This window comes from Chlorocebus sabaeus, chromosome 7 (genome assembly GCF_047675955.1).
Source record: "Chlorocebus sabaeus isolate Y175 chromosome 7, mChlSab1.0.hap1, whole genome shotgun sequence".
In the NCBI taxonomy this organism is placed as follows: domain Eukaryota; kingdom Metazoa; phylum Chordata; class Mammalia; order Primates; family Cercopithecidae; genus Chlorocebus; species Chlorocebus sabaeus.
The window spans coordinates 89,894,441-90,038,619 of record NC_132910.1 but is presented as its reverse complement, the minus strand read 5'-3'; the positions used below and the strand labels follow the sequence as shown (position 1 = coordinate 90,038,619).

The following is a 144,179-nucleotide window of genomic DNA, read 5'->3' as shown; positions in this document are numbered from 1 at the left end:
GACTGGCTTTCACTGGCTTTCTTGGCCCTCCAGCTTGTAGACTGTAGATCACGGGACTTTTCAGCCTCCATAATCATGTAAGCTTATCCCTCATAATAAATCTCTTTCTATATATCTGTGTGCAGTTGATCTTTGAACAACACAGGTTTGAACTGATGGATCCACTTATAAGTGGATTTTCTTCTGCCTCTGCACCCCTCAAACACCAAGACCAATTCCTCTCCTTCCTCCTCAGCCTACTCAACATGAAGAAGATGAGGATGAAGACCTTTCTTTTTCTTTTCTTTTTTTCTTTTTTTTTGAGACAGAGTCTCACTCTGTTACCCAGGCTGGAGTACAGTGGCACGATCTCGGCTCACTGCAACCTCCACCTCACCGGTTCAAGCAATTCTCCTGCCTCAGCCTCCCGAGTAGCTGGGATTACAGGCACCCACCACCACGCATGACTAATTTTTTGTATTTTTAGTAGAGACAGGCTTTCACCATCTTGGGCAGGCTGGTCTTGAACTCCTGATCTTGTGATCCACCTGCCTTGGCCTCCCAAAGTGCTAGGATTACAGGCTGAGCCACCGCACCTGGCCGAGGATGAAGACCTTTATGGTGATCCAGTTCCGCTTAATGAATAGTAAATATATTTTATCTTCCTCATGATTTTTAAAATAACATTTTCTTTTCTTTAGCTATCTTTATTGTAATAATTCAGTAAATAATATATGTAACATACAAAATAAGTGTTAACTGATGGTTTATATTATCAGTAAGGCTTCTGGTCAACAGTAGACTATTCATAGTTAAATTTTTGGAGAGTCAAAAGTTTTATGTGGATTTTTGACTGTGGAGGTCGGTAACTCTAGCCCCTGCATTTTTCAAGGGTCAACTGTATATCCTATTGGTCTGTTTCTTTGGAGAAGCCTGACTAATATACTTCCTTTCTCTCTTTTTAATATTTTTGGTCTTGGGCTCCTTGAAGAAAAAAAGGCAGGGAAATTAAAGTGATGCAACTGAGATCCACATGTGCAAGGTCAGAAGTCAGTCTCACAGTGTACTTGCATTTCCTTGGATTTCTATTACCCTTAGGTGCATTGTAATAACCTCAGCCAGTCTGGAGATAGCCAGCCGGGAGGTAAAGGAAAGAAACTGGGACAAGGTATTGGGAAAGCACCTGGTTAAAGGAAGAGCCCAGTGGGGGTGTCCAGATGATCAAAGATTCAGAATGAGGAGGGACAGTGGAGCTGGCACATTGCAACAGAAGACCAAGAAAACTGATATCTGGCAACAGAGGAGTTGCAGAGCTATGATCCTAAGTGGTCCAGACAGCTTTGATAACAGCCTCACTGAAAAGCTAACAGTTTAGGGGTGCCGTGGAGGAAGGGCCATCTGATGTTGGCAGATATCAAAACCTCAACTGAACAGATCTGGTTTTAGGACAGAATAATGAGAGTCTCTATGGGGAAATGGAGGAAGGGCCTCATCTCCATGCCTCCACCTTCTAGGCAGAGTAGGCACCAGGGGAAACTGAAACAGATGCATGGATGTCCAGAACTTTTATTGAGCACACCAGAACGGGGCAGCAAAAATTAATTCCTACCCACCAGCTGTAATCTGAGTTTATCCATGTGTAGACTGCTTTGGACAAGACTGGTAAAGCTTACTCTTGCGAGGGACTGGGGTCATAGTTGAGAAAGGTTGGGAGGGGCATACCTGTTGTCTGGGGTCTTCTCCAAAGCAGAGACAAGCATATTTTGTTGCCAGACGTCCCACGCCTATGTCCATTCCCCAGAAAGATTCTTTTCTGAGAACATTTAAAAATAGCCATGTTGAATGATTTTTCCAGAAGATGTGTTGGTTCATCAGCATGAAAGAGTTCAGAAACAAGAGGAGGAGGGGAACTGCCTCTTCTGATTGAACAGAATACTTTCTAGTTTATACCATACTTTGTACCATAAGAGTTAAATCCTTACTTTCTTAAGGCACTGCTTCTAACGTCAAGTTACTTGTTACCTCTTATGTTTCTTTGTAGGTTACAAGTTCCCAATAACAGAGAGACAGGCCATCATCTTGTGTTCCTCAGAATGTTTTGTTCTATAAAACTGGAACATTAATCTCTTTCCTAACTCAAGCTTTATAACACATCTCTCTCAGTATGTCTGTTTCCCTGGCACCCTATTTCCCATACATATAGGATTCTGGGAGTAAGGTTATTACTCTTAGCAGAATCCATTTATAATCACACAGCGCTGGCAGGGATGTTGAAATATTGTTAGAACAATATTGAGGTATAAATCTCACTCCCTCCATTGTCAAGTCTTCAGAACAGGTCAATCATTTGCTATTGCTTAACTACCCATTGATGACGTTCGGTATTGATCACAGGTCAGTTAGTTGGTTTGGGCTAACTCAGCATTTTCAGTACTGTACGTGACTTTGGTTGCCATCACATTGGCTCCTAGGGGAGGAGACGTTCTGGAATCTGAAGATACAAGATGTGTATTTATAACTGTCTCTTACCTTTGCTTTGGCTGTATTTAAAGACACTTGTTTGTTTTGTTTCACATGACATCACCTTAACCTAGGGCTTGCAAAATGTTGCTTTTTTTCTTTCCTTCTGGTTGTCATTTATTCTGGATAAAACCCTCAGCAACAATAACAACAAACCCTCTTGATAGTTCTAATTTTACACACATTTACAAAGCATTGAGCTTCAGCCTTTGGTCTGACAGTTACTGGTTTTGAGATCCTGGGATTCCTCCTTAAGGAATCCTTGTCTCAATCAACAGGGAAAAAGAGTTCTAGCAGAAGATCCTTGATTGGGCAAAATTTTTCTGCTTCCATATAGGATGCTTCTGATTTACCCAGTTTTTTTTTTTTTTTGAGACAGAGTCTTGCTCTGTCACCCAGACTGGAGTTCAGTGGCATGGTCATGGCTCATTGCAGCCTCAGCCTCCCAGGTTCAAGCGATTCTCCCACCTCAGCCCCTCAGAGTAGTTAAGAATAGAGGTGTATGCCACCACACCCAGCTAATTTTTTAAATTTTTTGTAGAGATGGGTTCTAGCTATGTTGCCCAGGCTAGTCTTAAACTCCTGGCCTCAAGTGATCCCCCTATTTTGGCCTCCCAAAGTGCTGGGGTTATAGGTGTGAGCCACCGTGCCTGGCCCAATTTACCCAGACTTAAAAGAGAGAGACACGTTTGGTTTTCTTTACCATGAAAGTGTAGGAGGCATGGGGCAGCCTGAATGTGGGCTGAGTTGACTTGCTCCATGGCCAAATCTGCTTTCTTGAGAAGAGCAGATGGCTGTGGCACACACCTACTTCCTTTTCAGCTTTGAAAATCACAAGAAAGGCTGAGTTAAGTTAGGGTGAAGGCTGCACTGGCTGAATGAAATTCAGAGTTACACTAGGTGAGAAATAAGCCAGTTTCAAAAAGAAATGAACAAATAAACAGTAAGATTCATCAAAGAGCCTGCAGAAGAATAGGTCAGAAACAGAAACATTCAGATTAACTGAATCTAGTTAACATACATCTTGTAACTCCACTCCTCGCTATTTTCATTTCCATGAGAAATGAAAACCTACATCCACACAAAACTATGGATGCCTATAGCAGCATTATTCATAATAGCTCAAAAGTGGAAATAGCTAGAATGACTAATGAATGGATAAGTGAAATGTGGTATGTCCATACATTGGAATATTATTATTCAGCCATGAAAGGAACGAAGTACTGATATATAACACGGACAAACCTTGAAAACCTCGTGCTAAGTGGAAGAAGCCAGGCACAAAAGACTGCATACTGCATGATTCCATTGATATAAAATGCCCAGAACAGGCCACAGAAACAGAAAATAGATTAGTGGCTGCTTAGGACTGGAGGGTTAGGGGAGAATGAGGGAAGACTGCTAATGGGTATGAGGTTTCTTTTATGAAAATGTTCTAAAATTAAATTATGGTGACATTTGTACAACCACATGAATACACTAAAAAGCTATGAATTCTATACTCTAAATGTGTAATTGTATGGCATGGGAATTACATCTCAATACATTTGTTTTTATTTTTAAAGAAAGAAAAAGCACATTTGAAAGGGACCGGTGAAGACACAGCATTGGCGACAGACATTTAGCTCTCCCCGCTCTCTTCCTGGTGTGGCAATGAGGAAGCCGCACCTCCAACCCCATTTCCTTTCTGGCAATGTTTCCTGCCCACCACCCTCAAACTGATCTTCCTAAAGTCCTATGTGTCTTGCATCAGAACTGTTATTCACAGCTATTGATTCCCACTTCCTGAAGGATTCTTGGTTTCAAACCCACCTTTCCAGCCTATTTTCCTCCCTGAATCCTCTGTTCCAAGTGGCCTGTCCCCTTACCTTCTGCCAAGCACTCCATGCATTCCTGTTTGCTCACACCATTCATCCAGCTCGGAATATCGCCCTCATATCCTTCACTTTTTCTGTCCTTCAAAAGTAAACTAGTACAAAGCCCACCCTTTTCCACTTTTCTCTCTCTCTCTCTCTCTATATATATATACACACACACATATGTATGTATATACACACATGTATGTATATATATATTCCCTGTGTGGATGTAAAGGGTCACACATTTTCTTTTGTGTATATTCCTTTCCCCCTCCCATTACTTGCATGCATTTATTTTGGGGGTCCAGTAAGATCTGGGAATACCTATTGTTCTGGGACCCTATTCTGGGACTTGGTTAGGGACGAGTGGAGCTCCCCAGCTCACCACACAATCAAATGATAACTTCCACAACATGAAAGAGCTAGGGATGATGAGAAATTACAGTTTTAAAAATATTATTTTCCTATTGTTAAAAGAAATATATTTGAGTACAGAACATTGAGAAATAGAGGAGAGCATAAGGAAGAAAATTAAAGCTGGCCTTAAATTTCCCGCCCAATGATATCCAACATTACCATTTTCTTTTTTTTTTCTTTTGAGATGGAGTCTTGCTCTGTTGCCCAGACTGGAGTGACCTTGGCTCACCACAACCTTCGTCTCCTGGGCTCAAGCGATTCTCATGCCTCAGCCTCCGGAGTATCTGGGATTACAGGTGCGCGCCACCATGCCCGGCTAATTTTTATATTTTTAGTAAAGACGGAGTTTCACTATGTTGGCCATGATGGTCTCAAATTCCTGACCTCATGGTCTGCCTGCATCGGCCTCCCAAAGTGCTGGGATTACATGCATGAGCCACTGCGCCTGGCCAACATTACCATTTTCTTGTATGACATTGTACACACACACACACACACACACACGTGTGTGTAGCAGTTTTAAAATGCAGAAGCACAGAAATATAATATTTTTCAAAATTGAATTCCACTTGCTCATCAGCTCTCAATTTCTACTGATGGAGGAAAAAACATCTTTGGTCAAATATTCACTCAAATTTAGGGATCTCCTGATCCTTTTCTCTTGCCTTCATTCTCTTTCTTCATTTCTTCTTACGCTAACCTATCCTGATTGGTGGAACCATGGTCTTTACAAAGCACACATTTCATCAGGATGCACCCTTCTTCCACCCACCGCTCCCCTCTGTGCCCACTATTCCTGCCAGGTTAAAGACCTTTGCTCACCAGAAAAAGTACTAATTCTTTAGCAAGCCTCATGCACAGCTTAGCCCGTGATCTCTCTTGCACCCCATCCCTTGCTACTCTTACTAATGCATTCTGCCCTCCAGCCACCAGAATACTTGCTTTCTTCTGGAGGTAGCAAAGCTTTCAAGCCTTTTGCTCACAGTTTCCTCTGCATAGAACACCTTTGGCAACTTTCTTCACCAAGCAAATATATTTTTTAATGCCCAGTTTGAATGTAACCTTCTCTGGGTAGCCTTGACTCATTTATACCGAAATAATCCTTCCCTTAATGTGCTCCCTCAGCACCTTGTGCATAAATACCTCTATTACTGAACTGATTACACTGTATTAGGATTTGTGGGTGTGTCTCCTCCTCTGGAAGGTGAATTTATCTAGGCTTACTCTTACTCATTTTTTGTTTTTCTTTTCACTCTCCAAAGTGGAGTATTACACTCAGAACACTGAAGGTGCTGAAAGATAGTTGAAAATAAAAGGATATAATATCTCTCAATACAGGCCGGGTGAGGTGGCTCACGGCTATAATCCCAACACTTTGGGAGGCCGAGGCGGGTGGATCACTTGAGGTCAGGAGTTCGAGACCAGCCTGACCAACATGGTGAAACGCTGTCCCTACTTAAAAAATTAGCTGGATGTAGTCGTGCATACCTGTAATCCCAGCTACTTGGGAGGCTGAGGCAGGAGAATTGCTCGAACCCGGGAGGCTGAGATTGCAGTGAGCCGAGATCATGCCATTGCACTCCAGCCTGGGCAACAAGAGCAAAACTCCGTCTCAAAACAAGCAAACAAACAAACAAAACCAGTCGGGTCAATGGTCAACATGGCAAAACCCTGTCTCTACTAAAAAATACAAAAATTAGCCGGGCATGGTGGCATGTGCCTGTAATCTCAGCTACTTGGGAGGCTGAGACAGGGAGAATTGCTTGAACCTGGGAGGCGGAGGTTGCAGTGAGCTGAGATTGCACCATTGCACTCCAGCCCGGGTGACAGGGTGAGACTCTGTCTCAAAAAAAAAAAAAAAATATATATATATATATATATGTATACACACACACACATATCTCAGTACATATGTATTGGTTGAGTAAAGAATATGCAGAAAGAAATGTGGGATGTCCAGGTGAGAAAATGTAGACTGTGTTATTTGTTAGTGGAAGCTATTCATAAGCTGGCAACGAAAAGATAACTGTCCCTTTGTGATTCCGCATTGAACTCTGAATCCTCATGTAGATGAGACTGACAAGGGACCTCTATGCACCTTCTAGAGAATGTGCTTTTCAAATGACTTTTTACATGACTTTTCAAATGGTTACAAGCATTTATGTTAAAATAAAAAAAAGTTCAAATCAAATTGATGGAAGAATGGAAAAACAAAATGCGGCATATACAAAGGAATACTGTCCGGCCTTAAAAAGGAAGGAAATTCTGATGGATGCTACAACAACGGATGGACCTTAACTCACCATAAACTCATCACAAAAAGACAGCTAGTACAGCATGTGATTCTACTCACAGCGGGGACCTAGAGTAGTCAAATTTGTAAGTCAGAAAGTAGAATGGAGCAGTGGCTTCCAGGGGCCGAGAAAGGGAAAATGGAGAGTGACTTTTTAAATGGGTACAGAGTTTCAGTTTTACATGGTGAAAATATTCTGGAGATGGAGAGTAAAGATTATTGTACAACAGCGTGAATGTACTTAATACAACTGTAGACTTAAAAATGGTCAATTTGGTAAATTTTATATGCTTTTTGGCACAATTTACAGTACAAAAATAAAGAAGAACACACAACCCATTGTTTTACTTATTATTACTATTATTATTATTATTATTATTTGAGACAGTGCCTCGCTGTTGTCACCAGGGCTAGAGAGCAGTGTTGTGATCATAGCTCACTGCAGCCTGGATCTCTCTGGCTCAAGCCATGCTCGTGCCTCAGCCTCCCAAATAACTGAGACTACAGGCACATGCCACCATGCTTGGCTAATTTTTTTGATGTTTAGTAGAGACGAGGTCTTGCTATGTTGCCAGGGCTGGTCTTAAACTCCTAAGCTTAAGTGATCCTCCCACCTTGGCCTCCCAAAGTGTTGGGATTACAGGCATGAGCCACTGCATCCAGCCCCGTTGTTTTGTTTGTTACAGGGAAGAGTCCAGGTTTTGTGGGGCCTGAAGCTTACGGAATTTGGAGTTCCTTTTACAGAAAAAATACAAATAGAACATTAGGTAAGGAAGCACATATTTATCTGGAATGAGAATAGGAAGAAATTGTGTAAGTAAGGCGTCCTGAGCATGAGCTTCCTTAGCTTCGAGGATAATCTGCTTCTGCTGATCACGAAAGTTTTATATTTTATCCTGGTGCTACTGTATGCCTTGCAAATATGCCAGCCGGGCTGCACTGCGAAAGGTTGTTACTGTGTGCCCTACAAGGAGGGTTGTAGGATCCACCACCTGTCTTGCACTCATCAATAGCTAGATGTGGAGTGGATTCAAGTGAATGGAATAATTAGCTTTCTCTCCATTTCCCTGAGACAAGTAATTGAGCCTTCTGTCCAGTCTAGACCCATTTTATCTGTTGCCTCACACTGTGTAAATCTTCAGTAAATATAACTGGGCTATTCTTTGTGTGTGAAGTTAATGCATTTATACATGTGCCTTTGGGTGTTTTTCTAGCAGGATTGGTGTGTTTAAATTGGTTGTCAGTCTTTTGGCTCTAGGGTAGGAACAACAAGCACAAACATAAAAATCAAAAAGAATTGCCTTTCAGTTTTTCAGTAAATGTCCTTTCTGGAGAAAAAGCAGTGCAGGATGGGTAGGATAATTAACAAGCTCCCTCTGGAAGCCAGAGACTTCCGCTGTTTGCCTATGGGACTGATAACGTCTCAATGTTTATCCATGTTTTAGCTTGTGTCAGAATTTTCTTCCTCGACCAGCGCTGGCCACCATCCCCTTCCTGAGTTCCTGTGGTCCTGTCAAAGGCTGGATGGTGATGGGGACTGAAGAGCAGAACAACACCCTGTGAGTCAGCTATTTCCAGATCTCCTGGATTCACTTTCAGTTGTAAAAAAATTCCCTGGCAAATGGACAAAGTAAAAAGTGCAGAAGGGGGATTCTTCCTAGGGAGTTTCTGAGAAGAAAAGCATTCATTTTTCCTTACAAAGTCTGAATTGCAGAACTTTCCCCTTCTTCCGACTCATATATAATTGCAATAGCAGATCAGAACTTCAAACTGTTTGTGGGTTACATTTATTCTCAGGCTCTCTTTAAACCACAAGACATAATTTTGAAATATTAAGAACAGTCATGATGTAATTTTTATATTTAACCCCAGAAATGTGATTTGAGAAAACATAGAGTGGTTGAGGGGTAAAGAACTATTTCAAGCACCAGATTTCTTAAATTATCTCTTGTCTCAGCTACTGTGGGTTGTAAATAAATAAATCCCTCAACTAACGAATGATAGGGCTATAAGACTTTTCAAGACTGGACCCTTGAAAAGAAATTACAGGCTGGGCACGGTAGCTCACGCCTGTCATCTTGGCACTTTGGGAGGCTGAGGCAGGCAAATCATCTGAGGTCAGGAGTTCAAGAACAGCTTTGCCAACATGAGAAAACTCCACCTCTACTAAAAAACACAAAAATTAGCCGGGCATGGTGGTGGGTGCCTGTAATCCCAGCTACTCTGGAGGCTGAAGCAGGAGAATCACTTGAACAGAGGTTGCAGTGAGCCGAGATGCACCACTGCACTCCAGCCTGGGCAACAGAGCGAAACTCTGTCTCAAAAAAAAAAAAAAAAAGAAACTGAAAAGAAATTACGGCTTCACCCAATTATAGAAGCAATGTGTATACATTGGAGGAACAGTTTTTTTTTTTTTTTTTTTGAGACAGAGTCTTGCTCTGTCACCCTGGCTGGAGTGCAGTGGCATGATCTTGGCTCACTGCAACCTCCGCCTCCCAGGTTCAAGTGATTCTCCTGCCTCATCCTCCCTAGTAGCCGGAATTACCGGTGCCCACCACCACGCCCAGCTAATTTTTTTCGTATTTTTAATAGAGACGGGGTTTCACTGTGTTGGCCAGGCTGGTCTCGTACTCCTGACCTTGTGATCTGCCTGCCTTGGCCTCCCAAAGTGCTGGAATTACAGGTGTGAGCCATCGCACCCAGCTGAGACGAGGTTTTGCTATGTTAGCCAGGCTGGTCTTGAACTCCTGACCTCAAGTGATCTGCCCGCCTTAGCCTCTCAAAGTGCTAGGATTACAGGTGTGAGCCACCTCGCCTGGCCGCAGAAACATTTATATCTACAGAAAAGAATGGAAAAAAAAAAAAAAAAAAAAAGAAAGATGTTCTGTGATTCTACCACCCAGAAATAATCTCTGTAAACTTTTAGGTTAATGTTTAAGTGTATTTACCTTCAGTGTCTGACATAGATAATAATTTTTATATAAAAACATATAATTTGAAAATTTAGAGAATATGCTAAATAGTAGGCCCTTTGCATTAAAAAATGTAACATTCAGAGGTGTGAATATTTAGCAATGTGGAAGGTCCCTGACATATAGAAACACAGTTTCACCGACAGGCTGGTGAGCAGGAGTGAGTCACCTGGCTGATGAGTCATGTAGCGGCCATCTCAATTGGGCTTTGCTAAGTTCTAGAGGAGAAGAACTTTAATTGATGATTTGTGAACAAGTGTGCTTAGTGCCTCCCAACATTCCTTCTTCCTTTCTTCATTGGTACGACATGTTGTTGTCCAACTAAAAAAATACATTCCTAGATTCTTTTGTAGGTAAATATGTGACTTAATTTTGGCCAGTGAGACCTAAACAGAAGTATCACAGCTCCTGGGGAAATATTCTTTTTCCATTTCTTCTGGGTGGAATATAGTTGCAATAGCTGGAGCTCAGCACCCACCTTGGATCTTGAGGATGAGCGTATAACATAGGGAGGGCCGACTGTGAGCTGCAAGGATACTGGTCCCTGACAATTTTGTGGAGCCACCATACCAGTCCTGGGATGCCTATTCCTAGATTTCTTTTACATGAAAGAGAAATACATTTCTATCTTATTTAAGCCACTTTAAAAAGGTTTTTGGTCCTTATATTTAGCTAAACTTAATCCTAACTAATATAGGCTTGCTTACTGCTATCATTTACCTAACGTGGGAAGTTGTTGACTTACCTGTGGGAGAACTAGGGCAAAGTGATCTCACTGTGGAAGATGGAGGCATTCTGGCCTTGGTTTAATGTGTATTCACGTCTATTCTCGCCATGTGCTGTCTTCTGAGACTGAGGTCCTGTGGACACCTGTAAGCATAGGTCTAAAGCTGGGCCTTGCTCTGTGTCATTAGGGTGGGTTGAGATTGGGGTGAAATCCTCCCGCCTCATCAGGAAGGCCTGTATTGGCCACGAGAAGTAGCAGTGAAGGACAACTAGAAGAGGACGGCATCCACACAGGTATTTCCTCTAAGGTAGCTGTTTTTAAAGTATGTCTGGGGACACTTAAGATTCCCTAAGACTCCTTCACAGAGACCATTGGGTCAAAATTATTTCCTTTCCTTTTTTTTTTTGAGATGGAATCTCACTCTATCACCCAGGCTGGAGTGCATTGGTGCGATCTCAGCTCATTGCAACTTCTACCACCTAGGTTCAAGCGATTCTTCTGCCTCAGCCTCCTGAGCAGCTGGGACTACAGGCACGTGCCACCATGCCCAGCTAATTTTTGTATTTTTATTAGAGACGGGGTTTTGCCATGTTGGCCAGGCTGGTCTCAAACTCCTGACCTTAAGTGATCTGCCTGCCTCAGCCTCCCAAGGTGCTGAAATTACAGGTGTGAGCCACCACACCTGGCCAAAATTATTTTTGTAATAATACTAACACATTACTTACCTTCCCCCAAAAGTATGAGAACTGCTATTCTAGGTCTACCTTAAAAAGAGCTCATTTCAAACACATTGATTCTCACCACCTGCTAAGAACAGCAGCTGAAGATAGTTGTTACATCTGCAGGTTGGGAATGATTCTATCTAATGACTGTCTTCTAGGCTCTGTAATCCCTGGGAAAGGAGGATCCAAGACACTGAAGGGAAGGGGAAAGAGTTCCAAGCCCGGCGAGGTAGATGTTATAGGCTGAATTTTACTCCCACCAAATTCATGTATTGAATTCCTAACCTCTACTACATTAGAATGTGACTTTATTTAGAGATAGGGCCTTTGTAAAGACAATTAAGTTAAAATGAGACTATTAGAGCGGGCCCCAGTTCAATATGACCAGTGTCCTTATAAGAGGAGATTAGAGGGCCAGGCGTGGTGGCTCACACCTGTAATCCCAGCACTTTGGGAGGCTGAGGTGGGCAGATCACGAGGTCAGGAGTTTGAGACCAGCCTGGCCAGCATGGTGAAACCCTGTCTCTACAAAAAATACCAAAAAAAAAAAAAAAAAAAAAAAATTAGCCTGGCATGGTGGCACACGCCTGTAGTCCCAGCTACTTGGGGAGGCTGAGGCAGGAGAATTGTTTGAACCTGGCAAGCGGAGGTTGCAGTGAGCCAAGATTGCACCACTGCACTCCAGCCTGGGTGACAGAGCGAGACTCCATCTCAAAACAAAAACAAAAACAAAAAAAACAAAACAAAACAAAAAAAAGAGGAGATTAGGGCACAGGCATATACAGAAAGAGGATGACGTGAAGACACGGGGAGAGGGTGGCTGTCTGGAAGCCAAGGAGAGAGGCTCAGAAGAAACCAGCCCTGCTGACGCCTTGATCTTGGACTTCTGACATCCAGCCTGTGGTATTTTGTTACGGCAGCACTAGAAAGTATGGTGGTTTTTTTCCCTAACACCCTGCAAAGAGCTGGAGGGGAGAGAAAGCAGGTAGATCTGTTCATTAGAGAATTTTTCCACTTTCTATGGCTTTCCACCCACTCTGGCTCTTTTACTTGAATGACTCTGATGGCTGCGACTCCTTATTTGGAATATTTACTTTATCAGTTCCCCAGAGTTTGAAAAAAGTTCTGGAAAGTTAAATGGAGAAACTTTAAAGCAGTTATTTAATGTGAGTGAATAGGGCCCTAGGAGGGAATCTTCTCCAACTCCTTCATTTTACAGATTACGTAAAGTGCCAGCTGTGGCTGCTCCAGGCTGCAGCCAGGGTAGCTGGCTAGAGTATTGCTTCCCAATGAGGAAGCCAGCAGAGCCCCTGCCCTCGGGCGCTTCCCACCTATCTGGATGTTTGTAAGGCTTTGTAGGCCAAAGGATGGCTATGTCTGGGGTAGGAGAGAAAGCAAGAACCCTGGGTATACTTTTTTTTGTCTGTCCCCTCTTTTCTCCTCGCATTCCCTCCAGATTAGAAGAAGTGAGCTCTTTTATGTCTCATCCTTTCCTACAAGAAGCATCACAGCTGAGTTAGGGTGATCAACTACCCCAGTATGCCCAGGACTGAGCTCAGTGCTAAAACTGAATAGTCCTGGCCGGGCGCGGTGGCTCATGCCTATAATCCCAGCACTTTGGCAGGCTGAGGCGGGTGGATCACGAGGTCAGGGGTTTGAGACCAGCCTGGTCAACATGGTGAAACCCCATCTCTACTAAAAATACAAAAATTAGCTGGGTGTGGTGGCACGTGCCTGTAGTCCCAGCTACTCGGGAGACTGAGGCAGGAGAATCACTTGAACCCAGGAGGTGGAGGTTGCAGTGAGCCTAGACTGTGCCATTGCACTCCAGCTTGGCCAACAGAGCAAGACTCCATCTCAAACAAAACAAACAAAAAAAACCCGAACAGTCCTGGGCAAACCGGGACAAAATTGTCACCCTAGGCCTAGCTATCCTAACCCAGTGGGTTTTATTCTTCATATATTGAGAGGAACTCTGTGAAATCAGTCTGGTCTTCTGGACTTGGTGTTATGTGATGCTATAGACATTTAGGAAATCTCTTCAGCTCAGCAGATCTCAGATAGGGGAATTACTGTTTCTCTAAGGGGCATTTGGGGAAGACTGTGAGTGTTGTTTATTGCAACCATAACTGGAGTGTGCTACTGGCATTAAGGTGAAGCACTGCCCATGGCAGTCCCCATAAGGAATAATTGTCCCACTTAAAATGCCATTGGTGACCCATTGAGAAGCTATGCGGGACTGCCTAACCCTGTTTTTCAAGCTCCGAGTCTTGCTAAATAAGTCAAATCTCCATTCTCTCCTTCTCTGGGGCCCCCAGCCTCAGTGATGTGTCCTGGGAGGTGAGAAGCTTCTAGAGAGTGTTATTTATGGAGAAAATTATATGCAGAGGTTTAACATTTGTGAAATGTTATTACTTACAAAACAAATGCCTCAGACTCTCTGAGATCAGTGAAAAGGGCTCTGCAGCAAGAACTAGACTTCTTAGAGAGGAGAAGAGTATGGGACAAGAGTGATGTAGAATAGAGTGTCCTGAAAAGCAAGATGGAGCATAAAGCAGAATGAGTCTCCTCACCATAGAGGCCAATGCATCTGTGAGAAGAAACTGGAGATCGAGTCCAGAAACTTCTGCATAATCTTTACAGGTCAATGAATAACTATGCATATAGTTCTCGTAACAGAGCAGACCCATTTGTAATCGTCATAAAATTCCAACTGAAAGAAAACATTCAGGCATTGTAATATACATTTATCTTGGATGGAACAAATTTAGCATCAACATTCTGAAGCTCAGAGTGGGCAAAATGGCTAAGAATCACTCCCGATAAAATGCTCTCTTCATGAGGCTTTTCTGGCCCTGCTGCTGGAGGTAAGAGCCCTTGCAACAAAGCCAGCTCAAAACAATTTCTGGTTTACACAGAGGCTCTTTCTTTGCTATATGTAATAGTCCATTTTCTTTTTCTTTCTTTTCTTTTCTTTTCTTTTTTTTTTTTTGAGACAGGGTCTCCCTCTGTCACCCAGGCTGGAGTGCAGTGGTGCGATCTTGGCTCACTGCAACATCTGCCTCCTGGGTTCAAGTGATTCTCCTGCCTTAGCTTCCTGAGTAGATGGGATTACAGGTGCCTGCCACCATAGCTCAGCTAATTTTTGTATTTTTTAGTAGAAATGGGGTTTCACCATGTTGGTCAGGCTGGTCTGGAACTCCTGACCTCAGGTGATCCGCCTGCCTTGGCCTCCCAAAGTGCTGGGATGACAGGTGTGAGCCACTGTGCCGGGCCTATATTAGTCCATTTTCATACTGCTATGTAGAAATACCCAAGACTGGGTAATTTATAATGAAAAAGATGTTTAATGGACTCACAATTCCACATGGCTGGGGAGGCCTCACAATCATGGTAGAAGGCAAAGGAGGATCAAAGACATGTCTTACAAGGCGGCTGGCAAGAGAGTTGTGCAAGGGAACTGCCGTTTATAAAACCATCAGATCTTGTGAGACTTATTCAGTATCACGTAGGGATTATGGGAGCTACAATTCAAGATGAAAATTGGGTGGGGACACAGCCAAACTATATCACTGTAATAACATTTTTATAATATTCGATTTTTTGGGAATATATTCATCCATGAGCTCTCCAATATTTATTTATTTATCTGTCTGGTTCTGTCACACAGGCTGGAGTGCAGTGGTACAGTCATAGCTCACTGCAGCTTTGAACTTCTGGGCTCAAGTGATTCTCCTGCCTCAGCCTCCTAAGTAGCTAGGACTACAGGCATGTGCCACCATGCCCAACTAATTTTTGTATTTTGTTTTGTAGAGACAGGGTTTTGCTACGTTGCCCAGGCTTGTCTTGAACTTCTGGCTTTAAGTGATCCTCCCACCTCAGCTTCCCAAAGTGCTGGATTACAGGAATGGGCCACTGTGCCTGCCCCTATATTTGACAAATGGGTAGCAGGTCAGGTACATAGGCTCACTTAACATCTAGTGCAACCCCCTTCTAGCCTGTCTTCCTTTATAATAGAAGCAGAAAAGCTAAAAATATTTCCCAGACTCTTTTGTAACTAGGGTTCTAGTTTCCACCAAGTATAACCAAATGTCTGGTTTCCCTTGAGCAGTCTGGTTTATGCCTGTTGTCCTGGCATAATCATTGAAAGGGTCTCTCCTTCATGCTCATAGTCTCCAAAGGCGCTTAGAGTGGTGCTGATGGTTGGCTGTTTTGGCAAGTCCCTGGGCATTAGTTCTTCCTGGGCAGGTGGCAGAGTTTCTGATGTGTTACAGGTATTGATCGGCATGGCAATGGTGGCAATGCTGTTTCTGCTGGACTAGTCACATGGAATGGTTGGGCATTTTTCTGGGATGCTTTGTTTCTGACTGTGAAGCGTCTAAACCTATTCCCCTGGTCTTCCTGGAAAGTATATAAACTTCCTAGTATACTTTTATTTCATCAATTCTAAGATATACATTTCTCCCACTTTTACGTTCCTGAAACTGGGATGCTTCTTACAATTCATGACATATTATAATTTAATTAGTAATAATATATCTTTATAATGGATTATAAAACAATAGTGTGTCTTAACAAATGATGACATCTTAGCTTCAATGAAAAACAGTAATAAATGCCTTATTGCTTGTCTTTATCTGCTTGGGCTGCCATAACAAAATGCTATAGACTGGGTGGCCTAAACAATAGAAATTAATTTTTTCATAGTTCTGAAGGCTGGAAGTCCCAGACCAAGGTTTCAGCTGATTCTATTTTGGGTGAGGAGTCTTTTCCTGGCTTGTAGACAGCTGCCTTGTCACTGTATCCTCATATGGCCTTTCCTCAGTGTGTGTGTGTGTAGAGAGAGAGAGAATTGAAGAGTGTTGTCTCTTATAAGGGTGCTCATCCTATAGGATCAGGGCCCCACCCTTATGACCTCATGTAACCTAATTACTTCCTTAGAGGCCCCATCTCCAAATACAGACACACTGAGGATTAAGGCTTCAACATATAAATTTTGGGGGATGCAAACATTTAGTGCATAACACTGATTAAATCGTAATCAAGTAGATTATATTGTTTGCAGGTGAATATCCTGAACCATATAGAATGTTAAAAAAAAAAGGAACTTAAGATGGCTGGGATAAAGAAACTTACAGAAGTTTCCTTGATCACTTATCCTTTTTAAAATTCTACCTGGTTTTCAAAAAGATACTGTATAAATGGAGACTTTCTGATAGAGAATATGAAATATTTCACAATGCTTAACAGTCTCATAAAAACCTGTATTACTTGTTCATTTCTAGGGTGGCCTTAGTTTTTCTTTGTCATTCATCTTTCACTCTCTTGCTATGTCTGAATTCCTCTCCTCTTTTCCCTTCTTAAGTCATAAAAGAAACTTTTATGAGCTATGATTGTTATGTAACACTGTATTGCTTTTTTTTTTTTTTTTAAATACTGTTTACCACAAGGTGGTCCAGGACCAAGCAGATTTATGTAAATTGAGTAGTTCTCCTGCAATATTTCTATAACATGATTATCATCATCAATATCATCAAAATTACTGAAGTGTGTAGTGATAACTATGATAAATGTCTGTCAGCACATCTTATTGTTCTTCTGACACGTTTCTTACATATGATTCTTCCCATTCCCCCAGTGCTATCCTATTTGGCATTTCACTATCTCATCTGGATAATTGCAGCATTCTCTGAGTCTAGCCTTGCTCTCACCTTCTCTACCTATTCTCTTTATAGAGACCACAGGTATCTCAGGCATCTTAGGAGCTGTGAGGTGTGGGAGTTGTGGCTGAGCAGGAGCAGGGCCATCGATGCTTCTGATAAGAGGTATTAGACATTTTCCCTACTTGGGTATTCATTCATATCCATTGCTTTGCACAGGAGCTGCAAAAATTCCCACAAGAAAAAACAAAACAAAACATTGAACTCTGTTCATCTGTGGGATCCACAAACATATTGGATGGATTTGTGAAGTTCTGACATAAACCAGATTGTAGGAGGGACAATGGTTATTTCTCTCTCTCTCTCCTTCCCTCTTTCTGTCTCTATGAATTAGAATTCATCATAGGCAATTTGGCACAATGGACAAACCTGATATCCAGGTCTAATTATTTGATGGGGTGATGGTTCTACTTACAAGCTTTACCTGTTTACATGTATAAGACTTGTGGGGAAAGAGCTGAGTATATTGGGGTAAAACTAGGCCATTGTAATCAAGAGATGCATAATAATCAAGCGGCTTAAAGCAATAGAAGTTTCTTTCTTTGTTAACCACAGTCTAAGGCGAGCTTTGCTCTGTGAAGTCATTCAAGTGCTCAGGGGCCTATTATTCTCTACTATCCCCTAAATCCTGGGTTCTAATGACATGTTTGAAACTGAGTCACAATCAATTGGTATTCTAGTTTGAGGGAAGATGAAAGCGCATGGGGAAATACATGTGCAATATTCTAAGGTCCAGGGCTGGAAGTGGCATGTATCACTATCCCCATGTTCCATTGGTGAGAAGTCATATGGCTTAATCTATCTGCAGAAAGTGTTGGGAAATGTAGTCCCTAGCCAGGTGCCTGCATGCCCAGTTATAACTCTTTTATGATAGCACTTAGACAGAATGGATTTTGGGGGACAATTAGCCTTCTTTGATATGTTGAGTATATGTGAATATGTAGGATTATAATATGTTGGAACCCAGATGATTTTGACAGGTCCCTCTTCAGAGGGCATCTTCTGGTTCCAGCATGGAGGATTGGGGTGGTGGATCTCTCAATATGGAGTCTCCTCTCGAGGGTTATGCATGGGGTTCTGGACCACCAGTCATGGTGACAGTAAGCTACCATCAGGATTGATTTAAAAACTCACAGGAACACCTCTGGGGGATTCCAGAAAATATGCAGGAGAAGGAAGCCAGGGAAAGGACTGGACTTCCTGTTACTCAAGCAGTGAGTACTGAGAGTATCAAGATTCAGGCTCGTTATTCAAATGTGGAGCACTTACACTAGGCCTGGGCATTCCAAGTATTCAGACTGGATTGCTTTGTTTTAATTAAAAAAACAAAACAAAACAAAAAAAAACCTTTCTGTCTCTTCTTGCTGCCTAAATAAAGTGCAAGCTTTTTTTACATTCAAGGTTCCTCACTGGCTGAGTCCAGCCAACCCTTCAGATCTAAGCTTTTCTCAACACCTTCCATGCTCTGGCTACACGGTGTTAATTACTCCTCCCCAGGCATGACAGGCATTTTCATGCCTCTGTGCCTTTGCTCTTACTGTTTCTCCTGCCTGGGATGCCTTTCCTATCCTGGGTTAATCTTACTCATCCTTCAAGGCTCATATTGACAATCGTCATCATCAACATAATGATGACAGCTGATAGTTAAGCACTTGTTACATGACTGGCCTGTTCTAAGCACTTTACATGGCTTATCTCTTTTAACTTCCACAATAGATATGAGATAGGTACTGTTATCCTCACTTCCTATTGAAGAAATAAGGATATGAGGGAGTCACTTAGGAAGGGAGTGTCAGGGCCAGAATTTGAACCCAGGATGTTGACTCCTGAGTTGAGGTCTTGACCAATGTTACATGAAGCTTCTCCAACCCTGACTCCACCCCTGCAGCAAATTAATCTTTTCTGTGCTTCCATGAACTCAAACTGAGTGAAAGAGAGTGTATTTCACCTTTGTTGTCCGCTTGCTAGCACACTCTAACAGTAGATGTTAACGTGTGGTGGTTAGTTTGCTATGTCAGCATGGCTAGCCTATTCTTGGTTATTCAATCCAACACTAATGTTGGTGTTGTTATGAAGATATTTTGTAGATGTGATTAGCATCTATAATTAGTGGGCTTTAAGTAAAGGATATTATCCTTGATAATCTGGATGGCTATCTAATCAGTTGAAGAGCAAAACTGAAATTTCCCTGAGGACAGCAGAGTTTCTGGCCTGCTGGCCTGCCCCATGGCTTTTGGACTTACCTGGTTAGTCTCCACATTTTCATAAACAGAGTCCTTGTAATAAATTTCTCTCTCCCTCTTTACTGGTTTCATTTCTCTGGTAGAACCCTGGCTGATGCAGTAGTTGTACTCAATGACACAGGCTGGTATATAAGGTGTTAATGTCCTTGGTTTTTTTTTTTTTTTTTTTTTTTGAGACAAAGTCTTGCTCTATCACCTGGGCTGGAGTGCAGTGGCGAGATCTTGGCTCACTGCAACCTCCACTGCCCAGGTTTAAGCAATTCTTGTGCCTCAGCCTCCCGAGTAGCTGGGGTTACAGGTGTGTGCCATCATACCTGGCTAATTTTTGTATTTTCAGTAGAGACAGCGTTTCGCCACGTTGACAAGGCTGATCTCAAACTCCTGACCTCAAGAGATCCTCCCGCCTCAACCTCCCAAAGTGCTGGGATTGCAGGCTTGAGCCACCGCGCCCAGCCCCTAGTTTATTTATTAAGTTCTAAGTCTACTATTGACTTCTTCCAGGATACATTTAAGGAATTTTCAGAATTCTCAAAGTGTTGAATATGATTACGTTTGAACAAGCTTCAGGTTTTCTCCTGGATCACACATCCTACAAGAATCAGAGGGTTATCTTGCATTATCCTTAAAATCCCAAACAAACTATCATTTCAACAGAATTGGATTTATTAGGTTGATGCAGAATTAGATTGAAAGCGATGGCAAAAACTGCAATTACTTTTGTACCAACATAATAATGTGAAACTAATGAAGCTTATGCTTTAGGGCCCCTCTCTTACATGCTTACCAATGTGTTCACATGGCCATTTGTTTTCATGAAGTTTTCAATAGTAAAATATTGTGAAGAAGTAAGAAGTGAATTTGGAAAGAATACTTTTGAGTGACAATATATTGAATATTAATACTTTTGAAAAATTATTTGCTCGATTTGGACATACATGAAAGGTATCTTCTTTAGTCACCTTTATAATTTTTATTAAAGAAAGGAGAAAACTGGCCGGGTATAGTGGCTCACACCTGTAATCCCAGCTCTTTGGGAGGCTGAGGATCACCTGAGATCCGGAGTTTGAGAGCAGCCTGACCAACATGGTGAAACCCCGTCTCTACTAAAAATACAAAATTAGCGGGGCATGGTTGCACACGCCTGTAGTCCCAGCTACTGGGGAGGCTGAGGCTGGAGAATTGTTTGAACCTGGGTGACGGAGGTTGCAGTGATCTGAGATGGCACCACTGTGCTCCAGCCTGGGTGACAGACTCTGTCTCCAAAAAAAAAAAAAAGAAAAGAAAAAAAAGAAAATTATGAGAAAAAAATGAATGAAATGTGAGACAAAAGTGATTAAGAGAAAAATCAATGGAAATTTTCTCATACTGAGAAGTTAATTGTAATAAAATGTTTTAGATCATACCTAAAGTGACCATCCATGGAGAGGAAGAAGTAATTTTGAGTAGAAATAATGAATAAGGTCTACAATTATTTGATAAAATGTCTGATGAAGAGGAGTGTATCACACTAGGCAAAGATTTACATTTCTTGCTTATTTGATAAAACATTGATATCGATGAAGATACTATAAAATTCATGTCATTACTGTGAATATATTGATGACAATATTGATGAGCAAATTATTATTATTATTATTATTGGAGTCAGGATCTCCCTCTGTCGCTTAGGCTGGAGTGCAGTGGCACGAATTCCACTCACTGCAACCTCCACCTTCTGGGTTCAAGTGATTCTCCTGCCTCAGCCTCCTAGCTGGGACTATAGGTGCCCGCCACCACGCCTGGCTAATTTTTTTGTATTTTAGTAGAGACGAGGTTTCACCATGTTGCCCAGGGTGATCTCTAACTCCTGAGCTCAGGCAATCTGTCTGTTTCGGCCTCCCAAAGTACTGGGATTACAGGCATGTGCCACTGCGCCCGGCTGATGAGCAAATTATTTAATGAAAACCAATTAGTATTTAAGATTAGCCATTGCCCAAGAACATTGGAAATATCCTGAAATTTTATATCTCATTTTTAAAAGAAACTTGAGATTTTAAAAAATTTGACAACAATCCTAAATTTTACATGGTATCAATAATGTGTTGTGAAGCTAAAAGAAACCTTTCTAAACTAACAATAAAAACACATTTTGATGAGTCATGATGGAGGAAAGACTGAATTATCTTTCTATTCTTTCTATAGAAAGTGATTTTTCTAAATCTCATAAAGAGGCAAAGGATATGTACAGTAAATGCAGTAAAGAGCATATCATAGAAGTGTGTCAGGTAGCTAATTAGTAAAAACACAAGTTTTTTTTTTTTTCTAATTTTTGTGATGTTTATGGTATTCAATAGCTTTAAGAAATTTGATAATTTGTCAGGATTTCGTATTTGGTTCTAAAGAGATATTTACCACTGTAAATTTCTTTTTTTTTTTTTTTTCTTTTTTTTGAGGCAGAGTTTTGCTCTTGCTGCCCAGGCTGGAGTGCAATGGGCGCGATCTCAGCTCACTGCAACCTCCGCCTCCCGGGTTCAAGTGATTCTCCTGTCGCAGGTTCCGGAGTAGCTGGGATTACAGGCATGCACCACCATGTCCGGCTAATTTTGTGTTTTTTTAGTAGAGACGGGGTTTCTCCACGTTGGTCTCAAACTCCTGACCTCAGGTGATCCGCCTGCCTCAGCCTCCCAAAGTGCTGGGATTACAGGCGTGAGCCACCTCGCCCCGCCCACAATTCTTTTTCTTATAGAGGACCCAATGTCATACGAGCACCAGGATCCTCAAAACCTAGATTTCAATTTTCACTAATAATTTTCCTCTTATCTGTTGTCTTTTTCTCTCCAAGAACCAGGGACTTGGTTTCTGGGATTTCAGAGCATATGATGACATGCAGAGAGCCACAAGGTCAAACCTCACAGCAGGCTTAATTTAAATTTGTCTCAGTAAACCGAGAAATTATTACATATCCTGAATCATAGGAGCTGCTTGAGTGTAACTGATACCTCAAATGTTACGTTAGTGAATTCCAGGAATTTAGCATAAAGCTTTATCCTTAGGGAGAGTTATCTGATCTCTACTGGAAAAGTAGCTCAGTGCTAACTTTAGACTTTAGGATCTTCCAAGTGCCCTTATGATGTGATTGGATGCTGGCTTTCAAACGTCCGATTCCACTTCGTCGTAAAACAAGGGACCTTCTGTCCTTTGGAACTGGGAAATACAAGTCAAATAGATTTGACGGGGCCCTGTCAGTTTTCAGTTCGTCAATAATTCTTGGCTCCCCTACTGTGTCCAGAGATGGCTTACTGAGAACAGGGAACGATTTTTAATGATGTAATCCTGACTGAAGCAAGCAGATGTGGCCTCGCGATTGATGGGTATCTATTTAGAAAGATTTTTGCCTCATGGCTAGAACAGGTAAGGTCAAAGATGGTAATCTCCCCTACGAGGAAAGGCTCAAGTTCCTTCTGCAGTCTAATAGCTTTTTCTTTAAATCCGGAAGAGGAATTGGGAGTGGGGAAAACTTCTCTGCATAATGCTCACTTAGAGATCGATGTTAACAGGGATGCCTGGGCTCTGCCATGACCTTGCCGGTATTCTGGCTGGCCTTATTTTGGTTCTCATAGGTGACTGTACATCAGCGTTTCTGCTTGGCTTCATTCTTCCTTGGTGGGTTCTGTGGAGGAGAGAATGCAGGCATGAATTCTTGATAACAGCTGTGACACAGCACCAAGGACCCTGCAGACATTCCTGTATTGGCATTTGAGGGTCTGTGTGAGATTCCACCAATCAACATCATACTTTACTTCTCTCCTATATTTATCCTGCATTTGAGTCAGAATGTACTACTTCTGACTCAATAAAAGGAGAGTAGCACTCAGATGATCTTTTCCTAATTTGTGATTTTATTCATGCTGTTTCCTTTACCTAGAGTGCCCTTTCTTCCTATTGCACATGCCAAACATTTTATCCATATTCGATTCATCTACACCAAGTAGTTCCTGATCCTTCTATATGATTGCCTCCTCTTTGGGGGTCCTCTTAAGCACTTTATTTCTATTTTGATGAAGGGACTTGCCTTGTTCCATCTGTTGTCACCACAGCACAGACATTGCTCACCTTAGGCACCTGTGTCTGTTAAATCGGCAGTGACTATTTCCTCCTGAATCAGGTTTGAACTGTCTACCTGCAAAGCCTGAAAAAATTCCCATGATGACAAGCTGCTAGAGTTCAGGGGCAGCTGGTCATCCCTGATCCCTTCCACTTTAACTTTAAAGTGAAAATTACTTTTCTGACCTCAGGGAGAAGCCATATTTCATCTCTTAGGTGTTATGACCCCACCTTGTCCTCATACAAATTACTTTTAGGGACTATAGGCTGCTTTAGACAAAGTGTACCTTAAAACATCCACAGTTTTCTAAATATCTAAAGAGAAAACAGTCTTTCTCATAATTTCAAACACTCATGAAACTTCCATGATAGCAACCTTGCATTTCCATCTGGCAATTATTATATTAGAAGGGAAGCATTTAGGAGTCATAGTTATAAACGTTGATCTTTGGCCCTCATCCAACTTTTGTGTTTCAAGTTCTTTTTCAACACACTAGATGTCACTCTCTACCCATTGAATTTCAGAGCTAAGCACTGTGGCGAGTTAATTAGAAAAGAAAGCTATTTGGAAAAGGGTCCGTAAGTAGCTGCAAAACATATTTTCAATTACTTCCAAATAGAACATTTTCCCCCACAGTTTGCAAGAGGCGTTCATTATTTCTTTGGTAAAAAGAAACCCTTCAAAACTCGTTAAAGGAAAGGGGAGTAAAGTCAGTAGTAGTCTTTTCTCTTTCCAGCCTTGTGGCATGGTGATTTAGACAGGTGTGGAGCTGTGCCGAAATACAGTTTGCCTTTGAAATTATTTCCTCAGCAAAGCACAGAGCCTCAGGAGGGGGTAGGCATTTAAAACTGTTCCCAGAGATGCAGGGAATTTCCACACCCAGCCCTCTCAACAGCACCTGAGAAAGGATCCTTTGCGTCTAAAGGAAGCATCGATGACTTAAATTTCATTTTCCTGATTTAACAGGCGTTTTCTTTTCTTTCTTTCTTTTTTTTTTTTTTTGAGACGGAGTCTCTCTTTGTCGCCCAGGCTGGAGTGCAGTGGCGGTGATCTCCACTCACTGCAAGCTCCACCTTCCGGGTTCACGCCATTCTCCTGCCTCAGCCTCCCGTGTAGCTGGGACTGCAGGCGGCCGCCACCTCGCCCGGCTAATTTTTGTATTTTTAGTAGAAACGGGGTTTCACCATGTTAGCCAGGATGGTCTCGATCTCCTGACCTCATGATCCACCCGTCTCGGCCTCCCAAAGTGCTGGGATTACAGGCGTGAGCCACGGCGCCCTACCAATAGGCGTTTTCAATCATGAAATGTACATGCAGACCTTCTAATTGGATTGCCAAGGTGAAAGAAAACTAAAGAAATACCAGTGCAGAAAGGAAGTTCTTTGTTTTCAGGTTGCTTAAGCTGAAACAATAAGCAGCATTTCATGGATGACTGGCACGTTGCCTTTTACTTCACAAGGCAGACTCAAGAGTTTTCCCAGAATCGGAGGACGAGGCAAGTTAGTGTGGTATTACTTTATTTAAATTCTGTTTTGATTTTTACTCCACAGATGCCCCCTAAGTGACAAAACTTCTTTACAATTTAAAAACTTTAAAGGGAAGTAGGAATCATTTTAGTGGTTCACTTTGATATTGCCCTATGTGGCTTTGGTAAACCCTGGGGCATATGAATTGGCCAGGAATTCCAGAACTGCTTTTCATTTTAAGTAATTTAAACTTTTTCTTTTCTTTTTCTTTTTGGGACAGAATTTTGCTCTTGTTGCGCAGGCTGGAGTGCAATGGCGTGATCTTGGCTCACTGCAACCTCTGCCTCCCAGGTTCAAGAGATTCTCCTGCCTTAGCCTTCCGAGTAGCTGGGATTACAGGCATGCGCCACCACACCTGGCTAATTTTGTATTTTTAGTAGAGACGGGGTTTCTCCATGTTATTCAGGCTGGTCTCAAACTCCCGACCTCAGGTGATCTGCCCGCCTTGGCCTCCCAAAGTGCTGGGATTACAGGCATGAGCCACTGCGCCTGGCCTGTAATTTAAACTTTCAAGATACGAATTTAAGGCAAATCTCATCCCTAACCTTACTAAAACAATAATATCCTCAAAATGACAATAGATAAAAGTGACAGTTTAAAGTTTGGGCCTGAAATTTCAGGTGTGAATGGAACTGTTTTCTACTTCCTAAAAATCTGCGGGTGCCATGGCTTGGATCTTTGTTCCCTCCAAACCTCGCGTTGAAATATGACCCCTACTGTTGAAGGTGGGGCCTCATGGGAGGTGTTTGGGTCATGGGGTGGATCTCTCATGAATAGAGTGATGCCCTCCCTCGGGAGTGAGTCTCTCCCTATTAGTTCTTGAGACAGCTGGTTGTTAAAAAGAGCCTGGCACGCCCCACACCATTTTCATCTTTTCTCTCTGTGTGATCTCTGCACATGCTAGCTCCTCTTTGTCCTCTGCTATGAGTGGAAGCAGCCTGAGGCCCTCACCAGATGCAAATGCCCAATCTTGAGCTTTCTAGCCGTCAGAATTGTGAACCAAATAAACTTCCTTTTCTTTATAACTTACCCAGCCTCAGAGAGTCCCTTATAGCAACACAAAATGAACTAAGACAGTGGGTCCGGTATGCTTGTAACAAGAACTCATGTAGCAAAGATAAATTCAAATAACCTGGGGGTCTGCTTTGCACCTGCGTGTGTGTACATACGCACACATAAAAATTGTGAGGTTTTAGAAGAAATTGTGCCTACTGCATTTAAGATCATTATATATGCTTTGAATTTAGGAGAATATTCAAATATGTCTTAGTCTTTGGTGAAGCTTAATCACTTGTGGCTATCCCTTAATCATTATTTTTAAATTATAATTTGATCTTATTTAGCTGATATTAGAATGTGATATGCTCAATTTTTATGTGTGTGTATGTGTGTGATGACGTTTTGAAACAAGTTTTGGTCTACTCATACAGGTCTCAGTGAGACTACGTTTGAATTATAGCTAAAACTTTTTCTTCTCAAATGACAGCTTTACATATATGGAGAGTCCTCAAAGCAGGAGAGAGATATAAAAAGTAAATTGAATTCATTCGTTCAACAAGCTTCTAGAGGGCACTTACTATCTCTTGATAAGAACTTTTCCCATTACAAAAGTAGCACACATACACTGTAAGAATTTAGAAAATACAGATGGGCACACAGGAGTATACACTCCACCCATAATTCCATCCTCCAGAGATTTCAACATTTATGTTTTGGTGACTTATTAATGCTTGATTGATATATTTCTAGTTCTGATCTCTATCTATCTATTTAAGCTATAACTTGCAATCATGTTGTACATATGTATACTATTTTATAAACTCCTTGTCTCTCATTTTTTTTTGTAATTAAATATTCTTCTGCAACACTATTTTTAATGGCTGCAAGGTGTTTTGTTATTCAAAAAATTTAAAAAACGAAGTTCCAATGGTTAAACAATCTTGTAGCTATCACTTAATGTATATTTATGATTAGTTTTTAGGATAAAAATTATAAGTGGAATTTTTAGGTTAAAGGATGAGAACGTGGTTCCTCTATGTTGCAAATTACCTTCTTATCTTTTAAAAGTAAATTTACCTTTATTTCTACTAGCAGTGCACAAACATTGCTGGATCTTTTCACTGTTGCCTTAGAAATCTTTTTGTAGTGACTTTGGATGCTTTCCTTGTCTGCTTAGTAAAATGCAAACAGGTTTGTTTAACATTGGCCTTAAGATAAATGCCTTAGCACATTAGTAAAGGAGTTTTTATATTAGGTTAAAGGAAGAGCAAATAAACAATAAAAAGTAATAGTATTGCATCTCTGACTCTGCATTTATTACAACAAGAACAGCTTATTTTTAATTACTGGTGATAAATACTTCATAGTCTACTAATAAACGTCCTGCAGTATATTTTGAAAAAGGCAATAAATGCTTTGTCAGGTGAGAATTCACTATAATTCTTGGCCTCTAAATCTCTATTGAAAAGAAGGATAAAACTGCCAGTTTTGCTGGTGAGAATTATTGGAAAGACTGATAAGGAAGTAAGACTTAGCAAGGTTCTGAAATAATTACTGTCATCAGGACAAAATTGGGAAAATAAACCCGCACATTCATGTAGAACTATTATTAGGTCAAGTCAGTGCTTTTTCTTTTTAAACATCAAACACAGTGCTTAGGAGATAAATGAAAAAGTTAAGAATAAATTAGTTTAGGAAAAAACCCCTGGTTGGGGTTGAATTTGCTGAACAGATTAGTGATGTACTTGTATTTTCTTTGTGGCGGGGGGAATTTGAAATACTGTTTTTAGTATAGTTAGCAAAATTGGGGCAAAAAGATTCAAATCAGAAAATATGCAGTTCTAAGTTATGATCCTTATTTGTGCTGACTTCAGGGATACTACTCGGAATCAGGAATAAATTACTTTTTATTCATTTTGTGGAACTTTCTTACTCTTATTTTCCTAGCACATATTACAACTTTCAAAATAGAAACAGATTTTTTTTTCTGATTTAGAAAAAGATTTTACACTCATTGTAAAACAAAAATTACATAGCACAGAAAAGTATAAAGAAAGTAAAAATCACTGTAAGTACCACTATCCAGCAATAACTACTGTCAATATTTGAGGAACATCTTTCCAGACAGCTGATGCTGTTCTCTCAACAGTTGCAGAATTTTACGCAACCATGTTTGTCTTACATATATTGTTCAGTAACCTGTTTTTCTTTTTTTCAGAAATATATGTTGTGACCATATTTTGAGGTCAATATGTATAGATTACAGCATTAACCTTTTTTTTTTGGTTTTGTTTTTGAGATGGAGTCTCACTTTGTCACCCAGGCTGGAGTGCAAGTGGTGCAAACATGGCTTACTGCAGCCTTGACCTCCTGGGGTCAAGCCATCTTCCCATCTCAGCCCCTCAAGTAGCTGGGACCACAGGTGTGTGCCACTATGCCTGGCTGTTTTCTGTTTTTTGTAGAGGTAGAGTTTTACCATGTTGCCCAGGCTGGTCTTGAATTCCTGAGCTCAAGTGATCTGCCTGCCTCGACCTCCCAAAGTGCTGAGATTACGAGCATGGGGCCTGCGCTTGGCCAACATCATCATTTTTAAGGGTCACTTAATATTCATTGTACAGATGTGCAGTAATGATTTTATCTTAACATGTGATTTTTAAAAAATCCTATTAGAAAGACATGCTCTGAAATGCTTTTTTTTTTTTTTTTTTTTTTTGAGACAGAGTCTCACTCTGTCTCCCAGGCTGGAGTGTAGTGGCCCAATCTCGGCTCACTACAACCTCTGCCTCCCGGGTTCAAGCGATTCTCCTGCCTCAGCCTCCTGAGTAGCTGGGACTACGGGTGTCCGCCACCACGCCCGGCTAATTTTTGTATTTTTAGTAAAGACGGGGTTTCACCATATTGGCCAGGCTGGTCTCGAACTCCTGACCTTGTGATCCACCTGCCTCGGCCTCCCAAAGTGCTGGGATTACAGGCATGAGCCACTGTGCCTGGCCTGAAATGTTTTTTCCTAAACATTGCAGAAGGCATAAAGTAAAAAGTAATCTCATTTATTCATTTTTGTCCCCAATTAATTCTACCTCCCAAAGGTAACTTTAAAAAAAGATCTCCCTAGGATAAGACAGGACTAGTAAAAAAAAAATGTACACACATATTTTCCCAGATGGGATCATTTTATCTTCTATAATTTGCTTTAAAAAATTTCACACTGTATTCTGTACATTTTCCAGGTCAGTACATATAAAGTGATCTAATTCTTTTTTGACAACTGCAAACATATTGTGAATGTACCATGATTGATTTAACGTATACCCTATTGTCTTAGTCTGTTTGGGCTGCTATAATAAAATATTATAAACTGAATAGTCTATAAACAATATAAATGTATTTATTTATTCCCCACAATTCTGGAGGCTGGGAAGTCCAAGATCGAGACACTCACATATTTGGTATCTGGTGAGGGTCTACTTTCCGGTTCATGGATGACATCTTCTTGTTGTGTCCTCACATAGTGGAAGAAGTGAGGGATCTCTCTCAGGCCTTTTTGTAAGGACACTAAGCCCATTCACAAGGGCTCTATCCTCATGGTCTAATCACCTCCCAAAGGCTCCACCTCCTAATATCATCACCTTGGGGGTCAGAATTTCAACATGAATGCTGAGAGGAAACAAACATTCAGACCACAGCACCTATGGATCAATGTTGAGGTTATTTCAATTTTTAGATATGCTAAACAATGAGCTAGTGAACAACCTTGCATATTCATCTTTATAAATATTCCTATTGTCTCTTTAGCAGATTCCTGGCAATGTTATTGCTGAGTCATTTCATAGTTTGATAAGTGTAGTCAAGCTTTTCTCCGGTTGCGTTCCACTTCAGGTTTGTACTGAGTGCTAATATTTTCATTTTCATCTTTTCTAACCTTCTGAGTAGAAAACTTTTGATAACTGTTGTTTTTATTTGTATTTCTTTCATTATTAGCAAAGTTAAAAACATTTTATAATGTTTAATGTTGGTCATTTGAAGTTCTCTTGTAATGTGCCTATTAGTGCCCTAAACTTGTTTTTTATTGGAACGTTTATCTTTTTCTTATTGTTTTGTAAGAGTTTTTAAAATGACCAATAAACACTGTGCTTTTTCCAGTCTGTGTAAGAATCTGACTTAATATGACACGCTCTACCAACACTCACTGCCTTTGGCTTAACTGATGAGACAGGAAAATGAACTATGGGTTGCCCCATCTTTGCCTTTCCTTCTATGTCCTTTTCAGTGTGGTTGGCTAATACAGTGATGTAACATGAGTGAGAAAGAATATGGTAGGGTTCCTTGGTTGTTCTTTTTGCTTAAACAGTATTGATTCTTTCAAGCTAAACTGATTCAAAGGGAAAGCATGGCCTCTTGGCTGGGTTGTGGGGTAGGGGGTCACTTATCACTGAGTTACTCTGAACTTTCATGCATCATGGGTCCACCAGAATTCTCTGCATGGGACATCACAGGTGGTATATGTGAATGGGAGGCAAGGAAAGGTGTTATTGCACATGCACACATATTGTATCTCCTCTGCTCACACTCATTCTCCATTGTCCCATGAAACTTCACTTACAAAACACAAATTCAAACATAAAATTATTAGGAATTTTAAGATGGCAACAATGGAGCATGAAGTCAAGTGCAGGGCCTTCTGAATGAGGGCCTGTGGGACTGTGTAGGTTGCAGCCCGTGAAGCTAGTTCTGTGGAGACACCATACGAATTCTTGCTGGTAGCTGGGTCTGGGCCATGGTTTAGGGATCAGACCGCTGGGGAGAAAGGAAAGAGACTCTGACTCTGCCAGCTGGTGTGAAAAAGGATCTGAGATCTTTGTAGTTAACCCGTAATAGTCTTCTATTTCCCTGATGACATGGCCCACTCTGCAAGCCAGTGCTTTTCTCTATACATGTGCATACACTTCCAGCTGGCTAGGACATTTAATTTAACCCACTTTTGCTCATAGCTTCAATGAAGGGTGTGAGTGTGGGCTGCATGTCACATGCCCTAGCTTGCTCCCCATAAGGATAGTCCCGAGCTCCATACCCATAGCCCATCTCTACTCTCACACATAAATGCCCTGATAAAGGGGAAAACTTGGAGCATTTCATAAGTACACTTACAAGATAACTTTTCTTCCTGAAAGCATGTTTGCTTTCTGGCAGAGCAGCTGCCTTTATTCTACCCTGGATACAAGTGCATTCCAATGACTGGTGAGGGACCCTTTAGATAGGTTCGTAAAATGCTTGAAGAAGCTCCCAGAAAAAAAGACACCATCCAAGCATAAGACTCTGTGATCGCTTCTTTGGAAGTCTGCATTTTCCAAACATTTACCAAACATTCTTCCCTGGTGACTTGCAGATCAGCTTGGTTTATTATAAGCAAGGCCATACGTGGCTTCTCATATTCTTCCCTCTGGTCTGTGGAGGGTCCTAGTCTTACTTTCCAATCAGAACAAAACCATCCATAAACAAAGAAACAAAGCTAGGAAAGCTAAGAAACAAAGACTGAGGTGAGGGGGATTTGAGTATTCTTTTTCCTCTACCAGCAAGTGAAGAATTGAACACCTTAATCCATCTGATCGCCCAGGTGGAAGCCGCAAATCTTCTTTTGTTTTGCTCAGCATCTTGGCACAGTGACAAGTTCATTTTCTACTCTCTAGCATCTCTCTTGTAATCTCACCAAGTCTCAATAAGTTCACAGAGAGGGCTGAGGCAAATAACCCTAGAATGCAGGTGATTGTTTATTTATGTATTTTCCTTGTTACATACCCATCTATACCCAAGGCCTTTGCAGAAGAGCTTAATAAATGTAATAGTAACTGACATTCATCACACACTGAGCTTCTCTTTCCATTTCCTGTGTCCTTAATAGATCCCTACAGAGGGTAGGGAAGAAAACTTAGGCTATTGTCAGACAATTGTGTTACTTCCCTCTCTCCAAACTCATCAAAAATTCTTTTGCTGCTGTCTGAGTGAAACGTATTTTTGAAGAGATGACATGGGTATCGTTTGTAGATATCTTTACCAACATTTGGCCACCATTTTTCTTGACCTCACATCATTCTAACGTATTCCCAACGTTTGCCATTCTCCCAAGAGCGCCTTGAATGTCAGAGGAAGGAGACACAGGACATAATAACATCTTCTTGCACTTAAGATCATTGCTCAGGAAATTTTAAAGCACTGACTGGTGTAAGCGCCCTCCATTTCTCTGACAAAAATAATGAAAAGTGCTTGGGTTTATGATGTGGGCTCTCTGTAAATTCTGATGAGGGTGGACACGTACATTTATAGAAAGAAAGCTTCTCTGTATAAGGTAAAATTTCCAGGTCCTTCCTGCTGAGACTTACTTATTCTCCCCGTTCTACTTCCTCTTCTACTCCTCTTTGTCCTCCACCTCCTTCTTTTTTTTTTTTTTTTCTTTTTTTTGAGACAGGGTCTCACTCTGTCGCCTAGGCTGGAGTGGAGTGGTGCGATCATGGCTCACTGCAACCTCGACCTCTCTGGGATCAGGTGATCCTCCCATCTCAACCCACCTGCGTAGCTGGGACTACTGGCACATGCCATTACACCCTGCCAATTTTTGTATTTTTTGTAGAGACAGGGTTTTGCTGTGTTGTCCAGGCTGGTCTTGAACTCCTGGGCTCAAGTGACCTGTCTAACTTGGCCTCCAAAAGTGTGAGAATCTCCTTTTTTCTTTTTCTTTTCTTTCTTTTTCCTTTGAATTTTGAGGGAGAGTCTCACTCTGTTGCCTAGGCTGGAGTGCAGTGGTGTAATCTTGGCTCACTGCAACCTCCACCTCCCTGGTTGAAGCAATTCTTGTGCCCCAGCGTCTCAAGCATCCGGGACTACAGGCTCACACCACCATGCCTCGCTAATTTTTGTATTTTTAATAGAGACAGGGTTTCGCCATATTGGCCAGGATGGTCTTGAACTCCTGGCCTCAAGTGATCCTCCTGCCTTCCAAAGTGCTGAGATTATAGGCATGAGCCACCATGCCCGGCCTCCTTTTTTCTTACATTGGTTTGAAGAAATAAAAATCTTTTGCAAATTATTTTGATTATTTAGTTTGCTTCGATGTGACCTGTGATCATAGGGTGTATAACAACAGCGTAGTCTTTGCAGTGTTTGGAAGGTCTCAATGACAACCCCTGTTCCTTGGGTCTAGACATAGTCAGCATTCAGATTTATTCACTGCTTTTTTTTTTTTTTTTTTTTTTTGAGACAGTGTCCTGCTCTGTCACCCAGACTGGAGTGCAGTGGTGCGATCTTGGCTGACTGCAACCTCCGACTCCTGGGTTCAAGTGATTCTCTTGCCTCAGCCTCCCGAGTAGCTGGGATTACAGGTGCCCGCCACCACTTCCAGCTAATTTTTTTGGAATTTTTAGTAGAGACAGGGTTTCGCTATGTTGACCAGGTTGGTCTCGAACTCCTGCCCTTGTGATTCGCCCACCTTGGCTTCCCAAAGTGCTGGGATTACAGGTGTGAGTCACTGTGCCTGACTTTATTCATTCCTTTCAAAATGGTCAGTTTGTTTCCAGATACAAATGAAAACGAGAGCTGATCTGACATGGGGTGAGAGGAAGCTTTTAGGCTCTACTGGGTCTTCCAGGAAATCTCCTCTCCTCATTTTTCTCCTCACCTTTTAAACTGGGTAGAGACTCCTCTTACCTGCTTCCATAATCCCCTACACATACCCCAATCATTGCACTCATAACACCTTTTTTTTTTCCTTTTGGCCTGTATTACCTGGTGTTACAAGGGCAATTATTAATCATTGTTAACCAAAGTTTAATGGCCAGACTAAAATATTTCAATTGCAGTGATTTTCTAAGATTATAATAATTCAGAGTCATAAGAATTTCCAAATTAGTAAAAAAGCTTCTTTATATACTAGTAATACATTTTTTATTCTATTAGCAGAAACATAGAAAGCAATATCAGTGAGGACACCCACTGTGGGAAGCAATTTGATCAAAAAAATCAGGGAATGCAAACCTGAGTGTCTGCTTTGGTCACTTAGAGAGCATACACTTGCTCATTGCAGATATTGGAAAGTAAATGGGGCAATTTGAGGGTATCACTGGGTTCAGAGAATAATTTCTGATTTCTCTTGTCTGTCCTCTTTTATGTTAGGCTCTGTTATTTTTTAAATGTCTGGATTCTGGATGATAAGGTTAGAATTGGTGCTGATTTTATCACCGGGATGACGTTTCCTTTAGATTTTCCTTTCTATTTTAGGGTTTTATGATTGAGATGAATTTCAGAACTTAAGCAAATATTAAATTCAGAATAATCAATTTGGGCTCCTATGAAGTCCTATGCGTGTTCTCTCCCTGTGGCACGGATGGCCTGTCTCTCCAGGTACCTTCCTGGCATCTGCCTGGCATTCTTCCCACGGGCATCTCCATGTCCTTGCACTGCACATTTCAGTTTCTGGGAGGATACCCATCTCTGGCCCTGATGTGCACCTGGTTTTCATGCCTTTCCTAAATGCTCCCCCAGGCCCATCAGTCTCATGGTGGATACTGCCTGAAAGGGCTTGTCTGGCTCAACACTCATGGTGTTATCACTTTCTGTCCAAAAAGACCTATTGAGCATCTACTCTATGCCAGATTTTGGACCAGGAAATGGGGACACAGCAGAGAAAAACATAGACTCAAGCTTCTGGGCTCTCAAAATTCTCAAATTTTTATAGCTTTTGCTGAAGAGAAACTAAGATCTATTCAGCTTTTCAAAAAATTTTCTTTATTTTTTTATTTTTTGAGATAAGGTCTCGCTCTGTCACCCAGGCTGGCGTGCAATGGCACGATCTTGGCTCGCTGCAGCCTCTGCCTCCAGGTTCAAGAGATTCTCCTGCCTCAGCCTCCCAAGTAGCTGGGATTACAAGGGCGCACCACCACACCCAGCTAATTTTTGCATTTTTAGTAGAAACAGGGTTTCACCATGTTGGCCAGGCTTCTATTCAGCTTTAAGATGACTTCTTTTTTTCTAGCATGATTTCCTTTGTGAATCCACAGGGGAAAAATAGCAAATTAAAACACACAACTGCAAAATAAAAAATAAATAAATAAAAATAAACTTTTCTTTTTTCTTTTCTTTCTTTCTTTTCTTTTTTTTGAGACAGTCTCTCTCTGTTGCCCAGGCTGGAATGCAGTGGCACGATCTCAGCTCACTGCATGCAACCTCTGCCTCTCAGATTCAAGCGATCCTCCTGCCTCAGCCCTACTAGTAGCTGAGATTACAGGCATGTGCCACCATGCCCGGCTAATTTTTGTATTTTTAGTAGAGATGAGGTTTCGCCACGTTGGCCAGGCTGGTCTCGAACTCCTGACCTCAGGTGATCCACCAACCTCGACCTCCCAAAGTACTGGGATTACAGGTGTGAGCCACCATGCCTGTCCAAATCATGAACATGTTGAGGCTCTTTTACCACCTGTAAAATTATGGCAACATTCAAAAAACCTAGACTTATCCATTTAAACTTTTAATGTACTGTTATTCTAAATGAAATGATTCATTATATGACTTTGTATGGAAAGAAAAATAATCGTGGTTCTTTCCTACTCCTGAACACTCTCCACTAAAGTAAACTTCATGTGTGCCACACAGCCACATATGACACCAGCTACTTTAGTGCCAATAACAAAGAAATAATTAGTTTTATTATATAGATTGTTAATGTATTATATATGTGTCCTCTTCCTAGAGGGTGAGGACTCTGTTTTTCATATTTGAGTATCTAGAATGTAGAAGGGTTCAATAAATATTTGTTGAATAAAGGCAGACGGAATTTAGGAAGCATAAACATGGGGTGACCGTTTTTGTTTTTGAGACAAGGTCTTACTCTGTTGCCCAGGCTGGAGTGTAGTGGCGCAATCTTTGCTCACTGCAGCCTCAACTTCCCCAGGCTCAACCCATCCTCCTGCCTCAGTTCCCCAAGTAGCTGGGACTATAGGTGTGAGCCACCACACCTGGCTAATTTTTGTATTTTTTTTTTAAATAGAAACGGGGTTTCACCACGTTTCCCAGGCTGTTCTTGAATCCTGGGCTCAAGCAGTCTGCCCACCTCGGCCTCCCAAAGTGCTGGGATTACAAGCATGAACCGCCACACCTGGCCTGACCCTGTTTTGAAGTATGGTGCTTAGGTTGGAAAGAAGGGAATGAAAATAGAAAGCTAAGGGTCCCACACATGTATTGCATGTTTACTGTACCGCTAACTGTGCTAAGTACTTTGTGTACATGACACAGAAGAACTTGTATTTAATTTCATGAAGGAAGAAGCATCCGTTTAATTTTACAAACATGGAAACCAAAGCTTAGTGAGGATGTGCCATGTTCAGTCACATGCCTGGCAAAACCATAACTGTCACTCAGGTCAGAAAATCAGATTCACTTCAAATTTAGTGCCAGTCGTCATCAATATGTACTGTATCTTACAGACACACTTTCTCAATGCTTGAGTTTACGCAAACCCTGCTGGCAGGGTCCCTCCCCACCCCCTAGCCTGTACCTGGCCTGCGTCTTCTGGATGCTGAGCCTGTGAATTTTAATATTGTGACAGAAAATATCGAAGTGTGAGTTTTCCTTGAAAGTCATATTTAGTTTGGGGAAAGAAATAATTTGATGACATTTCTGATTTTATTTACTGTTAGGAGTTTTCTTTTTTGTTTTGGCAACATCTGGCAATAGGTCTCTACATTCAAACAGAAATCCCTAATGAGTTATTTGGAAATGAAATGATTGTCTTATTTTAGGAGATAGAGAGAGAGAAAGAGACAGGGAATGGTGAAAGTTTTCTTGTGCTTATGTCTAGTATCAGTATCAATCAAGTATTTTTTTTAAATTTTGGGTTTTAGAATAAAATCTCTCTTTCGGTTTTGGGAATCTCTGTTTCTTCCTTTGCCTCGAGCCTTATTGATTTATTTTTGGGTTACTGCACATTTTCTTGCAATTCTGGATGGTGGAAATGTTTGCCCTTTAAAAGCAGGGGGCACTCCGGGTACAGACTGATGCTTCCCTTCAAATCTGGAGGGAGAGAATTTTCTTCGTGGCAAGGGCCCCCTCCTACCTGCTCTGCTGTGGACATTGAATCCCCTCCTGGTGAAGGGTGAGAATTAGCATGAGTACTTAAAGCGGGTCTTGCTTACTCCAAAGGAGTGGGGGACGTTTCTTCCCGTGCCTCTTTCAGTTTGGAAGGACATCCTAGGATGGATGTCATCTGTTCCTTGATGAAATGAAGAGAGACTAATAAAAGGCATAAAAACATCTTTTTCCTTATTCTACTTGACTCTTTGCGCCTGTCACAGATCCTGCTGGACTGACAGAACATTACACAAATAACCCTCCTTCTTAAGTAGCGACGGGGCGACGGTAGGCATTTTTTCATTTAGAGTCTATCAACTGAGAATTGATAAAGTCATCTCAGAACAACTGTAGTTTGACCCTGACCTGACAAAAGAGATCGAAAATGTCTCGTGTGTAGAGAGCAAGGAGGCTGGGAACATCATTGCCTCAGAAAGAAGCTTCAAGTCGGCTAAGGGCTGACACCCAAGCACCCCGCGAATGTGTTTAATAACTGGAAAGCAAATAGTGAAAGGGCAGTCAGTAAACAATTGTGGTTTAATAAATTATTCATTTTAACAATACTTCCACTGTTTGCCCAGAGATGGGAGAACGGCTGTAGGTTTTTTCCCCATCTGCTCCTCTGGTCTGAACCTGCCTGGATGCTGAGTTGTTCACCGTTCTGGACGGCAGAGGGCACTCGTGTCACACCTGAAAAGGGGATGGGCTGCGCCTTCCCAGCACCTATCCGTGTTTATGAAGGAAAGATAGCAGAGATAGGAAGACGTCGAAAAGACAGAGAGAGGAAGATAGAAAACGAGTGGATAGCCCCGGAAATGAAAAATATATATATTTCTCACAGGCAGATAAAATTCAACTCTGCACTGAAGCAAGGCATAAAGAAATAAATAGAAAACAGTCGCTCCTTATTTCTTGGTTAAAATTATTTATTTATTTGAAGATCGCAGGATGACAGATTTGGAACAGTCAGGGCAAGGGCAAGGAGATATTCAAAAAAATTTAACAGATTTATTTTCATCTTGAAAACCGAACTCTGATTTTCAGGAAATACTCTTAGGTATCAAGCAGTTCTCCTGGGCTTCACTGCCAGGGAGAAATCAAAAATGCCTTACAGCTACTGAGGGCCCCTGGGCCGCTTGGAACAAAATCCCACCACACTTTAAAGCATGCCCTTCATGGAGATGAATCCCTAATATCAGTCAGACTCTGTGTTCATTTCTGTTCTCATGGCTCTGTGCTACAGCCTGATTTTATTTATGAAACTGTGTCATATTAGGTGAAGCTCCTATTGAGGGTTGAGAAGGGCCATTGTACTCCCTGGGATATTTACTGTATACCTAGGGCGCTGAGGTATAATCTGTCCTCTGCAGTAATGCAGATTCTAAAACGAATGGTATTTATTTACAATAACACGCGAGGCAGCCCACAGGGAAGTGCCATCTTGTTTGTAATCAATCCCAGTGTGAGGCTGTTGTTGCCGCACAATCAGGCTTTGCATTAAGTGACAAATTGGCTTCGTCTTCTTATTCTGACCGTCAATTTTCTTCGGTGGGGATACATCATCTCTGTTACAAGGCCTTGGAGCTGAGTACCACACACAGACAGACACAAATGCATGCCCCATGAACGCACTCAGGAAAAAACTCAAGGTCTCCCATATGGCTATAAACAAACTCTAATTTCTACCAGTCCTGATGGTGAGCACGAATATGTTGAAAGAAGCAGGCACAGCAGAAAAGTTTGTTGTGCTTGTGGTCATGTAAATGTCGTATCTGGTGAAGGTGGGTCATTGTTATAGACTAAATTGCATCCCTTCAAAATTCATAGGTGGAAGTCCTTAATGGCTGTATTTGCAGATAGGGACTTTTAGGCGGTAATTAAGTCTAAATGAAGTCATAAGGGGGGTGGCTATTTCAATACTACTAGTATTCTGATAAGAAGAATAGATACTAGGGACGTGGGTGCAGAGTTTTCTGAGTGAGCACACAGCAAGATGGCGACCATCTGCAAGCCAAGAAGAGAGGCCTCAAGAGAAACCCAACCTCTGGCACTTTGATCATAGACTCTCAGCCTCCCAAACTGTGAGAAAATAGATTTCTGTTGTGAAAGCCACCCAGTCTGTGGAATGTTGTTATGGCAGCCTGAGCAGACTAATGAAGAAATTGGTACTGGGAAATGGGGATGCTGCCGTAACAAATACGTAAAAATGTGGAAGTGGCTCTGAAACTGGGTAATATGTAGACCAAGCTTATCCAACCCACAGCCCATGGGCCACATGACGCCCAGGATGGCTTTGAATGCGGCCCAACACAAATCTGTAAACTTTCTTAAAGTATTATGAGATTTTTTTTGCCTTTTTTTTTTTTAAGCTCATTGGCTATGGTTAGTGTTAGTGTATTTTATGTGTGGCCTAAGACAATTCTTCTTCCAATGTGGCCCAGGAAAGGCAAAAGATTGGACACCCCTGATGAGGTCTATGCTAGAAAAAGCTGACATTGCTGTGAATCTCAGTTGTTAAAGGTGATTCTGGTGAGAGCTTAGAAAGAAAAGAGGAGAGCTGTTAGAGAAAGCTTCCATCTTCTTAAAGAATACATGAATAATCATGAACAGGATGTTGGTAGAACTATGGACGGTTAAGGCCATTCTGGTGAGGTCTCAGATAGAAATGAGGGATATGTTAGTGGAAACTGGAAGAAAGGCAGTCCTGGCCATAAAGTGACAAAGAAATTGGATGAATTGTGTTTGTGTTCTGTTGTTTTGTGGAAAGTAGAACTTGTAAGTGATTAAATTGGATATTTAACTGACTTCCAAGCAAAGCATTAAAAAGTGGCTTGGTTCCTCTAAAGTGCTTATAGTAAAATATGAGAAGAGAGAAATAAGTTGAAGAAAGAATTGTTAAGCAAAAAGGAACCAAAACCTAAAGATCTGGGAAACCTTAGCCTGTCCATATTGCAAAAAATGAGGAAGTGTGCTCAGGAGAGAACATTAAGGGTATGATTGAATAGCCATTTGATATGGAGGCTGGTGTGGGGGTGAACCACGGACCTATTTAGCCAGTCTAGCAGAAACACTGCCAGTTTGAAGGGATGGAGACAGGATGAAATGAAGAAAGGCTGTTGGACTTCTTAGATCCTACAGGAGTGAACCATACGGCAATTTGGCTGCAAAAGCATGCTTTTCTTCAAGATGAGGGAATAATAACACTAAAGGTGATTTGGAGATCATCAAGGCTGCCTCTTTGGTTTCAAATATGGGTGGGGGACCCATCACCTTGGTTTCAACAGGATGGTGGCTGCCTGGAGCTGTAGAGAAGGGGCCACCCAGGACTCCCATCTTGTGGGAGCCTCTTTTTCTCCCTTGCTAGCTTTGAAGAAGCAAGAAGCCATGTTGGGGAACCCCTTGCAGCTAGGAACTGCAGATGGCCAGTGGCAGCCGAGGGCTACTTCTGGCCAATATTCAGCAAAATACTAAAGCTCCCACAGTCCTACAACCACAAGGAGCTGCATTTGCCAACAATCAGAGTTGAGAGCAGATGCTTCCTCAGTTGAGTCTCAGATGAGAGCAAAGCCTTAGCCAGCACCTTGATTGTATCCTTGTGAGACCCTAAAGAGAAGACCAGCTAAGCCATGCCTGGATTCTGACCCACAAAAACTATGGGATAACAAATGTTTTCTTTTTAAAGCTACTAAGTTTGTAGTAAAATAGTTACACAGCAATAGATAACACTAAAAACCATATCCCCCCCGCCCTTTTTTTTCCATCTCTGTCCTATTATCCTGTCAAAAACCAAACTACTTCCAAAGTGAGCTGAATGAACTTTCCTGCTTAATATCAGCTTAGGTCTTAAAGGCAAATTTTTCTGACTATCTGGAATAGGACATGCCTTCTATTTAGGATAAACTCAAAAGTTAGATGAAAAGAGAAAATAAATTGCAATGAAATTGAACTTACATAGTTAATGGTAACAAGCTTTAAGATTGGGCCTGGTTATAAATCAGACAATGATTACTTGGTAGATACAGAATGAGGCTGCTGCAGGGGAGGCAGAAGGTAGATCCCACAAAATGGAGGGAAAGCACTGCAGGGTGTTCCTGCCTTTGCTGAGATCACATCTTTCCTGGAATATTCTCACCAGCTCGCTGTATCATTCAATTCCTGTATGTCCGCAGGTCTAGTTCAAACACTGACAACCTCATGAGAAGACTTCCATATCAACAGATCAATTCTTTTTTATTTTTATTTTTGAGACACAGTCTTGCTCTGTCACCCAGGCTGGAGTGCAATAGTGCGATCTTGGCTCACTGCAACCTCCGCCTTCTGGGCTCAAGCAATCCTCCCATCTCAGCCTCCTGAGTAATTGGGACTAGAGGAGTACACCACCACATCTAGATAATTTTTTTTTTTTTTTTTTGTAGAGATAGAGTTTCCCTCTGTTGCCCAGGCTGTTCTTGAACTTCTAAGTTCAAGCGAATCACCTGCCTCTGCCTCCCAAAGTGCTGGGATTGGCTGGGCGATGTTGCTCACTATAATCCTAGCACCTTGGGAGGCTGAGGTGGGTGGATTGCCTGAGCTCAGGAATTTGAGACCAGCCTGGGCAACATGGTGAAACCCCATCTCTACTAAAAATACTAACACTCCCAACAACAACAAAAAACCTAAAAAAAAAAAAAAAAATCCAAAGTACTGGGATTATAGGCATGAGCCATTGCACCTGGCCCATATCGAGTCACAGACATTCTCTCGAGTGATAAAGGAATATTACTGGCTCATGCCACTGCATTGTTTATCGGTAAACTGGGCTTCATGTGAGGTTGATCCAAAGGTACACAAAATCATCAGGATGCTAGCTAGGGGTTTCTTTAATTTAAAAAGTTTTATTTCCCTCTCACTCTCCTCATGGTAACAAAAATGATTTTATTTCAGACTTTCCAAAGGAAGAGAAAATACTTTTATCCTAAAGTTCCAAGCAAAACCCTGAGAATCACACTGATGGGCCTGCTTAGCCTACAGTGCTCACCTCTGAGCCCAGCATTTTGATCAGGGGAATGGAAAGTGCTGACTGGTGTAGAAAATCTCTGGGGCTCCATTCCTGGGATAGAATCAGCTCCCCTAGAGCCACATAGATCCCCAAACAGAAATCAATGTCCACTCAACCTTCATTCACTCTAGTCCATCCTTGTTTTTCTACCTCTGAAATAAAAATGTAATAAGAATGTTGATGGATGAACAAATAATGAATAGTTTTGGTGAATTAGTATTGTTCCTATTTTTAGCCAATCCCTTAGCAAAGTTAGGATGTTTGCCTCCAATTTTGATCCTTCCACGTCATGCGTGGATTTCAGGCCTTTCCTAATTAGATGATGTGCCTTTTGAAAACAAGGATTACACATAACTTCTCAAATACTCTCCCTAAAACATCGAAACCAAAAAACCCAAAAAACAAAACACCTTGTTTTTGCAATTTAAATAGGTATTGCCATAGCCTAAGCTGAAGCCTTGATTGTGTCCTTGTGAGACACTAGACAGAAGGGTATTAGCAATACCTGTTTAAATTGCAAACACTTATTTATTTATTTATTTAGAGAGGGGGGTCTTACTCTGTCACCCAGGCTGGAATGCAGTGGCAGGATCACGGCTCACTGTAGCTTCAACCTCCCGGGCTCAAGCAATCCTTCTGCCTCAGCCTCCCAAGTACCTGGGACTAAAGGTGCATGCCAGCACTCCTGGCTAGTTTTTTTGTTTTTTGTAGAGATAGAGTCTCACTGTGTTGCCCAGGCTGGTCTCAAACTCTTGGGCTCACACGATTTGCCTGCCTCGGCCCCTGAAAGTGCTGGGATTACAGGTGTGAACCACCCTGTCTGGCCACAAACACGTACATCTTTTGATCTAGCAATCCACTTTTAGGATTTTACCATACAGATATATACTGGCACACATGTCAAATGGTATATGTTCAAAGTTATTCATTGTACCATTATTTTTAGTAGAAGAGATCAGAAGCAATTCAATTGTTCATTAATATGGAACTGCTTAAATAAATTACAGTGAAATGCTAAGCTATACTCTATTGCAATACAAAAAATTAGCCCGGCATGGTGGCGGGTGCCTGTAGTCCCAGCTACTTGGGAGGGTGAGGCAGGATAATCGTTTGAACCCAGGAGGTGGAGGTTGCAGTGAGCCGAGATCGCACCACTGCACTCCAGCCTGGGTGACAGAGCGAGACTCTGTCTCAAAAAAAAAGACAAAAAAGAAGAAAAACAAAAAAGGAAGGTCTGTATGCATTGGTATGGAAAGGCTGACAAGTCTTTGGTTAAATGAAATGGCAAATGGAAAAAGAAAAGCCCAAGGTGCAGAACAGTATGTAGAGTGCATTGCCTTTTGTGAAAAACAAGAAAGAAAAATATGTATGTTCACATGTGTGTGTATTTGCATAAAGGAACTCTGAAGGATACCTTACAAATCCAATAAAGAGGATAGAGAGCTGGTGGAGGACAGGATGGGAATAAGATGTTTCACTCTGAACCTCTGCAGACTGTTTGATTTTTTTGACACCTGTAAATGTTTTACCTATTCAAAAAATTTTTAAAAAATTCTGAGCCTTTCAAATGCGTTTCCCTCTTGCCTGTCTGGGAAGTGGTGGATGAAACACTGTAGGCTCCTTTATCATTTACGTAGTGCGTGTGCTGTCTCTTGCCGTAGGCTGGCGGGGACAGCTTGCTGTAATGGTAAAGAGCATGCCTGGAATTTTGAGTCAGTCAAACCTGGATTCCAATTTCAGCTCCATCACTTGCTAGCTGTGTGACCCAGGGCAAGCTATGTCACCTCTCTGAGCTCTGTCCATTTACAGGAGTGAAGAATAAATCAGATGTTAGGAACATGCTTAGCACAGTGCATGGCAGTTACTAAATGCTCTTTAAACTATGATTAATATCAAAGTATAAGGACCTAGATGGCAGGGGTTTTTTGCTTTGTTTTGATGTTTGTTTGTTTGTTTTTTCTCCCACCAGCTCAGTCTTGGGAGTGCTTTGTCTAAAGTCAAACAGAGGGCTGCCATGAACATGAGATGATGTGGATGGTGACATATTTGTTTCCCGAGAGACTGCAGGGAGATAAGTTTTTAGAGTTCTTGCTTTTAACCCTTAACTAGGAAGAATAAGTTCTTACCTAGTCGTGGAAAACAAGGGCAGAAACTGTTGCCTCACTTCCACCTCAAGGCCTGACCTACCTTGGTTTCCAGCATCAGTCAGGTAGCAGCAGGATAGCGACCATGAAACCAAGGGCCCCTGGAGGCTGTGCTCCCCACCAGGATTCAGGAGGAGTGGACCAGAGGCTGAGCAGCCTGAGTCTCAGGTGCTTTCCACCACACTCCAGATGCTTCTTTCCATTCTGCTGCTGGAGCCCTGAGAGGATCATTAATTCAACAAATAATTATGAGGACTTACAATATGCCTGGCGACTGGCTATGATTCTAGAGAAACAAAGACCAGTGAAATCTGGTTTTTTAATCATTGCTAAGACCGGTTCTTAGTACACTTGCCCTTTGTTTACTGTGCAGGTTTAAATATGTGGATTTCCCTTAACTCCCTCTATTCTAGATGTAATCTCCTACCCATTTTGTCATTTAGGTCTAGCTGAGACCGTAATATTTTTTGGCTTACCTAAAAGAAAGACATTTAGTCCCATTAACCTGAAAGCCCAAAGGCACTGATATTCAGCCAGGGAAGCCTTTAGGTTACACAGGGTACGTTTAGCTTAATCCATAAAAGAGAAGTAATATTATAGCAACCACATCCCAGAAGAGGGAGGACGGAGGTGGCCAATGTATTTGCATTAAACCCTCTGTGTTTACACAGGGTTGGGAACAAGAAATATCATCTAGACTTGTGGATGAGTTTGTGACCTCTCACCCTTAATTTGACATTTATGACCTTTGGCAAACATAAAACTTAATGTTACCTTCCATTTCTCCCATGTGTCAGCTTGAGACAATGATGACAGTGAGAGGATGGCATGAAAATAATTAAGAATCTTTAAATTAGATGATTTTTCTTTAACACTGAAAACACCATTGAGGTGCTTTGATATTATAATATCAAGAAATTGCTGGGCTTCCTTAGTGGCCGAGAACTCTGCTTCCTATTCTGAGACAACTAGTTCAGTTTCTATCCAATAGATGAAAACTGAAATTAAAGCAAATTAGACCTATTACATACTACGTGATTAATACATAAGGCTGGGACCAGGTCTTCTTTTCTCTTACTTAGTAGCGAGTAGTAGCTATACGCCCAGCAAATAATGGATCTGAACAATGTATCGCCCCCAATTTCAAACCCTCCCTAGCAGTCTCCAGTGCAAGGGGTGGAGGTGTTGGCGCCCTGCAGGTATAAACACACAGGCATGGAGCCTTATGTTCCAAATCAGTGACCCGCACTTCAGAGACCCCTCTGTATCCGTGCAGCACTGAGGTGGAAGACAAGCCAGGGCTTCAGTGAGTTCTGGGCAGCTGAGAACAGCAGCACCTCACTCCCACCCCTCACTTTGCCTGTGCAGGGGCTCTCTCCACATTTTATCGGCGTTCCGAATGCACTGTATGTGTTTCCAACGCTCTGGGAAACGGAGTAGAGACCCAGAGCTCTAGTCTTGGAGGGATGGCTGGGTTTAGCCAGGTGCTGTGATTGAAGGCGCTGTTAGTTTCCAGGCATCTCCTGAAATGTGTCCGTCCTCACCTCCGCCGCTGACTCACAAAGGGCAGAGACTGCCATGAGATTCTAGGCTCAGTACTTGGGTTGTTCGTGTCATTTCCTGCAATGTTTATCCGTCCTCTCCGTGTACTTTGCCAGCTAGAACAAAACAGTGCTGCTATGGAAACTGCAAACACCAGGCAATCCTGGCCCGGGCACTTGGCAGCCCAGCCGAGAGAGAGATAATGGCTTTTGTTGTTATCTATCGGATGCTGATGCTCAGTCGGTTGTACCCTCAGGCCCTAACTAGGGACACGCTGACACTGCACCTTAAGCTCTCTGTTGTAAACTTCCTCTGCCTATGATGCAGGCCTGAGATAACCAGTCCAGCTAGGGCGTGGGCTCATTATCCTGATGACAACCTGGGGCTTTATACTTTCCTGACAACTTCTGTAGGCTCTTCACTCCTAGGTGACCCAGAACACTCAAAAAAGCCTGCTGAACTCTCCAACTTGCAGAGCCCAACTGATTGGCAAATCATACAACCTGTTTTCCTTTCTTTTTTTCCCCCCAGTGCTAATAAATACGTTATCCCAGAGACAGCTGTGACTCATGCATTAAACCGAGGCTGGAGCAGAGTGGTGGTAAGACTCACCCCAGCAGGCGCAGCCCACGGCACCCAGAATAGTGGCTTTTTTTTTTTTTTTTTCCCCTGGGATGAATACAAATTACAGCCCTGTAAAAACACATTTAATACAAAACTTCGAAAGGTTATTAAAACCTCTCTGTTGGTTGCAACATTTAATAATGGGTCAATTTACTCTATCAAACATCAACAATAACAATGCTGGGAGACAGGGGCCTCGGAAACTGAGTAATTGGATGCGGCAGCCTTTCACCCCTGGGTTGCCAGGTTAAATCAAACACAGCCTGGCAAGAGTAGGTGTGGACAAACACAGCTGTGTTTAGAATGCGCTGATGTCTTGGTCTGTTTTTCCAACATTTGTGCTTTGAAAAGAGCTTTCTGCTTGAAATGCAACCTCTCTTGTGCTTTGGAGCTCACATGTGTGGTAGAAGAAAGTTATTCCATCTCAATTTCTGAGATATCTCAGGGACTGACTTTCTTGTTCTCTTAGTTTTTTTTTTTTTCTTCGTAACACCCATTTTCTCTGGTTTCAAACTGCTCTTTTCTGGAGGAGATAATCGCGGAAAAATCTTCTGACCCATTTGCTTGCAAATGGTAAGAAATGTTTGATATTCTTAAAGCTCTTGGCACATAAAGTCGGGTGATTTTCAAATTCTGTTTGATCCTTCTAAAAGCTAGCTAGCCTTGTTCTCAGAAAAATTGTAGTGCAGGCACAAAAACACAGTTCTAATTTCTGACTATTATTTCACACTTGTAGGCTGTTGCTCATAGGAGTATTTGGATGAGAGAGAGAGGTGTGAGGCCATCATCATTAATGGCGCTCCCTTGCCTCACGGAGGCAGCAGCAAGGGCAGTGCTGGTTAAGAATTTAATGGAATCCTTGCATATGGTAATCTAGAAGCTGGAGGCTGCCTGGGTGTAGCTAAGGGAGCCACAGTCAAAATGTAAGATGTATATGACTTATCAATGGGTTGGATTCTTATTTCCAGTGGCCATGGGGGCGCAATTTGAATTTGCAGATGGAGAGGATAGGTGATAAAGAAAAACAATTACCCTGCATAATTAGGTATTCACTTTCCTGTGAGAGAGGCAGCCTTGCAAACTACAGGGCAGGAGCTAAATCAATCATACACGATTGGGGAAGATGACGCAAAACGGTAGGCCTACATAACATGGGCATGCCTACCAGGCAGCTCAGTTGTATTTGGCATGCAAAGCTTTTTAAAAAATTTTATTTGAAGTACATAGTTGCCACGTTGTAAAACTTTGGAGAGTTTCTATAGAAACTTAGATATTAATTTTTTTTAAAGGATTGGAAGATCTGGCCACACTGACCCGCAGCTTGCACGGTAACGGCTGGGGAGACGGGGAAAGAGCTGCTTCCTTCAGACAAGGCACGGCTCAGCCAGTTTTCCACAGCTTTGTGCACAGTCTGTTTCAATACTGGCATTTTCTGTATGGCTGCTTCAGACGTTCGTGTTTATGACTCCTGGTCTGAGACTATTAGTCCTTTGGGTGTGTGTGTGTGTGTGTGTGTGTGTGTGTGTGTGATTTACCTGTGGGTAGCATTATGGTGTGGGAGCATTATGTGTGAACATATCCATACAAGTGAGAAAAAAATGGAGAGTTTGGATATAGAATGCCAATGTTTTCCTCTATCTTGCTGGAGCTTAAAGTTCTGAAGTCACCACTCATTATTCTGCCAAAGTCTCACTTTTCTCTTTGGGGCATTATTTAAGATGAATAATTCAGATTTAGTAAAATGTACAGCTAGAAGGAATAATATAGATTTTGGAGTAAGCCTAACACCTGAGGGCAGGGTTTCTTGAAGGGTTGATGAAGAGCCTTAGTCTCAGGTGATATTTGTCTGGGTAATTAAGGCTATGGTGTGGTCACAAATAGCCCTGGGACCTCAGGGGTGTAGCACTGTGAGGGTTTCCTCCTTGCTCACAACACAAACTCTGATGTAGAGTGGGCAGCACCTCTCCATCTTGTAGCAGTGCCTCCTAGAACATGTCACCTTCAAGGAACTGCGGTCAGAGAAGAGAGGGAGGGGATTTCCTTTCCTGCAGGGGATTTATGCCCAGGCCTGGAAGTGGCAAATGTCAGTTCCAGTCATATCCCATTGCCCAGAACCCCATGGCCCTCACAATGCCTGCATGGAAGGCCGAGATGGAGTCTTCTCATGTGCTTGGGAAAAGGAAAATGAAACAAGACCTGATAGCATTGTCTGTGCTGCAGAAGTTAAAGGAAAGGTGTGTTTTCCTGTCTTTCTTTCTTTCTTTCTTTCTTTCTTTCTTTCTTTCTTTCTTTCTTTCTTTCTTTCTTTCTTTCTTTCTTTCTTTCTTTCTTTCTTTCTTTCTTTCTTTCTTTCTTTCTTTCTTTCTTTCTTTCTTTCTTTCGTGAGAGCAGCTGGAACAGAAGGAAAGGCATGGTTTCTTTTTTTTTTTTAAAGACATATTCTCATGCTGTTGCCCAGGCTGGAGTGCAGTGGAACCATCTGGGCTCACTGCAACTTCTGCCTCAGTGGTTCAAGCAATTTTCGTGCCTCAGCCTCCTGAGTAGCTGGGATTACAGGCGTGTGCCACCATGCCTGGCTAATTTTTGTATTTTTTAGTAGAGATGGGTTTTGGCCATGTTGGCCGGGCTGGTCTCAAACTCCTGACCTCAAGTGATCCTCCCGCCTCGGCCTCCCAAAGTGCTGAGATTACAGGTGTGAAACACCACACCCAGCCAAAAGGTGTGTTTTTGAGAGAAGGGCAGACCTCAGGACAGGAGAGCAGAGTTAGGAAGTGGAATGTGCCCCTCCTTGAGGTGAGTTGCCTATCTGGGTCCTTTTCCCCCAGGCTATGGGAAACATCATCTTCAGTACATGGCTGTGAGTCTGTTCCAGTGTAGTAACTCCCTTTAACTACCCCAGACTTTTAGGGACATGTGACACACATCCCCCTGTAGCCTTATGCCAAGTGAAGCAGAGAATGAAGAGGCAGCACAGCAAAGGGACATGCTCCCTGTCTACTTCCCTTTCTGCCTTTTTCCCTGGAGAAGAAGTGGCATCCTATTTGAAGAGCCTGTGTCCAGGAGCACCAGGCAGTGACCAGCCACAGCATGAGTGGTGACCAGAGCAGGGAGCACTTCCCAGTAGAGAGCACGGGAGGAAGGTAGGCAACACCTCCCCTTTAATCCCTACCAAAGAAAGCTGACCTTCACAAGGGGGTGATCAGCGCTCCGCCTGTGCTTCACTGTAAAACAGCTCAAAGACCAGATCGTATCAGTAGCCTTCAGTATTGATCAGTACTATTGATTGAGCGACTGCATAGCCAGGCACCATGCTGAACACTTTGCAACCTCATCTCATTCATCTTCATGACAACCTGATGAAGTAGATGGACTTATCCCCATTTCATGGGTTAGAAAATGGAGGCCAAGAGAGATTAATTTACTCAGTGTCACACAGCTGGTGAGTGGCAGAGCCCAGTCTAACCTGAGTCCGTTTGATTCTAAAGCCAGTCCTGCACTTTCCTCACTAGCAATGGGCAATGGGTCAATTCCACTATATTCATTTAGGAAGGACACCAGTTTTCCCTTTCAGAAAAATCCTTAGTAAATGGGCTTCTGTCTATGACTTATTTGGATCTGCAGAGTATATTCTAGGGTTTTAGGCTAGATTATTTAGGATTGTTCTTGGGGTTGCAGTTGGAATCAAAAGTGTCTTTGTGAAGTGTCTTAGAGTCTAGATGTCCTAGAGTTCCAGGACAGCCTGGGCAGGAACGGATAGATTCCATGTCTGTTCAGGAGTTTGCATCACTTTGATAGCATAGGCAGTGTCCTGGAGATGACAGCCTGAAATAGACTCTGAAAAAAACCACAGAAATAAATAATAAATACACACAAATTACCTAAACTACATGATTCAGTTAATATTTAGGCTCTTATGCCTACGTATCTGGCTGACTGTGTGTGTGTGTGTGTGTGTATATATATGTCTGTGTGTATATATACACACTGCATGTATATAGTATAGTATATATATAGTATATATCTATAGTGTATATATAGTATATATAGTGTGTATATATAGTATATATATACTGTATAGTGTATATATAATATATATGATATATATGCTACTATATATATATACTATATGGTATATATATACACACACACATACACAACCCCAAGGATAATCCCAAGCCTGCTTCAAACGCTGGAATGTGGTCTGCAGATCCAGATAAGTCATAGAAGCCCATTTACTGAGGATTTTCCTGAGAGGGAAATATATATATATACACACACAGATATGAGTGATATATATATACACACACAAATAATAAATATACATGTGTGTATATATACACACATATTTATAATTATATTTTTTACAAAACTGATATTCGACTCTAGTATTATTTTTGCACCAGGCTTTTGGGTGCTTTTCCTTGAATATGTTAGTGCTGGTGGGGGTGTTGAACACCAGGACCCATGTGTGAGTTGAGAGCAATGTCAACAATCAGGAAGAAATAAGTTGAGAGGCAAACTAAGAGGTGAGGCCAGGGGCTCAACTCAGAGTCCAGGAACAACTAGCGGCGGTTCCTAACTTTCTTGGCACCAAAGACAGGTTTCATGGAAGACAATTTTTCTACAGATCGTGGGGAGAATGATTTCGGGACGAAACTGTTCCACCTCAGATCATCAGGCATTAGATTCTCATGAGGAGCCGCAGCCTAGATCCCTGGAGTGCACAGTTCCCAGCAGGGTTTGCAGTCCTATGACTAATGCCACCCCGATATGACAGGAGGGGGAGCTCAGGCAGGAATGCTTGCTGGCCTGCTGCTCACCTCCTGCTGTGTGGCCCAGTTCCTAACTGTCATGGACCAGTACCAGTCTGCATCCCGGGGGTTGGGGACCTGTGAAACTAGAGGGGGTCACAGGGCCTGTTTTCTTTTCTTTTTCTTTCTTTCTTTCTTTCTTTTTTTTTTTTTGAGACAGAGTCTCACTCTGTTGCCCAGGCTGGAGTGCAGTGGTGCGATCTCAGCTCGCTGTAAGCTCCGCCTCCTGGCTTCATGCCATTCTCCTGCCTCAGCCTCCCAAGTAGATGGGACTACAGGAGCCTGCCACCACGCCCGGTTAATTTTTCGTATTTTTTAGTAGAGGCAGGGTTTCACCGTGTTAGACATGATGGTCTCGATCTCCTGACCTTGTGATCTGCCTGCCTTGGCCTCCCAAAGTGCTGGGATTACAGGTGTGAGCCACCGCGCCCGGCCACAGGGCCTTTTTCATGTGGTATGGTAGCAGGCCCGACCCTTAAATATGCCATACTGAGTAGAGTGGTGAAACAATGAACTTCTCTCATTTGGATGTATAGATTAAATAGTTCAATATGATGATGCTGCCTTGGAATTACCTGGAATAATAATGGTGATTTTTCCTCCCATGAGAGTTGTTGTTCTATCAGGGTCTGTTTCATTTGAAAACAAAAAAACCTTTGCTTGGGCAAGAGTCCTAAAGAGGGGTTCAGAGCTGGCAGTGTTCTGTTCAGGTAGATAGATAGATGGCGACAGGACACAGAGCTGACGTCCACCCCCTGCCATTTCCTCCCCTCTCTCCCCACCCCTTCTTTAATTTTGGATCCTGTGTCTTTTCAGCAAGCAAGCTTCTAAATTCAGAAACTTGGTAGTAAAATTCAGCTTCTCTGGCCTTGTTTCTGAGGAGTGCCTATGAGAGTAACACACAGGGCCTTAATGGTTTGTAAATGAATAAAAATCAATGAATGGATTAAACTGACACCAGAGGTTGAAGCTCAGTGAAAGAATCAAGTTTTTCATAGTTTCCTCCAAGTACAACATTGAGATGACCTCATTTCAGGGTGTTAGTTAAGTGCTTTTGCTTTCTAAATGAAGGCGTCAAGCCATTCCATTAGGTAAGTCAGGCCGCATTACCTACATGCTGCTTTCTGGCTGCTGGGGAAGGGAACGGAGGGCGTGTTGGAAGTCAGAGAACATCCCTGACAGTTAAAGTGGAATCAATACCCATTTCTTTTTGGGACCCAAGTGTATGGTTCAATTTCTAGGCATGGGAAGATCCCAAGCATTCCAATTAACAACTTATCTTTTTTTTTTTTCATACCTAGTGTAATAAACCAAACACTGCAAACTTGAAAGAGATTGAGAGAAAAAAGTAAAACCATGAGAGAAATAAAATGTAAAAAGGCAGAAATCCTGTTGCCCTAAGGCTAGTTAGGTCCTTTCATTCAACACCAGGTGAATAAGGTAGCTATGATATCCAAAGACTTTTAGAGAGCCACCAGGAGTGCGAGGGGGTGAGGGGTCACAGGAAGGGAGGCTGGGAGCAGGCGGCTGGTGTCACACTTTTCGGTAACGCCACTCAGGTGGGGCAGGATCCGTCACTGAGGATCTGAGAGGAGAAACTCGTTGACTCACTGGAGCCTATTATTTGAATATCAGTCATTCTTGTTTTTGTTTTTTTTTTTTAAACTTAAAAAAAAAATTTTTTTTTGAGACAGATACTGCTTTGTCACCCAGGCTGGAGTGCAGTGGCGTGATCTGGGCTTACTGCAAACTCTGCCTCCCAGGTTCAAGGGATTCTTGTGCCTCAGCCTCCTGAGTAGGGAGGCTGGGATTACAGATGCACACCACCATGCCCAGCTAAATTTTGTATTTTTAGTAAAGACAGGCTTTCACCATGTTGGCCATGCTGGTCTCAAACTCCTGATCTCAAGTGATCTGTCCACTTTGGCCTCCCAAAATGCTGGGATTACAGGTGTGAGCCACTGTGCCTGGCCATTCTTGTTTATTGATACTCACTAAATCCCAGTGACTCGACCTCTAATCTTTGCATTTCTGTAAGATGGGTATCATTTTCCTTATTTTTTAAGGGTAGAAATGGAGGCTCAGAGAGGTTAAGAGAGGTCACTTGCCCACTTAATTGTTAACATTAATTGAGCCCCTACTCTGTACAAGGCCATGTTCTAAGCAATTAATGTGTTCACTTATTTAACCCTCATAATGTCCCTATGATGCAGGCTACTCTTATTCTCTCCATTTTACAGATGAGGAAGCCAATGTACCAAAAGGTAGAGGGGCTTCTCCAAAGTCACACAGTTAGTACGTGGGAGGACCAGGATTCAAAGCTGGGGAGTCTGTCCGACTCCCCAACTTCTTTTGTTTTTCCTACCTTACCAGGTGGAAGCTCAAAAAGCTGAGAAATATCACAGGCGTCACAAGCTCAGAAAGCTGAGAAATATCACAGAAAATGCAAAATTCAGAAAGCAACGTAATATTTTTATTAATGTATTTTCTGGGATATGTTTATGTATTTTTTTTCTATTCTTCTTAGGGGCAGCCTATGCTTTGATTGCCTCTTTACATGACAATGAATTTGTAATATCAATTTCTACAGTGAGAATAGAAAGATAATTTAGTTCTTCCTCTGGCATGACTGATCAAAGTTTTTTTTTTTTTTTTTTTTTTTTTTACTAGAGCTTGGAGTGCATAAATCATGTGATATCACACACAGACAAACTCATTTAGTACAACTATAGAAGTTTGGCCTATGATAAAGGAGTTATGATAAATTCTATTTTGTGCAATTCCTATCAAAAAAGAAAAAAATGTCGAGTGCATTTATAATTATATGTCATGCATTATTGAGTATATTTCTGCCAGAAAAAGAACTTTTGTTTTGACTAGGCTTCAACAAGAATCCTCTAGTTACAATTTTACATGTCTGAAGATTAAAATAATTTTCCAGTTACAATTGTAATCCTCCAGTTACAATTTTAGATGTCTGATGATGAAAATAATTTTCACAGACTACCTTCTGATTCCCTAAATTTCAAGCCTTATTTCTCCTCTATTACCCACAAACTTCCAGTGCTGGGCGCTATAGATAGGGTGACTGCCAGGGTCTGAATGTTTGTGTCCCCTCCCAAGTTCAGATGTTGAAACCTTATGTCCGGTGTGATGGTATTAGGATGTGGTGCCTTTGGGAAGTGATTAGGTCATGAGGGTGGAGTCCTCGTGAATGGGATTAGTGCCCTTTTAGAGGAGATCCCGGCCGGGTGCGGTGGCTCACGCTTATAATCCCAGCACTGTGGGAGGCCGAGGTGGGCTGATCAAGAGGTCAGGAGATCGAGACCATCCTGGCTAACATGGTGAAACCCCATCTCTACTAAAAATACAAAATAGGTGGGCATGGTGGCGGGTGCCTGTAGTCCCAGCTACTCAGGAGGCTGAGCCAGGAGAATGGCAAGAACCCGGGAGGCGGAGCTTGCAGCACACGGAGATTGTGCCACTGCACTCCAGCCTGGGCGACAGAGCGAGACTCTGTCTCCAAAAAAAAACGGGGAGATCCCAGAGAGCTGCCTTCATTCTTCCATCGTTTGAGGACCCAGGAGAAGGTGCTGGTCTTTGAACCAGGAAGTGGGCCCTCACCAGACACCAAATCTGCTGGGGACTTGATCTTGGACCTCCCAGCCTTCAGAACTGTGAGAAACAAATTTCTGCTGTTTATAAGCCACCCAGTCTATGGTACTCTGTTATAGCAGCCCTAATGAACTAAGACAATGGCAATACATCTAGGTTTATCTGGGCTAGTCCCAATTTTCAACTGCTGCCTTGGAATAATTTTTTGTTTGTTTGTTTTTGAGACAGGGTCTCACTCTATCACCTGGGCTGCAGCGCTGTGGTGTGATCATGGCTCACCACAGCCTTGACCTCCTGGGCTCAGGTGATTCTCCCACTTCAGCATCTCAAGTAGCTGGGACGAGGGGAGTATGCCACCACATCTGGCTAATTTTTTTGTGTTTTTCTTAGGGATGGGGTTTTGCCATGTTGCCCAGGCTGGTCTTGAACTCCTGAACTCAAGTGATTTGCCCACCTTGGGCTTCTAAAGTGCTGGGATTACAGGTGTGAGCCACCACACCTGGCTGGCATAATTGTTAATAATATATTTCCTTTCTGTTTCAGAAGTGTCTTGGTGGGGAGTAAAGAGATAAGGCAGCCAGCCTGTGATCCACATCTTTCCTGATTCCTGGGGGAACACTTCCAGAAAAGAAATCAAGTGACCTCGTTTAATTTCCTTGTAAGCATGCTGATGATAACTGGACCTCCTGGTAGACTAATGATATTTGGGATAGGAATGTTTTTGTTGTTGTCATTGTGTTTTTTTTTTTTTTTTTTTTTTTTTTTTGAGACGGAGTTTTGCTCTTGTTGCCCAGGCTGGAGTGCAATGGCCTGATCTCGGCTCACCACAACCTCCGCCTCCCAAGTCCAAGTGGTTCTCCTGCCTCAGCCTCCTGAGTAGCTGGGATTACAGGCATGTGCCACCATGCCCAGCTAATTTTGTATTTTCAGTAGAGACGGGGTTTCTCCATGTTGGTCAGGCTGGTCTTGAACTCCCAACCTTAGGTGATCTGCCTGCCTCAGCCTCCCGAAGTGCTGGGATTACAGGTGTGAGCCACCACGCCTGGCCTAGGAGCGTCTTTAAAGAAGGCATATTCTCAGTTGGATAACCCTAGTTTAGGATTCCTTAAGGTCAATTAACATAGACTGTATACATTTATGAGGCATGATTCCCAAAGGGGATTATGTTAACTCTACAACTTTCATAACCTAAACACTCCCCCAAGTATGATGTGATACAAAAACCTCATCTAGAGACACCATGTATTATTCCTCTGGGCCAGAGTATGTGTTTAATATGGGGAGGAAGGGCCTGAACAGGTACACAGGGCATCCCACCCTTACCCGCTTTGCTGTGCATCTTGATTGCTTATATTCTTAAGGTTACTATTAAAGCCTGAGTTTGAGTAAGGCCTCTGATTTGTGTGGGCATGATTTGACCGCCCGACCCTTGAGGCTAACTGAAGTAGTTTGAACAATAGATTATAGCCTTAGGACATGTTCACGTTGCAATGTATCCTCTAGCCCTGCACCTTTGGATCACAATGCTGAGAGAGTTTTTCTGACATCCTACCAACGACTTGACTAGACACAGAAATGAGTAACCTGACTACCTAGGTGGTGCTGATGTTGTTGCTCTGCATTCTATATTTTAAGAACCTTTAGTTTAAAACCACTGATTGGACTCTTTGGGTCCCAATCCCATTCTTGGGTCTTACTCTGACAACAGGAGTCAGTGAATCTTTGAAATATGGCTTCCCAAATGCTGTATATGATTGCTTCTGGGCAACGCTTTTTTTTTTTTTTTTTTCTTAGACCGCATCTTCCTCTGTTACCAGGCTGGAGTGCAGGGGCGTGATCTCGGCTCACTGCAACCTCCACCTCCCAGATTCAAGCGATTCTCCTGCCTCAGCCTCCTGAGTAGCTGGGACTACAGGTGCACGCCATCATACTCAGCTAATTTTTGCATTTTTAGTAGAGATGGGGTTTTACCATGCTGGCCAGGATGGTCTCGATCTCCTGACCTTGTGATCCACCCACCTCTGCCTCCCAGTGTGCTGAGATTACAGGCATGAGCCACTGCACCTGGTCTGGGCTATGCCTTTTAAGACCCAGATGTAAGTCTATTTGGTTTTGAAAAACCACTGCATTATTAAATTTTCTAGTCCCAGTCCCCTGCCACTGCCATTTAGGGTACAGTCATTTAACTTCCAGGGCACCCAGTCAGAACAAGCACTTGATGAACCTTTAGCAAGTTTCTGCTGTTATACCACAAGGCTGTTGAGGACACAGAGGACCCAATAAATTGCACCTCTTTCCCTTCCAGCCCTGTTGTTCAACATAACATATTGGACAATCTGCAAGGAGATGCCAAGATCTAATAATAAAATGCCAACAACAGAGAGATATGCCAAAGTTTGATGTAAAATCTCTCCCATTATCAAATTCCCAGGGAGAGATTAAAATTCAATAATTAAATCTTAACATTTTTTCAAGCCCAGATATGTTAAAGTCCAAAAGACGTCAAATTAGAGCTAAATATCTTTTGCCCTTGAGTTGAATATTCTTAAAGCCCCAAAATTTCTGCCTCCAGTTTCATATTCTGCTGAGTCATGGGAACTTCCAATCCACCCAAACACACACATTAAGTACAATTGCAGCAAACCGTGCCACTTCTGATGACACCTCCCTCATGTCCACCAGCCATAGCTGAAGGCCAAGTGGTCTATACCTTTCCCTAGTGGTTCATTTGCTTTTACCAAAACTGCATGTCTTTGTGCAAGGCCAAAGTGGTGGGTGCCTTTACTTGAAACCACCATGCATATAGCTTTCCCTCCATGGAAGTAGTCTCTTGGCTGAGGACAAAGCCATCTTAATTTGAAGGAGGGGGGATAAACTTTCCCCATTAACACAGATCAGTGGGCTTCAATACCTACGGTGGCCTCTGAGGCCCACATATTCTAAGGTTCCATCCACAGAGATTCTGATTAAGAAGGTTTGGCATGGGGTCTGGATATTGGTAGTTTAACAAGTGCCTCAGGTGATTCTCATGAAAGTCTGGTCGACTGCATTTGATTGCAAACTTCTTGAATGTATCCCCAGTTAACAACACAGCATTTATCTAGCACTTGTGAGAGGCTGAATATTTGTGTACTGGATAAATCACTGTGAATTCACAAGGTGAGAAGGGATGGCAGAGAACCTGAGGCAGGATTTCATACTGTTCTTAACTGTACTGATAGCTCTTCTGTAGCTTTGTCAAGGATAAGAGATTCTTCCCCTTCTGAAAATGTATTTGTTCTTGGTTTCCAGATTTTAATTGAGGTGGAACTGGGAAAAAGGAAAGGAGGAGAACTTTATAAAATCAATTCTTCCTAAAATCACTGGAACCCTAGGATCTGAAGTTATGTCAAGCTACTTGTCAATGAATGTCACTCTCTATAGTGTCTGGTGCCAGATAGAATCTACATTGGATGCAGAACATAATATATTTAATAGTTTTCTGACAGTCATAGAGTTTTCTCTACAATGCTTTATAATTCATAATTTTATATAGCTACTTTTTCATCTTTATTTTAGAGACAGGGTCTTACTCTGTTGCCCAGGCTGGGTGCAGTGGTGCGATCATGGCTCACTATAACCTTGAACTGCTGAGCTCAAGTGATCTTCCTGCCTCAGCCTCCTGGGTAGTTGGAACTACAGGGCTATGCCACAATGCCTGGCTAATTAAATTAATTTATTTACTTTTTTGTAGAGACATGGTTTTTCTATTTCGCCCAGGCTGTTCTTGAACTCTTAGCCTCAAGTGATCTTCCCACCTTGGCCTCTCAAAGTGTTTGAATTATAAGCCTGAGCCACCGCACCTGGCCTATATAGCCACTTGTGATTTTAGCTCCACTTCGACTTCCAACTGTAGACCTGACCGTACTCAGTTACACCTTGATTTTTTAAAACGTAGGTGCAAAATTCTTGTCTCCCTGCAAGTTCCTTGCATCTTCTTATGCTTACTCTTTCTTGCTGAATGTCTCCTACAAATCTCTGAAATAGAAAGCTAAATCTCCGCAGCCAATTTGATTCTCCAAGAAATCACGAAAAATCCTTTGATTAAGGAACTTAGCCAATAGCACTCTGTATAGAATGCGTTTTTAAACTTTTACCTGTCCCTACTGTATTTTTTGGAAAGCCAAAGATTTTGCTTAACTTGGCTTAGCAATGAGTTGTCAAGCATAGGCTAAGGCATGATTTCCTACTGTTAGGAGAGCTGTCACTAGACTTAATGAAGATAAGAAGTAGTTATGCAGCAAAAAAGTGGCTCTGGGGTGCCTTGGCCCTTTGGTGTTGTAGAGGTTAATTAAGTAATCCTATGGCACATGAGAGTGTGTGTGTGCCACCAGCAGCCATCTCAGATCAGGTGAGGCTGCTGAGCCGCCTAGGCACCGATTAACATGCTTGAATACCTGCAGGTGAGGCTGGCTGTCTCCACTGTTATGTGAGCCACTGTGCAATCAATCACTTGGCTCTTTTTATTTCTGAATTTCCCATTGTGAAGGGAAAACCCACAATTCTCAGACATTTATATACAGTATTCTTTTGAGTGTATTCTAAATCCTTTTCTTCTTCTACTTCTGAAGCAAAAACCCAGCTCTAAAAATAACTCTGTGTGCTGACAGTGTCACATTATGACACATTCCCTATCCTCTTAGTTCCAGAGTAAACAGATGCGTATCTTGTACCTTGGCCAATCATAGAATTGGGTCTCAGCCACTACATTCATCTGCTGTCTCGGCTGGTCTCCTGCAAATCTATGCAAACCATAACCCAGGGATAGTTCATTTTCATCAAAAAATTTCTTATCTCCCATCTGTGTTACCAGTTTATTTGTCCAGAAACAGTTTCACTCAATCCCTTCACCAGTGGTTCTCAAACAAGCATGCGTCTGACTCGCCTGCAGGGTTTGTGTAAATGTAAGCCGGCCAGGCACTCCCTCAGTTTCTGATTCAGTCGGTTTGGGTTTGATTCTGAGAATTTGCATTTCTCCCAAGTATCATGATGCTGTTGCTGGTCCAGGGACAACACATTGAGGAGCACTGCCCTAAACCAATTTTATTGATTCTGATTAACTTCTAGACTGTGATAAATTTAAAATACCATTAGGTGAAGTTAAATAACATCAGGTGGAGATGATGTTTAATTAAATTAGATTAAGTAAATTAAATAAATTAGATCCATTTAAAATGCTATCAGATAAATTTCAATACCATTGGGTAAATTTAAAATACTACCAGTCAGAGATGATATACCCACAGGTCCTGTGAAAAGGGACAAAAAATCAGGAGTGAATGAGAACTTTGAGAACCTCTTGCTCTCACGAATTCTTCAATAATGTATAAAAAGAGGTTGAGGCAGTGAATTGTGCACGTTTGTGTGTTGATACAAGTATACAGAACATAGTAATGTTATGGGGCATTATTACATCAGGTTGGGGGCTAAATTTTGGGTCAAAATATAGCCCTTACAGCCTGATATGGTTTGGGTTCAAATATGCTGATAATGCAGGGGTTAGTTCTCGCTCTTAATGCCAAAGATGTTTATTGAGGGTCTATTATGTACACAGAACTGAATCAAACATAGCTGGGTGAATTGGATGAAAAGACATAGTTCTAAGAGCTTGCATTCCAGTGTGTTAGATAAGTCAGAACTGTGATATGGCGCATAGTGTAAGTGCCATAAGAGAAGCATTATTTTGGATGTTCAAAGGAAGAAAGGATTGTCTGAGGCTGGAGTTGCAGAATGGAGAATGAGAAAATGTGTAATAGAATTGTTGTTTTTTTTTTTGAGGTGACAGAAGTCCCTAAACTGTGAATTGTTTGTGTATCTGAGGGCATTAGTTGTCACGGTTTGAATGTTTGTCCTCTCTTAAGACCATGTGTTTGAAACTTCATCCCAAATGCAGCAGTATTGAGAGGTGGGGCCTGATGGGGTGTTTAGGCCACAAGGACACTGCCTTCTTGAAGGGAGTAATGTTGAAATAAAACGAGCTTTTGGGACTGGGTGCGGTGGCTCACGCCTGTAATTCCAGCACTTTGGGAGGCCGAGGTGGGTGAATCACGAGGTCAGGAGATTGAGACCATCCTGGCTAACATGGTGAAACCCCATCTCTACTGAAAATACAACAAAATTAGCCAGGCGTGGTAGCAGGCGCCTGTGGTTCCAGCTACTCGGGAGGCTGAGGCAGGAGAATGGTGTGAAACCGGGAGGCAGAGCTTGCAGTGAGCTGAGATTGTGTCACTGCCCTCCAGCCTGGGCAACAGAGCAAGACTCTGTCTCAAAAAAAAAAAAAAAAAAAAAAAAAAAAAAAGCTTTTGGGAGTGGGTTCCCTGCTTCAACCTTCTGCTATGTGAGGACACAGCATTCCTCCCTCCTGGAGGATGCAGTGTTCAAATGTTCAAGGCACTATCTTGGAGGCAGACACTAGGCCCTCACCAGACATCAAACCTGCTGCTACATTGATCTTGGATTTCTCAGCTTCAGAACTGTGAGGAACAAACTCCTGTTTATTATCAATTACCCAGTCTGGGGTATTCTGTTTTAGTAGCACAAAATGGGCTAAGACAGTCTGAGTGCGCAGTTGGTGATTGAGTGTGGGTGCATGTTTTGAAGGTTGAGTGTGAATTAGGGGGAAAGTGTGAGGGTCTTCATCAAAAGAATAGGGCATTTTAAGGAGAAAAGCAAGAATGAAAAGGTACGATAGGGTCAGATAGGTCAGATATGAAAGGCCTTAAATGTCAGCTTGAGGAATTTATTTTCAAGGACTTTGGGGGAATCATTGATGTTTTTGAATAGAAGAAACAGTCAGGTAAACAGGAAAGATGAATTATGGCACGGTGACTCTAACAGGTTATGATCAATGAGCATTTGCTAATGTGCTAGGCTCTGTGCTACATACTTCATACAGAATATCTCATTTAATCTTCACTACCACTCTCACAGATAAGTACATTATTGTTTCCATTTTACAGATTAGGAAACAGGGAGCATAGAAACCTAAAGGAAGTTACCAATGTCCCGTAACTAGTAAATGGTGGAGAAATAGTGAGAGCCTAAGTAAAGGTGTTGATGGTATGAGACACAGCAGGGGACATGCTCTGGGGACATAACAGTGTTGCAAGGTAGTATCCATGGGCTAGGCAATGGCCAATTTTTTTTTTTGAGATGAAGTCTTGCTCTGTCACCCAGGCTGGAGTACAGTGGCATGATCTCTGCTCACTGCAACCTCCGCCTCCTGGGTTCAAGTGATTCTCCTGCCTCAGCCTCCCGAGTAGGTGGGATTTCAGGTGTGTGCCACCATGCCTGGCTAATTTTTGTATTTTTAGTAGAGATGAGGTTTCACCATGTTGGTCGGGCTAATCTCGAGCTTCTGACCTTGTGATCTGCCTGCCTTGGCCTCCCAAAGTGTTGGGATTACAGGCGTGAGCCACCACGCCCAGCCTTGGCAATGACCAATTGTGAGGGGAAAGGGAGAGAGACAAGTTACAGTGAACTCAGAATTTTTGAGGCTGGATGACTTTGGGAAATGTGTCACCATTAACATGTTTTCCAGTCTTAATAATATTAACAATATAAAGAGGCTTTATTCTTTTTGAAAAGAAAAGGAGAATACAAGAAAAGGAAAGAGATATGTGATTGAAAAGGATGTGAGGAGAGTAAGAGTTATTAGGTAAAGGGAGGCCATGCTGCCAGCACATTGTTAAGTGTGGGTGTAGGGGGCACAAATGTATCATCCACTTTGATTTTATTTTCAGAACCATCCAAGCTTCAAGATTTCTTCAGATCTCTGCCTGTGTACTCTATGAACTATAATTTCAATTGTCTACAAGTTCTTTGCTTCTCCTTTCACTAGGAAACACAGCCTACTTCCCCATTCTTTGGATTTGGGCTGTCCTTGACCAATATATAATGTGGTGGCAGCAATGTTGTATAAGTTCTAAGCCTGCTCCTTGAAAGTTGTGGCATGTTCCCACTTGCTGCCTTGAAGTGTGGACCCCATGTAAGAAAGCTCAGGCGAGGCTGCCGAACGAGGCCCTGAGGGGCAGAGACAAGCCAGGCTCAGCTGTCTCCTGACATGTGAGTGAGGCTATCCCAGACCACTAATCTTCATCTGAGCCAGGCCAAAACCAAAAAAACCACCCAAATTGCTCAGAATTGTGAACAAATAAATGATTAGTATTTCAGGCCACCACATTTTGGGGTGGTTTGCTATGTAGCAAAAGCTAACTGATTCACTATGTCACTTGATGGACCTCTGGTCAATATCATCAACTGTGGCTTTCCCAGTCTTATAACAGATCCAAAGAAGTTATTCTGCCATTCCACTGCAAACAGTTTACTTTCCAGTCCTGAAGAACTTAAGTTCATTTCTTCTGATTTTAACAACACAACAAAATAGTCAGTCTAACTTAGTTTGTTAACTCAATGATTGATCCAGGAAAATTTTCTTTTTCCTGAGTCCATTTTTCAGACAACTCTATCACTAACTTATTTTGATAAGAAAATTACCCATAAGTGATAATTATTATTGCCCAACTCAGTGATTTCCAACTCTAATGAGCATAAGTATACTCTGAGTAGCTTGTAAAATGTATATTCTTGGGCCTCGTTCTCAGTGATGTGATTTAGTAAGTCAAGGTTGGGGCTCAGGAATCTACATTGATAATAAGAACCCAAGATAGTTATGATACTGGTATCATACCTGTGCTATATAAATGCTAGATTTACTCATGTAATTTCCTCTGTTTTCCTTGATATTTGCTATGGTTTGAATATGTCTCCCAAATTTCATGTGTTGGAAATTTAATCCCCAAATTCGTATGTCGATTGGAGTGGGATCTTTGGGAGGTAATTAGGATTAGATAAGGTAATCAGGGTAGGGTCCTCATGATGAGGCTGGGGGCTTTATAAGAAGAGGAAGAGAGACCTGAGCTGACACGCATGCGCTTCTCCTCTTGCTATATAATGCCCTTCATGATGTTATGATGTAGTGAGAGGGCACCAGATGCAGATGCTATGCTCTCCCTTTTCTTAGTGTGATTCCTAAAAAGTTTGGTTTGGATGAGAAGGCTTCAAAATGCTTATACAAGACAGAGAGAGGAAAGAGAGAGATAAAAGTTGAGGTAGATAAGAAAAATATAGGACAGGATTTATAAAATTATTAAAGGTCATTGTTTACAACTATTATTTCATTTTCTTTCAAGTTTTTAAGTTTTGGTAAAATTTCAAGTTTTCAAGTTTCAGGAAAATTTGTGCACAGAGAGGCAGTTATCTGTTTCAGACTTATTTACTACTTCGGGGGCTCCACAGGACTTTGAAAGTGAATTAGAGCTTGAAGAAATGACTTCTCCTTTGTCTGAATTTGCATAGTGCCAGTTTCCATAGTTTATTTCTGACCAATTTCACCATGAACAACTCAGGAGTGCTGAGGGAAATATGGTTGATGTGAAAACAGAGAGTGGTGGTGATCTTTGGAAGAATGACTAATTTTCCCTATGCCCCCACCAGGATTTTTTTTTTTTTTTTTAGACAGAGTTTTGCTCTAGTTGCCCAGGCTGGAGTGCAGTGGTGAGATCTTGGCTCACCACAACCTTGGCCTCCTGGGTTCAAGCGATTCTCCTGCCTTAGCCTCCTGAGTAGATGGGATTATATGCATGTGCCACCACACCTGGCTGATTTTGTATTATTAGTAGAGATGGGATTTCTCCATGTTGGTCAGGTTGGTCTCAGGCTCCCGATCTCAGGTGATCCACCCACCTTGGCCTCCCAAAGTGTTGGGATTACAGGCATGAGCCACAGCGCCCAGCTCAGGACTCTTTAAATTCCCCTTTTCACTCATTTCACCACCTGGTCAACATACAGAACTTTCCTTTCATTGACGTTTCTTTTTTTTTTTTTTTTTTTGAGACAGAGTCTCGCTCTGTTGGCCAGGCTGGAGTGCAGTGGCGCAATCTCGGCTCACTGCAAGCTCTGCCTCCCGGGTTCACGCCATTCTCCTGCCTCAGCCTCCCGAGTAGCTGGGACTACAGGCGCCCGCCACTGTGCCCGGCTAATTTTTTCTATTTTTAGTAGAGACGGGGCTTCACCATGGTCTCGATCTCCTGACCTTGTGATCCGCCCGCCTCGGCCTCCCAAAGTGCTGGGATTACAGGCGTGAGCCACCGCGCCCGGCCTCATTGACGTTTCTTGAAGTTTTAATGGTTTCTGTTGGCAGTGTTAGGCAAGGTTTGAATGAAAGCAACAAAAGTAAGAAATGCATTATATGGCGGAGGTGCCCTGATTTTTCTCTGATTCTGGTAGAAGGATCAGAAAGTGTGGGTGAAAATGGGGAGGAACGAAAGAAGAGCTGATCTGAGTCAGTTTCTCCTGCCATGTCAAATCATATCCGAACTATTTTTAGACGATTTCAAAATAACTGGTGATCTTAGTTAATTCAAACATCCATTCAATTTTGTGAAATAAAAATCAGTCTGATTGTCTGACAGAGGTGGCCTTTCAATTTGACTGAAGTCATGGTTTTTCAACCTGAAATGGTGGGTTTGGTGGATAGGAAGGAACTCCAAATCAGAAACTACCAGGACTTTTTTTTCCTTCAAAATGCATATACCAGGGCCCCTTTCCTCAGTTTGGTTTTACCCTTGAGGCTCTGAAAAAGCATCTAGGTCATTCTGAGAGGCCCCTCAACCCTAGCTGAGAAACTTCTAGTTAAAATAGTCACATTCAGGCAATTTGAAAGACCTGAAGTATCTCCCTGGCCTCAGCAGTTTTAATAACAAAGGAGTGAGCTGATGGTTGATTTTCTAGAAGAGAAAATATAAACAGTCCCATGCTTATTCTAAATGATTGGAAGGATGATTTCTTTCTGGGGGAGGGCATGGGAGATGGTGCTTCTGCTCACGTTTTAGGAATTCAATGACGATGACACCACGAACATGAACCTCTGGTTCACTGGAATCGTCCGTTCCGTTCTGCTCTGCACTACGTTACACTGTAGCTGCTCTCAGGCTGGCTCTGACAGTGAGGGGCTTTCTCTTTTGAATGTTTGCTTTATGATCTAAAATCAGCCTCACCCACAGAATAGCTAAGTCCCCTGCATGACAAGGCTGTGTGCCATCCGGGGATTTACTAATGGCTAAGCCGCATTATGAACAGAGATTTATGATCACCTTCCCAGTCAATTAAAATTCCAGATATTACTAAGGCAGAATTCAATTAAGGTTAATTGGGGCTTCTGAAAACTGCTTTTCCAAAGGGAAACCATGATGGGATTGTGACTCCTGGTGGGTTTTATCAGTTTTAAATAACTTTCTGTGCCTTTTTTTTCCCTTGGCACAAGACGCTTCCTCTCTTGACTGCCGGCTCCTGCTATTATCATCCGATTCGGATGTTGATTTTTCTGTCATAAGTTATCATTGTGACTTATTTGGTTTTTCTTTGTCTTTTTCTTAAAAAAAGAGAAAAAAAACCTAAAACAAAAAACAAAACTCCCAAGGCTCGCAGCAGACCAGAACCCTAACAAAACCGCAACCCGTGCTGCCCGGAAATCACAGTGGTCTGACATGAAAGAAATATAGTCATTTAGAAGATTGTGACAACGTTTCAGAAGCAATTATCCAAACTGGAAAAATAACCCATTCCTTTTCTTTTGTCATTAAGGTGGATGAAAAGGTTTGCAAACATTGTCAACCAGGGGGAAAAAAACAGGTGCAGACCAGAATTACAATGCAAGTCAGGCTTTCCATTCTACCCTAAATTTTATTTTCTTGTCGTCAAGGGCTATTGTGACAGTTCTTAGCACAGTTGATTGAACTGGGAAAACACATGGGACGAGGCCTTAGTCACCGAATGCAGAACGTGCAGTCCGTAGCTCGCAGAGCAATCTGGAGCAAGGAGTGAATAATAATTTCAGCAGTTTATTTTCTCAGAATTTCCCACCTATTGTTCATCACTGGGGACTAGTAACAAAAAGTTAAGGAGAAATTTTCTTTTTGAAAAGAAGAAATGATAAGTGTATGTGCATAGGAGAGAGACTGCAACTGCTCAGATGTTCTGTTGTTCTTCCAAGGAGCAGAGCTAGGCATTTGCTGTGGGCAGATGGGGCCCCCGTCAGAGGCTGCTTTTTCTTAAATTAGCACTCATTCCCTATTTCACACACCTGGGCCTATCACTGTACAATGGTTTGCCACCCCAGGAGGCACAATGGTTTGCCACTGCATGAGGCCATCATCTATCTGGTAGCAGAGTCCATGACTGAACACCATACTGGGCGTATTTTCCTGCAGAGAGTGGCTTTGGAAATGGCCTTGCTTCCATGAGAACAGAGGAAGGATTTCCATAAGGCCAATCATAAGGCTGCTGATATACGTCACATCCTTTCTTTTTGCATTTTCAGCAGGTGGTAAAACAATGCTGAGGGCAGGTTGTGACATGTGAAAGTTTTTTTTTTTTTTTTTTTTTTTTTTTTTTTAATGGAGTCTCACTGTTGCCCAGGCTGGAGTATAATGGTGTGATCTCAGCTCACTGCAACCTCCCCCTTCCTGGGTTAAAGTGATTCTCCTGCCTCAGCCTCCCAAGTAACTGAGATTACAGGCGTGCGCCACCACACCCGGCTAATTTTTGTATTTTTAGTAGAGACAGGGTTTCTCCATGTTGGTCAGGCTGGTCTCGAACTCCTGATCTCAGGTGATCTGAAGTGCCTCAGCCTCCCAAAGTGCTGGGATTACAGGTGTGAGCCACTGCACTGGGCCTACGTGAAGTTATTTACATGGCTGGTATTATGTGGCAATTAACAGGTCTATGTAGCATCTCATGTTTTAAATTAGCTTCTTTCCAGTGTGTCTTTTATTTGTGTGTGAGGGTCGCACTTAGATGGCTTCTGTTGCACTACAAGAAGTAGGCACATTAGAACTGTTTTCTGGGGACGCTTTTTATCTCATTAGCACAGTGCCCCCTACACTTTGCTTTCATCTATAAATACAGCGACTCTGGGAATGAAGGCATAACTGCACTGGTACCTACTCACATACTATCTTTGCCAATTTCCTGTTTCCTCTCTTTTTAAGGGCCTACTGGAAAAGAAGGGAATAGAAAAGGAGAGATTCTAAAATTATATAGCAGTTAAGGGGGAAAGTTTCTGTAATCAGAAATCTGGGGTGTAATTATATGATAGCCAGAAGAAAGAAACATGCAGGAGGAATAAGTCTCTGGAGTATGATTACTAATGAATTCTCTCTATTCCTTATGGGAAAGAGCCACATTTGTAAAATTAAAAGTCAATGCCTCTTTGATGAGAGGATTTGCAGGCTCTGCTGTCCTTTTTTCAAATACTGTGTGCTTGGAAAGAAGAGTGAGGAAGTTAAACCTCTAGTCAAGGGCATTTGAGCAGAGCAGGCAGCTTGCTTTTTGCCTCCCCTGTTTCAAGACTATGTGAGCCTTTTTCTGAAAGAGCTTGATAGGTGTTATGTGCATGGCTGTTTTGAGGAATACGGCCTTGTCTATGCAATGTTAACATACCCAGTCAATTCAGAGGAGGACAATATTTTAGTTATATCAGTCTTTAGGCATTGTGCAGTCAACACAAGTGGTTGACTGGATTTTTCAGTTTTTATTCTGATATTTGGGAGTCACGTTGAGTCTGTGGGTATGTGCAACAGCTTATGTGATACGCAGGGGTAGCAACCACAAAATGGCACACTGCCTGAGGCCATTGTCTATCTGGTGACAGAGTCCACTACTGAAAAACACATAATTTGAGAGGAGCTCAAGAAACATCTACTTCATCAATCTGCAAAGTTGCCTGAAATTCAACCATTGCAGTGACTACTTTGGGTCTCATAAAAATGCCACCAGTTAGCAGCTACATTAGCAAACCAGAAGCAGGACCTGGCTGGGAAAGATGGGATGGACAGTTGTTTGCAGTGGTCAGTTCATAAAGGCTGAAGAGAGCCCATTATTAAATTTTCAGGAAATTCAGGAGCTGGTGGTTAAACATAGCTATTGTTATTAAGAATTAAATTATATAAATTTATAATTGAATTATATTGGAAACAAAGTTAGTAAATATTGAAAGCTCATCATTTCCTATTAATGTTACACATTTTATGATGGTCTGTGCCTCGAGGCTGTTTATGACTATTGTACTGTGCAGTAGAAATGCCACTGTACATTTTTTTCCTACTCTGCCTTCTGTGATGTCACTCTGGTAGCTTGAAATTAGCCATGAGAGCATTTGCATCATGGAAGTGGCAAATCCTACAAATCAGGGCTGTTTTGTTTTTTGGAGAATGGCTTGTAGAATTTAACAGCACAACACTGGGTTTGTGTGTGGAGTGGTGGTAGTGGTGGCAGGGATATAAGGACCTGTGTACTGGATAAGCAAATGTGTTTATTTTAAGTTGGGGGAGTATCTTAGTTTGGGCTGCTATAACAAAATATCATTGAGTGGGTGAACTAAACAACACACTTTTTTTTTTTTTTTTTTGCTTTTTTTTCTTTGAGACAGAGTCGGAGTCTCGCTCTGTCACCCAGGCTGGAGTGCAGTGGCAAGATCCCGGCTCACTGCAACCTCCTCCTCCCGGGTTCAAGCGATTCTCCTGCCTCAGCCTCCAGAGTAGCTGGGACTACAGGCATGTGACACCATGCCTGGCTAATTTTTTGTATTTTTAGTAGAGACGGGGTTTCACTGTGTTGACCAGCCTGGTTTCGAACTCCTGACCTCATGATCTGCCCGCCTCAGCCTCCCAAAGTGCTGAGATTACAGGCGTGAGCCACACCGCGCCCAGCGAACAACACACTTTATCTCTTACAGTTCTGGAGACTGGAATCTGAAATCACGATGCCAGTGTCATAGGGTTCTGGTGAGGGCCCTCTTCCTGACTTCCTCACAGGGCGGGGAGAGAAAGAGATGACACAAGCTCTCTCCAGTCTTTTCTTATGCGGGCACTAATTGTATCCAGAGGGTTCTACCCTCATAAATTACCTACAAAGCTTCTATCTCCAAATGCCATCACATTGGGGATTAGGATTTCAACATATAACTTTTGTGTAACACAAACATTTAGCCCATAGCCGAGAGGAAATAAAACAGTAGTTTCCAGGTGACAGGTGACCCTGGGTTTTTCCGTAGGAGAGGGAGTGCTGTCCAAGGATGGGAGGATTTGGAATAAACTCCCCATGCTTTGCAGTTCTGTCTAGGGCAGGCTGAGGCCCTCTCCTCTGCTTTCTTTTCCCTGATTGGGCTAGTTCACATCAGCATTGGCCAATGACCTTTCCTAGTCCTTAACTGTACTACTTACTAGGGAAAACTTCCGAAAGACCATGGAATCTGTTCACAGGTTATATAGGCATGGACTGAATGTTTTTGTCTTTCCAAAATTCAAGAAATTCGAATCCCCCTGTATTAGGCCATTCTTATATTGCTGTGAAGAAATACCTGAGATCGGGTAATTTATAAGAAGAGAGGTTTAATTGGCTCATGATTCTGTAGGCTGTACAGGAAGCCTTTGCTTATCCAGTACACGGGTCTTTATACCACCACCAACACCGGCACCACTGGCATCTGCTTGGCTTCTGGGGAGGCCTCAGGAAACTTACACTTATGGCAGAAGGCAAAGGGGGAGCGAAGCGTCTCACATGGTAGGAGCAGGAGCAGGAGAAAGAGAGAGAGAGGGAGGTAGGAGGTGCTACACATTTTTAAACAACCAGATCTTGCAAGAACTCACCACTATCCTGAGAACAGCACCAAGAGGATGATGCTAAACCATTCATGAGAAATCTGACTCCATGATTGAGTCACCTCCCACCAGGCCCCATCTCCAATGTTGGAGATGACTATTTGACATGAGATTTGGGTGAGGACATTGATCCAAACCATATCAGGGCCTTTGGGAGGTAATTAGATAATTAGAATAGAGCCTCCATGATGGGATTATTCCTTAGAAATGAAAAAAACATGAGATCCCTTTTCTCTCCGTGAGCACGCACCAAGCAAGGAAAGGCTATGTGAGCACACACTGAGGAGGTGGGGCTGTCTAAGCCAGCAAAAGAGCCCTCACCAGACACAGAGTCTACTGGTGCCTTGATCTTGGACTTCCCAGCCTTCAGAACTGTGAGAAATAGATGTCTATTTTTTAAAATTTATTTTTGCTTTTGAGACAGAGTTTCACTGTGTCACCCAGGTTGGAGTGCAATAGCGTAATCTTGGCTCACTGCAGCCTCTGCCTCCTGGGTTCAAGCGATTCTCCTGCCTCAGCATCCTGAGTAGCTGGGCTTACAGGCACCTGCCACCATACCTGGGTAATTTTTTGTATTTTTAGTAGAGACAGGGTTTCACCATTTTGGCCAGGCTGGTCTCAAACTCCTAACCCCAAGTGATCCGCCCGCCTCCGCCTCCCAAAGTGCTGGGATTACAGGAGTGAGCCAGCACACCCAGCCAGATGTCTATTGTTTAAGCCATCCAATCTATGATATTTTGTTATAGCAGCCTGAGCTAAGACAGGTTATGCATAATTTAGTACAAATGAATGAGGGGCATGACTTCAAGGTATTTGCCTATACACAATGAAAGACACATGTGAGGATTCCAGGGTGCATGGTGCCCCCAACCCCTTGTATAATATTTCAGAATGATAATGGGAAAGACACTTTTCTGGGAACCAGGAGGCCCTTGCCCTAAAGTCAGGTTCTGAATTCCCAGCTGAGAAATCCTGGGTGGGGAACAAATGGAGTCTCTGTGTACTCATATGTAAAATGACATGCTCGACATGATGTTGTGAGAATCAAAGGGAAGGTTGTTTGAAAATTATAAGACATTGTGCAAATATAGTCCAGGTGGTACTTTTGTTATTGTTGTTTGTTTGCTTGTTTATTTTTCATCCTAACCCTCAGAGCCTGTGAAACCAGGGGGTAGTTTTTTTTTTTATTTTTTTAATTTTTTAAAATTTTTTTAGAGATGGGATCTCACTCTGTTGCCCAGGCTGAATGCAGTGACACAATCATAGCTGACTACATCCTTAAACTCCTGGGATCAAGCAATCCTCCCACCTCAGCCTCCTGAGTAGCTGTGACTACAGGCACACACCACCACACCTAATTTTTAAAAAATTTAAAAAACATGTTATGGAGATTAGAGTCTCTTTATATGGCCTAGGCAGGTCTTAAACTCCTGGGCTCAAGTGATCCTCCTACCTTGGCCTCCCAAAGTGCTGGGATTATAGGGGTAAGCCATTGTGCCAGCCTAGGAGGTGGTTTTAATTTAATATAATATAATTTAATTTAATTTTTCAGATGGAGTTTCACTCCTGTTGCCCAGGCTGGAGTGCAATGGCCTGATCTTGGCTCACTACAACCTCTGCCTCCTGGGTTCAAGCGATTCTCCTGCTTCAGGCTCCCAAGTAGCTGGGATTACAGGCATGCACCACCACGCCCGGCTAATTTTTGTATTTTTAGTAGAGATGGGGTTTCTCCATGTTGGTCAGGCTGGTCTTGAACTCCTGATCTCAGGTGATCTACCTGCCTTGGCCTCCAAAGTGCTGGGATTACAGGCTTGAGCCACCGTGCCAGGCCCCTAGGAGGTAGGTTTAAATTCATAGGTCCAGCACTTTGGGAGGCTGAGATGAGCAGATCACCTGAGGTCAGGAGTTTGAGACCAGGCTGGCCAACATGATGAAACCCCATCTCTACTAAAACTATAAAAAATTAGCCAGGTGTGGTGGCGGGCACCTGTAGTCCCAGCTACCTGGGAAGCTGAGGCAGGAGAATTGCTTCAGTCCAGGAGACAGAGGTTGCAGTGAGTCGAGATTGCGCCATTGCACTCTAGCCTGGGCAACAGAGCAAGGCTCTGTCAAAAAAAAAAAAAAAAAATTCATAGGTCCAGGAACAAAGGAGATTTTATATATATGTGGAACCCACTGTACCTTCTTCTCCTGCTAGAAAAAGCCCTATCTATAATGAATATATGTGAATCAGAACATTTCCAGTATTTTATTTTTCTCATTAAACTCTCTTATTTCTTTTGTTTTGATCTTTCTTCTCTTCTTTCTCTCTCCCTGTATGTCTCTGTCAGGTCTTTTCCTCCTCCTCTCTTATTTCTATAACTACTCATATTATAGAATTAGCGTACTTTGAGTTTTTCTCTTGTATCAATATCACCTTTTATTATTTTCTTGATAAACTTCCCTTCCTCCTGAAATGAGGTGCATTTTTGTATTGTGGGACCCCCGATGATTTTTCCGACTCAGAGGTCCTAATGTTCCTTGTTCTGAGGATAAGATGTGGAAATTGCTATAGGAACTCTCCTAAGGCCAGGCAAGTTGATGCTTGCAAAAGTGGCACAATGTAGGCTTAGAATCCTAGCTTTCCTTGAAAGAAGGACAGCAATTAACCTTGGCAGTGGAGCAGAACTCACTTGAATTTGTACTTGTAAATCTCCACCTCTCCTTAGGCAAATATGATAGGAAGAATCCAGATTTTCATCAAAAATAAATTAAAAATGGAGTCCTCCCATTATAAAAGAATTTGCGGGGAGATTTCTTTAGTGAGTAACTCTTCCTTAATGTACTTAAACCATGTTGTGATTCGCATACATTCATTACTGATAGACGTTTTCTAGTAGCATGCTGACTGAGCACATGAGGCATGCCAAGGATATGCTACAGAGGCTACATTTTCAGTAGGTTATTAACCAGTATTTTGCATGGTATTTTACTGTTTTTTAAGTTTCTTTTTTAAAGGGGAAGTCAAGCCCAGGTGAGCCTGTTGTTTTGCTTCTGCCCATCTGGGTTTAAAACACAACCTATTTATTCGGGCCCTTGGCTCTATTCGGTTTTCACTTTAAGCAGGGATTTTGGTTTCTGTGATGTGTGGAGGGAGAAAGTAGGTCACTAATGAAATGCTTCATGCAATGAATAAATGATCTGCCATCCAAACAGCACACAAAGGATGTTTACCAAGGGGACCCTCCAGACCTTGAGAATGAGTAGTAAAGCCAACTGGGGAGGCTTCCCAGGAATCGACCAGGATGTCATTCTGAGTACTAACACTGGCCCAGGCGGGATCTGTGGACTGTAGGAACTCTCGTCTGGTGGCAAATTCGAACTTCACGTCCCAAAGGCACCACCTTCTGTGGGGCAGAGTTTGCAAGAGGTTACTGGGGGCAAAAAGAGCTGTTAGAGCTGTTTTTCCAGCTTTGTGTTCACAAGGCTTCATCTCTAGTATTTTCTGCTAAATTCTGGCATGTTGGACTCCAAGGAGAGGAGGCAGATTGAAGTGAGCCATGGAATGTCAGAAAGTCCTTTCTCTGGAAACCATAATCCCCCTTGAAGAAGATATTCTCCATTGATTGTGGTACTACCTGTATTCGTCTCCTGTAACCAGTTGTCAGAAACTGAGCAGCTTAAAATGACAGAAATGTATTCTCGTGCCATTCTGGAAGTCTGCAATCAGTTTCACTGGTGTGAAGTCAAGGTTTTGGCAGAGCCACACCCCTCTGGAGGAGCCAGGGGACAATCTGTTCCTTGCCCCTTCTAGCTCCTGGTGGGTGCCTGAAGCAGCCACATTGCCTTCTCTTCTGTCTGTGTCAAATCTCCCTTTGTCTCTTTCTTATAAGGATACTTGTGATTGCATTTAGGGCCCACAGAGATAATCCAGGATAATCTCTCCATTTTAAGATCCTTAACTTAATCGTATCTGCAAAGTTTTTGCCAAATACACTAACATTTGCTAGTTCCAGGAATGAGGATTTGATATCTTTGCGGCCATTCTTTAGCCTACTACACTCCCTCTCTTAATTTTTTCAGCAATACTGTGTTTCAGTGTTAGTGTAGCTCTAATTGTTTGTAATTATTGAGTGGCATTGGAAAGCTCTTCCATGGACTTCCTGCCAACTAAGGGCTCTCTGGCCTTGCATCATCCCGAGAGGGTGGGGGAGTAAGATACAATGCCCTGGTAGGGAGAAGCATTTTAACACAGACATTGCTTCCCATTGCCTGTGCATGAAGATAATAAAAAGCAGAACTGCTGAGTCTGTTTTATTGTTGAAAAATTTTTTAATGACAATGTACTCCTCATTTCCTGCACCCCGGGCTGACCACTCTCATACTTCCCATCTTGGTACTCCAGTGCTCTGGCCAGCATCCTGATTTACTGATCATGGTAGACCCAGAGAGGGGAGAAGGCTCACCCTCAGTCACAGAGGTACAGTGTTGAGACCAGCACTCATGACTTCTCACAGCCCAGGGCTGAGTTCTCACCATTTGTGTCCCTCCTCATACCCCTGACTGGCTCCCTTCTCACCAAGCTATGAAAGCTCCAGAGGTTCAGCCTGACCCTCAGGCTCTTCTTCTGAGCAGTTATCTTCTGCTTCTCCCCGGGGCCTTTTTCTCTTTCTCCATCTAAGTCTGGTTCTTGGGTTATATTTTATTTTTCTGGCTTCCCCATTTCCTGTAGCTCATAAAACATCAAGTTTAAGGACTCCAGTGCTGCTCACCACGGGGAAAGAGAACGAGGAAAAGAAAGCCACAGGGATGTAGCAAATATTCCAGATACCATGCAACATTCTTAAGGCAGTGAGTCATGATCCATAGTCCTGTCTTCCCTCTCCTAAAGCGTGTGGGAAATTCCTCGACATGTTCCTGGATTCCTTCTTGTTTTATCTGGCCAGTTCTCGATGTCCAGGTCTGATTAGGCTGGATACTAGCCTAGACTGTGTGGAGTGACGGGGCTCATTGATCCTTCTCACCTTCCTCTCTCATCTTTCTGGGTATGGGGTGCTTAAGGTTGGTCCTCAGATTCCCTAAGACTCCTCTTGGGAACTGCTCTGCACAATTGCTTGTGCAGGGTGTACGTTCCTCTCTCTTTACATCCACCCCACATGAAGTCCCTGAAAACATGTACAGAGCGCAGAGCCAGGCAGAGGCTATCTGCACCATACCCTAAACCCCAATGTAGTTGCCAGCCAGCTCAAGTAGAATACTTACTCATTCACTTTCCCTAGGCTAGAGAAACCCTCCATGACCTTCAGCACTAAAAGAAGGCCAAGTGACCTTCATCACCTTTTTGCCCTTCATTCTGTGTGCTCTCCTGCCCCCTTCCTCTTCCCAGACCATTCTTTCTTTTTTCTTTTTCTTTTTTTTTTTGAGATGGAGTTTCACTCTTGTTGCCCAGGCCGGAGTGCAGTGATGTGATCTCAGCTCACTGCAGCCTCTGCCTCCCAGGTTCAAGCGATTCTCCTGCCTCAGCCTCTGGCATAGCTGGGATTACAGGCTTGCGCCTCCATGCTGGCTAGAGATGGGGTTTCACCATGTTGGCCAGGCTGGTCTCAAACTCAGGTGATCCACCTGCCTCGACCTCCCAAAGTGCTGGGATTACAGGTATGAGCCACCGTGCCCGGCCCCCAGACCATCCTTATAGGGCAGGAGCAGCTCCCAGGAGGAGACACTCCCAGGCTATCTTCCTTCAAGATGTGAGTGAATCAAAAAAGAGACTAGCCATGTTTATTGCCCAACTGAAAGTTCCATGCCATAGCCCCCAAAGACTACTTGGATTCATCCTCCTGAAAATGGTGGAGAGGAGCCCCAGGCCACCCTTGCAGGCCATCTTTCTGTAATGTTTTCCGGAGTACCTTCCCCTGCTGTGGTGATCTTGCAGGCTCAGTCCAAACAATCATTTTTCTTTCTCTCCTGGAGAAGTTTGACATTTTCTACATTGGCACCTATGGATGTTTTAAGATGTCCTCTTTTAGTCTGCCGGGAAGACTGTTGGCCCTGGAAGTCCTGCTCTCTGGAGCTCGGTTGGTCTGCTCTATTTTGTTCACCAGGGGTTCCTCATTGGCCGGTCCTAATGGTTCATTCTACATTAGTTGAATGTCAGTGTCTTTTCCTACCACTTTATGCCATTGGGTCCACCCTCTCTAGACAGCCTGGCCCACTGGGAGAAGCCATCTTTCTTTATTGTATCCCGAATCTTTTATGTCTTTTCCCTCTCATAGCACCCAGGAATTTCTCCTCACTCCAAGCTCCTGTTCTCTCCAGACATGGCTCTTGTTCACAGCTCCTTGTGGAGCAGTGGTGGGAAGATTGAGCTCCACCTGGTTCAGGTGATTGCAGGTGGGATCCCCCATTTCTGTCATTTTACCCTCTGTTTACTTCTCTCCCTCCTTCTCCTTCCCCCATGCCCTCAATGGAACAGTCTTTTAAAACCTCATCTTTAAAAAAGAACATACTTCGAAATACAAAGACAATAAAAGATATAATACCCACTGAGGGACCAGGAGGCTAATTTCCTCACATGCATTTTCTGATATTTTTGGCAAAGCTGCTTCCCAAACATCTGCATTAAATATTCCCCACCACAGGTGTGTGCCTAATGTGCTCTTCGAGTAAATAACATTCAGAATTGTAATCATGAGGCGGTCTGGGACCAGCCAGGTCATCTATCTGGATTGACACCTTGAGAATCCAGGGAGAAGGAGGCCTGGGACCGGGGATGCATGGGAATAGATCTGCTTCTGCCCAGCAGCATGGAGAAGGCAGCCGGGCTCAGGGCCTTCCAAAGAGGCAGCATCGGCTCTTGAACAGCGCAGCCCCTGAATACCAACCTGTTGTTAATTCAGTCACCGTGCCGCCATTCTGGTGCTTCACAGATGAGAAAAGTGAGGCACTTTGAGTAGTCAAAGATTAGATCCTAAGTACCTCAGTCCCCTCATCTTGCAGATGAAGAGGATGAACTAATGTTTCTCCTCATTCTCAAACGGTCTGATTTTATAAAATCACTCCTTCCAAATTTATACACTATTGCTGATGAGTGCGGCTGCCTCTCTAATTTCTGTGGGATGTGAAGGGTTTTCTAGCAATCTGCAGCCTGAGCTGAATGCCTCTTTGTGCTTTCCATTGCAGTCTAAAATAAAATCTTTGGAATAGTAGGAGGGAAAAAAAAACCCTTCTGAAAAAGTCTCAGTAAAAGAAAAGTGCCTTTACTGTAGCCTCTGTTCCACAAAAGGAAAAAGATCTTGACATTTTCCCGGGAGTGAATGAGCAGGTGCAGCAATTGTAAGAGTTAATGGCAAGGTTTCCCAAGAGCTCTGGGATAAGGACAGGATCATGACCAAACTTCTCAATGAGCTTTTTAAGGGATGATGTACAAGCTGGAATGTAGGATGCCATTATGTTTCTCAGGTGAGGAACAAAAAGGTTGATTTAGTGTGTTTCTTGCTCTCCCCTTCTCCTCTGTAGTCTGCACATTGATCTAGGTATGTGTCATTATCTGTGTATCTGTTTGGATGTATTTAGGCATGCATATCTGTGTGTATCATAATCTATGTATCTAACCATTCATGTATCTGTGTGTGTATCTATCAATTACCTATCTACTTACCTATCCCTGTTTCTTCTATCCTCTATGTATCTATCTATTGTCTCTCTATCCATTCACCTGCTTTTCTGTCTCTGTATCTCACTTGCTTACTCTCTCTGCCTCTTCTTATTTTTGTCTTGTCAGGCTGAAATTACTTGTCTTCCCAGGAAGGATGAATAATAAAGCAGTTTTTCCCCACCCATGGTATGTCAATCACTCTGAGTGGACTGTTCAGATAGTTTCATAGAATTAAAATTCTGAGTCGGCCCCAAAAGTTGAAGCATACATCTATAATGCCTCCTGAGGGTTTTCAGAGATTCCAATACAGGTGATCACAGCTGCTGACAGTGAGGGCCTCTTCTCTGAAGGGTCCTGGAGGCCTTTTAGTGTGATCATCAAGGAGGCATCCCCAGGCGCCAGTTGGCAGTAAGAGTCCACATCTTCCCATTCAAATTCTTTGTCTCCTGAGTTGTGGATGGAATTTGGTGGCTGTAGAGTCCCATGGAGGATCTCTTAATACTATCTCCTCCTTAAAAAGTGACAGGTCTTTGAAAGGAGACCTGCATTTCTTGAAAGCAAACACAGTCATGAAACCTGTAAAAAGAATTTTTGAAGAGCAAATCATCTATGTTAGTTTCTGTCTCTGCTCATTTGACTTGCTAGAATTATTTTAGTACCTATAGCTGACATTTATTGAGTGAGAGCTTAGGCACTGTTATACGTGTTTTACATGTATTAACACATTTAATTCTCATAGCAACCCAATGGGGTAGATACTATTAATAGCCCTATTTTACAGGAGGGGGGTTAATGAGGAAACATATCTTTTTGAGGGTAAGGCATACATTCTGCTTGGGGATTAAATAGACAAGGGAATCAAAAAAGTGAATTTCTGTCCTACCCACATTTTACTTTTAAATTCCCTACTGATATGTAAAAATAATTTTAAAATAATTTTAAAAATAGGGCAATAAGAATAAATAGGGCAGGGGAAAAGTAGAGCAATGATGACTAGATTTATGATCCGCTAGGGTTGAAGGGAGTAGAGGAGTTCTCCACATCAAGTTGTGATCCTCCTCGGCCACTCATCTGCTCTTGAGAACATCTTGAGGCAGACGTTCATAGCCATTGTCATAGTGCTGCTGAAGCCCGATCTCCAGCACTTCCTCCCTCCATGAAGACAGAATAGCTGGGTCTAAGGGAATCTGGATTTCCATCTATGCCTAACTTCTGTTGACCTTTACTCTTAGCAGAACAAAAAAGGGAACTTAAGGCCCAGATCCCTCCTGCCTCTGACCACTTTGTTTCTGTGCCTGTTGGCAGGTGTGTAGGGTGGGAGAGAAGGCTGACTTTGAGCCGCTGCTTCTGTGAGGCGGGTGGGATCTTGATCGCACGCCGTCAACAGTGTAAGCTGCTGTTTGACGTCCCTCCGGACAGCACCATTAATCGCCTGCGTTTTCAAATGGGCTAAACTTGGCTTCGGTTTTTTAAGCCTTTAAACCAGAGCATGGAGAAAGAAGGCCCCTCTAGTGCAGGATATTGACAGTTTATCTAAATTTAGAGGCCATGTGGAATGTGATTTTGCATATGTCCCTTCCTGATGGCAGCTGGCACTGCAGAGCTCACCCAAACCCTGCACATTTTCATACTACAACGCCCTCCCCGCACACGCACACCTACACACGCATGCACACACATGTGCCTGCATGTGTACACACACACACATGCAATTTGTGCATTTCAGAGTATGTTTCAAGCCAATGACTAAGCAGAGACAGCTTAGTACTTCGCAGATTTGTTTGAAAATGACTCCTTTCTAAATGCCACAGAATCCGATTGCAGCTCTCTCTCTGAAATCTATGAGGAAATGTCATGTGCCCAGCACAAATCTGAGGTACAACAGTTCTGTTGGCCAACTCTAGTCTTCTGCCAAGCCTGTATAAAATATGAACTCTTCAGCCTTCAACGCCAGAGCCTCTCATTCTCCTCAAATTCTAAGAGGAAAAAGCTTGGGAGACCTGACAGGATATGGCCACTAGATGGGGCCAAAGGTCTGTGAAACATTTTTGTGGGCGCTGAAGTCAGTAATTCCGCCCTTAGCTGAAGAATCTTTGCGGAAGAGAGAGACCTTGATCATAAATCCCACACGCAATAACAGGTTCATAATGCATCCTAGTGACTACATGTTGTAATTTTTTTCTCCCAGAGAAATAAAATTTCTCTTTCAATAGAGAAGGATGTTCCTTTACATCGAACATGTGCTAATGTTAAATCTCTTTCCTAAGAAGCCGGCGACTAAGCCTTTAATGTGCACTGACCAAGACATCTGGGCAATGTCTGCAGTGAAATGCGGATTGATAGCTTGAGGGCCTAAGAACACATAAGCCACAGTCTTGGCAGCCTGGATAGAGAGGGCTATTTTTCCCCTAAAAAATGAACATTTGACTTGTCAAAGTGTTTTCTCATTGATCCACTGAAACAGAATCTGCAGATTAGAGAGACAGGTTTACAAAAAATCTCATTCATTTTCGAAGAGAAGTAAAGGGGAAAACAGAGACTAATTTCTTTCATTTAAAATGTATCTACCTATTAAAGACGGAGCAAAATGTTAAGTGAATAAAATATCAGTGGGACAGAAATCCATTTCTTTGTTGCCCCTGACTCTTCCCTTCCTACAGCCTTCCATGTTACCTGGGAAGTGGAAATCAAAGAACATAAAAAATATTGCTAAATGATATAATTAACAGCAGAATCTACGTATGAAAACATTTAGCACCAAACCTACATCTACATATCCATGTATTCTTCAGAGTCTCGCTCTGTCGCCCAGGCTGGAGTGCAGTGGTACAATCTCGGTTCACTGCAACCTCCACCTCCCGGGTTCCGGTGATTCTCCTGTCTCAGCCTCCCAAGTAGCTGGGATTACAGATGTGCGCCACGAAGCCCAGCTAATTTTTGTATTTTTAGTAGAGACGGGGTTTCACCATGTTGGCCATGGCTGCTCTCGAACTCATGGCCTCATGTGATCCGCCTGCCTCAGCCTCCCAAAGTGCTGAGATTACAGGCGTGAGCCACCGTGCCCAGTCAATTGATTCTTAACAGTAATCCTTTTCTTAGCAATGCCTTACAGCAAAAAGGGCTGACATTTTTTGACTATGATGCACCTTTTGGTGCCTTACTGGTGAACTCTTTACATGATGATTGTTTATCATGTGTAAAATGTGAGATTGGGGGAAAAAAAAAACAAAACAAAAGCAAAACGCCTAAAACTTAAATTTGATGCTAAGTTAGAATTCCTTTGAAATTTCAACTGTTAGGGGTTCACAGCTATTTCTCCAAACTGATTTCTTGGAACTGCACTAGGAGAGCAGGTGGCTTGTGTGTCTTTTTCACTCTTGTATGCCCAGCACTTGGCATGGTGTCTGGTACATAGTGGGCTCTCCAACTACTTGCAGGATGAGTGAATGGCATGCAGGCCTGGCTGTGGGTCTGGCATGGAGATAACATGTTCATTTCCATATTTTGTAGTTGTCACAATCTGAAATCTGGTTACTTCAGATTGACCTTTCCAGAGGCAGAGATTTACCTAGAGTCCTTGAAACCTTACAATTTGAAAAAAAAAAAAAAGAAAAAAAGGCTAAAAACTACCACATCCTTATTCCCCAAATGGGGACAAATTCTGCTGCTTTTCAGAGAAATCAAACCAAGATTCTCAAAGTAGAATGTGGTGCAATAATTTTTAATAGCTTTTTTATTACTGTGTTTATCACAAGTAGGAGGCATTTACTTTGTCAATATTCTCCTTTTCCGGAGTTTGGTGGTGTTTTTCTAGCTTCCATAATGTTAAATAGTCATCCCATATTTAGTCCAGGCTCATGTGGCCATTTGCAAAAGGGATGACAGTGTACGATGAGGCACATATTCATATTTAGACTCTAAGATAAACAGAGCAGTGACTCTTAGTGAGGTGAGACAAGTGTTTCTTCTTCATTCTCAGAAACAGAATAATACAGGAAGCAGATGGATTATTCTAGGATATCAGTTTCTTTTTGATACTTCAAATGACTTCTCACCTGCAATGCCTCCCCCTCCCCCTCCCCTCCCCACTCCCTCTCTCCTCATCCCCTCCCCTCTCCCCCTCCCCTTCCCTCCCCTCTCCTCCCATCCCCTCCCCCTTCTCCCTTCCTCTCCCCTCCCCTCCCCTCCTCTCCCCTCCTCTCCCCTCCTCTCTCCCCTCCCCTCTCTCCTCCTCTTTCCCTTCCCCACTCCCCTCCTTTCTCCCCTCCCCTCCTGTTCCTTCCTCTTCCTTCCTCTTCCCTCCTCTCCCTTTTCCTTTGGGCAAGGAGATAGAGGTCATTTTCTTTTCCTCAAGATGAGATAAATCATGGTCTCTGGTCTTAAAACAGGGTGGTTCTGTCTTCTTGAGCTGCATCCCCATTCAGTGACGTGAAAACCACAGGTCAAGGGTGAGAGATGTACCATTTGCCTCTCAACAAGTGGGAGGCAATCGAACCTCTGCCTTCTCCACAGCTGCTGAGGCCACAGACCCAGTGAGCAGGGATCCAGAACTGACCTCCAGCTCCTTTCCCAGCCAGACTCTCTGCGTTAGAACCCCTATTGGCTGTCAGACTCACGAAGCAAATGGAATACAGTGTAGATCCTCTGGGTTTCCACATTTCAGCCACTTTTTCTTATGATTTGTTTGCTCTGGTCAGCATGTAAGTATACACTTGCAGGAAACACTTTTCACTGTGGTCCCCTGAAGTCCCCTTACTGGTCTGGGGGACCACACCTCCCTATTCCCCAAGGATGTTTGCTGGGTACCGATAAGACTCATAGCAGTATAGTTCTCTCCAATGATGAGTCTCACCAAAACTCACCCAAATTCTCTCTTCTCTCTGCCCTCTTTTCCTACCCTTATCTGAATGCAGATACCAAGAATTGTGGAAGGGATTGGGGGGTTATCTCTGTAAATCTGTATAAGGGAGGTCTGTCCTAATCACTTTTATATCATTAATTGTTTTGGGCTTATCAGTAGAAACGGAGGTGAAAGAGTCACTCTAATGTCCCCTTTTTTGAGGACTGAATGACATTCTATGAGTGAATACCAAGTGGGATGACATCTCTGTCAACTATCAAATTTTGCGCAAACATCACTTCTTAGCATCGCCATTCTCTGCTAATCTGATAATGGAGTCTTATTACAGCTACTGTCGAGAAGGATGAAAAACCCTGTCCAGCTTGAAAACGTACTTTCTGGAAACAATGCTGCAGAGCCTGGGAGGATTAGTGAGTGGTCATCTGTAGTAGGAGAGTAGTTAATTTTGGATGCTGTGTCAGAGCCCAGGGACTGTGGCAAATGGTGTGCTGTGATTGTGCAATGGAACTAACCATGCTGAGGAGACGTTCCCTATGCAAGTTGTGTGAGGGCAGATAATGGCAGGCGAGTGACTGCAAACCCAGGTGATTGTCTCCAAAGCCAAAGGGAAATTCAGTCAGCCGTCACTTCATAGCTGAGGAATGAGAGGCCGAGGGTGGCGTTCCAGGCAGAGACCTTGGGAGTGCCGCTGGAAAGGAGAAGGGGCTGCATGGGGTGCGTGTGTGTGTATGTAGTGTGGTGTGTGCGCACAGTGTGTGGAGTATATAGCGTGATGTGTGGTGTAGAGTGGTGTGTGTATGTGTGTGGGGCGTATAGTGTGGTCTGTGTGTGGTGTGTTGTGTGTAGTGTGGTATGTGTGTGATGCATGTGTGTGCATGGTGTGTGGTGTGTAGTGTGGTATGTGTGTGATGCGTGTGTGTGCATGGTGTGTGGTGTGTAGTGTGGTGTATGTGCATTGTGTGGAGTATATGGTGGTGTGTGGTGTGCATGTGGTGTATAGAATATAGTAGGGTATGTATGCTGTGTTGGGGGGTGTGTGTGTGTGTGTATGTGCATGTTGTGTGAAGCATAGTGTGATGTGTGGTGTGTATGTGTGTGCATGGTATATGGTGATACTGTGTAGGGGTGTGTGTATGGTATATACTGTGTTGTGTATGGTATGTGGAGTATACTGTGGTGTATGTGAGTGTGGTGGTGTGTAGTGTATAGTGTGTGATGTGTGTGGTGTGTGGAATATAGTGTGGTGTGTGTGTGTGTTTGTGTACATGGTGTGTGATGTACAGTGTGTTGTCTGGAGGATAGATGGCGTCCAATGCAGTGTGTGGGTATATGTGTGTGGTGTGTGTGTGCTGTGCTGTGTGTGTGGTGTGTAGTGTATTGTGTGGTGTGTGTGGGGTATGTGTGGTATATGTGTGCTGTGCCGTGTGTGCAGTGTGTAGCGTATCATGTGGTGTGTGTGGGGTATGTGTGTGGTTTATGTGTGCTGTGCTGTGTGTGTGGTGTGTAGTGTATTGTGTGGTGTGTGTGGGGTATGTGTGGTTTATGTGTGCTGTGCTGTGTGTGCAGTGTGTAGCGTATCGTGTGGTGTGTGTGGGGTGTGTGTGTGGTGTATGTGTGCTGTGCTGTGTGTGCGGTGTGTAGTGTATCGTGTGGTATGTGTGTGGTGGGTATGTGTGTGCACTGTGTGGGAGTATAGTGTGTGTGTGTGTTGTGCGAGTAGAGTGTGTGTGGTGTGTGGTGCCTGTGTGCCTATAGAAGATGGAAAGGTGTCCTCAGAGATTAATTAGACGCTGACTTGGTCTGACAGAAAGTTGAGGGCGGGAAGGTCTTATGAGTCAATTTGGAGGTTATACTTGATAAATAGTGAATGTTGAGTTAAATTGGGTTCCCTCAAATCAGGTTTTTAATCGCAAAAACAGCACATGCATGCAGCAACACATGACGCATTCTAAAATGTGCGTACATCAAAGGCAATGTGTTCTACTGCCGTCCTGGCTCAGTGGCTCCGAACTTGTTCCCTCTTTTCCCATCCTGGCCCAGCGCAAGACTCGATTTCACCCCGAAGTCACTCTCTAGTACTTGTGTCTCACCTGATTACGGGCAAGGTGGCAGCTCATGAGTGTCCGGTGTTGCTGGACTGGAGACTGGGAGTTTTCCACTGGAGCGCGGTTGGGAGCAGGCACAGGGCTGTGCTGGGTAGACTCAGGGAAGCAGATCAGTGCCACTCCACGGGGGACACCAACCCTTGGTGACGGGTGGTCTTCACCTTGGGGCAAAGCGGCAGCACCTCAGCCCCTCTCAGCTTGCTGCAGCTCCCTGGAGCCTGCTGGACTTTCTCTTCCGTGGGGCATCGTAGCTGCTCCTCGTCACCCACCCCTGCCCCTGTAATATGCGTCCTCCATTTCTTCTCTCTAGACATGCGGGTTCTACCTAAAACTTCGCTCTGTCAGTGTATGGCAGAATCTTCTGCTCTAGATTTAGGGCAGAAAACAAATTTTTTTTTTTTCTTGAAAATTTAGTATTTACAACATTTTTCTTGTTCTGTGGTCTGTGGTTCATGACAGGGTAACTATAAAGGGATCTGGTGAGACTAGATGGGGGAGAAACATAACGATTAAATAATATGAAAGATTCTAATATGTATAATTTAAGAGTGAAAGTCCATCATCATGTCATCCCTTAGAGAAACCATGGCTTAGATCTGCTGTGTGTTCTTTTGTATTGTTCTGGGGCTATAATGATGTGCACACACAAGATACAATCATGACGGTATTATTTACAGAATGGGATCTTCCCGAAAATACTCTTCTGCATCTTGTCTTTTCCACTTGACACACTTGGACATCCTTCCACACTGTCCGCTGTAAATCAACCTCGAATCTTAGAGGGGAGGGGAGGAGAAGGAGGATGGTGTTTTGGGGAAGTTGCTCAGGCAATTCTGATAGTGGCTCCTCCCTCAGTCCCCAGGTGCTGTGGCGTGACCCCTCTGTGATTAGACCCCCGCTCTCACTGCTCCATGCCCACAGGTGCTGTGCGTCAGTGCCACAGCAGCATGCTCTTGATCACTGTCTTGACTTTAAAAGCATCCTCTTCCCTCCCTCCCTCTCTCCTTCCTCCTCCCTCCCTCCCTCCCTCCCTCCCTCCCTTCCTTCCTTCCTTCCTTCCTTCCTTCCTTCCTTCCTTCCTTCCTTCCTTCCTTCCTTCTTCTCTTTATCATTTCAAAAAACCACTGAGTATAAAGGATACCGTTAATGTGGAAAAAAAGAAACCACAGAAAGGCTTTTCTCTACCTTTTCTTTGCTGTAGATAGAACCATGACTGAACTTTGAGCGCTCTGAGGAAGGAGACATACTCAGATGCCCACCAAGTAACCCAAGGTCATGCAGTCTATAGAACGTGGCTTTTTGCCCCTTGGGGAAAAAGCCCAGGAGAAGCAGGGCTGTCTGGAAGCAGGCTCTGCGTGGAGCCTCATGGCTGAGCAAGGAGTCCTTTAAAAATAACATTCCTCTTTGTCACTGATATTAGGTTTTCTCACAAGATGTATTTGTGCTTCTGCCTAAGAGTATAGAAGGAAAGAATGCAAGCAGAACCAGAGCAGCCGCTGAACTCCTGTGATGTTGTCATTAATCCGGTTGGTGTGGAGAGGAGACAAGCTGCCACCCGCCCCCCCCCGCCCCACATCCCCCTCGCTGAGTGCTTGGGTTCCTGCCTCTATCAATCACAAGGCTTATATTCCAAGGCTGGAGGTGGTACCTCTACTCAGCACTACCTCTGTTTTCACACAGCCTCTATTCTAATCTTCATGGTCAGGGTCAACAACAGCATTTCAGCTTTTCCCCGAGACAAGGGAGAGTTCAGCAAATATCTCTCTAACTTCAACATTCTGTCTCTGTCAGATCAATAAGGAACATTTTTTGACAAGTCTGATGTTCAGTGTTTAGGAGGAAGATAACCTTCCTGAGTGGAGAGAGGAAAGATTTCTGTGCCGCGACATGAAGACTCTTGACTTTCATCCTCAGCTTTGTGGAAAGTGGTGTTTTAGGGTAATGGGTGGTTGGTTGACTCCTTTTGCCTCTGTGACAGCTTCTTTCTACAAGGACTTTTTTCTTAAGTGCAAATACCAAGGCTACTAACAAGCATTACAAACTATGACACCAGCAATCATCAAGAGGAATAAGGAAAAACAAACAAAAAAAGATAGCCAGCGAGTAAACGACATTATTTGATTTTCTTAGGAATAAGGGACATCATTCTATTACAGTGAATCAGGAGGAGTTACTCTGACACAATGGGTGAGACTTCCACTCGGTAGAAAGTTAATCCCACTGTTTTACAATCCTTTCTCTAGTGTTTTATTTTGGTGACTCTTCCTTTCCATTTTACCAAAGAGAAATTTGAGGTACTGATAGACTTGGTAAATATTATGGAGCAAATGGAATTTGAAACCTTTGTTCTTCACTTATTAAGAGAGGGTCTCTTTTTTTGGGTGGGGGACAGGATCTCACTCTGTCACCCAGGCTGGAGTGCAGTGGTGCAATCTTGGCTCGCTGCAGCCTCCGCCTCCTGAGTTTGAGCAATTCTGCCTTGGCCTCCTGAGTAGCTGGGATTACAGGTGCGCACAACCACGTTCAGATAATTTTTGTATTTTTAGTGGAGGTGGGGGTTTCACCACATTGCCCAGGCTGGTCTGGAACTTCTGAGCTCAAGTGATCTGCCCACCTTGGCCTCCCAAAGTTATGGGATTATAGGCGTGTACCATCGCGTCTAGCCAGGGTCTTTTAATCTCAATTTTCATATTCCTCCTGGGTTTGAGACCAGATGATATTGTAGATGCACTTGAGAATTTCAGTTCAGAGGCAGGAAACTCACTGTGGTCTGAGAGTGCCACCTCACACTCAGTTTGGTCTGGTCCTACTTTCACCTGGGAGCTCCCTGTGCAAAGAACTCTGGTTTGAGGTCACCCTAGATGAACCATTCTACTTCCTGCTATCAAGATGCTTGGGGTGCAAGACAACAAACCACTGGTCAGATAGAATCTAAACTGTGCGCTTCCAGTGTAGTGGGATGGATCCAAGGTATTTTTTTCACCCCTAGGAGAAAGAACAGTGAGTTTGGTAGGGATCTCCTGTGGCAGCTTTTGAGCTGCTCAGAAGTCTCTACTTTTAACCCATTTGGACGAAGAGCATTCACTCTGGGGCAGACCAATTCCAGTTGAAGCAGATATATTAAAACGATGGACTGGGAGTGTAGATACTTATTTGAGGTCTGAAGAAGAAAGCCGAGGCTTAACAACTAAGAAACTAACTGAACCTTGTTAGAAATCAATGCATCAAGTGTAATTGAGCTGGTAGATGAAGCCCCAGCCAATTGGAGCCTGGGATTTGGGCACCTTCGTTTATCAGCTCTAAGCCTAGTTTGGTTCACTGATAATCCAATAGCAGTTCTGTATGCTGATTGGCTGGGGGAGGTTCTCTTCTCCTACAATGAGAAGATAATCAATCATGTTACTGACTTTTGTCTTGGCGAAGGTATTTAGATTTCAGCCAGCTGGTTAGCTGCCTCAAGGCCACCTGCTTGACTGAAAAATAAAGAATCCGTTTCTTTCCCTTTGCAAGGAGAAGGGAGGAAGTATTGACTTGTGTGATAATTTTAGGGGGATGATTAAATTTGGCCTCTTAGGCTCCAGCTGAAAATTCAATTCTGACGACTGGTTTTTCTTTTCATACATCGCTGCTCAATCCTGTGTACTGCCATGGCTAATGTTCCTGATGCTGATTGTCCCTTCACTTTAACAAAGCACAGAATCCCCGGCCCACTCTCCATTTCACGTGCCTCCCAGCTACAAGGACATAATGAGGAAATGCACTCTTTCTGCTTAAGTTAAGAATGCTACGAGTGTGCAGGCATGCTTAGAGGCTTTCTCGAGTAACACACTTGCTCTAAAGGAAAGAATCAGAATAGTGATGATTTCTCTGGTGACAGTTTGTAAAATATACCAGTTTCCTTTTGTGCATTTCAAATTTATAGTGCAGTTGGTTGTGCATTTGGTGCCATTTGGCTGAAACGTCACAATCTCAGATGCCAAAGTAGTGAACACGTCCAATGTACTACCAGCTGGCTAAAACCTGAGAGTCATTCTTGACTCTCTCATCCCCTGCATCAAATCCATCAGCAAATCCTGCCATTCAGTCTCCAAAACATGTGTCTACACTTCCCATTTCTCCCCACCTTTGCTGAATACCACCTCTGTAAAAGTCTCATTGTCTGTCATCTGGACTACAGCAGTTGCTTCCAAAGTGATCTTTCTGGTTTTGTTTTTGCTTTCCTACAATCCATTCCCCTCCTGGCAGCAAGGGTGCTGTTTTAAAAATCCTATCAGATCACAAAGGTCCCTCTATAAAAATCTTCTTATAGCTGCCATGATAATTAGACTAAAATGAAACACCCTACTGAGTCTTCAGGACCTTATGAGAGCTGGCCTCTGTCTACTTTTCTGACCTTATCTTATATATCTCTTCCTTTCCTTCATCATGTTCTAGTGATTTCCTGAAAACTTCAAGTTCCCTTTCATCTTAGGACCTTTGCACTGGATATTTCCTATTCCTGGAATGTTCTTCCTCTAACCAAGATCTTTACAGGGTGCCAATTTTTTATTCATGGTTCAACTTAAATGTCAACTCCTCAGAGAATCTTTCTTGACTACCCAAGCGAGTACAGTCCTTCTTATTATATTATCCTGTTTTGTCCTCAAAATAGCACTAACTGTTCCCATACATTTTTCTTATTTGTTGATAGCCTGTCTCCTTTATTAGAATGTAAGCTCTGTCACTGTATGGACTTTGTCTATTGTGTCCAGAAGATCCCCAGGGCCTAGAATAGAGTTTTGCAAATACTAGGTGCCCAATAAATGGTTATCCAGTGCATTGGTGAGCAAAGAGGTTTTCCTAAACGATACAGGAAGAGGATGCTTTAAGTGTGGCCCAATCAGGAGTTAGGGAATGAGGCTGAATATTTTTGCAGGTTTATTCCTGATTTATATTCTGGGCTTCTAAGTTGTCAAGGATTTTCTGAGGCCTAATGTCTGTGGTGCAGTTAAATGCACTCAAACAGTGACAACCTCTTATCTTGGGGAGGTAAGAGACTGACCCCATTCTCAGCTGATCTGATCAACTGAAAAGCAAAATGTGTCGTTAATTTTAGGATCCATTATATGTGACATTTTTGTCTTGCTAAAGGTTAGGGGGCAATAGGAGAACTGGAGAAAGCTTGCTAACCAATGTATCTTTATTCACATTTAGAAATTAGTTGGCACTGGGGACAGTCCGTGTAATCACCCTGATTTGAGGTCTAGGTCTTATTTTTCCAGGAAGGACTGGTGTCTGTGCGGTGTCCTCAGTGTCTAGAATATCTTATTCATGCATAAACAAAGGGCAGGCATGATTCAGATAGGATGAATCCCTGAACCTCACAGACAGGAGAAAAATGTAGAGTCGTGATACTTAAAACATTTCTCAGCCTTAGTTGTCAGCACTGGTACCCACTTCAGCACATTTCTGAAATGAACTCTGTTAAGGCTAGGTCAGCGACGCCATAAAAAATTTTTTTTGCAATTAAAAAGGCTTAAAGGGATCACTGGCAAGATGGCCTTTTTTTTTCCCTTTTCTTTTCTTTCTTTTTTTTTTTTTTTAAACAAGTCACTAAAAGAAGAAAACTCAATAGGTATATTTTCTTACATCAGTTTTGCCCATCAGTCAAAGTGAGGGGATCCAGGCTGAGAAGGGCCACTATTTGAGAAACTCCAAAGAACAGGTTTTAGAACTCAGTCTTTGCTTAAGAGGCTGTTTTTAACCCCATGAAGGCATCTATCAGGAAACTTCAATGGTCCTTACAGAAAAAGATAATAGGAAATAAGACAGAGATAAATAGCTAAATGAGAAAGCTCTACCTTTTGTAAAAAATTATACTTTAAGTTCTGGGATACATGTGCAGAACGTGCAGGTTTGTTACATAGGTATACATGTGCCATGGTGGTTTGCTGCACCCATCAACCCATCATCTATATTAGGTATTTCTCCTAGTGCTATCTCTCCCCTAGCCCCCAACCCCCAGATGGGCCCCAGTGTGTGATGTTCCCTCCCTGTGTCCATGTGTTCTCAGTTTTCAACTCCTAATTATGAGTGGAAACTTGTGGTGTTTGGTTTTCTGTACCTGTGTTAGTTTGTTGAGGATGATGGCTTCCAGCTTCATCCATGTCCCTGCAAAGGACATGAACTCATCGTTTTTTATGGCTGCATAGTATTCCGTGGTGCATATGTGCCACATTTTCTTTATCCAGTCTATCGTTGATGGGCAAGCTCTACCTTTTAGGAAGAGCAATAGGCCTTACTTTTAAAATTTACCAGAGGGATGGTGGTGATTTAAAATTTTACAGTAAAGAAAAACAATGACATCTGCCAAATCACATAATATTAAATGCACATTTTACTGCATTTAACCCATCTGGGCCTCAGAAAATTAGATATTACTGACTGTTTAATAGATTAACTGACATACACCAAATAAGAGGTAATAAAATTAATGAAGAAGCAGTAAGAGTCATGTGTCTGGAATCTTCTTCATGTTGTAAGAGGGAACAGCTGTTTTCATGAGCCATCCTGTAATGATAAGATACTATGGGAGGGGATTTTAGCCTCTCTTTTGAATGAAAGGAAATTAGCATCCATAATGAGAGATGATCTCAGATAAGGAGTTTTATTTATTTATTGCACATACACGAATTTTTAATCACAACCTAGTTTCTAATAGTAGAAAATGTATACAACTTAAATGTCTAAGAATAAAGGAATGCTTTAATAAGTTGTAGTATATAATTAGAGTGGAGCACCATGCAGCCATTCAAAGTGATGTGGTAGAAGCTGGGTGTGGCTGTGTATGCTGGTAGTGCCAGCTACTCTGGAGGCTAAGGGGGTAGGATTGCTTGAGCCTAGGAGTTTGAGACCAGCCTGGGCAACACAGCTAGACCCTATCTCTTAAAAAAATATGTGATAGAAATAAATTTCCACAAATGTTGGGGGTGTAGGGCTCATGCCTATAATTCTAGCACTTTGAGAGTGAGGAGTTTTAAATCAAAAACTTGCCTGGTTCATTCAGATAGTTGTTTGGAATTACCAGGAAAACATCCATAGATACACACAGTCACACACACACACATACACACTGAGAAAGAGAGGGAGAGAGAGTGAGAGAGCACAGAAGTGACCACATAATTCTCTGAGGGAACAGAACTGAAGGTTTAGAGAGTATTGGAGGCTGGAAGATCTTACAGAGTAGCCAACCTGAACTATCTCCTTTGCCAACCAGGAAACCAACATCAGAAGGGATTGAATGACCTGCCAGGAGCCACAAAGATCATTAATGACTAAGCGAGGGCTAGAACCTGGGCGTGTCAACTCAGTCTTTCTAGACAGAATGGGAAGCTAGAAAAAAAATTAAAATTTCTAATGTCTATTACATTATTTCTGAAATACTGTCTTTCTGCAATGAGATGGCATATATAATGAAAGCACTATGGAGTCTGAGTTTGAACACAGAATTTTCTACTCTCCACCATCTGATCTTGGGCAAATCACTTCACCAATCTGGGTGCCTGTTCCCTGATCTTTTGGAAACACAACCATAGGCAGTGGCAAGCTTTAGAGACAATATATGCAATGGCTAATGTGTAGTAAGGACTTGGTAAATGGTATCTACTGTTTACCAGCCTTTGTATGTTTAACATGTTACAGGGCACTGGAGTCAGACTGACAGGCTTTGAATTCTGCTTTCACCGCTTCCTAGTTCTGAGACCTTATTAGTTCTGTAAGCATCAGGTCCTTCACTTTTAAAATGAAAACAAAAGTACCTACTTCCTAGAGCAGTTATGGAGATCTAATAATATAGTTCATGTATAGTGTTTAATAGCACATTGCACATTAGAAAAGTTTGATAAACATTGACTTTTATTATAATTATTTTAAATTTTGCCATGGAGGATATAGGGCAAAAGTTAGTAGACTCCTTCCGTCAAAGGTCAAATAGTTAATACCTAAGACTTTGCAGTCTTTAAGATCTCTGCTATAACTACTCAACTCTACCACTGAAGGAAGAAAGCAGCCCTAGACAATATGTAAACTAATAAGTGTGGCTGTGTTCCAATAAAACTTTATTTATAAAAACAGATGGTGGGCCAGACTTGGCCTGTGGCTGTAATTTGCTAATCCCTGATATAGGGCAACTAAGAACTCTTGCTCTAATGGCTTCTGGAAGAAGACATCTTGTTGATATAAGAGGGTAGGTGTCTTCTTTAATGAAAAGAAGAACTAAATAAGTCACCTCACCTTTAGGCAGTGTTCCCTATAATCAGAACCCTGTTCATGGTAGCATTTACTTACAGTGGGGCAAGAGACTCTCTGTTTGCCCTCTGACCCCATCTTGTTTTCTCCCACAAGACATGGCCATTCAGGCTCATAAGAAGGCCAAGAACCGAAGAATCAGCCTAGTCACCTCCACCATTCATTCAGTTTCTAGGATGTGCTTGAATTTCATTTTATGATGTTAGTGTTCAATGTAAGGACATTCCTTGCAAATGCTGTCTAGTTCTGATTTTAATACAATTTTCAAAGTTTCCCTTATTACAAACACTAGGGGTTCTCAAATTTTCTTCCCTCTGTTTGTGAAATATCAGGTGGCTATGCCCTTGCTTTGATTCATAAGACCCTTCATAAGAAGGTCTTCAGAGACATGGTATTTTTGGCCTTTGCTGTCGCCTGGTGATCTTTTCCTATTGTTCATAAACCTAATGAGTGGAGGGTCGGGTGGTCCACTTCTGAAAATGATTAAAGGTGGCACTTTGCTCCAGAGTGGAGGTGTAATCTTATTAATCTGGTACCAGAGTACATCTTGCAGGCAGAGAAAAGAGAAATTTAATCTTGGCCACCCTCACATAGAGTATCTAGACAATTTATTTGCTACTTACTGATCTGGGCTCCAGGACTATAGAAAGAAGCATCTTGGGCAGCCTCAGAAATTAGAGGCTGAACTCTGGCAAATGAACACTCAGTTGCTTTATATTCAGCATGGTGACTGCCAACAGTAGTTTAAATGGTAGTGAGCCAATCAAGAGGGTCAGGTTCCAAGACTTTATTGACAGTAATGGTACAGGGTTAAGTGTTCCTCACAGAGCACATGTGCAGAGAAAGCTATTTATGGGAAAAAGGAATCAGGTCCTTGTGGCCTCACAGCAAAATCCTGTGACCAATTTTCTCTGCTTGGAGTACAGGGGCTGTTCTGCTCAAAACATTGAGCAGGATAGGAAACTTCTCTGTCATATTTCTGACAGTAAATCATCATATTATTTCAGAAACTTCATAGGCAGATATTGCTAATGAACTTTTCCAGAATCCTCCTTCCCAGAGACCTTTGGCTTTCTAAGGGAGCATCAGATTTGTCATCTTTGGTGAGAATTCTGGAGAGTTAAAAGGTTATGACCTTGCCATGTGTCAATTATGGGAATTTGTTGTTTTAATTACATAAACAGTGTTTTTTTTGTAGGTATTAAATATATATTTACAGCATTTTCTTGAATGCGATTTCACTTTTTTCTTTCTTTCTTTTTTTCTTTTTTTGAGAGTCCTGCTCTGTTGCCCAGGCTGGAGTGCAGTGGCACGATCACAGGTCACTGCAACCTCCAACTTCTCAGCTCAGGCAATCCTTTCAGCCTCCCAAGTAGTTGGGACTACAGGTGTGTGCCACCATGCCTGGCTAATGTTTTAATTTTTAGTAGAGACAGGGTCTTGCTATGTTGCCCAGGCTGGTCTCAAACCCCTGGGCTCAGGAGATACTCCTGCCTTAGCCTCCCAAAGTGCTGGGATTACAAGCATGAACCACCATGTTCAGCCTTATTTTCTCTCTAGATAATAGAGTTGACATTCCTTCATAGTGGACTCCATTTCCTCAGTATGCCACCTTTTTATTTCTGAGGAAACATGAATTATCTATTAATTTTGGATGAATAGATGATGAATTAATGTACAAGCTTCTGAGAGCTATTTACTTTTGAATAGAAGATTCTGTGAGACACAGTACTTTAACCAAAAGTAATGTATCTTCAATCAAATATTTGGTGTGAGGGAGTGCTCTGTGTATGGTGGTGGTGGGGAAGGTGGGGTTGGAGAGTGAAGCCATCACATGTGTAGCTGGCTGCCCAATTGTGAATAAAACCATGTGCCCCATAGCAACTATGTGGGACCGGACAAAATAGAGACAGGGAGGAACAGGCAATGAGGAGATCAGTGTGGGGAGCTCAGAAAAAAAAGGTTGCAAGAAGAGTTCCCTCAGTCACATCAGATACAGCTAAAAAGTCCAAGGGATTAAGAATCAGTTCAGACTATGTGACTTGGCAAAATAGTTCAATTTGATGATTCCAAAGAGAAATTTTAATGGTATGGAGAGCATGAAAGCCATATTTCTGATGAGCCCAGAGAGAATGAGTGGTGAGGTGATTTTGCTGGTAAAGAAGAGATCAAAATAAAGCAATATTTGAGGCGGTACTAGGGTGAGCATGAGAGAAAATGATGTTCCCAGCAGTCTTGCTGGTATCATGGCCAGTCCATGAAAGAGCGGGGCTGGGATCCATCTCTCCTAATAGCAGCCGAGGAAGGATCTTCTATGGAAGAGGAACATCAACATATTTGGTGACAGAAAGAAAGGACCACTGGAGGATAGGGTGAGAATGCTGGAGAGGCAGTTGGTTTTTGAGAAAAAGAGAGATCTCTTCTTTGAAGGCTAGGAGGGAAGATCAAGAGGTTGATCTTTTGAGAGAGTCAAGAGTGCTCTTTGCTCAAGGGAGGCAGATGGAGGAACACTGTTGGGTTATCATGTTCCCTGGAGAAACCATGTTGATGGTCAATGAAATTTCTCTTTCTTTCTCTCTCACCTACCTCCCCCAACATGCACACATACTGCTTCTCCCACCCCCAAACTTGCTAACACACAACAGTGCAATAGTGAACAATGGACAGACATTTAATAAGTCTTACTTGGGCTAATTCTTCCCCTTTTCAGGGAGTTAATCTTAAAATAATTACTATGACTAGCTAATGTAGATTTAATTGAGGGGAGAAAATTGTCCCCATTTTCATGTTTACATCTCTTTTAAGTTCAAGTGTTCTTTTAGGATTATTTTGATGCACTTCTTTGCCTACATAGTATAGATTATGGCAAAGATAGCTACATTTCACAGAGCCACGAGATCTCTATCCTCCCTCTCTTCTCTCCTCCCACCCACTTGCCTGCCCTTCCTTTCTTCCTTTTCTCTTTTTCCCTCTCTTTCCTTTCTCCCTCCTTCTCTTCCTCTCTTCCTCCCTCCCGCTCCTTTCCTTCTTTCCCAAACTGATTTCTAAACATCGAGTACATCCTAAGACTAGGATCCATAAAATAGCCTTAACATTTTACCAGAACTAACTCCTAACCATTACAGGGGTATCTCTTTAAAGTAGAATAATACAAATGATAAAAAACAATCTACCAATGCTATTTTGAGTAGTGTTTGGGGGTTCAGTGGACAGCATGTGCATTCTGTAAATTTTCTTCCAATGTTATTTTGGTTTTGCCTGTTAGGAAGTGCTAGGGGAAAAATAATGGGTGCTTTACAACCACCATAAGAAAAGAGCCAGGATCCTTTCATTTCATGTTTATGTGATGACAAGTCTGCATCCCTGCTCCATCTGCTTATTCCCATCTGCAGTTTCAGGACAGGGAGTGAATAGCTAAAATGATAGTTTTCTTGGATTTGTATCACAGGATAAACCATAGATCCCAGAAATGAGTCAGTAAGCTTGTGTTTATCCAAAGTGCAAACATCCAGAGAGCTCACATTAGCAGAGTGTATTTCTAAAAGTGGGTGCCAGTGAGGAGCCACCTTCATGGTTGTCACCCAAGGCTTGGCATCATCCTGCGATGCTGTCTGGATTATCAAGAGAGATTCTTTTTTGCTAGTTTTAGTGTTCAGTTGATTTCATTTGATTTTGTAATTTGCTGAAAATGGACAGAGCCTTTCCCAGAATTAGCAGGGGCACTGAATTTCTAGCCATTTTCTATGAACAGGCGTTTACTGGACAAAGGGGAAAAAAAAATTCTTCTGTATTCTTTTTTTTTTTTTTTTTTTTTTTTGCTGAAGATGCAATGGGACTGAAGAGACAGAAAATCTCTTCTTTAAAGCTTGTTGTGAGAGGAGGAAGGAATTGCCTTTACCTACCTTGCCTATCCACCTGAGTTCAATCACAAAAGGAAGTAGCACCCACCAAAGGGTTAATTTCTAAAAACTGACTGCTCCTAGTGAAGCCGACAGCAAGTAAAGCTGCTTCCCTGGTCTAATTACCCACTGAAAGCCAGGGTGGGAGTCGAGTCTCGGCAGGAGGCACCTGCCCTATCTGCCTAAATAGTTAGGCTGCAACGTGCCTCGTTTTTAATCCTATACACAGCCCTCTCTTCTGTTCGTTGTTATTTTCCTTCCTCACCTCTGGACACTTCGGCACATTCGCTTGAAACATCGTCGCAGGTGAACTCAGCTTTGACAGAAACCTCTCTGAAAAATTTTTTTGCCTGTTCTGGCTTGCACTTGAATAATTTTCCATCAACAGCACGTCTGATTGAGTTGGCATCACAAACCCTTTTGTACGCTATTTTTTTTCTTCAAGAAATATTAAAGTCTGAATAAAATTGGAAGAGCTGCCTGGTAATGATCTCATTATATATAAATACAGAAGTGCTCATAGGGGAGATAATGACTCCAAGACTCAGGTATGCAGCGAATACCTATTATCTTCCAAGGAGCCGGCCCACATTCAGCACTCCTCCACAGCTCCCTGCAACATCCCTTTCAGTTTCGGGTTCAAGTCGCAGAATAGGAAGGGCTGATTGAAGCTGGGAATAGAGTTTTTCCCTCCCCCTTCATGACATATGTTAGGAGATGAAAGGAACCTGGGCTGTGTGTTTACTCTTCATTTGGGAGTTTCACATGTTCTGATTGATCGGAAAGACAAAAAGGCAGAAGGAGAGACATTTGGTGCTGGCTGAAAACCATATCCATTCTCAATGTGAAGTTTCCTCGTTTGGTGAGGATAATTGTGATGAGGCAGTTCTGGGTATAGACGCTACTAAAAGACTTTTAAAAATAACAGGCCCACCACCCAGTTTGAGTTCTTATGTAGCAAAAGAACAAACACAGATGGTGGCAGTAGGAATGGGGGCCGGGGTGGGAAAGGCCCTCCTAATGTGGGAGTTTACTAGTTATTAGCCCCAGTAATCTTTTCTGGCTGCCAGGACCGAAGCAGATGAGTTTAGCACATCACAGAGGACCACATGTAGGGTTTGATTCCTGATATGGGCTAAGTGACTCTGGAAAAATTTTTACTCCCTGTGATTAGCATCAAAAGAAGAAATTGGATAAAGGAGAGGATAGACTATATTGTTCTACATGTTCTTGTTAGGTTCTAAAGGGGCATTTATTTAAGGGGGCATTGCAACTTGGGCAACATAGTGAGATGCTGTCTCTACAAAAAAATCAAAAAATTACCCTGGTGTGGTGACACATGCCTGTAGTTCCAGCTACTCAGGAGACTAAGGCAGGGGGAGTGCTTGAGCCCAGGAGTTTGAGGCTGCAGTGAGCTATGACTGTGCTACTGCACTCCAGCCTGGGCAAGAGAGAAAGAGTCTGTCTCAAAACAAAAACAACAACAAACAACAACAACAACAAAGAAAAGGGGCATTGCGATGTACCACCTTAGACCAGGAAGAGAGGTGGAGTGGAGGATGAGTACGTGGCTGTTTCTACTTGCATGGGATCATAGGCTTATTATCCCTTCTTATTTCCATACTGGGGACTATCAAAATATAAAATAATTTTATAAGCATAATTCTTTGGCAAGAGGATGGGCTGGATGGTGAAAATATTTTGCCCATAGCTAAAAGTTTCATGCAATAAACGCGGTATGCTGTTGAGCGATGATGATACATTCCTATTAGTTGAGAAAGTTATGGCCATAAAATCTAAAGAAGGTTTATTGAGAAGAGACAAGGGCCAGTGTGGTCAGAGGAAAGCCTCTGGTATTGAGTGGGACCATTTCCATGGTAGGGAGAATCAGGACAAACGTCCTTGACCACAATTGCATCTATACTGTACACATGCTATTTGACACAATGCTACGTTTTTCCTTACTTTAGTAAGTATTGACATTTGTAATGCCTTAGCCCCAGGGAAAGAATCTTTTTCTCTCCTTCTAGTACTACAGGTGCTGTTGGGATCTGGGAGAACCCTGTTTCTGGCACTTGTATTCTAACTTCCTTGGGTGACAGCAATTGAATATGGATTCAATTGTTTGTGGAAATGAAGTGTTGGAACCCACCTTTATATATATTCCCCCACTGCTTATGTAGGTATCTGAGAGAAGTCCCTACTACAGTAATATAAGCAAAATACATGTTCCCTGTAAGACCCAGTTTTGTCTCAGGGTGCCTCCATTTTTATGATAGTTATCATAGTAACCCACTAGTCTTTGAGAGTTTGACGTGTGCTGGGCTCTGTGCTACATGCCTTCCACACTTTATCTCATCTGAGCCTCGCCATTCTGTGAGGTGGATACTTTTATGCCATTTTATAGATGATGTCACAGATAGTGACTTGATGTCCTATGGAGAATCATTGGTTTGTGGCTACAAATATTTGGAGGCTGTGGAGGCAGGAGGGGAGATGGTTTACATAGACGTCTTTGAATAAATTCATTATCCCCTCAATACCTTTGCAATTATATAACTGGTTTCAATGGATACTTCAGTATTTAGCCTCTATTGTTTGGGATATCACAGAAACATGAAGGACAATCTCTGCCCATAAGATACCTCTAATCTAGTAGATACATAGGAATAGAACATGAAAATACCACCGTGTGAAACAAACTTGGATTTGGCATCTTGTGTATGATTAGCTAGTTTTTCTGGGACTAGGCTTCTTTTTAAAAAACTAGTTGTTTGGACTAGATTAGAGGTTAGCAAACTTTTTCTGTATAAAGGGCCAGATAGTAAATATTTTAGGCTTTGCAGGCCATATGGTTTCTGTCACAGTCATTTAACTTTGCTATTATAGCATGAAAGCAGACAAATATATGTAACAAACAGGCATGGCTGTGTTCAAAGAAAACTTTATATATAAAACAACTGAAAATAAAAATCAGAGATGCTGGAGAGGATGTGGAGAAATAGGAAGACTTTTACACTGTTGGTGGGAGAGTAAATTAGTTCAACCATTGTGGAAGACCCTGTGATGATTCCTCAAGGATCTAGAACTAGAAATACCATTTGACCCAGCGATCCCATTACTGGGTATATATCCAAAGGATTATAAATCATGCTACTATAAAGACACATGCACACGTATATTTATTGCAGCACTATTCACAATAGCAAAGACTTGGAACCAACCAGAATGTCCATCAGTGATAGACTGGATTAAGAAAATGTGGCACATATATACCTTGGAAAACTATGCAGTCATAAAAAAGGATGAGCTCATGTCCTTTGCAGGGACATGGATGAAGCTGGAAACCATCATTCTCAGCAAACTATCACAAGGATAGAAAACCAAACACCGCATGTTCTCACTCATAGGTGGGAATTGAACAATGAGAACACTTGGACACAGGGCGGGGAGCATCACACACCAGAGTCTGTTGGGGGTGGGGGGCTGGGGTACTGGGGTGGGATAGCATTAGGAGAATTACCTAATGAGAATGATGAGTTGATGGGTGCAGAAAACCAACATGGCACATGTATACCTATGTAACAAACCTGCACGTTGTGCACATGTACCCTAGAACTTAAAGTATAATTTTAAAAAATGGTATAGCCCAGTTGAGATGTGCTGTAAGTACAGAACACACACTGGATTTTGAAGACTTAGAATGAAAAATAGAAAATATCTCATTAATAATGTTTTATATTCATTGCACATGAAATAATATTTTAGATGTATTAGGTTAAATAAAATATTTTTAAAAATTAAAATAAAAAGAAAATAAAAATCAGGTGGGCTGGATTTAGCCCATTGTTGATGAGGTGATGATGCCTATAGGCCTTTCTGGCTGGAAAATGCTGTAATTTATTTCTCCACATTCCACATTGATTCCAGCTTTGGAGTATGGGGACATTTCTTTGGCTTTTCTCTTCTTGAGGAGCAGTCTATAAGAAATGGCAATAGAAGTGGTCCTGGAGAGGCACCAGGAGGAATTCCCAGCAATGTTCTGATTGAAATCACAATGGGGGAAAGCCATTAAAAAAGGTGGGGAGAAAGGTCCCATTAATCAGAGATGGGCACTGCTGTTTTAGTTGGAGATCTGGCTATTAGCTCAGCAGGAAGACAAGATAGGGTAGGCTGGAAACATGGATTTCCCAGGGGCAGAATGCTAAAAAAATTCTTTTTAGAACACAGTTGTTATATAAATCCTTATGTAAGTCTTAGAATCCAAGACGTAGTCAATAATGAAATTTTGCTTGTATTAGTAAACACAGTCTAACATAACAATCTAACATAAACATAATAATCTAACACAATGTAAACCAATTTGATTTTTGTGGAATCTATCTTTTCCATTTGAAAACTCTCTCATGTATTATTTCCATATATTTGAATAACTGGATTTTCCAAGACATTAGAATAAATGCACAATTGTAGGACTCTTTCTGTTACAAGTGACCTAAAAACCCTGCTCAAACTGACTTATAAAAGGTAATACATGGGCTTGGAACATAGAACAGTGCACGGGAATACTGGCTTTGGTTGGGACGGTCTGATCCACATATCAAAGGAGGTCATCAGGGCTTAGTTTCTTCATCTCTTTCATTTCTGCCTTTCCTCCCCCACTTCTGTTGGTTAAACTTCATCTTCAGGCTGACTTCTCCCTGGGTAGTAGGATGCTATCGCAAGACTCGACTCTTTATATGACCAAATACAGCTAAGGAGCAAGGCTCTGTGTTCTCAAAAGCCCTAGCATAGTCTCCTTATGTCTCCTTGGCTCGGACTGCGTAATGTAGCCATTCCTAAACCAATCTCTGCAGCCTCAGCCAAGCTGGGCCCACCACATGGTAAAAACGGTGGAGGAGATTCCCCAAACGAGGGCTGAATTGCAGTTGCCAAAAAGAGGAAGGTGATTATTGAATGACAAACAGCAGATGTCCAGAGCAATGATACTTTATAATTTTCAAAAGAGTTTTATGAAGACCAACTCATTTGATTTTACAATAATTTTATGAGAATATCTTTGTTAGGTGCTATTATTTCCATTTTCTAAGGAAATGGAAATAAGGCTCAAATGATAACTACTTTGAATTTGCAGAGTTGGTGAAGGAGGTTGTGTTACCTTTTCTCTCTTAGCGATGTGATGTCTGACCACTGTACAACAGAACCATTACCTCTCCTGTTTTGGATTAGATGTCTGTTATTGTCATCTGAAATTCTGTTAGCGTTTTGGGCAGCCATATCACACTGACTTCTCCTGATTTTAAACCACACAGTAAAACCCCCTCTGGTTTTTCACATGATTTCTGGTAAAACGTAATGTAACTAAAATGGCATTTTGAACTTAAGTGCAGGGTTATATTTATTTTTGTGACATTTCATATAAATTTTTTTTCCCATTGCTCCAGCCTGGCAAGAACCTTTGAGTCATATGGAATTCAAAATATTAACTATTTCTCCCAGATTTACGCCATCTTAAAACTTAACGAGCATTACTTATTTTGTCTTCCAAGTAATTGCTAAGAGGATTGAACAATAAAGTATATGTAATATTGATTAATTACCAATTTTAATCTGGAATGAAGCCTCTAGTGCTATGTCACAGGACTCTTTGGTTGTTCCACAGCTTTATAACTGATACGGATGGAGGCTAAATAGACATATTGAAAATGCGAATCACTTCACAGATGGAGGATGTCTTCTCATCTGACCTCTTGTCTCACATTTCTAATATGAGCAATATTTTGAGATGAAATGCCAAATTATTGGCCTAGAGTCAATGGTAGCTATGATTCTGTAAAACTCCTGTGTCATTTATCCTGGATAGAGTCAGGAAAATTGGAGCTCCTCAGTTCATGTTAAATGCCTGCAATGACAATAATAAGAAGAAGATAATCACAATGGTGACCGAGCCTCACAATCTGTGAACATTTGGTAGTAAAGTCCACAACACGTCCTCCCCTAGGGGCTTAATTTTCTTTTTCAGATTAGAACAGTGACATTCTATAACTCAAATGTAAGTTATACACACATTTGACTAGAAATATTATCTAGGACTTTTGATTGCCAGTCCAAGGATGATCAGGAAGGAGAGTAGTGGGTGGGTATTAGAGTCACAATCATCTGCTGGTAGGAACCACAGTGAGGCGTTTAACCCCACATGCTCCCATCACAGAGCTTTAATCTGGGTTTCGTTCAAATAGAGGAGGATGAGAGATTTTTATGCATATTAGAATCAGTTATAATTATAACTGATTTACACAAGATTGAGAAACAATCATTGTAAAGCTTAATTTCTCTAAAAAGATTCCTTTTAGGATTGGTTTCAGCCACAGGGCAGACAGGTGTGCTGTTAGGGATTCCTTGTGGGGAGGGGGCCATGTTGCTTCCCGCGCCCCTCCCCGCCGAGGACCACTTCCAGCACTTTCTGTGAAATAGACGAAGGTGACCAGTCCTCTTCTTCCCATGATGACGTGAGCACAGCTATTCCTGGGCTCTGCTTACTTCTCCCGTCTCTGCTACCTCGCCCCCACACTTAGATCTTGTAGAAATGCTGCCACTACTTAGGTATTTCATAGAGAAATTTTGCTTTCAAACTGTAATGAATAGGTTTCAAAGAAAGTGAATGAAAGCTATTCTTTTCTTCCCTTTTCTATGAAGTGATTAGCCATGCCGTCTGGAAAACAGTTTCTATTTAAAAGTAAAAATATTTAGAGAGCAAACATCCTTCCTCTCTTTCCAACTGCACTCAGAAAACAGGACAACAGCAGCTTTTAGAGAGCAAACATCCTTCCTCTCTTTCCAACTGCACTCAGAAAACAGGACAACAGCAGCTTTCTCCCCTCCTGTTCAGTGCTATGGCCCACCCCTCCTCTCCCAGTGTCTCCCTGTGCCCCACTTTCTCATTCCACTCCTTCCTAGCTACAAAGAAAGGTTATCAAGGTAATAATAAGCAAGAAAATGTTCCAGCCTTGTTTTAAGCCTCAGCCACATTGCACTGCTTAAACGAGGTTAAATGCCTTTGTGAACCTGTGTTTTCTAGCCCCTTGGCCATGCAGCCCTAAGCCAGACTGATCCAGCCTCGCCTCGCCCCTCTCTGCAAGAGACTCGTGGGTACAGGATGATTGAGGTGGTCCCAGCCTCCCCAGCAGCTGCTGACTTGCGCTTGGAAATTCAATCCTCTCAAGGTAATTCCTCAGCTTATAAAAAACTTCTGGCAATGAATTCTGAATTTGATGCCTCCCACTCCAGGCAGGATAATGGCAGGCTTGCTGACTTCCACAGACACTGAGCCTGGAATGGGAGGGGAGTGTCATAGTGGATGAAGCACTTTTAAAGGCAGGACTTTTGTGGCCTCATTAGGAGATTTCTTGCTATTTCTGGAACACTAGCCTCAATATTCTCTCTTCTGAGGTCCTCTAGATCCCAAATGACTTAGGGTCTGTCTGGGCCAGCTCTAGGCTGCAAGTGGTCAAGCCTTGCACATCAGAGAGAGCAAAACTGTGCTCTAGTCTTCTCTTGGGTGGAACTGCCTGAGTTGCTTAGAATGACATCTTGGTGCTAAGTTTGGAGACCAAACTAATTGTGAAAAATATATGGAGTTACCATGTGAGATCCGCCACCGCCTACAAGCTGGTGGACATGGACACCATCGCAAAAGCAGATGGGCTACCAGGCTCAGAGAAATCCCTCTCTGTGCACAAAAGTTGCCTAGAGATTCTGAAATAACCATCTGCCTTTAAGATTCTTTGGATCATTATTCTCAAGTTGTAAGAATTTTCCCTTCTTTCCCTTCACCACTCCAAAGACTGTCCAGTCCCCAAAGGCAGCAAATCCTTGTGGTGGTTGCAGATGCTGCTGTGACAGTCCTCAGACTCTTCTTGGGGATGGCTTTGCTATGGGAGGCTTGGAATGTCCTTGTTGTCCCCTAAAGCTTAGCTCGAAGTCTCAGGATGTGTCTTGGCAAGTGCAAAATCCAATAGTCATTGAACCCTTGATAATCTTTTATGCCCTGTAGAAGTATGTTTTTATTCATCCGTTTCTTCAGGAGGTAAGAAATAAAGCTGTTCCATTCTAGGCATAAATTAGCATTTATAACAATGCAGTGCAAAAAATGTAATTTAAATAGAACTGATTAGAATTTTGATAGGGCACCAAGGAACTTCTAAACAAATGCTGATCAGGTAATGAGTGGAACAAGTCATTTATTTTAGTGGTTCAGTTATCTGTTCAGTGATTGGGTCACAGTTTCCCAAACATGTACGGTGACTGTTCATTAATTATGCACTTCTCACTCAGTAATTGTCCAATTTAACTAAAAACTGTGAGCTTATAGGCAAAGCCACAGAGGACAGCAGAGGGAAAAAATAACAACCTAGATAAAAGTATATTTTCTTTTTGTAATAACATTTACTAATTTAAGGACTTGGCGAGAGGTGAGCTATTGTTAGACTTTGGCCTTGGTCTTGTCTTTATACAACAGTCTAAATTGATCCCCATTTGTTAAGCAGGGACATTTAAGCTCCAGAGTGCCGAGCTTTGCAAATGAGGTTACACGAGTTGGCATTCAGCCTGTCTTCGTAGGTATAGCCTCACCTTTGGATCAGTCTGCGATGTGACGAATGCTATCAGTTGAATCACATGTTTTTCTTCAGGTACATCATCCTGGAAAATGTTCTGAATCAGTCTGAAAGGTTAATTTGCAGGATTTTTCTCCTTTGATAGGTTGGAGGTTTTCCTTTTATTAAGAAGAGTGGAATGTTTCCTTGTTATTTCATGGTAGTCCAGCTCACTGCTGGCACATTCTGGATGTGGTTGCTCCTCCGCTGTATCATTAGTCAATGTTCTGTTTTACTTATTGACCATCTTTACTGGTAATGAAAAATCAGTTTATCAGCCCTGTTGTCTTGATATAATCCGGATGTTAGTAGGATGTCACTTTCTGGAATGCAGATGAGAAATTAAGTCCTAGGAAAGGTAATAATTGAAACAGGTAACAATTTGCTCAGGATGAAACATTGTTTCTAAAGGAAGAATCATCAGTGTGTTAGAGTACTAGTGTTGCCCACCTCACCCTGGGTGTTTTCAGGTGTTTTCTTGTATGAAGGACTTCCAGGCATGTAGCTCTACAACGTGAGTCCTGCTTTGAATGAGCACCTACTATATGAGGCAGGTGAGAAGAAAGGGCTAATGTAGTCCCATAGTCTGGTGGGCTAATTCTTGGTACAGTGATTTGTATAAGTGACACTGGTCTTTATTTATGCTGCTGCCTGAAAAGAGAACACCTTCTGTCCTCCTGTCCTTTGGGGAGTGGCTGAATACAAAGCAAGCATCTAAGGCAGTACCCAGTGGAGGCATCTAATACATTGCTCATCATTACTGAATTAATAAAGCTGGGGACTAGATAAGGCCCAAATGCAGGCAGTAGAGTGACAAGCGGGTGTACAGAATTTCTTTCCTGTTGGAAAACAACAGCAAGTATCTCTCAGAGAGACTCTTTGTTGCCCAAACTTACTGTACCAATGGGGAAGAAAAAAATGAAAGTTTGTAATTGCTGGAAGAATTTACAGTGTTCTAGCTTCCTGTTTGTAACATGTCACCATCATTGGAACACCTGTGTCTTCTAACATGTGTCAATCCATTTTACAACTGAGTAAACTAAGGCAAAGGGGGTCGGGGAAAGATTGCCATACTTACAAAATAATTCTGAGGCCCGGGAGAAATAAGGACCACCTGACTACCTCAAAGCAAGTTTAAACTGCCTTTGCCCATGCATATCCCTGTGCCTCTCTTTTAAAATAAGGTAAAAAAGGAATGAGATGTATTGGAGATTGCTGATATTATTTTCTACACTGATGTTTTTGGTTTAATGAATTATGATATTTAGAAATAGGCTAAGAGAATTCATTACCTGAAGACAAACCAACGGCAAATGGATAAAATATTTGGTTTGGGGTAATTTATGTTCTCTGCCTATGTTAACTAGAGCAATTAACTAGATTATTTCCCTAATGTGAACAATGACTATATTCATACTAAACAATTAATTGAACAATTGTGGCAGGGTAAGCATTTACTCTATTATTTTTTCCTTCTCCTCATGTCACTTTTCCCACACATGCCTGGCTCTCTCTGTAAGAGCAATTTCCACAGCATAATGTCTATGTGAAGATTGTAATCTCTCAAAAAATCATAGCAAGGAACTATGGCTGCACATTTATTCTCAGCAGATCTCCACATATCTTTGGATTTTTATGTTGTGCTTACTTTACAATCACTGAGTTCCATGCTATAATGTCTCCATTATTTTGGTGGGCATATTAGAGCTGATTGTTTCTCTCAGCAGCCTTCAACCGCCCCCTGTGAGACCTCCACAGCTTACCTTATCATAATATTGGAAAGCAATTTCTCTTGACTGCTGTGAACCAACGCCGGAAATCCAAAATGCTGCTACAGTCATTAAGTGATTTCCAATTAGTTAATTGGTTTCACAGGCTGCTTCTCTCTAAACTGCACCTTAAATGAAAAGCAGAACCATCCATTTTTGAAAGAGGAAAATATCCTGGGGCCTTTGGGTTTTAAAATCCTAAAGCACAGCATTCTTTGGAAGAAACTTCAGTAAAAACACTGGCCCTGCAGAAGAGAAAATGTTATTATTATTACCACAGAAAAAGAATGGAATCACTCTTTTGGCTTTCCCACATTGTCCAGGGTTTATGTTGCCCACTTTAACTTTAGATCAAAGGGAGACAGACAGATTATCACAGAACAGCACAGCACATGGAGACTTTCTTGATCAACACTAGTTCTTTTCTAGGCAAGCTTCCTGGGCCTCTGTGTTAGGTGCCCAAGGGCTGTGTAAGCTTGGCTGCTCTGGGATGCTATATTAAACCTCACTGAGCAGTAGGGGAGAGTGCTTGAGAATGGTTCTGTAAGAAGCTGCTTTTTGGAATGGGAGTGGGAGGTGATTATGTCTATGGACTAGCAAAGGGAATGGATTGAAGGGAGCATAAGAAGTTGGTCTAGAATATTTCTTGTCAACACACGTATTGTTAATGTTAATGGTAGGGCCATAAACACAAGTGGTGAACAATATTTGATTTACACGATGGGGCAAATAAAATAGGATAAACACCCAAGAGGGTAAATAGGATAGTAACTGATTTACCCAGTAGGGTAAATGTTTCATCTGTTTTCCCTGATAGAGAAAACTTGGCTTTAATAGTGGATAAAATGCATATAAAAATAAATGTAAATTTTCCTCTTTATTAGACAAAGATGCAATCCATCAAGTCAGAAACTGCAGAGTGTGGTAGCTAGAAGCATGGACTCTCGAGCTGGACTATTTGGGTGGACATCCTGATAGTCACTTTCCAGTTGTGAGATTTTGGGCACGTTACTTGACCTCTCTGTCCTCCAGCCTCCTGGGAAGAGGAGGACAAAGATGACACCATCCTCACAGGGTTGTTATGTGGAGTAAACTGGTGGTTACGGAGCTGCAGGCCATCATCCTAAGCAAATTAAAGCAGGAACAGAAAACTAAATACTGCATGTTCTCATAGATAAGTGGGAACTAAACATGGAGACACATGGACATAAACATGGGAACAACAGGCACTGCGGGCTACTAGAGGGGGAAGGGAGGAATGGAAGCAGGTGTGGGTTGAAAAACCACGTACTGGGTACTATGCTCACTACCTGGGTGCAATATACCCATGTAACAAACCCATACCTGTACCCCCATATCTAAAATAAAAGCTGAACTAAAACAAATCCTTTAGAACCAGAGCTGATACATTCTTAAATAAACCAAATTTTATAATATGGTATGTTTTGAAAGATTCATCTTTTGATCTCTCCTTTGAAGAAAACCTCTCATTTTATGGTTAATTATCCATGAGAACCAATTCTCCAAGGAGGGCAATAGATAAGATGCTGCCGGCCCCGTCAGTTGGTCAGTCCATCTGTCAGTCAGCTGTACTCCTTGCCATCAGCTCTTTAAGACAATTTCATTCCTCCAAACTCACCCAGTGCCTGATCTTTTTGTTAAAGAGTAATGCTTATGTATAGAAGTAGCTTAAATCAGAAAGGTAGAGGAGGCAGTCATTGGAATATTGGCTCACAAAAAGGCAATGAGTTTCATTGTGTGTGCTTGTGTGTGTGTGTGTGTGTGTGTGTGAGAGAGAGAGAGAGAGAGAGAAGGAGACAGACACATAAACACACAGACACAACACAGAGACACACATATGCACATACAGCCGGTAGGAACAGAAAAATCTTCCATGTGATCAGGGACCATGCATGAGAGAGTCAGTTCACTGGTGAGAAGGAAATCAGGGACGTGAGAGGAGTAAGGGAAGCAAAGAAGGCCGTTGAGGACAGAAAGCCCCATCCCTGGCTCTGGTGCCTTCGTGTCAGCTTTAGTAGCAGTTGGTTCATCATTTCAGCAGCCTGGAGTCCTTTAGTAATGACTTTATGGATTAAAATTTAAAACCAAATTAAATGTGTTTACAAAACAGCACCCACACTGAATTGATAACGAGCTGCCAAAGTTGGGCTTGTAATGATCTCAATCCAGAGCTCTGACATGCTGCACGTGTCAGCGATGGTCTGAGTGCTGTTCACATGGGTAAAACTGCAGCCACCCTTTCTCCTGTGTCATTCCCCACTCCCCCTGCCCCTGCCCCCGCCGCCCAGCCTAAGTGTAGCACTTGTAGGTGATATGCTGGTGGGCACGAGTAATGCATTTATTTATAGGCACATATTTGCTGGTCTTGAGAGTAGTAACTCTGTTAGAAATTTGTTAGCTTTTTTTGGTTTGTTTTTAAAATTTTTCCTTTTAGGTTTCCTTATGCAGCACTTCCATTCTGGCTGAAACCACGTTTTGAGAATAGTAAGTATGAAACCTTGTAATTACATATGATTTTTGATATTGTGTACTTTGAAAGTGAAATGTTTGCAGGGATGATGGTCCCCCTGCCTCCTTCCCCTGCAGCTCCTTCATTTCTAAACACCTTGTTATTTCAGAGAGGGAGAATCTTTCATTCCGGTTTTATGGAATAGAATGAAGTATTTTTCTACTCATATTTTGTTTTTAGAACAAGAACTGCTCTTTCAAGTTGTTAATCAGTATAAAGGAAAGGAGGCATCAAAGGGAATGCTACTGCGTCCTTTCTAAAGGGAGCAATATATTTTTCTCATAATCAAATACATCGATAGATTTAATTCTATGGTCCATGAAGAAAATTAGGACTCAATAAATATTAAATCAATCAGCAAATAACCTTTTCCTGCCCTTGAGGAACTTATGATCTACTGAAACAAGATGAATGGCATGCATCTTTATCTTTTTAACATCCTTTGGCCCTCTATTTATGGGAAACAAACTCACAAGAATTTCCATGCAGGGATCCTGAAGAGGTTTGGCTTGTTATCCACTTAAAATTTTTTATAAGCCAATGCTTTGGAGTTATTACCTGAGCAGCAATATTGCATGTGAAATGGCTCCCTTGAAAAAGAGTTAATTTCTAAAAACAACACCAGAACTAAAGAGTGTGTGGCTGGTGGTGTGGCCAAATGATCTGCAGTGTGTCTGCAGGGTAAGGAGAGGGGAACAAGTACCCTGGGATAAGACTTTGTCATCTGTTAATCTCAAGACGTAAAACCACAATTCAATTACATGGGATTCCATTGCTAATATTCCTCTTGTCAATGGCTTTTCTGTTTCAGAAGGCAGCAGAATCCCACTGTAGAGTCAATGGGTGTCTAAAGCCTGATTAATTGTATTGTGGTGCACATGGAATATTTAGTCTCTGGATATTATTTATGTTGAGACAGGAGCAGTCTTGAGGGACTGGAGATGCATTAAACCCCACACAATTAACAAATGATCTTTTCCTTCCAGAGAGGCCCTGTGTTGCTGTCTGGGCTCCGGTGGCCCTGGGTAAGCTCTTGGCTTCTTCCTGACCTGCAATAAGCCTGTTCTTCCTGCTTACGATGCATTAGAAAGAAACAAAATGCACTTGCTTTAATCGATATTGGGCATTAAGCAACTTCTGGGCTTTATGTCAGGGTCTCTGGTAGGAGAGGTTTTCCTCTGTTTCCACTGGGGTTTGGGTGGCAGGAAATTTAAGACGAAATGGGCTAGAAGTTTAATCCTTGGATGCATTTAGTCTTGTGACTGTTAGTTGGCTCTCAAGTTTTTGCGAAGTGCCTTAGTCAACAGGAGGGAGGGCAATGTCCTCAGTTAACATCTCATCTTTTCCCACCGCTCTGCCTCTTTTTACCTTGCCCCTTCCACCTGAAATGTGCTTCCTTCTCCCTTGAGATGCCCAATCTCAGCTCATTCTTCAAGAGACAGCGAAAATGCCACGTTGGTCTTCCTTGGTGCCTTCCTTCATTAATTCTGCAATCACTCATCTCCCCACAAAAAAACCATACCCAGGAAGCATCATAGTATTAAAAAAGATTGACATTTTTGGACTAGATAGGTCTGAGTTTATTTTCTAGACCTTACAGTTAGTAGGTGTATTCACCTGCTAAGACTACCTGTCCACTTTTAGCTTTGCTTTTCCTTAACTGTAAAATGGGGATGATACCACTAGGGTTTTTAGGAGAGTTAAATGATGTATTAGTCTGTTTTCATGCTGTTGATAAAGACATACCTGAAACTCATTTATAAAGAAAAAAGAGGTTTAATGGATTCACAGTTCGGCTGGGAAAGCCTAACAATCATGACAGACATGACCACGTCTTACATGGCAGCAAGAAAGAAAGAGAGAGAGCCAAGCGAAAGGGGAAGCCCCTTATAAAACCATCAGATCTAGTGAGACTTATTCACTGCCATGAGAACAGTATCGGGGAAACTGCCCCCATGATTCAATTATCTCCCACTGGGTCCCTCCCACAACGCGTCGGAATTATGGGAGCTGCAATTCAAGATGAGATTGGGTGGGGACACAGCCAAACCACATCGAATGATGTCACCAAGTACAGGGCCTGGCAGAGAATACTCCATAGATGTTATTCCTTCAGTCTTTTCTAGTTCATTCAGCTAACTGTAATTCTTAATCTGTTTGGGTTCATGGATCTGTTTCCGAATCTGATGAGAACTATGGTTTCTTCTCTCAGAAAAAAAACATACATGTAAATACATTTAAAAACTCTCGGATCAGGCGCTTTGGCTCACGCCTATCATCCCAGCGCTTTAGGGGGCCGAGGCGGGCAGATCAGAAGGTCAGGAGCTCGAGACCATCCTGCCGAACATGGTGAAACCCCGTCTCTACTAAAATTACAAAAAATTAGCTGGGCGAGGTGGTGAGTGCCTGTAGTCCCAGCTACTCAGGAGGCTGAGGCAGGAGAATGGCGTGAACCCAGGAAGCAGAGCTTGCAGTGAGCCAAGATCACGCCACTGCACTCCAGCCTGGGCGACAGAGCAAGACTCTGTCTCAAAAAAAAAAAAAAAAATTTTTTTTTCAGACAATTCTAGGAACTTCAGGGGTCACTAGATCCCTAAAGTCCCAATAAGAATCCATTAGGGTTTTGATCCCTAAGGGGTTAACCACCCCCACTTCCCTCCAATAGCCAATTTATGCAAAGCACCTGAAAAGGGACCTGCCACTTAGGAGGGCCTGAACAAATACTAGTCAATCTATCAGTTTCTAAATTACAATTAGTTTCTAAATTACAATTCTCCCATGCCTGGAGAAAATCTAGCTCTAATTTTTCCTTATATTTAGTTTTGAGAAGCTGTCGTGTGCAAGTGACAGAAATACCTCTGAGCAGAGTCTAGTCCTTGACTGACATGTCTTCCAGCTGGCCTGCCATACCTTGTTTGAACAAATTTGGCCTTTTCAAAAAAAAATCTTCCCTTTCTTGTCGGACTCTACCCTGCAGTCCTGTGTTGCTGCTACCCAGCCAGGATTTGTGTTCTCCTGACATCTCTCTCTCCGCTCCCTGTATGGAATTTATAGCAATTATCCTTTGGTTGGTCCCAGTGTCTGTATTTTGGCAGGCCGCCCTGTCTTCCCTGTGATAACCGCTTTGCAGACAGTGCAGCCGAGGCTCTGCCAAAGCCTAATGTCACCCTTTGTCAGATGCCGTCTGGGTCCAAGGGTCACCGACACCTGCCCCTCCCCTCCTCATGTCTGCTGGTGCAGGTTCCCCTTGCACTATATTTAAAAGCACACAATGCTGTGTAGGGCTGGCTGTGATCCAGTTCATTTGAACAAAGTTAGCAGTGAACCTGGATAATTCAGGCACCTCGAAATGTTTTTTTATGGCCCGCACTACCTGGATTGGTTTGTCTGGCTGTGTACTGCAAGTAAATGAACTGGATAATCGCCGTATTTCTATTCCACTCCGTGCTGTGTAGCCTGCGCCTCTGGAAACAAAAGTTTTCTCTAAAACAAAGTCACTTCTCAAGAACAATTATGCCCCCTGGGGATGAATATCTTTGTGAATGTGTGCCAAAGTATGACTAAACAAATTGGCTCAAAAAGTAGCTTTTCCCCATTTGACTTTCATTTGATAGTTTCATTGAAGATCAATGAGGACAACAAAAACCTCCAAAAACAAAAACTAAACCAAAGTTTTCTCCCCACTTCCCCTAAGTCCTCTTATTGATGTGCTCCAAGCCAACTGTATGTTTCAGGCTTTATTTTGTTATTCTATGGCTGCATTTTATTTTATTTTAATTAAAAATGTAAGATTTGTATCTATTTGGGAGTACAGGTGTAGATTTCTTATATGCGTATATTGCATAGTGGTGAAGTCTGGGCTTTTCATGTATCCATCGCCTGAATAGTGAACACTGTGTTCATTACATAAATAGGTAAGATTTCAATCCTCACCCTCTTCCCACCCTCCCACCTTTGGTAGTCTCCAGTGTCTACTATTCCACTCTGTATACCCATTGCATATTCATTCTTTTAAGTGAGAACGTACACTATTTTACTTTCTGTTTCTGAGTTATTACACTTAGGATAATGGCTTCCACTTCCATCCATGCTGCTACAAAAGATATGATTTCAGTCTTTTTTATGGCTGAGTAATATTCCATGGTATATATGTTTTCTTTATCCAGTCCTCTGTTGATGGAGACTTAGGGTGATTCCGTCTTTGCTATTGTGAATAGTGCTGCAATAGACATAAAAGTGCAGGTATCTTTTTGATGTAATGATTTCTTTCCCTTTGGATATATACCCAGTAGTGGATTACTGGATCAAATGGTAGTTCTATTTTTAGTTCTTTGAGAAATCTTCATAAGGTCTTTATGGCTGCACTTTAGGCATCTGCATCAGTGCATTTAAAGATGCTGGGGAGCAGGGCTTTTCGAACTTCAATGTGCATTCAGATGAACTGGTGATCTTGTTAAAATGCAGATTCCGATTCTGTGGGTCTGGGATGGGGCCTGAGAGTCTGCATTTCTAGCCAGCTCTCAGGTGATGCCATTGTTGCTGGTTCATGGGCAAATCTTAGAGAGGTGAGACTATGGCCTTCTTCCGCAAGATACCTGCACACAGCCATCAAGCCTGTCCCAACACATGCCGGCCTATGTGACCTCTTTAGGTTCTCTACTTGGCCTGCTATTTGTCATAACCCAATTCTGTTTTCTTACAGCAAATCTTAGTGAAAAGGCTCTGGTCTTGAGAGAAGAGCAATCAAATTTTAATGAAATCAAGGCAGGATAGACCTAGACACAAGATATTATCCACAAAGACACCTCTTTACCTGCCAGCCCTCATTGGCTTCTTACTAGTTATTTAAACTTCCAAGTAGAAAATTGTTCATTACTCAAATTTAGAACAGCCTAGAAAAGTACAATGAATGTTAATTTTCAAAGTCTTGAGTATTGAGGTGGCAATTTTTGGAGATTTGGTTCAAGACAAGAACATCTCTGCTCCTATCTATTCATTCTTTTTGTCACTCCTATTAAACGTCATTCCTTTTTGTTTGTTTGATTTATGTTTCTTAGAAAACCACCTGAACTGTTTTTTGGAATGAATTGGGTGTATATTAGCAAAATATTTATGTAAACATTTATTCTTTCAACACTGAGTGTTCACTATGTATAAAAAATTGTGGTAGTGACTTTGCTTCTAAGTTAGTAAAGCAAACCATTAACCTCTGTGGGTTTTCATTTCACATCTGAATAATGAAGGGCTGGACTGGATGATCCTGAGCTGTCTGAGAGTGTGTCATTCTAAGAACGGGGAGAAGCCGAAGCAGTAACATTCTGTCTGTTTGTGGCTTTTTACTGCCCAACACAAAGGCTTTTCTTAGCTTTTTCTTTTTCACAGCGAAGCAGAGAAGGCACACATCTTTCTGTTTGTGTGTTTCATGGCCATGGGGCGATAAATGAGGAAGGAATGCTTCCCTATGGTAACGTGGCTTTTTTTTTTTTTCCTTGAGTAGAAGAGTATTCTTATTAAAAAAAACTCTACACAGTATTTCTATATGTAAAAGCGAGCCCATCCTGTGGGCCTTCCCTTTGCCCCCCGAGGGGGTTCCAAAGACACCCGAGATCTCTGTGGAAGACAGATGGAAAACCACTGTCCTTAAGTAAGTTCTCTAAGAGCCAGACTCCAAACTGCTCCATGCTGTTTCTGCGTAAATAGTCCTGGGGGTGGGAAATCTAATTTAGGAAGTAAATATTTCAGGGCGTGGAAATCTGAGTACGTCTAGGGACATGAGGAATAAGGAGTACAGAGGGGCCATTTCCTTTTGAGGACAGTAAGGGAAACAGGTAGGGCCTGGCACCTGTGCACAAAGCTGAACAGAGCAGGCCTTTAATGCCTCACAGTTTTTCCTGTGCAAGGGATGGATTTTATTTTCATAATGGAGAGGCTGACCCCTGGCTGGGCATGAAGCAAGAATGAGGGGTGGGGAAAGAACAGGAGAGAGGGAGAAGGAGACAAAGAGAGAGGCAAGGAGAGAGAGAGAGAGAAAGAGAGAGAGAGAGAGAGAGAGAGAGAGAGAGAGAGAGAATGGGAGAAATGCACCCAGTCTTTACTCCCTGGGTCTGGTGGGCAGGAAATGAGGCAGAGCTGCTGGGAGCCTATGATGGATGATGCGGAGGGGCCTCTCCTGTCCTTGTACTGCATCTGTTCCGTTCACATTGGGTTGGCTTTGGAAGTCCCAATCTGCAAACTACAGGGGCTGGGTAAAGACTCTAAATCAAGTATTTCTGTCTTGACTGTCTTTGCTGTCTGTGAAATGCTTAAGCACTGAGTGAAAAGAGGAGTCCTAGTTTTTACTTAAGCCAGTGGAGCATAAGCCCTGTTATGGCCTTTAGGCAAATGGCTTTTTACTACATATATATATACACACACACACACAATTCCTCCCCCCCACACCTTTTCTTACAGTATGAGTAAAAGCGAAGTGTTCCTTTTCTGCTGTTGTGAAGGCTGCTGTCTACTTGAGTTGCTTCTATAGCAAGAACAGTCAGTGTCATTAATTTTTTCCCTGTACTGTGTGGGCTGGGAACATGAAACTGACTTGATTGATCATATTGCCACTTCAAAACAGGAGGCTTCGGAGGCAGGTGGGTGAGTAGGTTGGTGAAATACTTCAGAGAGTTAATGCATTTGTGTCGTTATCAGCAGTACCACCCTTTGGTAGATGGATGACAGTTTGGATCAGCTTGAGTGTGAGTGGCTGGGGTAGAAATCAAGATGGAAAGAGAGAAGTGAGGTGCAACTAAAGGGAGAAAATGACTCTGCCTCAGTCCCACTAAAGCTGTGATTATGACCTGGACAGTGGGTGTTCCCTTGAAAGGAGAGCATGGGTAGATTTGTGCTGGAGGGTGAGTCAGGGTAGGGATGGAGCTGGAAATCATGTCTTATAAGGAAGAGATCACAGACCAAGCCTCTTTAATGGCAAAAGAGAAATTTCTACTTTTGTGTGTGTCCGTTTATTGTCATCAATTCTTGAAAGGCTGCTGCAGTGAAGAGATTTGGGATTCTGTGTGGCTTCCAAGGAAGAATTTGAGCCTATTTTGGCTCCATTGAAAGAGGACTGTTTAAACCGAAAGGGCAGCTTCTTGTAAAAGTGAACTTCTGCTCATGCCATGGTTCAAGCCAATGCTTTAAGGGAGATGCATGGACTGGGATGTATTTGGCCTGGACAACCTCTAGAGGCCTTTAGAAGACTGTCAGACAAAGATTCCATGACATTTCATAAATGTCCTCCCCATCTCCCATAACAACTCAGGGACAATTTCTGGCCTTGCTGAAACTATATATCCTACCCTGGACAGAATCTAGTTTTCTGTGGAAGTGGAGTCATAATAAAATAGCCTGTTTTCCCTTTAAGAAATAAGAAAATTGGCTGGGCGTGGTGGCTCAAGCCTGTAATCCCAGCACTTTGGGAGGCCGAGATGGGCAGATCACAAGGTCAGGAGATCAAGACCATCCTGGCTAACACGGTGAAACCCCATCTCTACTAAAAAATACAAAAAAATATCCAGGCGAGGTGGCGGGCACCTGTAGTCCCAGCTACTCGGGAGGCTGAGGCAGGAGAATGGCGTAAACCTGGGAGGCGGAGCTTGCAATGAGCTGAGATCTGGCCACTGCACTCCAGCCTGGGCAACAGAGCCAGACTCCGTCTCAAAAAAAAAAAAAAAAAAAAAAAAAAGAAATGAGAAAATTGGCCAGACGTGGCAGCTTATGCCTGTAATGCCAGCACTTTGGGAGGCCAAGCCGGGCGGATCACTAGAGGTCAGGAGTTCGAGACCAGCCTGGCCAATATGGTGAAACCCCATCTCTACTAAAAATACAAAAATTAGCTGGGTGTGGTGGCGTGAACTTGTAGTCCCAGCTACCTGGAAGGCTGAGGCAGGAGAATCACTTGAACCCAAGAGGCAGAAGTTGCACTGAACCGGGATCGTGCCACTGCACTCCAGCCTCCAGCCTCCAGCCTGGGCAACAGAGAGGGACCCTGTCTCAAAACAAAACAAAACAAAACAAAACAAAACAAAACAAAACAAAACAAAACAAAACAGAAACAACCTCCCCTCCCCGTCAAGCACAAAACCCAAACAAACAAGAAATAAGAAAATTAACAATCTTAGTTTTCGTGTAGTTGTAATATAGGAGAAAGAAAAAAGAGCCCAGAATCTAGAGTGAGGTCCTAGCTCAAACATTTATTTGCTGCATAATATTAGGCAAAGCCTCAGTTTTTAAATTAATAAAATAGACCTAATGTTATTACCCTTACAAGACTGTTATAATCATTAACCGAGATAATATCTGTGCCTGAGACAGGGCCTGGTACAGAGTAGTCACTCAATAAATGGAAGTTATCCTTTTAAATCTCCCAGACAATTAAAAATAATACAGCCAGGTAATGAAGCAACTTAGGGACAAGGTTGGCTTATAAACATAGATAACCTCCATATTAGTTTTCTGGTTTTTTTTTTTTTTGGTAAAAAATCACCGCGAACTTGGTGGCTTAAAACGACACAAATGTATTCTCTCACAGCTCTGGAGAACAGAAGCCTGACAGAAGGTGTCGGTAGGGCTGCGTTCCCTCCCAAGGGTTGGGGAGAAAATCCTTTTTGCCTCTTCCAGCTTCTGGTGGCTCCAGGTGTTTCTCAGCATTTGGCTGCACAACTCCCATATCTGCTTCCATTTTCACATGGCCTTGTCCATGGTGTCTGTCTGCTCTTTTTTGTCTCTTATGAGAATACTTGTCATTGGCCAGGTGCAGCGGCTCATGCCTACAATCCCAGCACTTTGGGAGACTGAGGCAGGTGGGTCATCTCAGGCCAGGAGTTTGAGACAGCCTGGCCAACATGGTGAAACCCTGTCTCTATTGAAAGTACAAAAATTAGCTGGGCGTGGTGGCGGGCGCCTGTAATCCCCGCTACTCAGGAGGCTGAGGAACAAGAATCGCTTGAGCCTAGGAGGCGGAGGTTGCAGTGAGCCAAGATCGTGCCATGATGGCACTCCAGCTTGGGAAACAGAGCAAGACTCTGTCTCAAAAAAAAGAGCAAGCAAATCTTGTCATTGAATTTGGGGCCCACCTGGTTAATCCAGGGTGGTCTCATCTCAAGATCTTTAACTTAATTACATCTGCAAAGATAATTTTTCTAAATGAGTTCATGTTCACAGGTACCCAGGATTAGTAACTGGCCATGATTTTTGGGGATCACCATTTCAACACACTATACCATCTGTGAAGGGAATCTAGTGACAAATCATTGTCCTGGAGATGCCCTTCAATAGCCTTTCACTGTGCAGACAGACTGTGCAATAGACTCTTTAGCTTGTCTAATGGTGGGCCGGTGAAATAGAAAAGGTGGTATTTAGGTTGGGGCAAGATATAAGCCATTGGCCTGTTCTTGGTGAGATTTCCCCTTCACACTGTATTCGTACTGTCTTTCTCCTGTCACTGAGTGTCTGACTGCCCCCTTCACATTCTTCCCAACCCATTTAGGTTGGGTTAGACATAAGAAAAATGTCTACTGGAAGATTTGGATAAGGAAAGGGGGTGAGGGTGAAATGGTGTTGTGGTTCTGGTTTATATCGTTAGCTACCTGTTTACTTGGGACAAAACTGGAAACAATAATCTTTTAAATGATGGTTATCATTCCAAAGTTCTCCACCCCAACAGGCTACTTTGTATTGACTGTGATTCTCCATAGAGACAGACTGCAATATAGTTTTTAAAATTATTATTTATTTTTTTTTCATTTTTAGACAGAGTATCACTCTGTTGCTCAGAAGTGTGGTGGCACGATCTTGGCTCACTGCAACCTCCACCTTCCAGGTTCAAGCAATTCTTGTGCCTCAGCTTCCCAAGTAGCTGGGATTGCAGATGTGCACCACCACGCCTGGATAATTTTTGTGTTTTTAGTAGAGACAGGGTGTTGCCATGTTGGCCAGCCTGGTCTCAGACTCCTGGCCTCAAGTGATCTGCCCCCCTCAGCATCACAAAGTGCTGGGATTACAGGCATGAGCCACTGCGCCTGGCCTGAACCACCGTGCCTGGCCTGAGCCACCTTGCCTGGTGCAGAATGCAATATGGTCTTGAATTCAATTGTAAATGTAGCCAGAGGTCCCACTTGGAGTTTAAGCTGTGTCCAACACTGGGGTTCAGACAAGTCTGGACAAGGCTACTAAACTGGAGTGGTGGGGGACCAAGGGAGGGCTTCTGACAGCCCTTAGTGCTGGTTGGCATGAAGGACCCAGGAGCATCCTAGGAGAAGATTTATCCCAATGGGAAGAAGGAGACAGCATGACCCTCCAACCCTAAAACTTCAGAGGGAAAATGGGATTCTAATGCATGGTGTCTCATTCTCAAATCTGCCTGTAGTCTATTCCTGGGTCTTAAAGAGAAAGTGAACTGGAAGTTAAAGCTCAAAGAGTGGTTTGAGCACCACTCTGTTAAGTACTGTGGCATAGTCGATGCAGTTTTTACATTGCTTTCCCAGAGAATAATGGAAAATCGGGTGGAACAAGAGAAGCCTGGGAATTACTGGGCTCAGCTCTGGCAATGCCCAGCTGGAAACCTCACTATCCACTGGGAGGTGGCAGCATTTGGCAGAAGTGGTTCTAGCCAGTGGAAATGACAGCTCTGCTCAGCGAGGGTGGCAGTACCAGTGGTACACGCAGTTTGCCACAGAAACAACAGTGATGCCCAGCAGATACTACTGGGGAGCAGACCAGAATTCCCTGGGAGAAATTTCAACATTCATTTAACAAATATTTGCTGGTTACCCACCATATGCCAGGTAATGGCAATACAATGCCAGGGGGACACAAATGGTGGGCAGAACCCACCGTGGTCTCTACTTGGTGAAAGTGTTCAGATACTGGGGCTTGCAGGAGCAGATGGAAGCAAAGAGGAATAGAATTAAGCAATTTTTTAAAAAAACATAACCTCATCTCACTCCAGTCTAATGAGATTTGGAAAACGGGATGCCATGTATTATAAGGCTTGCAGGCATGCTCAAGCTTAGATTTTAGCCCCGAGGTTTGCAAAGAATTCTTCCACACCTAAACACCTCTCTTACCTTAATTTTAAAAATTAATTGACAAAATTGTATGTTTATCATGTACAGCATATTGTTTTGAAATATGTATACATTGTGGAAGGGCTAAATCAAGCTAATTACTATATGCCTTACTTCACATACTTATTTTTTGTAGTGAGAACACTTAAACTCTACTCTCAGCAATTTTCAAGAATACAATAAATTGTTACTAACTCTAGTCAACATCTAGTACCATAGATCTCTTGAACTTATTCCTCTATCTAACTGAAATTTTGCATCCTTTGACCAACATTTTCCCCAGCCCTTGGTAACCACTGTTCTACTCTGCTTCTATGAGTTTAACTCTTTTAGATTCCATGTGTAAGTGAGATCATGTGGTATTTGTCTTTCTGTGGCTGGTTTAGTTCACTTAACATAATATCCTCCAGGTTCATCCATATTGTCACAAATGATAGAATTTTCTTCTTTTTAAAGGCTGAATAGTATTGTGTATATATCCATTGTGTATATATGGTGTATATATCCCTGGTTTTCTTTATCTGTTCATCTGTTGATGGACACCTAGGTTGATTCCATATCTTGGCTATTGTGAATAGTGCTGCAGTGAACCTTGGAGTGCAGGTTATCTCTTTGACATACTGATTTCATTTCCTTTGGATATATACTCAGTAGAGGGATTGCTGTATTATGTTGCAGTTCTATTTTTAATCTCACCTGAACACCTTTCTGCTGTCAAACGCTCTACCACTGAGCTGTGTGTGCCCCCCTCTCACCTGAACACCTTTCTAAGATAACAGGCTATAGGCTGCTCAGCCTTTTCACTTAGGGTAAATGCTGGCCATTCAAGACACAGAGGAGGGATGGATGAATGGGTAGAGTGGAGGGATGAAGTAGCAGAGTGCCGGATGCTAGTCTGAGGGTAGTTCTGACTAGAATTTGGATCTTCTTTTGTGGCTCTGCTTGCCTTAAAGCAGTGTTGGTGTGTGTGTGCTCTTCCCCCCTGCTTCTTCTAGGCTTAAGCTAGTTATTCTATCATTTCCTGGAGTCCAGTGTTTGTCAAACTCCAATAATGTGTACACAAATGTACTGGAAATCTTGCTAAAATGCAGACACTGATTCGCTGTATCTGTGGAGGGGCCTTGGAGTCTGCATTGCTAACAGGCTCCCAGGTGATGCTGAAGCAGCTGGTCTACGGACTACACTTGGAGTGGACAGGTTTTAGTCCGTGAAAACACTGCCTGCAGAAAGCCTCTGGAGCCATTTCTAGTTTGATGACTTTGGAGCTCTGCCTGCCTCTCGTTTGGCCAAGATTCAAGGAGAGTGTTTCCTTATCATTTTTTTCTAAAGCCTATTATTTATGAATACTATATATCTTTTTTCTCCAAAGATGAGGTCTACCTGCACTCCATAAAGCCCATATTTGGGCTTCTTATATCAATACATAACTTTTCTCAGAGTGGTGCTAACACTGCTGGTGGTGAAGCCCTAAGTACAAACCTGTTTTAGGAAAGAAATTCATCTTGTTAGAGGGAGCCGAGCTACTTACAAGGCAGATAACGTTCTGCAGCTTGCTGAATTGATGGAGAGAGGCACCGGGATTCAGACTCACCTATTTTTCATTCTTTGAATGAAGTCTATCTTCTGAATTACATGAGCCATGTGAAGCAGGGAAAGAGAGCAATGGTTCTGGAAACAAAAACAGAGTTCTTATCTTTTAATACAGAAGAGAATGCCTCAGGATATTATTATTTGTGATTTATGGGGTGCATAGCAATATGACCAGTGTCTCACCACAGCAGACACAGGACTCTGACCCTCTGCCTTTGATGAACTCTTGTAGCTTCCCAGGGGCAATTTTCCACCGTAGAATAGTTGCTGCATCACAAAATTCTGGCTTAAAAAATCATACTGAATGAGTTACTAGGAAACTTGATTTCTATTTCCAGTTCTACCGCTGACTTAGTCTATGACTTTGTCCAAATTCTTTAGAACTTTTCACCTACTAAGAAGTTAGGTTAATCACACTCGCTATTAATATTTGCCTGTGAGATACCTTGAGATATGTTTATTAGCTAAATTTTCTGAAGTATTTGTGAAAACTCAACTTTCTTCCTAAAGATATATTGGATTTCACTGACAAGATCAAACCACATAAATGAATAAAATCAACTAAACAAACGAAACAATGAAGAGGATCATAGAGGCCTTTGTAAGTCAGGAGTAGATGGCAAAAGGCAAATCGCCCTCCTTCCCTCTCTGCCTCCTCCTTTCATTTCTTCTTTCCTAATTTTCTAAAACTTTATTCTGAAATAATTTTAGACTTATAGAAAAGTTGCAAAAGTAGTACAAATAATTCCTGTATAACCTCCATCCAGATTGCCTAAATGTTGCTGGTATTCGGACATTCACTTTCTCTTTCTTTCTCTTTGTGTGTGTGTATCCATACTTATCTCTCTATATCTATATGCTTTTTTCTGACCTAATTGAAAGTGAGTAAAAGACAAGACAGATGCCCCTTTATGCTTAAATATTCACTGTTCTCTTATATAACTGTAGTAAAGTCATACAAATCAGTAAACTACATTGACAATAGTATTAAATCCATGTATTTATTCAAATTTTGTTAATTATCTTAATAATCTTTTTATAGCAAGAGAGGCTGGGCATGATAGCTCACGCCTGTAATCCTAGCACTTTCGGAGGCCAAGGTGGGCAGATCACTTGAGGTCAGGAGTTTGAGACCAGCGTGGGCGACATGGTAAAACCCCGTCTTTACAAAAAATACAAAAATTAGCTGAGGGTGGTGGTGCGTGCTTATAGTCTCAACTACTGGAAAGGCTGAGTGAGAGTATTGCTTGGGTCTGGAAGGTGGAGGTCGCAGTGAGCCAAGATCATGCTGCTGCACTATGGCCTGAACAGAGTGAGACTGTGTCTCAAGCAAACAAACAAACAAACAAACAAACCCCAACTTTATAGCAAGAGAAAAACATAACATTCTTTGGTTTAGGATCCAACCCAGGCTCATGTGTTATACACAATTGTCCCATTTCTGTGTCTGCTTAACCTGGAGCATTAACCCAGTTTTTCTGTTTTTCATGGAGAAGGTAAATTCTTGAGCTTAAGAGAGCCCTTGAAAAGTTGAATGGATAAATGTTACTTTATTTTAACAAACAACCATAAAAGGCAGCTAGGAAGTCCCAAAGTTGAATTATGAGAATATTAAAGTTGTTTTTTAAAGTTATAAAAATAGGGCAATTATAATATAAATTTTAAAAATACAGAAATAAATCACATAAAAATAAAAGTTCTCCCTGGAATCCCACTTTTACTCAACCTGTTAAAAATTTTTGTATATTTTTCAGATCATTTTCTACGCTCATAAAACACATAATTTATAACTTGTACTCTTTTTAAGCCAAAATGCAATCAGACTGTACATATTGTTCTGTAATTTCCCTTTTTAAAAAAGTTACTTTGTCATTAGCATCTTTCCCTATCAATTTATGCAAGTATATGAGGGCCAACTTTTGTCATCTCTAGTGGGGAAGCCCTAACCTGAGCCCAAAGTCTTCCATTTTGCTTTGGGTAGTAGCTTTGACTTACTGATAAGTTTGGAAGTGGCCTTGTTCACTGGGAGAGAATGTTCCTTTTTCACACCTAGTTGTCCAAGTACACATGGAAAGTTTGGGAAGCAAACTCCCTTTTTGAATTATTGACCCTTTCTGACCTTTTCTTTCATGGTACCCACAGATCCCTCCCTTAATTTATGGCCCCTTCATGGAGAACCTCATTAGGGTGACTGTAGCCTGGGAAGCTCGACCACAACTTGGATAATACAGTGTTGAGGTTGAACTATTTCAAAGGTAAAAACAAAGTATGAAAAAATGTTTAAAATAACACTCTCAACTCTTTAAAATCTGTCTCTTTTGCACTGCAACTAGAGTACAAGATGACATGACTGGTGATTATATATACATATATATATATATAAATGAAATACCCATATACACACAAGCACACACACATGCATTTTGTAAAGTTTCTGTGATCACATATCTGGGAACCATCCCCATGGGTGTTAATTTCTAACTGTTTGGATACTCTTTTATCTGTATCCTAGATTAGAAGTGCAGCTGTTCTTCTCCAGTCTTAGACACACTTGCCTGATCTTGGAATGACTTTAGGGGGTTTCTTGCAACTGTTTTGCTGAGATATTTAAGAAAATCAGTCTTAAAGATTGGTTTAGGCTATTTTTCCTTTGGTTCTTGACTGGATATTTTCTGGACCTTTCTGACCTTTAACTTTATTTATCTTTTGCTTACACTGACCTTATGGTGCCTTTAAACCCAAGAGTGCAACGAGGCAGTGATGATCCAAAGTTATTTGCGAGTTTGATGGCTGTATTAGCGGTTTTCCCATTTTGCTTCTCTCCTGCAGCCTTTAGCCCTGAAAGCATTTTGGAACAGGGTCTGTTTTCCTATAACTGCCTTCTTGCACTTGTTGGGCAAAATCAGAGCAATGATTGAGTCCTCAACACCCTTATGGCACTGCAGAGTAATAACATTTATCACAGTTCTTGTTTAAGCCCTTTAGAGAATGACATTTCACAGTGTAATTTTGCTTCACAGATTTTTCCCTTGTGAGTTTTAACTTTCAGGGCAGAATTCTCTCTTATGGCTTCACCTTTTTCCTATTTTGTGTATCTGTGAGAAGTTGCACAAATAAGGCTCCTCTCAGCATAGCAAATGGAATCAGGTCACGCTCCCGAGTGACCTTCACCTCCAGATTCCTGATTGTTTCTTCCTTATTTGTCATGAGCAGGCCCAAATTACCTCACCTCTAGCTGCCCTTTCCACTTTACGAAACAAGCAACTAACAGCAACGCAGCTCTAAAAATTCCCGGATGACCTGAATTTTGCTCTTTTTATTATCCCTTAAGAAATGTCTCAGTAATTGAAATCTAGAGTAGCAGAGTTTTGCGATCTTGTCATTTAGCATTTTACTTATATTTGGTTTATGTATATTGTGCCTTTAAACCCAAGAGTGGTCAAAGTGTGCCTGAGGGACCTGGAGGACTGAAACCAGGAATATCGTCATTTATTCAAAGGCGAGAAGTGAAACAAGGGTTTTAGCACCCCCACTTATTCGGGAGTTAAGAGGAAAAGGAGGAGGAGAATGCTGGAGAATTTTAGTAGGTAGCAGCAGGGAGAGGCGAGACATCTATGCAGAGATTTATACTGCATGCTACATTTTATTTATTTATGGGGACATGGGTATCTGTTTTTTTCCCTCTACAGTAATTTATCAGTGAGTTCATCGTGATTTAGTAGTGCACAGAGGACACCCACTGCTAATTCCCCTTTATTTCATATATTTCTTTTACCTTAACTCATAAAGCTTCAGCATTGCTACTTCCTTTATCATCCATCTGTATTTCATTGCAAGTCCAACTCTTTTTGATCTATAGTGCAAGCCCTCATTTTCCCACCTCTTTGTCCTCTCTTCACAGATTGCATTCCTCAGTATTGACATTTCAGTCATTTGATTTATCCTAACAGGTTCCCCGGTGCCAACCAGATCATAATTCCCTTTCTGGTAGCATCTCTTCAAGACCTTCCTGGTTATTTCCCTTGGCTCCTAGTATTTGTGGATCAGCACCTAAGAGATTTACTGATGATTTGTCTCCTCTTTTAGCTTTCTGTTTGCTTAGATCCAAATCACAGGTGGTAACTTGGGAGGCCTGAGGATATCTGGAATTGTGTAAAATGTGAGCTTTGTTCTGCTTGGTAGGGAGCGCTGGAATGTTCTATCTCAAGCATTTTCACAGAAGGGACATCTCTGGAATTGCTTCAAACAGAAGGATCTGCCCATGAGCATTCCGCTAGTCTTTGTAAATCAAATGCCATCTCAGGAAATCAAATTTCCCTGCGAGCTTCTAGATGGGGAAGAGCTGGATTATCAGTTTTCAAAGTGGATTATCTTTTAAAAAGAGGAAAACACCTGTAAGAAACTCATATTAATTTTGGTTAGAAAAAAGTAAAATACTCCTTTTTTGTTCTATTTATTTTTTTACCAGTCCTGTATTTGTGGTGTCTGACCACGCACACATACGTAGACAGATATATACATATATAATAGACAGACATAGAGGGAGAAAGAGAAAAAGATTTCTCGTGTTTGAATTCTCATGATGTTGACATTAAAATATTGAATGCTGCATTATCACAAGACCTTCAGTTGTCCTGATTTGCATTAGTGACATCTATTTCACATCTATTTCTCATGTCAGACAAGAGAAAACTGCATAGATTTTTCTCCCCCAGTTCCTTTACCTTTCTTTAATCAGTTCTTGTGATTCTATGTGCAGAGAGGTTTTGTAACTTATGTATGATATATTGGAGATTGGCTATATTAGGTAAAGTAGCACTCTCGCATTGTTTTTAAATTGAGTGTAATCTAGGATCTTATCCATTGTTTAAAATTATACTATATTGCCATGAAGGATGCTCATAACTTCATTCTGCTTTACTCTGTAAGGCATGTGGGGCTGGGGTCTTTCAGGGATGTACTATGCTTACTGCTTGGGCTATTGATTGAACCTGGCTCACCTCATGACGGAGGATAAAAAAATTTCTAACTGTGGATAAGAAATGCCTACCAAGAAGCTATTTTTTGGCGTTGTTCATTGCCAAGGAAACAATGAAGATAAGAATACTGTGGTGTCTTGTCTTTACCACCTTTCTTTCATCTACAAAATAAGAGTTTAATGAGTCTCCTAGTCCTAAAACCAAATTTGAAATGGACTTCTATTGCAGCTGGAGGGATTTGGTTAGCTATGAGGAAGAATTTCCTGACTCTGAGGATGTCAAATTGCATGAATGGTTGTATAGCCACATTCTCAACAGACCCTTAGAAGTTTTTTTAAAAACCTCTTCCAGATACCTGAAGGCAGAGGGCAACCCTTTGATGTCTCAGGGCCATATATCAGTTCCCTAACAGTGAAGCCCACAACAGGTAATACGAGTTTATAATTTCTGATAATGACACATGGATTTCTGCCTAATATTAATGATCTACTAATTAAAAATGTTCCTAAAATTTTATGAAATGAATCCAAACTTACAGGTAGGATGACTGTGTAAATAATAGCAAAGTAGTGACCAAAAATGCTGAGAGGAAAAAAAGCATGGGGAACAAAACCTAACAAAGAATATTTGTTTATTATCAGAGACAAATAATACAAAATCAAATTAATTTACTTGTTTTTGAAATTCATTTTTGAAAAAGAACAAAAATTACACACACAAAAAGAAGCAGTAGAATTAAAACCTAATTTTTGAATGAGAGTCACCATAGTGTCTCTCTCTGAGGGCTCAAAAGGAAAAAATAGTATTAATATTAGTTTTCAAGATATTAGTGGATGAAGTGACTAGGAAAATATAATCTGCATGCCCAAAATGTCTATATTGCTTATCAAGTTAAAAAATAATACATGTATGCTTATTGGAATTGCCAAAAAGGAGAATACAACAGAGGAATCAACATTTTTCACTGATCCCCAACATTTAGAATGATTTTAATAGGTTTAACCAGTCCTTACCAATTGAATTTATGGAATAACGTGAAGAATTTAGTTATCCTCTTATAATAGTATGTACTCTTTGAAATTAGGAATATGCTGTCGGCATTGACTAAAAATTCATGGGAAGCATGGAAGACAACACTTAAAACGGATTCCTTACTACACAGCCATAAAAAAGAATGAAATCATGTCCTTTTCAGCAATGAGGATGCAGCTGGAGCCCATTATCCTAAACGAATCAACACAGGAACAGAAAACCAAATAGTGCATGTTCTTGCTCAGAAGTGGGAGCTCAACATTGGGTGCTCATGGTCATAAAGATGGCAACAACAGACACTGGGGACTAATGGATGGGGGAGGCAGAGGGGCGCAAGGGTTGAAAAACTAGCTGTTGGGTACTATGCTTACTACCTGGGCAACTGGATCATTTGTATCCCAAACCTCAGCATCACATGCTCTACCCATGTAACAAACCTGCACATATACTCCAGAATCTTAAATAAAAGCTGAAATTACATAAAAAACCAAAACAAAAAACAAAACATCCCCAAGTATTGAGCTATGGCTTCTCCTCGAAACAACTTCTCACAGATTTTTTTTTCCTTAAAGCTGAGAGAGAAGTACTGATTTACTATTTATATAAGGGGAGTAATTTATCTTCAACTGATTAAAATGATCAAGTATGTAGTGACAGGTCTTTATATTCCAGGTAAATGCTTCCTTTGTGTTTTTCAGGCGAGAATTTCTGACATGACATGGGAAAAGCCGAAGAAGTCAGCTTTTTTTTTGGGGTGTGTTTTCATCTAGAAGTTGACTTGAGATGGATTAATGGCAAATCACAATAAATTATTTATCAGATAATAAATGTGATAATTGTTCTTATTTATCATCAGTATAACTTGCCTTGTTCTCCTGTCATTCTTTCAATCAAACCTTCCCCAAAGATTTGCTAGTTAAAATATACAGCCAAAAGGTCATTCCAACAATTCTTACTCATAATGGCACACTGATTATCTCCTAATTGAAAAATGTAAACTAGGGGCTCTGTAAGTAATGTGAGTGACCCTTGCATTTCTAACACAATGAAGAGAGTCACTCTGTACCTCATTCATCCTGCCATGGGAGACAGTACAATTCTCAGTAATTTTAATGTTCTGCTGAATTAATTGGAAATAACTTCTTTGTTTTCCATGAAGAAGGAAAAAAAAAAACAAAAAACCCCACCTGCCCAAATTTGCTGAAAAAGTAGAGATGTAAAATACCATTCACTATCTACTGTCCTGCTGGCAGCTAATCCATTGAAGCTTAATTGTAATTATCCACCAGGTCTGGGCCCGGAGAGGAATACCGATTACCATTACGTGTGCTTCCATGGGCAAGACTGTGTATTGAGCCTGTTGCAAAGTTTCAAGCAAATTTATTTCTACTGGCAACTGTAATGGATCATTGGTCATGGGCTATTTCTGGACTCGGTACAATGGGAGAAAATAACTCCAACTTATTTGTGCAGAATTCCTTAAAAGATCGCCAATGTTGCTAAAGTAGATGGGTATAGATACCCAGACACCTGCTGCTTTTGTGTTGGGGTACCTGTGGTCCAGATGTTCTGGATTATTTTCTCACTGTTTCTCTCTCCACCCAGAAATCTGTACTCAGCTAGACAGACATGTGTTTCCCAAACTTTTAAAATGGGAACAGTGGTTCCCATGAAAAACAAAGTTTTTATTTTTTGAGACAGAATCACTCAGACTGGAGTGCAGTGGCTGAATCTCAGTTCACTGCAATCTTTGCCTCCCAGGCTCAAGTGATCCTCCTACCTCAGCCTCCCGAGTAGGTGGGCGCCCATAACCACGTCCAGCTAATTTGTGTGTGTGTGTGTGTGTGTGTGTGTGTGTGTGTGTTTTATTGTATTTTTAGTAGAGTCGAGGTCTCACCATGTTGCCCAGGTTGGCCTTGAACTCTTGAGCTCAAGTGATTGGCCCACCTTGGCCTCCCAAAGTGCTGGGATTACAAGTGTGAGCCACCACACCAGCCGTCTGTATACTTCTCCCTCCCACTCTCCCAGTTGCCGTCTTTCCCTTCCAGCCTTCCTGCCTCCCCTACTCCTCCATTTTTCACCCTTTCACCTGTTTTTGATGTCCCCCAAGGTCATAGCTCAGATTGGACCCTCTTCTAATGCTTCATTTCTCACTGATGGGCATCCTATCATCTGGCTCACAGTTTCTTTCTTTTTTTTCTTTTTCTTTTTTTGAGACAGAGTCTCACTCTGTCACCCAGGCTGGAGTACAGTGGCGCGATCTCGGCTCACGGCAAGCTCTGCCTCCTGGGTTCACCCCATTCTCCTGCCTCAGCCTCCCAAGTAGCTAGGACTCCAGGCGCCCGCCACCACGCCTGGTTATTTTGTATTTTTAGTAGAGATGAAGTTTCACCCTGTTAGCCAGGATGGTCTAGATCTCCTGACCTCGTGATCCGCCCACCTCAGCCTCCTGAAGTGCTGGGATTACAGTCTTGAGCCACTGCACCCGGCCTCATAGTTTCTTTTGAGCATGTTGCTTCCATGTGGTCTATGAACCACTACTTGGCACTTCTCTTGCCTAACCTACCCTTTCCCTTCCAGGTAAGACTGCTTATCCTGTATGATCTGGGAATGTTTCACACATCTGGGTTGGATCACCCTCTTTCCAAAGTTGCCTAGCACCCTTCACAGCTCTGTTCCACAGGGCTCCTACTCCTGCCCTAGGGTTTGCCCTTCTAGGCCAGCTTGCTCTGCATGGGTTACCTTGATTCCAGGCTCCCTTGCCTTGTAGCATGTTTTCATGTCTCTGCAGAGGTCTTTTCAGACCCTTTGTATTGTTTCTCTTCCCCCAACCTTGCCTTTATCCTTGGACTCTATTCAATTTCTTTCCTTTTAATGTTGCACAGGGGAGAGCTGGATTTGGTTCTACTACCTCAACTCAGTGTAAGAGCCTTGATCCTTTTGCTTTACCACATAGTGGAGTTTAGACAGTGTCAGTGTCAACCTTTATAGCGGACGCCACTTCCTTACTCTCAGTAGCCTGGTCAGTGAGCCTATTTTTCAAAAGATCTTGTTAGTTATCTCTGTGATTTTATCAGTTCATTGAGAAGTTGGCCAGCTCCATCTAGGAAACAGAGGTTTTCAGTGAACTGGGTGGTGCATATATTCTTGACGAATGCCATGTAGATCATTCCTTGAATGCTCTTTGGCCTTGGTATTGATTGAGGTTCAGTGACTTTAATCTTGTGTACAAGGCAAGGAGTATATCCGGTGATCAAATGTTTTGAATTCCAAATCTGGACACATGGATGAACAACAAGACAGAATATTTGAATTCTTGAAAAATCTAGGAGGTTGTATGAGTTATCTTTTGCTGTGTAACAAATTACCTCAAAACCTAGTGGCTTAACGCAACAGACATTTTTTATCTCACACAGTTTTTGTGGGTCATGAATTTGGGAGCAGTTGTAGGTGGTATGGGCTCTGGGTTGTTCACAGGGCTGCAGTCAAAATGTTGGCTGGGGCTGCCATTTTCTAAAGACTTGACTTACTGCTTCCAAGAAGACTCACTGACATGGTATAGGCGGAAGGATTCTGCTCATCACCACATAGATCTCTCCATCGGGCTGCTTGAGTGTTCTCACAGCATGGTAGCTGGCTTTCCCCAGAGCCAGAGATTCCAAACAGCAAGGTAGAAGCTGTAATGTATTTTATGACCTAGCTTTGACAGTCACACTCCAATATCCTGCTGATTACATAACCCAGTCCTATTAATTGTGGGAGGGGACTCCCACAGGGCAGGAATGCCAGGAGGATGGGATCATTGGGAACCATCTTGGGGGCTGGCTACCACAAATGTGTAGACTCATTTATTGTGCTTCACCCTACTCTCTTATCTTTTTAACTGTGCTTGGAAGGTGGTGGAGAGTATTGTGCCTCGCTCAGCTCAGCTGGAAGAGACACCAGGGCATGTTATATCTTTGTAGCATTCAAATCAGGAGACAAAGGGCTCCTAACAGCTATCATGGTTAAAACAAACGCAGTTAAATTCATTTTCTCTTTTGTTCTTTTCTTCCACCGAACTTTCCCAACATGTATTTCCCGGTGTACTAGCCCCGCAAAGTGCTCTACCAAACTATTTTTTGTAGTCAAACTCTGAGGTTCACAATTTCCATAGCTTGATTGATGGTTCTGACTATCCTTGCAATAGAGATCCTTATTTCACTTTGTTTAACCCAGCATTTTTCAAATTTATTTGTCTGCTATATTTTAAAATTTTGTCATACCTAATAACATCGTCTATGCAGAGTGTTCTTTAAAACATACATTCTGAAACACTGATTTAGATATCCATAACCAATATTATTCCAGAAAAGGTTAAGATGGTTGTAATATTAAAAGTAGCCCATTGAACCTATCTGGAATCACAGAGTCGAGTGTGCCCACTAGACTGAAGTCCTTGATGGGCAATCTTATAACCTCAATACCTAACTCAGTACATAAACTGTGTGTTTGCTGGGGAACCCTCAATCGACCATCCTCTTTATTATGCTCCTAATAGCATGCACTTTGATGTTTCCCTACCCCTGTATGAAATCTCTATTGAAAACTGGTCTTCCAAGTCTTTCAAAAAGCGTTAACCTTCTTTCTCCGGGAGGAGGAAATTTTCTCCACCTACATATAAACTCCAAGAAGCATTGCACTGCTGAGATTAAGCATCTCTTAGCTGGTGTATTTTATGGCTGAATTGTTTGTCTTGGTATGTAAGCCTCTGGGGCATAACCATTTCTTCTTATGAGTCTGGTATAGCACTCAGCACACTGTCAGCTCTCAACCCAAAATAAATCATCATAGTAATAGTCATAAACATAAATCAAGGGAGCACAATTCAACTTATTTATAGCCTTATAGGAGAAGCACAATAGAAAAAGTGCAGTTATTTTCCATCATATTATCCTATATCATTTCCAAGCAAAATGTCATATTGTCCACTAGTGTGTAACCAGGTAATGAAGGATTTTGGCATAACCTGCAAATTCCACAAGGCCACAATTAAATGATGTGAGGCTAGAAGCTCATGTTTCCTAAGATTCTATAATTAAAATCTGAATTTCTAGGGCTTATTAAGATAATATTTAACATATAATTATCTTGACATTTTTAAAAGGAAAAGTGTTTAGGACAAATTATGTAGTAATATTTAATCACAAAAATCTACTAGTTCTGCTCATTTCTTCAAGGTCTGCTCTCTGATTTTCAAGGTGAAAGTTTAATGCTTAATAAAGATTTTAATCTAATGTTTAATCTAATGAATAATAGTTGATTAGTTAGTGGGTTATCCCACCCATATAACATACTTTTATGTGCAGAGTGCTTTTATCACTCTGAGATTGGGGCCACTTTAAAATTTGGGTTTGTTATTCCATATGACTATCAAACTGTAGTGGCCACATTTTCCTTTTTTTTTTTAACTTGAGGAATTTGGAGAACACACCCACACCCACACCGCCCCCCACCATATATGTGAAAATAACAATCCCGAATATATCTACCACCCATAAAAAACCACTTGAACATTTTTATAACTTGTTTTTCAGGTTTTTCTTGGATATATACTTTGAAAACACTTAACACATGACTATATTTCTCTTTTTTAAAAAAATTAAAACATTTTGGATAGAGTGGAAATCCTCTTCAACTACCATCTGAATCTTGTCTCCCTTCGCCCCCTTCTTAGTGGTACTCACAATCATGAGTTTGTTTATAGTTTTCTGGATGATTGTTTCTGCACTAGCATACATGTATTTGCATCTTAATAAAATGTATAGTATTGTAACATGAACAGCATTATTTTTGCATGATATTTTATGTATTTTATGCAAACAACTTTAAAAACAAAACAATCGGCCGTCGCTCTCTAACGCCAGCGCCGCCTCTCGCTCGCCGAGCTCCAGCCGAAGGAGAAGGGGGGTAAGTAAGGAGGTCTCTGTACCATGGCTTGTACAAAGCAGACTGCCCGCAAATCGACCGGTGGTAAAGCACCCAGGAAGCAACTGGCTACAAAAGCCGCTCGCAAGAGTGCGCCCTCTACTGGAGGGGTGAAGAAACCTCATCGTTACAGGCCTGGTACTGTGGCACTCCGTGAAATTAGACGTTATCAGAAGTCCACTGAACTTCTGATTCGCAAACTTCCCTTCCAGCGTCTGGTGCGAGAAATTGCTCAGGATTTTAAAACAGATCTGCGCTTCCAGAGCGCAGCTATTGGTGCTTTGCAGGAGGCAAGTGAGGCCTATCTGGTTGGCCTTTTCGAAGACACCAACCTGTGTGCTATCCATGCCAAACGTGTAACAATTATGCCAAAAGACATCCAGCTAGCACGCCGCATACGTGGAGAACGTGCTTAAGAATCCGCTATGATGGGAAACATTTCATTCTCAAAAAAAAAAAAAAAAAAAAAAAAAAAAAAATTCTCTTCTTCCTGTTATTGGTAGTTCTGAACGTTAGATATTTTTTTTCCATGGGGTCAAAAGGTACCTAAGTATATGATTGCGAGTGGAAAAATAGGGGACAGAAATCAGGTATTGGCAGTTTTTCCATTTTCATTTGTGTGTGAATTTTTAATATAAATGCAGAGGCGTAAAGCATTAATGCAAGTTAAAATGTTTCAGTGAACAAGTTTCAGCGGTTCAACTTTATAATAATTATAAATAAACCTGTTAAATTTTTCTGGACAATGCCAGCATTTGGATTTTTTTAAAACAAGTAAATTTCTTATTGACGGCAAAAAAAAAAAAAAAAAAAAAGAACAATCTATGATGACACACACACACATACACGTGTTCATTCGTTTTACCTAGTATGTAATATTCTATCTCTTGAATATAAAACATCTTATTTAATAATTCCACTATTAACTATTACAAACAACTTTAAAATAAACATCTTTGCATGTGCTAGAGCTTTTTAAAAATAAGATATCTACAAGGATGAAAGACAGGTTATAGGTATAAACATTTTTTATTTTAACAGGCAGTGCAAAATGAATATTCTAATTTACATAGCTACTACTGATGAATAGATTCCTATCTCTACAAAACCTTGTCAGTGCATGGTATTTTCAAATGATAACAGTTTTTTCTATCCGGTACAAAATATCATTAGTGATTTCATTTGTATTTCCCTGGTTATTAGTGTGGGTGAGCTTATTTTCTTTCTTTTTTTTAAGGCAGAGTCTTGCTCTATTGGCCAGGCTGGAGTGCAGTGGCACGATCTCAGCTCATTGTAACCTCCGTCTTCCAGGCTCAAGCAGTTCTGCTGCAGCCTCCCAAGTAGCTGGGATTACAGGCATGTGCCACCACGCCTGGTTAATTTTTGTGTTTTTAGTAGAGACAGGGTTTCACCATGCTGGCCAGGCTGGTCTCAAACTCCCAACCTCAGGCGATCCACCTGTCTCGGCCTCTCAAAGTGCTGGAATTACAGGCGTGAGCCACCGGGGTGAGCTTATTTTCTTATTTTTTTTTGGGGGGGCCATTTGTATTTTCTTTTGAGTGAATTATTTCTTTATATCCTTTGCTTATTTTCCTATTGGATTGTCTTTTTTTCTCATTAATTTCTAGGAGTTCTTCATATATTCTGGATACAAACATTTTGTCTTTCTTATTTGTTTCAAATATCTTTCACAATCTGGTTCTTGTCTTCAAATTTTCTGTAGTGTCTTTTGTTGAAAAGTAATTACAAATTTTCGGATAATCAAATTTATTTATATTTTCTTTCACGGTTTTTACTTTTCTCATTTTACGAAAACGAATTCAGTTCCTTTCTCTCCTTTAGTTACAATGAGTTTGCAGTAATTCTGGATCTTAGCTTGATCAGATGTGAAATCAATGTAGAGTTGAAACTCAGTCAATCAATAAATGAGTCCTAATGGGCTTAATCCATGGAGAATTGCAGAAAATATCTTATACATGTGCCCCATTTTAACAAAGTGAAGGTACCATTTTCTCTTTCATCCATGATTTTATGCCTTAGTTTATTATATATAGCAATTGGATTCCCCTCTTTTGATTTTTAACATCATCTAATTAGACATTTGGCAATCTCCATTGAATGACTTTCTCATTCTGTCACTAAATTTTAACAGCAGTTGTTAAGTGAAACAAGGAAAAACTGTGTTCACCAAGATTTACTTCAAATGCAAGGGAAAATGGGTTTCAGTAGTGGAATCAACATGGTTATGTTATGTGAGAAAGATTGCCCTTCTACTTTATGTATACCTGGTTACCTCTATTTTCATAGTAGATTTCCTGTGTTCAAAGCAAACTTTCAACATGTTTATCCTTTTCCACTTTATTGATATATGTTCAGAGTAGGATATCAAGAAGTGAGATGATTAGAAGTTTGACAAGTTCTAAAGTAAATGCTGCCTGAGTTTTCAGCAATGTAGATGGAGCTCTGAATCTTAGTGAGATAGACTCCTGGTGTGCCACTGTATCATGGGAACAGCATCCAGATTTGTCACACATGTTAATTGAAGAACATGTGTTGAGTGGTGACAACCTCTTGTTTTGGTGACTTTGGGCTTATCTTAGATATCTTTGGATTGACAGGGTGGCACTGAAAATATCCTTTTCAAGGAAAATTTAAATATAATTATATAGCTAATATTATATAGGATGTTCTTTATCAATGAAGAACTTTCAGATGCCTTCTATTATTTATTCCTCACAACAATTCTGATCAGTATTATTTTTAAATAATAGCTTTATTGAGATATATAATCCACTTATCATACAATTCACCTATTAAAAGTGTTCAATTCTGCATTGTCTTTGTCAGTTTGAGCTGCTATAACAAAATAGCATAGACTAGGTGGCTTAAATAACATACACTTATTTCATTTATTTCTCACAGTTATGGAGGCTGGGAAGTCCAAGATCAAGGTGCTGGAATATTCGGTTCTTGGTGAGGGCCCTCTTTCTGACTTACAGGTGGTAGCCCTCTCTCTGTATCCTCACATGGCAGAAAGAGTGTGAGCTCAGGTCTCTTCCTCTTTTTAGAAAGGCACTAATCCCATCATGGGGGCCCCACCCTCTCAACCTCATTACCGAATTACCTTTCCCAAAGCCCCCAAATACCATCATATTATATGTTAGGGCGTCAACAAATGAATTTGAGATGACACAAACATTAAATCCGTAGCAAGTGGCTTCTAGTACAATCACGGAGTTGTGAAACCATTACCACAATCAATTTTAGAATATTTTACTCACTCCTCCAAAAAATTCCCACCACCTCCATCCCTTTCCTGATCCCCACAGCCCTCAGCCCCGGATAACCATTAATCAACTTTCTGTGTCTTTAGATTTGCTTTTTCTGAACACTTTGTATGAATGGAATCATATAATATATGATCTTAAGTGACTTAGTTCTTTCATTTAGTATAATTTTCCATGGTTCATCCATATTGTAGTACAGACTTTATTAATGTTGAATAACATTCCATTTTGTAGATATACCACATGTTGCTTATCCATTCATCAGGTGATAGAAATTTGGGCATTTCCCACTCTGATAGATATTAACACCTTCATTTGATAAACAAGAAAACAGTCACAAATAACTCAGACTATCTATCAAGAGCTCAAGTGATTTATCCTCAAGTGATCTACCTACACAGCCACTCAGTGGTAGAACTACAGACATTAAATCTAGTACATGTTTTATAATTTAAGATATCTCTTTTCATATTCTTTTACTTTCTTCTTGCTTGCTCTTAAAATTAAGGACATACCAACATATATTAGATTGTTGCAAAAGTAACTGTGTTTTTTGCCATTGAATGTAATGGTCAAAACTACAATTACTTTTGCACTAACCTAATATGTTTGGAAATAGTGCTGTTAACTTTTTTTTTTTGAAGGTAAGTCATTTTCTTTAATCCTCCTGGTAGAGACTAAACTCTTGGGCATCATAAGTATAATGAGATCTGTACACATTGAAAACCCCAACATCAAAATTCTCCAAGCACATATACTTCAGAATTCCACTCATCATTACACTAACTTGTTAACTTTTGATAGTTTGATAATTGATGACAGTGAACAAATTCTTGGATGACATATTTGTTATGATATGAAAGCATGGAGGAGTAAAATGTCTTGAAATCTCTTCTAGTTCCAAATTGACCAGGACATAGTGAACTCTGTTTTCTTGTTCTATATGTTAAACATGGAAGAGCATCTCAAATGTAAAAACAAACTTGATATTAAATGGTGAACAATTTGATATTAAATGGTGAACATTAAATGGTGAACAGTTTGTAATTTCATAACTTGTTTTTAGGTTACTTCATATCTGGTATTGAGCACAGTTATAATGGAATTATTGAAGTTGAATCTGAACAATGCAACAAAAACCTCTCACATGGAAAGAAAACACCAATTAATTTAAACAATTTTTCTTGGGACTTACTCATCATCATGCAATGCCAAATACGTTATTCATGTTTCAATGAATTGGCCAAAACTCTATATTCAGCAATATTATTTGAAACTAGCAACTTTTGTTACTGGTTATAGGGTGAGTAGTCAAAGCTGGATAGATAGTATTTTTATTATTTATTTATTTTTTTGAGACGAAGTCTTGCTCTGTCACCCAGACTAGGGTGCAGTGGCATGATCTTGGCTCACTTCAACCTCTGCCTCCCGGGTTCAAGCGATTCTCCTGCCTCAGCCTCTTGAGTAGCTGGGATTACAGGTGCCCACCACCATGCCTGGCCAATTTTTGTATTTTTAGTAGATACTGGGTTTCACCATGTTGGTCAGTCTGGTCTCGAACTCCTGACGTTGTGATCCACCCCACCCACCCCTGGCCTCCCAAAGTGCTGGGATTACAGGTGTGAGCCACCACACCCGGCCTGATAAATAGTTTTACATTTGGGATGAACTTTACATATCAGCTAATTTTCAAGCCTCCTATTTTAAAGTTGGAGAAACTGAGTCCTAAGAGATTAAAATCTTATTTAAAGTCACAATGTGAAGGTCAGTCTCCTCATGCTCCACCTGACTAATAACCGTCCTTAAGATTCAGCAGGTGCCTCTGGCAGGACACATTCCTGACATCCTTCTCCAAAGCCCCTTTGATTTTGCAAAATTTCTGAGGACATTATAATTACTTGTTATGTGAGCTTGGCTGACTGTGAGCCTGACTGTCCTACTTCATTATGTATTTCCAGCATCTGGCACAAATCTAGGTACCCAATGAGTGCCCTATAAATCTTTGTTGAATGAATTAATTCTGTATTTCTTTGACACTCTATCCAATGTTCTTTCATGCTTTCTCTCTCATGGTTCAGCCTCGAGGTTTTCTAACTGTATTTTTAGCAATGGGACAGTTTCCTCCCCGGTAACATCTTACAGAAAGCCCCAGTGTATAAGACAGATATTAGAACTGGCTTGGTTGAAGCAGAATTCAGGAAGCCCAAGGCCCCACATTTTGGTACCCCTCTGGGGCTGGGGGAAGGGGACATCTCAGAGGAGTGCCAACTCTGAAGATCACAGCTGAAAATTCCCTGTTTCACATTCTTAAAGAGAAGCAGAATTAATGTCCTAAATAGGAATAGCTATTGTTTATTCATTAGTCCATGTCCTGTTTGAGAAAGGTAATCATCAATTAGTTAACGTTAAGACCCTGCATCTTGCAGGAAGCTATACGTTCATTCAGTACTCTCAAAAGTGATGTAATGAGTACCTACACTGTGCCAAGCTCTATTTTAATAATGGAGTGAGCAAAACGATCAAAATATTTTCCTTCATGGAGCTTGCATCCTGATGGGGAAAATAGAAAATAAAAAATTATATAGTACATTTGATGGTGATAAGTGCTATGGAGAAAAATAAAGCATGAAAGAGTGAGTGAGTGTGTGTGTGTGTGTGTGTGTGTGTGTGTATGGTGAGGGATGTTTTAAATGGGGTAGTTTTTAATGGAAGGCCTCAGTGAGAAAGTGACATTTCCATATAGTCCTGAAGGAGATGAGGGAATGAGCTACAGGCTCTCTGGAAACAATAAATTAAAAGAGAGTTTCTCTTTTCAATCTTGTTTACATGAGATTACTTAGATTATGGAGAGCCATAGAAGAATTTTGATCAAGGAAATAATTTGGTTGGATTTCCTTAGTTCAGATCTCATAAATAGGCAATAGATAGGAAAGCACTTTCATTATGAATGATCTAAAAATAGCTTACCTGTTATCACGGAATGCAATTTTGTTTGGCCAATTATGTTGACTCACATGTATGCTGATTTGAGATGTAAGTGAACTGCCTTCCCATCATTCTCTTTATTCCTGAGCAGAAGGGAAGAGTTGAGAACCTTCCTTCTTGTGAGGTCTTTAAAAATAGGCTAGAGGTGCATCTGGGGTAGTTTAGGAGAGACCTTGCCTGAAGGCAGATAAATCTCTCAAGTCTCATTACTGCCCAGAGTCTCTGTAATAGACTGAGCCTCTCCAGGTGATCTCAAATTCTCTCTATTAACCAGGAGAAAGTTCTTTGGCACTGTCATCCTTTCAGTTTTCCCTGCATCAGAAGCAGAGAAAATACTGGGGCATCACAGACCTGAGAGGGTGTGGGAGAACTGTTCTCCATCATTTAGACCATAAGCAGCATCATTAGGGCAATGCCAAAGGAAACGAGTCCTGAGAGGTTGCTGTGTGATTCCTACGACCACATTTGCTACACACCCTATTTTCTAAAATGCCTCACTAGTTTCTTTCAAGGGAGGTTGTTATCTGCTTTTCTAAACAACTTGCTTTGTAGCCAAGTCACTTGTGGAGAGGACGAGTTATGAGGTTTCTGAACCAGGCTGGTGATAGGAACAGCAGAATGGAGACCAAGGGCCTTTAAGTGCTGTTTGCACATTAAATTTTGTTTGGAGCCCGATCCTGGTCCCATAGAGTATAGTATTTATGTTTTAGTTAATGAATTCTTGACACTGAAAAATGGCTGCTATACAGCTTTCTAGTGGGAGGCTGGGGAGGGTGAGTCAGAACGATAGTGCAGAGGGGAGCTTGGAGTGGAGGAGATGTACCTGCCCTATCATTACCAGGTTTATATTTTTCTGTTGTTTTTACCTGTTTAAATGCCATGCCCCACGGCTCTTCTAAGGACTAGCCCTTGGTAGATATATGGTAAGTGCTTGGTTACTATTGTGGGGTTGTTGGTTAGTAGTCTTGGTGGGGGGCAATGTAAGGAGATAGGGGACAAAAACTTTTGATGCATCATCAAAAAAGGACTCCATGCCTATACAACTACACCACACTTCATGCAAGAGGTGAATTCTTTTCATTTGTTAAGATATTCCAGATGATACCTTTATTAAGGGAACCCAGTAGTGAATTATGTGTGAAGCAGAGTTTCTTTCTAATGAAGATCTTTTGTGAAATTGGACTTTCATAGAATAGATTGCATGAAAGGAGGAAACAATGGTAGGACACCCTGGGAGATGTCACTGGAGCTCAGCTTAGGCATGTAAAAAACACCTAGCGTTAGTTACCAGAGAGATCAGGGTTTGAATCTTGCATAAGCTCCATAAGTCACTTAACTTCTGAATCTTCAACTGATTAATGTGTAGAAATTGACATAATGGTTCTTCCCACACTGGGTTGTTGTGACATACGGTCTCTGGCCATATGGTGAAGACTCAATAAATGTTATTTCTTTCCATTCTTTCTCTCATTTCCATGCAATAGCATACCACTGTAGGCTAAACTGAAATGTCATCTTGGTTTATCAGAGAAATTGGTCAGTTATGGTGAAGAAACCATTGCTGAAGTCCTTTTAGTGCTTTCCTTGGGCTTTGATGACTTGTCCTCAAGTCTGAAGACACCTGTGATAATTTTGTGACTCTGTCCCCTGCAATGGCCTGAAGGACTTCCCCTACTTGGAACCTGGTCATCTCTCAGTGCCTTAGAAGTGACGCCACCTTGTAGCTCATCACATTTACCAATATGTCAACTTGTATTGGATTCTTGGTTTCCCTGAATGCCAAAATTCAACATTTTATGCTCAGTCAGTTCCCTCAGATTTTGGAAAAAGCATCAGGCAACCAAGACAGATTTTATAGAAGCTGGCAAATAAGAGAAAAGAAAACCTTTTCTGAGGTTTATATGCTCACTATATCTATTTTCCCATAAGCCAAATAAAAATGCCATTATTTCTATGGCATTGGAGTTGACCATCTCTAAGGAACTCCAACAAATGGTGGACACTTGTAATAAAACACAGGAAACTGGTCCGGATATTACAAAACAGCATGGTGTTTGTCATTCTGATACTCTTTGAAGCTGAGTGGGATTGTACTGCTCGGCCCCTCCTTGTAGAGGAGAGGTACCCATTTATTGTTATATCCCTGGACCATTTCCTTACAGAAAGAGAGGATGAGTTACCAGTGGAAAGATAGTTATTCATCCAAGTTATTGAAGTTTCTGTGTGTCCTCCAAGTGTTCTTGCTCTCTTGTGGAGAATCTAAAGGGAGCAGTGGGTTTCAGCATTTGCCAAGTAGTGGTATTATTGATCTCCCTAGGAGCCACCTTGGCTATTAGTGTAAAGCTGGTGGCTCTGAACATAACAGTAAGCCAAACATCTGAGAATACACTGTATTTGTGTTTCTTTATTGGGGCAGGTGAGAGCAGAGTGATTTCATTATTTTTTGGGAGCTACAATGATCAGGTAGGCAGAGTCTCCACTGCACTTGCTTTCATGTTTTCCAGTGTGGTTTCTTCAGTGGTCAGTGTACCAAATTACTATATTTCTCAGTATCTGTCTAAAAGGGTTGCAGAGGAGTTGCAATTCCTCCTGCTCCAATAATCCTGTGACTTCATTTTGTGAGCAATGACTGATTGAACTTCTGTTCTTGAACCTGTATCCCCAAATTAGCTTTGTCCTTCCAAAAAGTTAGCTGGGAAGGTTAAACACTAACTTCAGTGAAACCACTAACACTGCTGTATGATTATTCAAACCATTTTTGGAAATGATTCCCTTTGGAAACTTCCCTTTGGAAACTG

The 144,179-nt window shown here is 41.9% G+C and overlaps 1 protein-coding gene and 1 long non-coding RNA gene across 2 annotated transcripts; both read left to right on the top strand.

Annotated features, from left to right (window-relative positions):
* The first annotated feature begins 55,358 nt into the window (after positions 1-55,358).
* LOC103236273 (uncharacterized) lies at positions 55,359-111,463 on the top strand. Its single transcript, XR_005238431.2, has 3 exons — positions 55,359-55,602; positions 104,565-104,709; positions 110,365-111,463. It is a non-coding gene; the product is annotated as an uncharacterized lncRNA (long non-coding RNA).
* Positions 111,464-135,018: 23,555 nt separating this feature from the next.
* On the top strand, positions 135,019-135,846 carry LOC140712030 (histone H3.3A-like). Its single transcript, XM_073017632.1, has one exon. The coding sequence runs from the start codon at positions 135,115-135,117 to the stop codon at positions 135,523-135,525; it is 411 nt and encodes a 136-aa protein (XP_072873733.1). The 5' UTR covers positions 135,019-135,114; the 3' UTR covers positions 135,526-135,846.
* Positions 135,847-144,179: the final 8,333 nt, after the last annotated feature.

Excerpts from the sequence above, each read along its gene's own strand:
- LOC140712030 (XM_073017632.1), top strand. The coding sequence starts at position 135,115 with ATGGCTTGTACAAAGCAGACTGCCCGCAAATCGACCGGTGGTAAAGCA.